Source organism: Orbicella franksi, chromosome 13, assembly GCF_964199315.1.
Source record: "Orbicella franksi chromosome 13, jaOrbFran1.1, whole genome shotgun sequence".
NCBI classification, from domain to species: domain Eukaryota; kingdom Metazoa; phylum Cnidaria; class Anthozoa; order Scleractinia; family Merulinidae; genus Orbicella; species Orbicella franksi.
The window spans coordinates 2,718,159-2,859,900 of NC_138157.1; the positions used below are offsets into that span (position 1 = coordinate 2,718,159).

Here is a 141,742-nt window from a genome sequence, read left to right on the forward strand (position 1 = left end):
TTCGCGGTACGTTAATTGAATCTCTACGGTTGAAAGGAAAATTATTTCCCTTTATGACATCTTCGAATTCGATCTTAACCTGCAAGAATTGAACTTAACTTCGGCACTTTCTTTCTTAGACATCTCGACTTATGTGTGAAGTACATCGGAGTATCGCTGCCAACAAAATGGTTCTTGAGAGATATTATTTTTTCGTTTGCCAAGAGAGCTGCGAAGTAAAGCCTACGAAGAAAAGGGGAGATTAATTCGAAAACATAGCAATGCTTTGTCCTTAAAAACTTGTGTAAAGCTTGATTAATCGAGTTTCGCCTGCTGTATTTTCTTATTAATCAAAAGGAATCATAGACAGCTTGCTAATGAGTGATGGCTCTTTCAAAAACACAAAAATAAAATGCAATAAATGGAATAGAAAAATGTATAATGGAGTTAAGAATTGTGCAAATGGGGTATGGTTTACTTCAACAACCCAAAGGTGAGGGCAATCAATATCACTGGTAAACAAATACTTATATTGATCCCCGGTACCAGGTCACACTTTCAGCAAATTCTTGTTCAACTTACAAATCCAAGATTAGTTACTGTATGTATCTATATTGTAAAAAATGTGATAAACACGATTTTGGTCTTGCTCAACTTCCTTGAATGTCTTTAAAGTAAAAGAACTCAGACATTGCCACTGTCAGTATCAATTTTAAAGCCGGTGAGAGTTAAGGATTTCTCTTCACCCAGTGCTTAGGTGTTGGATGTAACTTTTATTTGCTTCAATTGTCCATTCCTGGGTTCTGAGTGCATTTGTAAAATGAGATCGGGAAGGCCTGGTTGAGCTACATGAAATGAATGGTTTTGGACAAATAATACTACCTCATACTATCCATAATGGTTCCAACTAAAATTGCAGATGGGAGAGATAAAAAAACTGACTTGCATCTACTTGAAAATAATAACTGAATTATCCCGAAGTATGTTTTTTAAACTAAATATTTGCAAAGTACTGACAAGCACACTCACGAAAAAAAAATCAGCACAACAGCTCAAAACCATATTCCGGAGCTGTAGCGTCCAATAGTAAATTCACTTGTAAATTATATAAATTTTCAGTTGTATACGGATTGATATTTTTAAACTGGAAGATTGTCTATGATAGGCACCGTGAATTAGCGATGAATGAATAGTTCATGCCTTTATTGCATGTCCTCATATTACCCTTCTGCTGAAGTTTAAGGCTCATTGTAACTTGTGAAAACTAAAGAGAGCTCTTTACCCAGAATAGTACTATGCAGGTCATTTGAAGTATCTGTCAGTTTAAATTTTGTTATTCACTGCAAGTGTTGTGGTCAACAACACAGTGACCATGTAATGATTTTCACATTTCCTACATTGGAAGTTAAATATTTTGCCAAAAACAGTCTTCACAACACTCCCTTGTGTTGACTCGTCATGACCGCAACCAACTGAATTCAGAATAATCAAGTATCTAGCTGTATCCCAGATCATCAATACTGGGATGCTTTGACTTAGATAACTAAATTGTAACACCATTTGAAATAAAAGCAGATGCACCACATTGAACACTTGCAGTAGCTCTGTTTGAAAACACTTGGGATTGCCATGTAGCTTTATAAGTAGTAAGTTGCATTATGCCACCAAGTATTCTGTTTTGGTCTATTCCATTCTAAATTTGATATCGTAAACAGCAACATGCTGTAGCTTTCCTTCTTTGATAACTACAGTGTAGGTAGATAAATTTAGGTCTTGGGAAATATAGGAAAGTTGATTCCAAGGCCATAATCTTTTGGTAATTCATCATCTGCTTCAAACATATTGGCTGGTTCTGGTATAATTTATCTTTGCACGGATGAGAATGAAAAGTTTCCCTTTGTCCTCTTGTTGAAGATACCTCCAGGTGGGTTGACAGTTGTGTGTAAATACACATAAAACACTTATTATTTATTGAGTTAAGTTTATGTATCGTCTCCCACTATGACAAAAATTCCAAGGAAAACAAGTATAAAGAAGTGGGAGATCAAAAATAGGCAGCCATAGATGACTGAACAATAACATCCAAGAGTAGTATCTTTCTGTGTAAGATAACAATTCGAGACAGGCAGTGATCGTGATAGTGAAAATTCACTGTAAATGAGATGATATCTTTAATGGACTAGTATCCAAAGCAGAATCCAAAAATCTTGAACATCGACCAAACAAACGGATGTCATACGCAGTACAAAACAAAATAGGTCCTCAATGCGTACGAGTGTTTAATGTGTTTTCAGCCAACTGGAGCAATAATCAGAGATGGGCATGTAAGGGGGGAGCAGACATGTTGAATTAACAACAATCAATTTCCACGTGAAATTTACCAGGTTCTTTCATTAAGAGTGAATGCCTATAAAAATGGACCTAAATCGCCTATCAATGGCACAAGTCGAAAAATTGATTTCGCTTGTATTTTGTCCATAGATAGGTCCTAGTAAGAATAGAAACGGACCATAGCTAGTTTCTGCTAATACAGCTTTCTTTGGTAGAAATACGCCAAAAACGATTTCGACTTTATTGGGCTCAAAATCTACTTCCGGTTTTGCTGAATTTTCCGAATATTTGATTGCTTCGCACTCCGCAGAACAGCTACTTGAGAATCTTTCAATAGATTTTATATTCAGTTCAGGTCTTCGTAGTGTGACTGAGCGAAAAATAAAATAAATCAAAGTTAGTTTTGAGCCCGAAAAGAGATGAAACTGACACGCAAAATTTTACAGTATGTCGCAAAAGAATTATTGCATAAAAACATCGCCATATTTTTCGATGGGCTATAACTTTAAATACCATAAAAACACTTTCTACGGGTTAAATATACACCCACCTGTTAGGATATCAAAAAATATATCTGGGCAAATGGTTTCAAGTTGCCCGCCTTGGCCTGTGTTTCTCATAGATTTTGCCCAAAATCCGCCGTTGGAATGTAAACAACTGCGTGACGCGGATAGCGACTCTCGAGTAAAATATTCGTTTCCAGCAAACCGATGAAAGCAATTTTTGAAACGTCGTGTGGATAAAATAATGGAAATTTTGTTGTTGTTGTTTTGTTTAAGTTAGTATAAATATATATGTTTTTGCATTTGCATTGCAACACCCACGACATCCCTGAGAAACAACGTTACTACAATACTCCGGGAAATGATTTTAACACTTGTTTATTTTATTGATTTCACTGATAACTTACAATACAGTGGCAGTTTTAGAGATACACTTAACCAATCCTCTATGGTTTATGGCAATTGAATCACTGACTGACAAATAAAGTCAAGTGGAAATACCATAATTTCTATAAACTACTAGCTGCGTGACGGCACCTCAGCTCTTCTAGCTGTGTAGAAAATTTGTACCTACACAATATGCTCAAACTCAGCTAGAAAACCCGGAATTTCTTGAATTGAATTAGCCGAGGAAGAAATTGCGTTTAAGCTTCAATCATACTGGGAGAAAAATCCATCTTTTCTACTTTGGTTGTTTCATCAATTAACTGAAATTTGCAGATCATAACACTGGTAGACAAATAAACAATACAGTGGTCGATCTAGGACTAGGTTTACACTAAAGGAGTTTTTTGGATTCGTAAAAGTTCCCGGATTCATCAATTTTAGAGTATTCGGATTAGTAGAGGTTTACAGTGAAAGGATATTCGGATTCTTAATCGTTTATACACGACGATAACTCCGGGAACACTCATGATGGAATGGTTAACAAGCAGTTTGTTGCGTCGACAACGAGAAACAAAATGCCTCCGAAAATAAGGCTAGGGGTAGGTTGAGACAGTCTGAAGTTTTCTTTCAACTCGCTGACCACGGTACTGTTGTCCATCATGTCAGGTCCCTCCAGGTATTTATTCTGGTATTTACTTAATATCTAGAACCGTCGAGGTTTTCGATCGTGCCATATCGTCGTCATTTGCGCGGTAAAGTATAAATTGGGTTTCTGAGGAGTATGGCATTACCCATTATAAAAGTGATTACCTACACCTGAAACAGCACGAGGTAATCACCCAGCGACCGCCATCAAATGGCCATCAATGTGCCTACGACTCGACTACGACTGGATCATGTAATCCGCCATTTTCGTTCCACCGCAAACTCAAAAGATCACAGGCGGACAAATATCCGGATTCGAGAGAAAATCGTTTACACGACAAAACTCTCCGGATTCAAAAGTTTTCGGATTCAAAGTTCCCACTTTAAATTCCGGATTCAAAATCTCCGGAGACATGACCAAACCGGGGAGTTTTTATTTCGGATTCGTCCACTCTTGTGTAAACGGCAAAATCAATCCGGCACTAAAACGTTCCGGATTCATCACGAATCCGGAACAATTTCCTCTAGTGTAAAGGTATAATCCTGGCCATAAGCTGTTGGGACACCTCCCATTTTTGCGCGCTAAAACCCACGATTTCAACTACGCCCTTAACGTTTTAGAACAAAAGATGAATAGAAGCAAGTACAATCGACCCCCCTCCCCCCTAGCAATGTTGCATGAAAATGAAGCTATTCTGAAGACTAGATCGGATGTGGGAAAGAAGGAAAAAGGGACAATAGAAAGTGGTTAGACAGTTGTGTTGGAACCAAACGCGATTGTTGAAAAATCGCTATTATTGGAATAAGACGTGAATATCTATCTTATCGTCTCTTTAGTTCGAGAATACTGTTCTAGGACGCGAACAATTCTTGAAACGTGGCTATTCTGAAGCTATTGTCAAGGATTTTTTTTCTTCAAGATTTTTATCAACATTGACAAGGGCGAGGGGGGTAGGCGTGTTTGCGCGGTTTTGGTCTTAAGAGAGGCTGCCTGTGAATTCATCTGCCGTAACTGCCCCAACACTTTTGACCAGGATTGTAGTCTTAAATGAACAGCGAACATCCATCTTGTTTTGTTCGCGGAAGTCGGTCTTAGAAGAGCGAACAGAGCGAATTTCAATGAAATATATATATAATTTGATTAAGTAATTAGCGAAAAATAGATTGGCCGCCAAAACAGTTTAGGGCTTAGCCTAACTCTTACCTTAAGTTTTAAGACTGAAGAAAAAAAGAAAAACAGCATTGAGCATTTCAGTTGTTTGAAACAGAAACATTCGCGCACAATGAACTATATGTATAGTACGTGCGTAACCTGGAAAGCAATCCGTCCAGCACAGTAATTGTTCAAATTAACAGCTTACCGAGACACTCGCACTGTCCATCCCTCTTATTTATGATTTAAACTTTTAGGATTTGTTTACTTTACTTTTTCCGACTTTTTAGCTGGAGAAAAGGCACTAAACGTGCTGGTGCAAATAAAAAAGTTTAACCGAAAATCGATCCGTCGAAATCAATAAATACAAATTTAATCACTGTAGCGTTCCTTCAGATCACGTAAGGCTACAAACCAACAATATCAACTTGTCATTACGCTTAACAAATGAACTTAGAGCGATTTTCTTTCTAGAACTCGTTCTTGTAATTAAAATGATCAAAGAAAGAACGACAGCCTAAAACGACATAGCAGTAACACCCGAACTCCAAGTAAATTGCTTTTAATTGGCGTTTTTAATTAGCGAAATTTCCAAAGCGATGACTTTCAAAATATTAAAGTTAAAAGTGGTCCATTATGTTTTTCTTTTCACCCAAATGTTCTAAGATAGCCATCTGCGGTTTGTTGGAAACGAATTATGTATTCAGGGTGACCGCCAGCGTCACGCAATTGTTTACATTCTCACGGCGGTTCAGGGAAAAATTTATGAGAAGCACAGGCCAAGGCGGGCGACTTAAAACCATTTGCCCAGAGATATTTTTTGATTTTCAAACAGGTGGGTGTACAGTTAACCCGTAGAAAGTGTTTTTATGGCATTTAAATTTATAGCCCATAGAAAATTATGGCGATATTTTAGTGCTATAATTCGTTTGTAACACTTCGTAATATTTTGCGTTTCTGTTCGATCTCGTTTCGGGCTCAAAGGAAACCTCGATTTATTTTATTTTTCGCTCAGTCATTCCATGAAGACCTGAGCTGAATGTAAAGACCATTGAAAGACTCTCAAGTAGCTGTTCTGCGGAGCACGAAGCAATCAAATATACGGAAAATTCAGCAAAACCGGAAGTAGATTTTGAGCCCAATCGGAAAAAAATCGTTTTTCGCAAATTTCTCCCCGAAAAAGCTGAATTAGCAGAAACTAACTATAGTCCGTTTGTTTACTAGCTAGGGCCAATCTATGGGCAAAAAATGAGCAAAATCGATTTTTCGACTTGTGCCGTTGTTTGGTCCATAGTTATGGGCACTGGCTCTTAAAATGTAACTGTAAGTGCAATTAAAAGAAAGCAATAATACTAATACACTGTACATTTTGTACACTTCTTACGACAGCTTATTGTAAGGTTGCATGCTGATCAATGGGTAGTGGTTTGTAGGATATCTGCTCAACAGAAGAGTGTTTCTGATAACTGAATCAGAATCTTTGAGTGATTGTCAGAGTAAAGTAGTTGTACAAAGAGTTCTGTGAATTAGCTCAACTCCTCACATAAAACAAATTGATGGGATGTTGATACAAAGTAAAATACTTGTATGACAAAAAATAAATAACAACGGAGAACAGAGTGTTCCATTTCCCATTGCTCAAAGTTGTCTGACTTTGGCTTACTAGTATTACTAGGTTCTCGTCCTTACATCTGACATGGCATGGTGCAGATGTCTTGCGTTGTTGTTAGTATCAAAATTGTTCAGTATCAACTTGAACTCAAAGTGTAAGAGCCTGTTTCCAAAGCAACTGTCTAGTACTTTTCTGTACATTACTTTTTATAGGTGCGGGTCAAAATGTTGGTATCTCGTCTGCTTTTGCATCTGTAGGCAAATGTCAGCACTGTAAATTTTGAATTTGCATTTTACATTGTGTGTGAACCTCGGTGCTGCTTTGTTTCACTGGATCCGTTTATAACTCACATAATTATTGAACTGCGGTAAACATAGTCCAAAAAACACTTGAAAGGGCACAAATATACACGTTCTGGCGAACGCTTGTTCATTAACACTAACGCCGTCCGTTGGGACGGGCGGACAAAACACTTAAGACTTAACTAATTAATATTCGAATCGGTCGTGTCAGTTAGTTGTCGTTCAGCAGTCGCAGAGTTCAGACTAAAAACAGTACGTTTAGTCGCTGCGTTTTCGTTTTCATCTTTGAAATAGTAGTAGAATTTCGTATCGTCGAAACATACAGAAAAATTGTATAATTAACTATTTTTATAGCAGAAATAAGATATATGTGCTGTATTGCATTATATGGTATGCTGTAATAACCATTCCCCCTATGAGATGCGCCTGCAGGGAAACATGGTAATTGTATTAATCATCTTGGATTGGACATTTGTTTTTATGAATTCGAATACAACTACCATGATTCCCTGCCAGCGCATCTCATAGAGGGAATAGAACATTGCAGGTAATTGTATTGTATTGTACATGTATACATCCTATTAAAAATTGAAAAAAAACATGGAATGCATTGTATGACATTTATAGACTGCAAGCTACATTTAGGCCTAAATAGTGGCCTGGTTAGCCTAAAAATCACTCTGGTTAGCATAAATATCACTCGGGCTAGCCTGAATAGTGCTCAGGTTAGCCTCGGTAATGGAAACGAGGATGCGATATTGAATAAAAAGTCTGCAGTCTGAAAATGTCATGGACCCCCTGGATGTAAGTCAGTTAGCTACGTATATCAGTCTACAGCAATATCGTGCAGAATATCTTGAGGAGCTATATAGGTTATTTCCAATAATCATATTCAGAGTGAACTAAGTTTGCAAATTAATATATTGTATTTGATGAGAAAACTCAATACATTGCTTACCAGCATTTTCACCAAAGAGTAGTTCATTTCCTTGATTTGTAGTCTACAGACACAGTGGTCGTTGGACCAATCATATCAAATATTGTATGGCCTGGACTTTCCTCCACATCATTCAGTTTGTATTACAAGCAATGAGATGTAGAAGTAGAACATCATTTGCGTAAACCAAAACATCGTTCATTCCAGTTTTCCATAGCGTACAGCTTAATTTGTTGCGATGTTGGCAAGTAAAACACAGTTAAATAAAAATCGCAAGCATCAAATTCCAGCAACCCCGTTGAACATGTGATGAGGTAGCCGATCATATTCGCAGATTGATCTTTCCATTTAATACGATAACAAACAGCTCCAGAAAGTTCAGCAATTCGACTGAAATCACATTTCAGCGTGACTATAATTATATAGCCATGTCTAAAGAAAATTTCAATGGCTTGGGTGATCAACGCCGAGGAAACTCGGTTAGCAACATCTGAATGAAATACAAGCAGTAACAAGGAGTAAGGCATTTGTGGGTACGTAAACTTAAATTCTCAACGGCTGTGTAGTACTTTCGAAGAAAATAAGAAAACGACAGAGCGACTGAGAAACGGAAAATAACTTAAGCTTACCTTGAAAATTGGAAACCAACTCGTGACGGAAAGCTGTCCAAATTATTCGAAATAGAAAAAAAAACGACAACGACAACGCAACATGTAACGATAGGCCGAGCAAGTTGTAGCAATATGGCCGCCTTTACTTAAACGCTCAAACGACAAGTTACTCGAACTATTCTTCCCATGCTCACGAACGACGTGAACCAGCATTTGGTCGCCATTGCGTCCATGTACTTGGTGTTAGACGTTCCCGATTTAATACGATGGCAATACGAGATAATTAACACTCGTGACGATTCATTTCTTCGGGAAATCCCATGGGACCTCCAAAGTTTTACACTCGGGATGGTTTAACACGGAACCATTTTCAATATTGTTGTTTAATGCGCATGCACATTAAACACAACAAATTAACTAGAAAACATTAAAATATAAAGGGAACAAGCCGAATCACAAAATTATACACTTATCGTGATAAAACAAGGGTAGAAATCACACAATCAACCCCCGCGAAATGCCGCGAACATCCGGACAAATCAAGGAAGAAGCCTCAACTTCAGGTCCGATTTTTAAACAGGTATCCCAAGCTCCTTGGGTGGTTGGGAGCAGTGAACATGATTATTCATTGCCTAACAGCGTAAATGTAACAGTTTGTACGGGAATGTAAATATCGTATGTAACATTTTAAAATATGGGAATTGTATAAAAAACGATTTACTTCGACTCTTCTGTGTCTTACTTTTGTTTCCGTGCCGTTTTGGGGCCGTTTTAACACGATTTCAGCGAGTTTCAGTTTCATCGTCGTCTTCTCCATATACATCCGCCTGGGCGCCCCGGACTTTTTTTAAAGTTCAACCACCGAACTAAAGTTTCACGCAAAAATAATTCACATTGTTTTTTTCTACAGCTTCTCAGCAGTCCGGAATCCTAAATCCTTGAATCTGTTTGGCTGATCGCGCGCTCGCTCCAGTGGTCTGGATTTTCCCATCGGGACCCCAAGTTACGGACCGCTCTTAAATTTCGCTCCCAAAAGTTAGCGGCCTTTGCCTTTTTCACACCTCCATCGACGCAAGTTTATCACCATTCACTTTTAAATGGCAAGGAAAGTCACTGTAAGTAAATTCAATTGAGTGTTTGAAGTTGTGAGAATTGTAGCTCGGCGCTGTAATGGCGCGTAGTCCCGTGTTTGTCTTGCCGAACAGTTTTAAGCAAAAAAAGAGTCAATTACAGTTGAGTTTACCTCTCTGATCGTTGCTGTATTTAAGAAAATTTCAACGGAATACACTTCACGAATTTCCTCGCTTTCTGCTACTCAATTTACGCTGGAAAAGTCTGATTTCGAGTGATTTTTAACGACTGACAGGAATTGGTTTTTGTCGCACAACTTCAAATTTCACACCGGAAAAGCAATTTGGGAGAACTTAACTGGTGAACTGAATGCAGCTAACATAAAGTACTTGAAATAAATCTGTTCCTTAATACATCTTTCTTTGTGTAGTGTCTGAGTTACTAGCTCGATAGATTTTTTTTTAAAACCATTTTTGAATGGTTTCTAGACTAGACGGCACGTAAGCTAATTCAGTGACAAAGTTGCGTAAACAAACCCACTTGTAAGCCAATTTATGGCGGGAAAAAATAGTTAAATATTTTATTTGCCGGCTTAGGGTCGGTCCGTACGGTGAAAAACTGTGACCTCAAGCCACGGTCACAGTTTTTCACTATACAGACCTCCCAACCGGCAAATAACATGTATATACGGATCCTTGTTACCCTGCAAACAACCAAAAGAAAATCCATGTCAAGTGTGCGTGCTAAACAAACAAACGTTTTCAACATACAGTGCACTGGATCAAATTACGGTGAATGATATCTCAAGAGGCCTTTATAGGGAAAATGGTTACATCGCTATCTGAACTTGGGGTACTCTGAACTGTTTTCTCTGACTTCTTGATACTCCTAGCCTTAGTTTGATGTCAAATAAATCCATTTTTCATGACAAAAAGTCGAGTTTGACCGTCAAGAAGTCAGTTTTGCTTACATTTTTGATTTTTGATTGTGATACACTACGCTTGAATTTATAAGCTTCTGCGTGACGCGGCATTTACATGACGGCCAAGAGAGCTGTCATGATGGTTAAAAAAGTGACTTATTTCGGGGAACTTGGCTATCTGAACAGTTCATGTCTTAGAAAAAGTATTATTTTAATGTTTTAGAGTTCCTCGAGGGATAAATTCACGCTTTTGTAGCAAAACTCAGTGACAGATGTTTCTGTTGGTTTCCGGCCGCCATGTTGGTGCCCATAAGGATGGGCACCAGCATGACGTCTCCATACAAATCTCTATAAATTTGAGTAAAAAATTTCTCTGCATATCTCGCGTAAGAAAAATTGCTGTGACCAGAATTTTGGCGAGAGAGTCTTTGCATATTTACCTTCTTTCATTTCCCAGATTCTGGACTTTATCTATTGACCGGTTTTGATTTTTATTTTGATCTATTTTGAATTGCGTGACACTGAAAACCAGCAATAGGGCGTCAGCAGGGGTCAGCGTTTTGTCGAAACCCAATATAAGTAACGCAAACTGCATGTTCGTACGCTTTTGATACGCTTCGCAGGGGTGTAGTGTACATTTTTCATGGAGTACGCGGCGAAGGAAAAGGAAGTCAAGCGTTGAAGGTATAAGCCGCTAGGAGGGTTTGGGTGTGTGTCCCTGAGGAAGTTCTCAGAAAAATTTTCTCCACGTTTTCCAAGGAACAGTTTTATAAATCTAAACGTGGTGAGACGTTGAGTGTTTAATAACATATGTTGTTTATTTGTCAATCTTTAGGATAATTGATAATAGATTTTTAGGAGAGACTAGCGGTAGCTAAGCTAACCGATTAAATGATTTGACGCCTTTCGCCAATATCGATAAAAAATCTATTTTTCTGGATTTTCGGAGATACGCACGCACGTACGTGCGTTTATCGTTGGTGCTTCCTGTTTCCGCGGTCTGCGACGAGTCAATGGTGGAGCCATGGTTCATATTTTACGCACGACTATGTCTGGCCAAAATACGAGCCATGGCTCTCTAAACCAGCAAAATCCTACTGAACCGGAAGTACGACATACCTGGTCAGTATCTTGAGTGATATAATTAGCATTTAAGATGATTTCCGCAGAATATCCGAGCAATAATGGCAAAAATCAAGTTACCAAAAAAACCCCATGGCATGGTAATATTTTGAATAGAGTTAATTTATCGAGGCTTTGGCTCTCAAGCTGACCCCGCGAGAGAAAATTAAACTTGAAGTTATCTATATTTCAATTAAAACTGACGTTTTCTTGTCAGTTTAAAACACAATAACACACGCTTTAAGCATTCTTACGAGGTTTGACGTTAACTTTCTCGAGAATGTTTGAGAATTTAACCGCGGGGTCACTAAGAGAAATGAACTAAAGCCAAAAGTCACCGTGCTATGAGTAGACTTTAAGTAAACAATTTTTGCACTTATTGCTCAAGCTTTGAGCGGAATCCATCTTAAAAAGAAAAACACCAAAAAAAGTCACATGCAAAGATAACAGAACGAAAGAAAACTAAAAAAACCGTCACAGTGAGTCTGGAAACCAACCTTTACTAAGCCACGAATGACTACCGTATTCTTTTCTTGTATATAAACATTGTTTTTTTTCTTGCAGAAGTCAATCTGAGTCAACATCAATGCTTTGAGGTCGAGCCCAAGTTTGTGAAAGTTTTTGTTAAGGCACACAAAACTGAACTGAACAGTATCGAGGCTGAGTACCATGTGGAGGTATCAAGAGAGGCCAATGGTAAAATCTCTCTGATACCAAGATATGGCTGCAGCACTGAAGGGTACGACAAGGCTTGTGAGCTGTTCGTTTACTTGTACCAACAGATGACTCGGGTAATGAAGATGGAACGTTTCTCCCTGAAAAGTGAAAAAAATGTTGTCCTTGCGCGAAAAAAACTTCTTGAAATGAGTAAAACGTTTCCAGTTTTTGCGGAGCTCACAAGGGACCAAAAGCACTGGGAGGTGTATGGAGAAGAACACGACTTGGAAGCAGCCCTGGAATTTCTTAAAAAGGAGGAGATAGAAATAAAGAGGGAATTTGGAAACTATAAGGTAACTAGATAATTACATGAGTCAAGACATCACGAAGAGGCGATGGATGTGGATCCACCATGGCCATATTCTTATGCAGGTGACCAAAGTAGAAAGATCGACTGTGGGTAAAAACCCCCTTAGGTCAGCGATGCAAACATGTATGCTGAATGGAACTGGAATTGAACTTGAACTTTATTTCATAACTTCATCGGAACTAAGTACACAATGAAACAAATAATACGCCTTAGAAATCGTGCTAAAAACATGAATTGTCTTGGGTAGTGCAAAAACGCCGCCAAGCGAAATATAGGAAGCGCGTGTAGTGAATTGAAATATTAGAATGGAATTACAATGACTTTGAATATCTATTTTATCTAACCAATTACACTTTTGAACTTAGAGTTCTAGATAGCATGGAAATTAATAGCTCAAAGCAAGAAAAGAGCAAGGTACTTTGCAAGATCTTCTCTTGCTAATTAACAATTAGATTATGAGCTCGAGATTTCTATGAGGCGATACTGAGTTGATGAGGCCGAATATTCATTTTCGGACAATCTCTCAGCCGCGGACATTATCAGCCGACATACCAGCCGCCTGAAGGGGTTTATTTACTACATATATCCAACTATTTTTTTTATTATTTTTTTATTTTTTGTTGCTGTGTTATGGAAAAGCTGTTTATCTTCAACATATGTGAAATTTAGTGTGGAGTAATGTACAGCTGTTGTAAAAGAAGCAGTGGAACACAACTTAGTCAGTGATATAAGCTTAAGCTTAAAGCGGGACATACCTAAACTCGACACTGTCTTACTTCACTCAAACTGGAGCAGCTTACGACGAAAATACTTAAGGTAGTAGATACCCGCAAAAATGGCCAAATTTTGTCAAAACTGGAGTCCAGAAAGTATGACCACTGAAAACCATATTTAATCATAACTTATGCTACATTAAGACTTTAAGTCTTCAGCTACCTGTGGCAATAAGTTTTAAGAGGTTTCGTCAAATCCTGGCCGAGCTAAGGGGTGTTGACTAGGACCCCTACTGTGAAATAGCTACAATTTTGGGGCAGGTCAATCTCCTTCAAAACCTGTCCTAATTGGGCCGAATTTTCGTTGCAAATGCAGGAGACATGGTAGAATGCAATGACCTACTTTTCACCAGCTTCTGGGGGGGTTCTGTTTCCATGGCAACAAGCAAACATAAAAGAAAACTTTTTTCCAGTTTGGCACTCATTTAATGATCTATGTTTCACCTGTATGGCTTCAAAAACTACATCATTGCATTCTACAGGCAAAAATACACACCCCTGCCAACTTTGGTGAGGATTGGACAATTCGTTCTCTCAAACGACCTGCCCCTAAATTGCATAACCTCAAAAAACGTAACTTTTTCATCCCCAGATTTTACTACATTTTTGAATAATGAAATACATTTGAGACATTCTCAGCAGGTAAATGTTATTTAGACCTTAATAAAAAAGTATCTAAATAATGTTCGAAGTGAAAAATTAAAGTCCAAAAGCCCCAGGCTCATATGTTGGCCCCTTCTCCTCCTCATTCCTTTCACTGTGGCTTTTTCACTGACTGCGACGAATTTGGTACTGTTGTTTTGTTGCCTCTGAGGACTTTTCTGCAGGTGCACAGAGTCTCTGTTTATCAATGGCTGTCAGACCAGACTTGCAGTGCTCTCCAACCGCCAGGTTGAGCCCTCTTAGCATTGTTTGGACTGCTCTAGCACCCCATTGAAGAGGCAAACAGCAATAGCGCAAGCTGTCAACACTGTCTCAGGACCAGCAAAGAGTTTTTTTGGACTGATGTCCCAAACAAGGTGATTTAGGGCCTCATTGTTGTTCTGTGAGAGGCCTTCCAATACACTTTGGAGAAGGTTTCTGTCCCACAAAGCCTCAAATGTGGGAAGAATCTCTTGCATCACAGCAGGGGCCACATTCTTTGGGCTGAATGTGTTGGTGCCATTTACCTGATCACACTGCCATTTGCACCATGAATCAGGCCCTTCAGGACAGTAGTCATGAAGTGGAGTGTCTTCAGTTGAGGCATAGTGGTTCCAAATGTGAATAGAAGCTGATCTTCTATTCACATCATAGAAATGGGATTTCCTTCGAATAATCCTCTCAGATGTTGGAAGCTCCGTGAAAGTTTTGCAATCATTGTTTGAGCATTGCAACACGAGAGTTCTCGCCAAGCCACAACCACTAACCTCTTCAAACAGTTGCAAAGTTCCTTGAAAGCACTCTTTACAAACAGCACAGGCTAAAATAACTCGCCTTAGAATGTCGACATCCTGGAATCGATATCCATTTGGCCTGTTGTAGGACTCCTTGCTCGATGCCTGAGACGAAATGTCATCTTCCAAGCGAAGCTTCTTCGCGGAGGGAGTTTTCTCTTTCTTCGAGTTAGGTTCGTCTTTAGGTTTCCGTGAACGTTTTCCCCGCGTAACCGATCTTCTAAGCGATCGAAATTTAGTTCTTGGCATTTCTAAGCGAAATTCTTCGAAAAAGCGAGCAAAAACTGTCTTCAAGGCGAGAGAAAGCTAAATATATTTTCACACTTTCGAAATATTGAGTTCCACGTTTCGGAAAGCTTCACGCTTCGTGTAAACTTGGTTCCAGTCTCCTCACGGTATACAAAGAAGTCCCAGGCGTCTCTGGAACAACGAAATCGGGTTTGGGTCTTTCGGGGTGCGTTTTGACCTCGAAAATTGACAAAAAACAACGCGTATGCTAGCTGGTTACCATAGAAACGAGAAATAAACAAAAAATATACAATTGAGGGCCCTTTAGATTTTATTATTTTTAAAGTGCGCAGGATAAGAAAAGCAAAAAATAAGCTCAGACATAAAAAATTTAGATATTGGGGAGGGTTTGTAGCTGCAAATAAGTTTCTTTCAGAATGATAACTTTTTTATGATTTTGCGGGTATCTACTACCTTAAGCAAAATTCCAATAGACATAAACGCGTTGAGTTGTGGGCCAAAACCATAAAAAAATTTCGGGAATATCGGCCGCCATTTCCCCTGCGCGATATCCGCAAAAATCCTCGCAGCATGTACACGCGTGTGCCGCAGGCGACGGCGCAATTTGTTCTAAAAATAGTAAAATTGTCCCATATCAGAGGGACAGCCCCAGGGGCGGGGGAGAACACTCTGCGACGCCTGGCACTTTTTGTGTATCTGAATCATCCAACAAAAAATGACGTCACATCCGGTAAAAAAGAGCGCTGAGCGGCAAAATCAAATTTGAACATGGCATAATCGTTCTCTCAGTAAGTACAATGGTAATATTTTGCAATCGGCCGGATATTTTTAACGTTTTATTTGGCCACGATAAACAAAATTTTGTCTTCTTCCTCGTCATATCAGTTTGTTTGAAGGACAGGGTAATTATTTATTCAAAAACACGCTGTTTTGAAGGCGTGTTTTTTACGAAATGTCGCCATTTCTTCCTCGCTGAATTCCACAGGAGTCATCGTTTGTGTGGAGATGATGAATTCTAGGTAAGTTGCACTCAATTCAAATATCCTATTCTCTTAGGTAGGCATTACACTAAGAAAAATGCACAATGACAGGTTTCTAGACATGGGGGAACCTTATTAACAGAAGCGCCTTTTTTAAAATTTACTGTTGCCAAACACTCGAGAGTACTTGAGTGCTGTTAATCGTATCACTGCAAGAATAGACCCACACACATAACGCGCTTTGCATAACTTTCTTGCCGATCGACACTAACACAAACTCGTGTGTTTGCTCATGACTCAAACTGATGCCACAAAATATGTTACGATTGGTTAAGAACCTTAAACAAGATATGTTTTCCCTAAGCAATCCCTTAATTGATAAACGCTTCGTTACAGGCAGGCCGTGAACCCCTTAAAAAAAAGCAAGAGGATTAGTTTTAACGGCGATTAAGTAATTTGGACATGTCGTGGTTGTCTCTCATTTATAATCAAATTTATTTTTCCGTTTCAACAGTGTTTGACGTCAGCAGCGCTAAGTTCCAATACCCCCCCCCCCCAACTGAGGTCAAGCATGCACCTTTAATTTCTTCAAACCCTCTCATTTGCCCTGTTTGCAGACTAAGTTCCTCATCTATTAATCCCTGTCATATTGGCAACCCATTTTGAAAGGATACTAAAAAGTTGTGCATTATATTTCAGTGTGCTTTCTCTTTGTAATCTTACATCAAGATATTTCAATCCCTAAGGAAACGAGAGAACACTAGCAATACTGACAATTTTCAGTAATTCATCACTTTCAATATGCCATCTAAACAAATTGTTTGTAAACAGTAGTGAAATTTCATGCCCCTACACCTAGCCATAAAAGGAAGTCTGGGAACAGGCAATAGCAACAATGACACTGCCAGGCTGATGAATTTTACAAGCTAATGAACTCATGTCTAACAATGATGGGTGATGATGAAGCATGGTGCAGTGAAACTGAAGAATCAGACTGTGAGTGACAGTGATAGAGTCAGTGTCGTGAGAGTGATGCTAGTGTCTGTGAACTTGGACCAGATCAGCAAAGAAAAGGTTTTGTACTAGAAATTGACAGAGAGCAACAAGTTTGTGCTAAAAAACTGAAGAAGCTGGCTCAGACCAGTCTTAAAGCCAGCATCTACTTACAGTACTTGTCAAGAGTTCCTGATTTGTGTATGTGGGAAGGCTCTCTGTAATGAACTATATGGGGTGGGTCAGCTTACGATGAGTACCTATTTCAGGCTTCAGGTATAAAATTAATGATAGGGATTTCACAAGTTGAGGTGTATGAAAGGGTAGGAAAATCTGTCATTTAGGGATTCCATTCTTCTGGTTCTAAAATGTTGTTGAAAAGCTCTCATTTACTCTCCTCAGCCAGAATGAAGAGATTCTATAATATTATTTATTAACTTTTTTCCAAGGGAATAGAAAAGGGATGCAGTATTCTTAAATAGGTTTGTTAAAGGGGTACATTAACCCTTTTGCAATGTAAGGTCGACAAAAGAGGTGCCATTTCTATCAAAATGGTACAAATGTATACAAAAGGGTAAGGGGTAATGGACCTTGAGATAAGACCTTTCCATTTAAAACTTTGTAGAATACCCCTAAAAACATGACTTTAGAAACACAGGTAAGTGAGAATATTGCCAGTTTTGCTTTTGCCACCAACAAAACCAGCCAACCAACCTCTGGCAATTCAATAAACACACCAAATTCCCCTGCAAAATTCTCTTCAACACCTTACAGTACATGTAAATGTCAGCAGCATAAATTCACCTCAATGATTTGGCATGCTACTATCATCAAATGTTTACCCCTTGATTCAGAATTTTTAGGAGTATCAAATAGAATTCCACTATAGATTACAAATGCTGTTTACCTTAACAAATATTTGCATTAATTCTGGAGATATTTAAGTTTAAAATGTGTAAAATATATGCAAATGAGAGGACTGATGATGTCATACACCAAACCCAATATTACATCAAGTGCAGACCATATATACAGCAGAGATCATTGAAACTTGGTAGCCTTATAGTTCTACAGGCAACACACTAATATAGCTATAAAAATATGTTCCCAATTGGCAACTCAATCTTTTCCAGTTCCCTCTAACCCAATTTCAATAATGCAGTGATTTTCAGCTTGAAAAACATTAATCAAGACCATGAGGTGGCCAGAAAAGCCTAGAATATCAGGGAAGGTCTGAAATGCAGTCTGTTGCCATGGTAACAAAACTGTTAAGCTCATATTATGTAGCACATCTGCAAATTGCATCGTAATAGCACTGTCCCCACTGGAGCCCATGGTTCAGTAGTTTACTTGGACAATAAATTTCATAACTTTCCTGGGGGACTGGATGATCTAAATGGTATGTGGGAGACTCCCAGAATATTTGCAAGAATGTATGACTATCTCTTCACAGGTATTCATTAATAAATAAATAAATAAATAAATAAATAAATAAATAAATAAATAAATAAATAAATAGACACTAACACTACTAACATGATTGAGTTTGGAAAATATATATATTTTTAGTTTATGATATTTTGAAAACTTCCCCTCTCCCATCTAACATGCTGATCTTCTTTGATTTGGTACTTGAAATTGATAACAAGGATGCTACACCTTGGCAACTCGTTGGCCAGGATATATTGCACAGTCTTCACATCAGATAATGGGTCTGTACATATTATTTATGTATTTATTAAACAGAGATCTCCCCATCCCTCCCTATGGAAATTCCAATTTTTATTAATACTTTAATTTCTTTAAAAAGTTTGGCTTTTGAGACCCTCCCCATCCCTGGAATTTCCAGTAATCTCCTTGGGGTGGGTATGGACATTTTCTAGAACCACACAATAAAACAAATAAACAAACTTTAAGATAAAATGTTGAAGTATAAGTCAGTGGGACATATATATACATTGATCAACTTATAAAGACATGATTGATCAGTGCAACGTACTATACACAACTTAAGCAAAGGTGAAATTATAGCCTGAAAAAAATTAGGTGTGAACTGGATTCTAACCCATGACCTCTGTGATACCAGTGTGATAACTTAATTAATTAAAGTTCTATGCCACAACATACCAAACTGCTAATTTATTATGAAGTGACACAGCTAAAGGAGAGTTGCCAAGAAATCAACTTTTTTGTGAATTCTAAGATCAATATGAGTCTTCTAAATTTAAGATTATTATACCTAACAAAAGGCATACAGTAGGGCACTGCACTGTGTGCTCTCTCTACACACTCTTCCAGGCAGGATAGTAATACATATACATGTACTTTTTTTTTGTTTGGAATATACTGTTACTGCATGGTCATACAAGAGGTACTAGTTGCTGCTGAGTAGTCTTAAAATAAGTGAACTAAGTGTGACAAAATATCATGTATATTAAATCTGCACCAGTTCAGTACAATTTAATACCAAATTTTAATCAGCCGCAAAAAAAAATTGTTAGCACCAGATATTACATGTACTTTGTGAAGGCTTCTGGAGGGGTTATACTTTAATTTATAAAGTACCTGGCAGCAAGTACTATTTTGATTTACTAAAGCAAGACTGTAGTAACTGCTAAGAAAATGTGTTTTGTACATCCCAGAAAAATTGGGTGGGGGTCAGTGCAGCCCTCTTCACAAAAGTTAAACTCTTAACCTATTTATGACCATAATCTGTGATTTTCCCTACCCCATTTGTGACTGTTGCGACTGCTACAGTTGCCCTAAACATAAGTTTTGAAGGACTTTTGTTGATGGTCTTATCAATAATGATGAAAATTGAGGTAGCTTATTCTAAAAAACATAACAAATTAAAGACTAGAGGGCAAAAGCCTTACCCTAGAGTATTTATGACCAAAACGGCTGAATAACCATACCCTTTGGGGCTGTACAGCTGTATATAGCACATAGAGGAGAGTTCCCCCACCCCTACCGCTGGAGCAGGAATCAAAATATTATTGCCTTGATGACATAATAAAGATAAAATCTCAAAATAATCAAGAGTTACATATATGCATGGGACTTCACTAACAAAATGATGCCTGTTGCTTGCTGTAAATTGTATATAAATTACTCCTACAATGTGCCAGAATTCTGTTAATCTGGTCACCAACAGGTCTCAAAAATCTGACTGTATAATTAATAAATAAGAAAATGACTGACTGAGATTTTGTTTGAGCCAGAATAGAGTGGCCATAATAACTAGGTGGCTGTGTTAACGGGGGTGGCTCTATGGTGAGGTACATTCCACACTCTCAAACACCAGTACCCATAAAGAGTTTGGACAGTATATTTTGCATAATCAGTTGGAAGAGGAAGAGGGAAAATGGAAATAAAATAGAATGGCTCTTGTGTACCAGAGACAACCCTTTCCCCGAGTTACCCTGGCAGAGCTAACTTTTCACTTATTTCTTTGCAAAATTCAACCAACCGTTTACACAAGGATGACGAACCAGACTTGGGGGTGAGACAATTCAGGTGGGCAAGTTGACTCGCCTTGGCAGCTAAAGTAACCAACAACTTTTCTTTGAGTATACATAAACACTTTGGCTCGCCTAACTGGAACAACTCTCAGCATGGCGAGTGTCACGTAATGCCTAGATTTAAGATTTAAAGCAGCAATTTGTATCAAAGAAGAGAAAATTAACTCAGCCCAACCCACTCTGATCAAATGAGTGAGGGAAACTTAAACAAAGAGGGATAGTTGCACATTTGATTATTCAATAGGAGTTACGAATAATCATGCAGGGTCAACTTTTACTCGGCCTACATGGGCTACATTTTCTCATACAAACACTTGATAAAGTTGCCTCAGGGGGAGGGTTATCCCGGGTACCCGAGACCATACAAATGGGACCTGTGTTGCCTCAAAGAACACCCCCACGATTTTCAAAGGGGAAGGTCCATGAACAGGACCTTAACTTAGGGCAGCTTCAATGGCAGATTCCCTCTGATGGCTTGGATTTGAATAATTGATTTAATTACTTTTAAAGAGGACTAGAACTCAAAAATCTTGCTCGAATTTCGATCCAGCGAGGCATAAGTTTCCATGCCGTGAATCAAGTTTTTACTGGGCGTTTTAAAAGCACTCACCAAAGAGAAAGAGACTGATGACCCCAAACTACCGATACATATGTACTGTATCTTACTGAAAACAACAATCTTCAACGAGAGATGTAGGAATGTGGGATACTGACCTTCAGCATGCGATCCAGCTTGTCTCTTCTACCAATACACGTGAGCCAAGAGTAACAAAAGTTCTGGTGACAGCGACTTTCGGAGCTAAACGGCTTCTGTTAATCATGTTCCCGTAGTACACAGTGCAAACTATGGTCAGCAATACTTCATCCAGGTTGTTGTTAACATTATAGGCTATTGCACTTATTGTTATCACTAAATCACGAACAACAAGAACCAAAAGTCGGAACAACACCAGTTTTACAAATGTGTAAAATTCGCCCGACGATGACGGAAGGCTCTCCGTTATTTTGCTTCAAAACAATAATAAACTTTTCTCTTTTCCCGAAATTTTTGCTTCAAAAGTCGAAGTAATGTGTCTGCAACATCCTTCCATACTCAATATAAAATGAAACGAAACTGATGGTTTACAAATAGAGGGAAACCACGAGTAATCGAAACGCCATTTTCTCGCTTTGTGAAACGAGCCGCGAAGCGCAGTTTAAACCGGATGTGACGTCATTTTTTGTTGGATGATGCCTATACGAAAATTTCAGGAGTCTTCTGCCCCGCCCCTGGACAGCCCCAATACTAGAAATGGCGCGCGCTTACGGTCTCCGTCCCCGATTATGGCTCCTGACTATTACTGTAATTACTCTGAAGACTTAAGGTTCTTGGTGGGAGGGTAAACAAACAAATCGATGGATTGATTTCTGATTTGGAGATTGCATGTTCTTGTATTTTGACGATGCGATCCATATCCGATCTGGTGATCCGATCCATGATATAATTTTCTCTACGGTCGCGAGAACACACGCGATTTCCGAGAAACCAGACACTGGTTCCCGGTATTCGACTTCCGCTTTGGCGCCGACTAAAGTCAATTTGTGTCGCAGCATCAGCGATGACAGACTTTTAGATTTTTCAGGAATATGATGGGCACACGACAAGGTAAGTTGAATTTTAATAAAATAGTAGAGCCAAGAAAGGCTCTACGAGAATGTAATCAAACGCGCCATACTGAAATGAAGGAACAGCCATTGCTAGGTTGTGATGTGTTGATGTGCTGGTTGCCTTTAGGTTAAAATCTGCGCTAGTACGGGCGTTATTTTGAATTTCAAAGAAAGTCATGAGATCGACAGAATAAGGGGAACAATTTTCGAGTGGAAAGCTTCGATATTTCTATGAAATGCTATAAAAAGTCGCAGCGGATTGACTTGCCTGATATCTTCGACTAAGTCATTCACTTTCGCTTTTTAATTCCGGCCACTTCGTCGACTTGTTCGCTGGTACAAAAGCGTGCTAGCTAAATGTAATTAGTTTAGTTTGAGGTAATCTAAATTACGATTAAACACTCAGTAATGAGTTCTGTTGATATGATGTTTGCTTGGTTTTCGAGAACAATAAAATGGCGACAAGAAGAGACTTCGAGCATTCACCGAGATAACAATTAACTGGCTTCACTTATGTTGTTCAAATGGTAAAGCTCAATGAACCGTGCCAGTTAAGCCAGCTGTGTTATGATTTCCTATGTCATCTCTTTTGGAACAAAATTTGTACACATGGTCATGTGCAGAGATTGAAGAAGCCAGAAATATTAAGAATACTAAAGCTAAGATTGCCAAAGATACTACCTGCAGGCAATTCTTGAAAATGTTTATAATATGGTGAACATTAGAAAGTTAGAAGAAGTTTGATTGTCACCTTGAAACTTAAAGACCACCCTGTTGCATTGGTGAGTGTGTATGAAAAGTAAACTTGAGGCGACTGCGTGTTCGATGTCATCGTGGATTTCTTATGAGGGAACCTAAGTTCAGTGGTTTCTATTAGGCCCCCTCGCCATTTTTTTCTAATATTTGCATACTAATAATTGTAATTTCTTTGTTTTTGTTTTTGTTTTTTTTTTGTTTTGGATTGCAAATAATTATTATATGGCTCTGTCTCACAAGGACTGGGAACTACCAGATTCACAAATTTGATTGGCTGAAATCAATATTGATGGGAAAATCTAGACCAGCATCTAGACTGGTAATGTTTTGCAATTAAAAAGTTGGAAACTAAAATGCAAAATCATTGCCTAATTTCTTCTAACAATATTTATTCATGAAAGTGCCAAAGAGCCTGATGAGGAAAAAAAGTAAAGAGGACAAGCAAACTTTGGCAGAATTAAGTTCAGCTTATCGCCGTTCGCATGCAAAATGTCAGCTAGTGAAAACCAGTTACATTAAACGAATTAAACTGTTCTTGTTTGCCATATAATAAACATCTTTGTTATTAACTGAGCTTAGTCGGTCTGTATGGGAGAATCTTGATCTCGGTCGTGTGTACAGACCTCACTGCGTTCAGTCTGTACTCATGACCTCGGTCAAGATTCTCCCATACAGACCTGCTTGGTTAATAAGGGCTAAAAATAAAATAAATAATCCAAGCTTGAGGGAATATTTTTAACACAAAAATTAGCAAAATTAATAAACGACGTTCCAACATCATCAGATGTCATTGTCAAGTAAATGTGTAGGTTAGCTTTTGCATTATAAATAGATCTACAATTTTGCGCATAAGGTGGCAAAACACGTTAAGTGACAAGAGAACAAGAAAAAGTAGTTATCATTATGTGTACTACTGGGTATTGACTACTACAGGAGTAAACTTGACTGCCTGATACATGAAATGTTATGTATCAGAGGACTAAAGCCAGAAGTCAATACTCAGACAGACTCAATCAGGGCAAAATTATTTGTTTAATCAACATAGTTTCCTGAACTACTGAGTATTGAGTACTACAGAAGTAAACTTGACTGCCTGACACATGAAATGTTATATATTGAGGACTAAAGCCAGAAGTCTGCTCAGTGACAGACTCAATCAGAGCAAAATTGTTTGTTTAATCAACATAGTTTCCTGATTATAGCCACGTTTTCTTGTTTTCCTGTCGTTTAATGTACTTTGCCACCTTATGCGCATAATTGTAGATCTAATTATAATGCAAAAGCTAACCTATATGTTTACATAGCAATGATATCCGATGATGTCAAAACATCCTTTATTAATTTCGCTAATTTTTGAGTTTAAAATTGAAAAAAAAAAATGAAATAAAAATATTCTTCAAATCAGCATTGAGCAGTAAGCCATGTTCAATCGATTATTGAATATCAATGATTCTCATTCATCTTGAATATTTTTTCTTGCACGTGATTGGTCTAAGGGCTTCAGTCATCATGGTCTGCGAATGCCCAGGCTGGGGAATATATTCCCCAATAGGTGACTTTTGATATATTCCCCAATAGGCCACTTTCAATAATTATATTAAAATTCAGCTTGATTGTGAGACCTAGAGGACACAAGCAAAAGAAATGAATAGACCTGGTCATTCAGTTTCCTTTGTTTTTGTCCTTTATGCCTGGCTGCAAGCTGAATTTCAATATATTGAAAGTGGTCTATTTTTAAAAAATCCCATGTTTTGAAAAAAATGACAGGTACACTCTGAGTAGATCATGATTTTTTTTTTCAAGTAATTTCAAGTACAAACTTAAAAACTAATGTACCTGCTGTCAACTTGTACTTCAAAATAAGACCAATAAAAGCCAACTAAAAAGAAAAGCTCTCACTGAGAATTTGAAACTCCAGATAGAGGGAATGAGGGTTGAATTGATATAGAATCTGCATGAGCTTGGTCGTGTTTGTTACTTGTGTTGTTTTCTTACCACGACATTCACATTTTGCCTGGTCACTATTCATAGCTCATACGTACCACCCCCATCTGCTAGGAGCAAACAATTGTACCATAAAATATTAACCCTCTGATGCTCATGCAGCTTTGGGGTAGAGGATACATTGGATGCCACCCCATCTGTGGATGTTTGTTTGAAAACGAGATATTCTGACTAGAATTTACAGTACCTTTATATAGTACCTTAATTACCCCTTGTGTTCATTTTGATGTGCAAACCAATGAACCCATTATTTTATATTGCCTTGGCAACCATTTAAGAACGGAGCCACCAATTCTATGATGATCAATTTTTGTGTTCTGATATTCCCGCGCACTAGGCGCCAGGTTCCCTTGAAACTGGCGTCACACGCTAACTAGCGACTCACGAGTTTTTCTGTTCCGTACAGGCTCGCACCTCGGTGTTGATTTAATTTTACCTCGGGCTTTAGATTTATTACAAGGTTTGTCAGTTGCCACACTACAGTAGCATGTCCTAAGGTTATGGAAGGTTCAATGGAGGACATTGTGAGCCAGGGTTGTGGTGCAATAAAAGTTACAGCTGTTTCATTTAGGCGAATGCCATGGTCTTACGGGGCAGTTATTCATCTATGGTTGCATCTGTAGAATTTAAATTAGACGGGGCTCTTTGCTTGACCTCGATTATCGTCGAGGGAGATATTTTAAAAAAATAATTTCCAAATCAGCTGAGTTATCCTATTCCAGCACATTTTCCAATCATTACCGGTACACCAATAACAGGGTAAGAGATTTCAACGTAGTTGCAATTTATTCACTGCATTACACAGCTTGTCATTCTTGAGGGTGGTAAAGGGTATTTTCGTGACTCGTGATCGGCCCTTTTTTTTGGCCGTGAAATGTGAAATGACTAATTTTTTCCTCGTGAATCGTGATTTCCATAGTCGTCGTGAACCGTGATTTTCCAAAACGTTCTCTTTTATTTTCCGTGAAGCGTGAAATGCCAATGTTGTATTTTTCGTTAATTGTGAAAGGGCTGCTTTATTTTCCGTGAAACGTGATCTATACCGCCCCTTTACCACCCTCATTCTTTGAGAGCAGTTTTCATTTCATTCGAGGAAAAAGATACAACAGCATTCGGCAAACAGTCGGGCTCTCTCATGCCATATTGAGATTCACCTCCCTCTGTTTGCAGATTATGATTAAGACTGTAAGTAGGTGTTGTTCCAATTTTCTTCAGCAGAGGCGACTTTGTATCATAGATGTCCGATATGTCTTGATACCATGGTAAACCCTCGAACTATAAAGTGTGGACATGTTTTCTGCGAAGATTGCTTGAAGAGAGCGCTGGGTATACTCAACATCTGCCCCATTTGTAAAGAGCCACAGGGCATTGTTACGGGAAATCAACCTCCTGGACAGATGACTTGGTCCTCGATGCCATCTAGTCTACCAGGTCACTCTGGTAAGTCATTCTCTCTCCGTTTTGACTCTGGTTTTGCTAATATGATTAAATCTTAGGCTTCACAAGTTCGAGCCCATCGCCTTCCTGAGTTACTGTTGGAAGGTTCTGGGAACTAAGCTATGAAATCGCCTGGAATAGAATGTCGGAGTTTAACTGATATCTGACAACTGGTCTAAAATTTAATTGTCTGCTGAGAAATAACGCTTTTTAACCGATTGGTGAGATCTCAATCTGCAAAATTTACCGATAGCCGTTAGAAATGGGCTGAAATCTCCGGGAATTGAACTAATAACTAAGATTGTTGGCAGGAATACCTGACCAGGTTAAATGTGGTAATTCCTAGATAATGACCAAGTAATACAATTTTTCATGTCGTTCATCGCCAGGGTGTGGTACAATCTGCATTCAATATTCCTTTCCATCTGGAATTCAAGGTCCAGAACATCCGAATCCCGGTCAACATTACAGTGGCACACGTCGTACTGCTTATCTCCCTGATAACAACGAGGGCAGAGAAGTCCTGCAGCTATTACACAGAGCTTTTAATGCACGCCTGGTGTTTACTGTTGGGACCTCGATAACAACAGGACTTTCGAATCAAATAACGTGGAATGATATACATCATAAGACCAACATGCACGGAGGAGCCCATGGGTATGAAGTCTTACTACTTTATTGCTCATTCATTTTGGTGTGTAATTCTATTTTCAACTGTGATTTGAATGATGTGGTCCTTGATTTCTTTGTCTTTTAATTCCTTTGTTCACGCTATTTTCGTTTGTTGTTGCTTTAAATTGAAATACTAAATTGCTATTGGGGATTACACATGCACTCTTCTAACCCCAGGTCAACGACAATAAAATGATAAATAAAGAAGAGCACTTACTAGCTTCCCTACATTTATTATTGTGTTGATTAATGTAACAATCTTCGTTTACCTCCTACAGCTTTGGTTACCCCGACCCACATTATCTTCGACGAGTCAAAGAAGATCTCGCTGCAAAGGGAATCCGTTGATTCTGGTTCCTACGGGCCACAGACAAGGAGACGAAAAACATTTCGTCGAGGATGTAGTTTTTTAGGCATATTGGTTCACTAAGAGGGTAACCACCACGTTATTGAAAATACTTTGCGTCTAGAAGAGGATTATTTCATCGCCGTTGTTTTTACGACTGTTATTTAACGGCCTGTATACGCGGTAAAATGAGTTATATTTTGTTATAGGTATTACTGTAAAATATTAAAACAGCAGCATTTTTCATGTTTCCATGTGCATAGCTATTTTGAACTAGATCTCAGGAGAGGAACTTATGGGAAGGAACGTCGCAACGCGGCTCATATTATGACTTGCGCACTTAAGCCGGACTGCATTTGACGACCACTATAAAATTTGATAAAACAAAGGAAACTTGACTACTGCTTAACTACTTACTGCGGCGCCCCAGACATCACAGACCTGACTAGGCTACTCATTAAGTATAGGACTGTACGTAGTATAGTACTCTTGTCCGAACCTTGGCGATTTTTCCACGATAAGCGACAATCTCATTTCGTCCAAAAGCAATGCCATGCAAAAAACAAACAAAACAAACAAATCTACAAGACTGAAATTATATGCACTGGAGCTTGTTATATGGGGAAACCTTTTTAAATGCAAATTAAGCTATTTTTATAATATTAGCACGAGTTATACATATATTTCTATTGCAAGCTATATACGTGCAGTACTTCCAAGTCCAATACCCGGAAAACTAATATAGCCTACTGCATTGGGCAACTACTTTGAAAGGACACGACCTCTTTCTTGTACTTTTAAGGGAGAACCTAAACTGAATTAATCTTCCCAAACAACGAGCTCAAAAGAAGAAAATGGTTTCCTTTTAAACTGTTCAGGGAGCAACCTTGACAAACTCTAGATAACGCTTGGTTGTCACTGGAAGGTGATTAGGTATTCGGGATAACACTGTGGGTCTTGAAATACGACGAAGATCTCAGGATTAGGAATCTGGTCAACCACGCTATCATAGGTATCTGTTAGATCCGTTCGGTGTTTGGCTGGCGGTTCAAGGATGTCCGGCCTCCCCACTGTATACTCACCGACCAGGACCCTGGCGAGGTACATGTGTCGGTGTCCAGTTGGACCTGGTGGCGAAAATTGAGATCTTGCAGAGTAGTCAGCTTGTGCCGCAAAATACACGCCTTTTCCATAAAGGTTATCTAGGGTCAAGAAAAAATTCGTTCATAAACACATCTCAGAAAGCTTCAATGTCTGACTGCAGGAGTCGATATGTATGAGCTCCTCATTACAATCAATAAGTAGACCGTGATTTGAGCCCGCATCAAGAGCTCGCATATTACGTTAAGTTGTTAACTTACTCTTCTGCCAGCCATAACTTCTGTTGAAGCCTTTGTGGTTGATTGCGTTACAGTTATCCTCTGCTGTTCCGTGAAAAAGGAACTTTTCGTTGCTTCCTAAACCGTTAACTTCGTCCATCTTTTGCCGCTGAATTGCGTACAGACCATATAGAGCAGGGTTTTGAATTCGCTCTAACTTTAGAATGCGGTTGGAACAGGTTCCACTGAACAGATCGCTGACCTTCTTGTACTCCTGCGCATGTGTGGAAGGTTTAAGTTCCACAATATGCATCTTCTTGTCTTGTGGCTGAAGATCCCAATAGTCAGGGGGCTGAAGGCCTATTGAGACGTAAAACAGAGTAAAAGAGCATTAAACCAGACTGTCCCAACCGCTGGAGTTAACCCCAGCTTCGGTAGCATTATATTTCTTCTCCATCCCCCAGATGGGATTCCCGTCTAGCGTAGGGGCTCCTCTCAGTATATACGATTCACTGGTGGAGAAAAGCACTGCGAAAGCTAAGTGTCTCGCGGGCGAACACAAAACGATTCGGTTCCTGGTGAGTGTTCGCGGACGAAACTCTACCAAAGTTCCATGGAACCTGGACTGGACTGTCCAGGTCACTGGCGCGCCCTGTAATGAAACAAATTTTAACGGTTTCCCAACAGAAATCACTCATGGACTGGGACTTTGAGCGTAAAAAATACCATATTATACCACTATAAAATGCTGTAATTACTGTCAGACTTTTACGATCAGACGTTGACCGGACAAAAACGTAGATGCAATGATTTTATTATCATTGAAATTCTACTCGTAGTTCTGCTCGGGCGCGATCAATATTAGCCCTCCTTCTTTTAAGAAAACAAAAAAACCGCCTTTTCGCTGCCACAAAAAATTTCTGTTATTCGTGTTTTTGTACCTTTTAAGATGCAAAGCTACCACAGTCGGTTATTGCAAGTCACCGGTGATTCGAGTTAGATTGGTTTCCTTTCTTATATGAAATAAGTAATTATGTCACAACGATCCAAAAGTCTGCTTTTCCGCCCTCATAATTTGAAGTCTTTTTCACTAGTTCCAACAAGTTAACTACCTACCTTTGCGAGAATCAATTCTTTTGATGTCTGTTCTTTGACCATTTTCGTCCTCCTCAGTCATGTCAACGAAAGATATTTTGTACTGCTCTCCATCCTGATGGATCGTCATCGTCTTTCTCCTTTGGTGATAGGCAAGTTCAATTTGTGCATTTAGGTGACTTTCGTATTCTACGAACGTATCTCCGATTTTGTACTTCCACTGGATATCTTTCGACACCACTTGAGCTCGGATCCGTTCGTGTTCATCTGTCTTTATTTTATCCAGAAGTTCGTGAATGTCTCCCATGACGCTGAGAATATCCTCTGGTTGGCCACGTAACTCGATTCGGTCCACCTCTTTCTCCACAGTTGCCTCCACAGCGTAGCGTAGCTCAAGAGTGTGAATTTTTCTCATGTCTTCTTTGCTCAAATTTCTGATTACCTCATTTTTTATAATCCGCTGACTGAAATTATCTGCCATCACCTCCTTGACTGCCTCTGTAGCGTGATGAAGATCTCTTTCACAACCAGCAAATATAACGAGGTCTAACTTTCTGCTGTCAGCTTCTGGAGTTTCTGGGGTAGTGCTGCTTTCTCCCGTTCCTCCGAGACCAATGCGACGTGCCACACGTTTGGCAAATTTTTGCAACATTCCCGGTTCTGTAGGAATTTTTTGGCCTGATACTTCATACATCGCTGAGCGGACATCTTTGATCATGTCTACTTGGAAAATCGTCATCTTAATAAGCTGTATGTGGGCAGGTTGCTGGTCAGAAAAAGTGCGAACAGCGGACAACATTGTGTTTGCAGCTGATTTTGCCGACATACCAAGGATCCCTGTCCCAATAGCAGGAAATGAAATGGATGTTACTCTTTTTTTTTCAGCCTCTTGGAGACATGTCAACAGGCAGGCTTTCATGCTTTTAGCGGTGAGGGGTTCCACCGGGACGATATGGAAGAGATAGTTTGCGTTTAATCTTCCAGCCTTTGTGACAACAATGGATCCTGGAGCTTGAGGACCGTACAAGGTGCACTCGTCCCTTATGGAATCACCTCCTCTTTGAAGGATTGCAGCTCCGGCTCCCTGACCTACTGAGAGATCTAAAGAATTATTGGAGATAATTGCTATGGCCTCTGTGGACTCTTCGGTGATATCACCAGGTTGAACTTGAAAGCACAGGGGTCCTACATTTGTTTCCAAGTGATCTGGCTTTCGCTCAACTACCGGAGAGAATGTTGTAGTACCAGGTGATGATGTGCGGACAGTACCTTTTAATCTCTTCTGTAACTCCACATTGAAGGCTTGGACAGTTAAACTGTCCTTGTCGTGCAACACAAACCTTACATCTTTCATTTTCGTCGAGGGGTTCTTTTGGCTGTAAGCTATTACCTCATCAAAGTAGATCTCGGCAACTTGATCTCGAGGAAAGCGAAGTGTACCCGTACCAATGGCGGCAAAAGCAATGGAAGTCATGTTCCGTTTCTCTCCTTCTTTTAGACACTTCGTCAAGAGATCCTTTAGAGTCTGAAATTGTTTGAAATCAATCATGTGATTCAAGAGTAATTAAACCTTAACTTGGTTTTGAATATGTTAATTATATTAGCAACTTACTTTCCAATATAATGGGAATATTTTCTTTTCTAATCCATCAAATATTTTCGCTCGCGCGCTATTTGACCAAACGCGTCACATGACTGAATATGCCCCAGCATATTTTCAAAACTGCGCGTGTTTCAAAAAATATTTCAAGGATATTAAACACAATAGCCGCCATTTGGCGCGAGAATATGCTGAGATATTTGTCCTTGGACATTATCTGTTTCTCAAAACTCACAGTTTTCCTTGAGCTTCGCTCTCGGAAAATTGTTCGCTTCACGTGTCAGATGATGTCCGCGGACAAATATTCGATCTTATTTTTTTTATCAAGCATCTGAGCGGGCCAGATTCCTAAATCCTCGAACTTGATTGGCTAATCATGCGCACGTGACCGGTCCAGCTTTTTACGATACGGCCCACGGGCCGGATTTTTTCTTCGCTGCCTAAATTTCGCTTCTAAAAGTTAGCGGTAATCGTCAATCTTTTGCCTTTTTTACACGTCCATCGACGATTAGTCACCGCCAGTTTATCTCTGTTCACTTTAGAATGGCAAGGAAAGTCACTGTAAGTAAATTCAATTGAGTGTTTTGAAGTTGTGAGAGTTTGCTTGGTTGTTTGTAGCTTAGCGCTGTAATGACGCGTAATTCTGTGTTTCTCTCGCCGTAAAATTTGAGTCAATTTCAGGCGAGTTTACCTCTCTGATCGTTGCTGTATTTAGGAGAATTTCTGTGGACTACACTTAACGAGTTTCCCCGCTTTCTGCTATTCAATTTACGGTAGAAAAGTCTGATTTCAAGTGATTTTAAAAGCAACGACTGACAAAAATTGTTTTTGTAGTAAAACTTTTAAACTTCGCACGAAATTTCACACCGCAAAAACAATTTTGGAGAACTTAACTGGTGAAATAAATGCAACTAACACAAAGTAGTTCGAAGACAAGCTGTTTTTTAATACATCTTTCTTTGTCTACTATCTGAGTTACTCGCTCGTTGCCGAGATTTTTTGCAAATCGTTAGTGGACGGCGCGCAAGCCGATTCAATGACAAGAGTTGCATAAACAAACCCATTTGTAATCTTTAAAACCAATTTACTGCAGGAAAAAAAAAAATAAACATGTTATTTGCCGGCTTTCGGTCGGTCCGTATGGCGAAAAACTGTGACCTCGGTCACAGTTTTTCACCATACGGACCTCCCAGCCGGCAAATAACATATATATATTCTGGCGGCAAATGGAGGATATTCGTCTATATATGGCCCAAAATAAGAACGTCTAATGAAAAACTTGTGATTAACAACACCACTACACAAATTACTACTACAGATGCTTTAATCACCCGCGTGGTATTTTAATTTTGGTCTAATGATTGGAATAACCGATTCAAACACATCTGTCTTCTCTTTATTTCCTTGCTCAGACGTTAAATTTTCTTAAACAAAAAGTTGTTTTAGTTCTTGCAAGGATTGTCTTCATCGAGATACCTTTCTTCCTTGACCATTGTTCCAATCGCAACAGATTGCAAAGATGACAACCTGGCAGTTCAATCTTCCTGTTTGGCTTAACACAGCGATATCACCTACAGCGACTGGTTGTTTTGTACTGCATTCCCTCTGCATGCCTTGGCCAGCAGCCCTGCTAAGAGCCATTGCACAAGGATTCTGGTCTAGGTTGAGGTTCCCTGATGCTGTTCCAACTAGAATGTTGGCCTAGCATAAAGAAAAAAACACTATACAAGGGTGTTTCTCTCGTCGGTGTAAAAGAAAATAAAAACGACAAGACGGCAAGACTGCATAGCATAGAACTAAAAATAGCCAATGCTTGTGGAAGGAAAATAATCAGGCACACAAAAGCTACTCATCAAAATGAGATGCAGATGCAAATGATCAAGTTAACTGGAGCTGTATTCGCGTTGCAAAATAGTCTTTGATAAAAGACAAAAGTTTCATCGAACGTAGAAGCTGTTGAAATATATCAGGTCACTGATATAGTCAAGTTATATCTCTTCAAACAAACGACGCTCTGAAATGATTTTTTAAGACCATAGTGTTCCAAATTACCTTCGGCTCATTGCTAACTTGTTTGTCTGTTAACTTTGATCAGACCAGAGGCTAATTCGATGTCCTTAGTTTATTTTCTCAACTAGCACGCACAGAAATTGAATACAATAATGAGATTCTACTCCTATTTGTAAATTCCTACCTGTTCTTGGGCAAGGTCGCCAACCTTCACTGCGATATGAATGCCCTCTGGTGTTTTAAAAGAACTTGATGCTTGATGCAACTGTCGTGGATTGCTCGCAACGTCAACCCCAAAACCCATTGGAGCGGGGTTTTCCTTGTGGATGAAGTTCGTTTCCTTGGCAAATCGATTCCTCATCTCGTGCACGAACACCTTCACAGTTGGTGAATCATGGTTGACAAGATGAATTTCCGATAAATTGCAAGATGGATTTGTCTTGCAAAAATCAACAACAGCATCTAAGATGACTTTTGCACAAAGGTCACGTGGAAAGCCAAACTGGCCAGAACTGACAGCTGGAATAGCTATGGACCTCAAACTTGCTGCTTCTTTGAGACTGTTTCTGATTGCCATCGCAAGAAGACGTTCTTTCAGTGTTTTCGTGCCATTTTTGCGAGTTATTTCTGCTGCTGTGTCCCATTTAGGTCCAACCGTGTGAATTACTCGGTCACATGGTAACATTCCTGCCGGGGTAACAAATGTTCGACCTTCTAGGAGTAAGCCGTGCTTTTCGATAAACCTCTTGCAATGATCCTGGATCTCTGTTCCACCTACTTTAACTATGGCTGCGGCGAGACCTCCAATGTGTTTTAATTCTTCATTAGCCGGATTTACTATAGCATCTACACGATGTTTCGTTATGTCACCTTTGAAGACAGAAATCTTCTTCCTCTCTACAGTGAGGTAGCTGCATATGAATGCTCCAGTTGATGTCTCCATTTCTTTTACACCTGCTTCATCTGTTGGAGATGCTGCGTTCCAATTTCGCTCACTTGTGATGATGATACAGTTATTGTTGTCTTCTATTGTCTTCAGAGATTTGGGTCCTTTACCCTGAGAAAAGAACTTTGTCATCCCTGGCTTGTCAATTGGAACAGAGACTTTCTGAATATTTTTTGTTAGATCAACAAGTCTTGGAAGGCATTTATCAATCCCTTCAGTGGTACCAGAAATGTCTATGCCTTTACAGCTGGAGGACATTGTCACATCAATAGAACAAGAGGCGAGATCTCTTTTAATTTTTTCAATCTCCGAGCTCAGTCTTTCGAAGACAAACCGTGTAGACCCATGATCCAACGGGACGGTATCACGTAGAATGGTGTTCTTTTGTAAGAAGTCTATAACTTGATCATAGCATTGCTTTACGTCCTTCGCAATTCCGCTTACCCAAACGGTGTTTGATGGGATTTGGACGAGAATGTCAACTTTAAACTTGGAAGTCAATGATGTTTGGAAATCTTTCCATGGGCGACTGTCCAGCACTTGAGCATTCTCTTTAGTTAGGCGGATGCTATTTTCCTGGATAGCACCCAGCAAAACTTTTTCTGCTTCTTTTGCGTTATGTGAGTCAGCGCTGACAACTTGAACTTCATTTGAACTGCTGCATTGATCGCGCACAAAAATCGCCTGTACGCCACTCTGTTTTAAGAGATCTTGGATGACACTTGACACCGATGGCATTTTCAAAACTCTTGTAATGTTCGTCGGAAGTTCGATGGTCTTTTCAATCATCTTTGACATAAATGTAAATAGTTCAGCTTGCACCTCGTTAAGAAGGTTTCTGGGACCATCCAAACACAGCGTTTCGTTGTCTAGATCGATAGATATATTCAATTGTTGCTGCTCTCTTTGAAGCTTTTGACAAATGCCGGTCATTTCCAGCAAACGCAGTCGAGACCTTGGAGTGCCCTCTCTGATCACTTTGACTTTTGAATTCATAAGTTCCGCGTCTTCTTCGACGGCAAGGATTAAGTCCTGCAGTTTGCGCACATCTTCATTCACGCGGTCCTCCTTGCCAAGAATCTGGACTAATAGGTCATGTCTACTGAAATTTATAACATCAGTGGAGGACTCTTTTCTGGGACGATCCTTCTGCCACCGCTCTGATACTTCATCAAACAGTTCAGGAGAAAGTGGAATTTCAATTTTCCTGAAGCTCAGTAAAAAATTTTCCAAACTTCCAGGCCTGTCTTGCCATGACTTTTGAGAGATCTTTGTTTTATCAGACGGCGAAATGATGAGAAAAGATTTGTTTACATCCATGAACAGTTCGACTTTGTTTTCGTTGGTTAGTATTTGGAGCTCATGTCCATGATTCCTTTTAATGTGCTCAAAGAGATGGGCATCAAACGGTATTTCCTCTTTGTTGGTGACTGCATTCTCAAGGAAATGATAAAATGGCTGTACTTCTAGTTCAATTCCTTCAAGGGTGTGTTTCCTTTGGAGGACGTTATGAACGCCTGTAATTAAATGACACAGAAGTGACTTCAGGGGGAATCATTTATTTTGATAAAACTTGTCATGTTGTGCCTGCAATGCATCAATAACCATGTTTATTACATCTCTCGGACACTAAACTTTTAAGGCAATGAAAGAAACGTCATCTGTAGTTGATTCGTGTTTTGCCTTCTGAAGGTGTTGTTTGACCCATTCAAAGCCTAATCGGTTTGTCAGTGTTCTCAAGCGAGCTTATAGCATGGGAAGATAAACGATAAAAAAAAACTTCAAGTTTTCTTACTTGATGGATCCTCGAAATAAACCAAGGCACTGTTTTTCGTCTCACGTTCTACTTTGCTGACAACATTACCGCCACTCCTCTTATTTTCAAAATACAGTTGTATGGTATCCTCTGTAGTGTCGTCCTTCAGTCCGCTGACTAGAACACAAGAGCATACAGGCGCATGCTCCAAACGAAGTTTACATCCTTCTAGGCCTCTATCATCACCGTGAACGTTGTCGAAAAGCGATTTAAAGTCTGGAATAAATATAACACATGTTGAGCATGAATCAACTTGCTATAATTTGCGCGTGTTATTTCTACTTCAGGTGGTTACAATCAGGCTGTTGCCGAGAATTTCTTATAGCTTTAGGCCGTCTGTTGACCGGAGGTATCATTCTGGAGTAACGGTTTTTTTCTCATCTGCGCACATCGTAATTAAATACGAGTATCCGTTCTTGAGAAGTCACTAGCAAAAACACAACAGCATCATTTAGAACAAACTGGATTTAAGAATACTGTCTTTAAGAGTGTGGAATTCTGCAAAAATTGATAGATATACAGTTTGGAATGTGATCAGCGGGCAAATGGTGTGTGGGTTCTGCATTTATTGCCACGCCGGACAATAAGTGGGCGGACAATGAGAGCGGCCTTACCGCTCCACCTCCCCCCACCCTTTGCGCCTCCACATTTTAGTCCTCTGGAAGGGTAAAGTTATACCTGTATTGGGGGAAATGTTACCCAATACAAGTATTATTGTCCAGACCCAAGATTGCTGGACGATAGTTATACTACTACTTCATTTAAGTTAATAAGACAGCGACAAATAAGGAGAAAGGTCGCTACTGAACCACTTGTGCTTTATATGCTTTATAACCATTCATAAACTGAATTCGATGTTCAGCTGCTGATGAAAATAATTAAGTAGAAAGAGAACTCGCCAGTCATTACCTGGTTCAGCGGCAAATATAGCCATCGCTTTGCCATCGCAACCGCGAATCACCTCTTTAACCTCTACATTACTAAATTTCTCCAAGTAAAACAGCAGGCAGTCTTCTGTTGTTTTCTCATTAAGGCCTCGAACGTAGACTCGAAAGGGGTCTGGCGGTAATTTTTTCTTTGGTGGTAGCCTTTCCACTGAAATAGCCTTTCCATTTATGAAATGCGATGCTTGAAGGAGCTTTTGTAAATCTGTTGGGAGATAAGCGCAATACAAAAATTAACAACAACAACAACATGGAAACTGAATCAATCTATTACATTACTTTTACTTCTAAATTTACAATTTTGTTGTGGGTGGGTTTATTCTAAACGTACAAGCCATTGACCATTTTTCCTGCAATTTCTTCGTGGAATACTTTAATCCGTGTAACTTGCAGTCAAAGATGCATTTTTGATAGCTTGAATATCCAAGTACCTCATATTCAGTAGTAAAACAGAATTTCAAAAAGGTTCGTTGTTTCAACTTTATGAGCGAGCCATGTACATGATTAATTTGTAAAAGAAAGGATTATTAAGGATATTTGTATGTCTTGTTGTTCAGCAGTGGGCCTATTGCATTTTGACTGTCAAGTTTATATTGAGAATCGTATCAAAATGATATCATCGACCATTTGTTTGCGAGGACGGTAAGTATACATACTTTCCACGGCAGTAAAAGTAATAACAGCTTTCCCGTCATGAGTGAGATCAATGTCGCAGACTTCACCTCCCCCTGATCTCCTTGAATTCTCAAAGTAATACCGCACAGCGTCCTCGCTGCTAGAAAGTGGAATACCGCTAGCAATTATTGTAATTTCAGCGCCAGCCTCTTCTTCCGAGCCGCTAGCTTCCTCATGATCATCCGCAATCACATTCTCCTGCTCCTCAAGTAGAGAGACATGAAGCCGCAGGCCAGCCACACTATGTGGGGAGTTCTCCGCTGTTCTTTTCGCGTCTGCAAGTGATGCATATTCGACATGGTAAAGTACTGTTATTTTATTTTATTGTTTTTTATTTTTACCGAGGAAACTGTTGGCTATAAGAACGTTGCTGGCATGGCGTTTTTGCTGTTTCTCGGTCAAATTTCAAGCGTGATCCTTGTGAGATAAAACTGTTTCCTTTGTTATTCTATTAACGAATTTTGTGCAGAGAATGGTAGGGATGCAATGCGTCTTAACTTTCCGCTTTCCGTACGCGAGTCATTCCGGTTCGCGTCCCTTCTTTAGTGGTTTCCACTCCTTGGTACTTTTCACTTTGCAAATAAGTAATATTATAATTCCTCCAACTTTACCGGCTCCCGGGACTTTGGAATCCCTCTTCCAACCCCTGTTTCCCCTCGAAGGGTTTCCGCCACGTTTTCTCCTGGGTTCCGCTCCTCCCTGCCCCTTTCACTTAACCTTATCATTCAAAACGGGCTTTTCTTGATCCTCTGGAGCCAGGAGAGGAAGCTTATAAGACCATCACCCTGTAATTGGTTAACCTATGACAATGAAACTACCGTCTGGTAATTAAACATACCCTCAGGAAGTTCAAAAGTGATCAGGCATATTTGAAGGTCAGGTTTCATGTCAATACCAGTCACTGGACCGCCGTTTGATCGTCTGGGGTTTTCGAAGTAGTACATCAAAAGGTCCTGTGACGTACCGGCCGGCACCCCTGCTACTTTGATAGTGCACTGTTGGGACGCGCATGTTTCACGTTGGCGTCTCTTCCGAGTAATACTAGAAAGTTCAAATGTTGCTGGCAGTTTGCTGCATGGTCTGTTTTTCCAATCCATTGGGGGATTGTCTAAACCCTGCAATTAAAGAATAGCGAGGTGTCACTTTGGTCTAACGTAAAAAATTTGTCATCTAGAAATGCATCATTATGATAAAACCTAGATTTGTACAGACAATTGACAATTTTTATCAATTGAAGGTTTCGATGGATTACCTACTTTGATCATTGTAGGATTGCAGGAAAAAGGGCGCTTTTTTCTCCTGCTTAAAGCACGGAAGGAGAAGGGCAGAATTGATAGCTTGTTAGTTTGCTATACGAATTATCAGTCACCATATCAAGAAGCAATTTATATTGGATAAGTTTACTGCGATATCTACATTGATCAGGGGTGAGCCAAACCACCAGAAAGACGTCATCTACTAATCATTTTGTTACATAGGAAATCACTCTAAAAATAACATTATTTAGTTGTGAGAAATTCAACTTAGTGTTTCATTTTTAACGCATTCTTCGATGAAAATTTAATTCTGTGTGAGGTGTTCTAAAACTTGTTTGCCTACAATACATGTATTTCTTATTTTTCTGGTTTTTGTTCGTCTTTTTTCTTGTTTGTTTGGTTTGATTGCTGCCGGCATTTACTGAAGTGATGCGCGCTCTAAGTCAACTTGTCATTAACAAATTGTGTAGTTCATTTAATTAACAGTGGACATGTACCATAATTGTGACAATTATACTTACATTGTTGGGTCCGTCCTCATCTTCTGTGTTTGGGGACTCTGGATCAAGTAGGAGTTGTACACGAAGTGAGGAATTCTGGAGACGATGGTTACGTCGACGAACGACCCGTTTGGCGGCTATAACAGAAAAAGGACAAAATGAGCCTTTTGAAAATCAACAAGAAGTGGATACGAGCTGAAGGACACAATTCATACTTTCACTGAAAAGGATGACCAGGACATCGGTATAATTGTAATCCAGAGGTCCCTCAGCCCAGTCCTCCGCCCTGCCACTAATTGTTTGTTCTTGGCACTCACGGTAATCCTCGTTCAAATCCACGGCCACACCTTGTAAGTAGCCAATCGCTTATTTTTTCTTCGTTTAAGATTCTCCATTTGGGATTCCTCGAGTTACTGTTCGACTGCACTTTGTGGCTCGTGTCACTGATTTATCCATTTAACGTAAATCCCGAAATTAGTGCCCGGGGAGCTTATTTCAAATTTAAGAGAAGACGAAGTGGCGCTTATTCGGTCGCGAGAGGGGCGCTTAATCGAGGGGGCGCTTATTTAATTTTTCCCAAATCGTGGCCTGAACCGTGTTCAAAAATTGAAAAAAGAAATTGTAGGATGCAACTTAGAAAAAAGAAACATGTTTACTGTATTATAAAGATGTAAATTGCTAATGACAGTATAAAAACGGCTGGACGAGAGTGATTAAACAAGGCAAAAACTCTACATCCTTTGTTGCTTAATTACTCGTCCACAAGATGGGGGGAGGGGAGGAGGCGTTTATTCGAGTGGAGGGAGTGACGCTAATATTAAATTTTGGCTGATAGGAGGGGCGCTTATTCGAAGGGGGCACTTATTCGAGGGGGAGGGGGGGACTGATTCGAGGATTTACGGTACCTCTCCCCCAATTCTCCCTTTCCCCATTTTCGTCGAAGGGAAGTGGGGGATAGAGTTTTAGGGTTAGGGGCAGAGGTCAGCACTGTTTCACATTTTAGGAATGGGCATGGGATGAAAAAGACTTCGGGTTTTGTTTGATTTATAATTCGTTGAACAATTTCACTCTGCTCAGAACGTATGTTTCCATGACAATCGTATTTTGAGAGACGTGGTTTTCCAAATTTGGAATTTTGATGTCTTTAACATCAAATTTTAAGAATTTTTTTTCTCTCAAGAAAGAACTTGAGGCATAATTTGACTGGTTGTGATTAATTTTGAGTAGCTTCAGAGATGTCGGCTGCCTGGATGCCAGGCGATTTGACTTCAAAATGGCATGTTGCTAGCCTCATGAAATATTTTGGACGTACTGTATACCCTTTAAATTTCACTATCATTGCTTTTAAACATATTAAAGTGACGGCCATGATGGAGGGGTTGGGTGATTCACCCTCTCCCCACTACCGACCTCTTCAACCCCCCCCCCCCCCCCCTTCCTCGCGTCCGTCCGCTCGGTCTTAAAAAATTAAAAAATAGGGCAGCGTGAATAGGATTAACTATCAGACATAAAGGTCAGTATAATGCTTGCGTTGTTTTTCATGTTTTTGCCGAACTCAAATCAGGACTGTATGAGATCGATGCAAGCATGATGTAAAAAAATAAACCGCACATGTGTACTTTCGCTTTCATATTTAGTTCAGTTTCAATTTCATTGAAGTCATCGATCAGTAATAATTCACAACGGTGAAGACTCCTTATTTCCATGATCCTCAGTCACGTTCCAACCTAGAAATGACCCGAGTTGTTGCGATGAAATTACTCAGCTCTGTCTTTTTTTTTAGCTCTGATTAGCCATTCTCCCTCAGCTCCGCCTGGCTATCTGGGTTGTGGAGCGGAAAGAGTATCGAAGGAAAGTTGCAATAGCCGCTCCGGCATACTACTTCCAGAGTTTTACTCTGAATTTATGAGGATTCGTAGTAGTTATATTTTCCATGCAATCGATGCGCTTTGAAGTTTAAATGAAGACAAAAATGTTCACTATTACTTTCGCCACCGAAACCAAAGCGGAAGTCTCAGGACGAAAGAGTTTCAAGGTGTTTATACATGTACTACTCGGTTTTCTTGTATAGTCAGTCCTCTTTGCTGAATTACAAAGTTTAAAATGCAATAAATATGACCATTTAACCCTTACAAAACAAATTTGACCAAGTACCTTCCAAATCTTCGAAAGTGACAAAGGCTCGTCCTCTATCGATTTCGATGCTCTCTACGTCGCCACCACCAGACTCTCTTTCTGACTGAAAATAAATCATAAGCTGACTTTTGGTCGTTCCCTCTGGAAATCCAGAGACCACAATCTGCGCGCTTTCCATGCCGATCTCCTGCACTGCGCCAAGCTCACAGAATGACTGAAAACATGATTCTTTGCAATATATAGTGATCCTTACAGAAACGCGGAAATGTAAATTGGTTCAAGGACGGGGGTTTCTGTAAAATGGACAGGTTTCACTTTCGTTGGAGGCTGATTGGTTACCCGGAGTGACGTTCAGTCGCTGCACCTTGATCGACTGGTTCTGAAATGTCGTCAAACGCGGGTCTGCTTTTCCTTTCCCAGTTTAGACTATTAAAAGATATCTGTAAAATTCCGCATCCATGTTATGTTTGTGCACCCTTTCTTTTCCATTTGTAACTATTTTACCGTGGATGGCATGAGGTCAGGCTTCTTAATTTACCTTGTCTACGGGGATTCCCCGAATCGTGATATCTGCGTGTCCGTGTGATATGCAGTCAAGTGTTTAAATTTAGCTTATCATGGCGCTTTGGTTTGAATAACACGTCACTAAAGGATTTCAACGATTATCAACACAATTCAACTTTCATCAGGGTACTGAATGTGCCGAAGCCCTTTACTCCGATTTTCAGTTGAATATTAGGTACCAACTGTTGAATTTTCATCATATCAAAGTTGTGCATGTGACATCATCATTGACAATAAATTTGCTTGTGAAAAGGGAATTTTATTTCCACGGTCTAGTGGCTAGATTATATTACTGGGTGTTTTCTAAGAAATGTAATCAAACATTCTCGGAAAGATAGGTCAACATCCGCAACGACAGCAGTGTCTGCATGATATTTTAAAGACGGGTCTATTTTAGGCCTGTGTGTAAAAGCGGGAGATCCGTCTGCGTTCTTAGGCAAGGGGAAATAGGTGTAGTGAATAAGGATTTTAAGTTCTTAGGGACTGTGCAATAATTGCCTGAAGGGGAGGGGGGGGGGGGTGGGGTGGGGTGGGACTGGGAAATGGGTGAAATATGCCCCAAAACTAAGTCATACCCCCTTTCATTAAGCAAAAATTAATTTCAACCCCCCTCACATAATGATAATACTAAGGCAAAACCTGCTCCCCACCCTTTCCTTTGGAAAAAGTCTCCTTTCATTGATTCCCTCATACCTAGTTTACTTGTTGGATTTTTTTTCTCCGGTACAAACATCACTTCAAATGACTCTTTGAAGTATGTCAAAGAGTCATTTGAGGACTCAATTTTATTAATCACACTGTTTGTCTTTACCATACTTTAATATGAGATCGTTTGAATTCCAGAAGCTTATAGTTAGAGAAACTGAAAATATTATTCAGGAATTCCTGTCTGATTGAGCCTTTTTTTGAAGTTCGATTTAATCATGCTGTGCTTTATTTACCATACTTTAAATTTGTATTGCTATGAAAATTTCAACAGTTGGGTTTTTCATTCTGCTAAATTATGATGCCATGTGTGCTAACATTGGCATCTTTCTTTTTCATTGAATATAGTGCTACTTCTGCAACTTTTAATTTAAGTTTCCTGTTTTCTTGAATCCTAGTGCAAATAAAGTAGCACTGTTTTAACATATATAACAGAGGCTTTCATTTCCTACTGCATGACAGATAGGAAAACAACAGTTCATAGATCAGAACACCTTAGAGTTGATAAATTTGTCAGTTTTATTCCAATGTTAGTATTTATATTTGAACTCTAATAACTCTTCCACTACTTTTCCAGTTTCCCCCTCTCTCTTGTTGTCATTTTCTCCTCTGCCCCCTCTAATTTTCCACCCCCTCACCCCACCCCCAGGTAATTATTGCACAGTCCCTTATAACGTGGAACATTTTTGACCAGAAACAAAATGATCCATTTAATTTAAATGAAGTTCACTTCAAGTACGGTACATAACAAAAACAAGACATTTTCACTTACGCGTACGATCGACACTGACAGTTGTATAAGACTTTTATAGTAAGGAAAGACTTACGTATACTTGAAGTAAGAAAGAAATGGAAAGCATGGAACCTTTCGAAGCTTTAAATATAGTGGTCGAAAACAGAGGACTTAATTAAGGAGAAAGGAAGACACATAAAGAACATAAAGTAGAGAACTTCCGCTGATTTTTAAAAAGGTGTCCTCTACGATTTAAAAGCAATATAATAAATTATGTTGGTATCTTCAAAACCGAAGCAACTGGAGTGCAGTGACTATTTGGGCAGCACAATTCTAAGTGTGCGTTAAGGAGAGGAGGGAAGGGAAGGGGTGTGACCTAAACGTCCAGTGGACATTACGTTGCTGGGAGCAAGTGAATATGTCGACGGCTACCAATTCACTTGTCTTTTTAGAGTTTGAAGTTTGCGATTTGAGGACTTCTTGGGAGTTGTCTTGGCATTTTCTAGGATAAAATATGTTGATAAAGATGTTTTGGGGGTTCACAAATGTTCTCATTCTCAAACGTGAGTAACATTTATACAACACGAAAATGCCCAATCACCTTCATAGCACAATGGGTTACCATAGCAACGACAACCAGGTAACTCTAGCTTCACGTGCTTATAATTCTATAACCAGCTTTTTATTATCGATTTGTGATAAGACACAAACTATCTTCAGCGTCACCTTACCTACCCTACTTTGAACAAGAACTTAGAACTATGGCTAAAGCTCAAGATAATTTTGAACGTTAAAGCACTATAAAATTCTGTCCGTTAGGCCCTACCTTAGAACCAAAAAGAAAACTTGACTACAATCTACACTAAGCAGTTAATTACTCATTCCACTTCTTTTCGGTGTAATTAACTATAAGCTAATTATATAACTGATCATCGACAATTAAGAGAATATGAATATGTTCATTAATATTCTGCTTTCCTGGATGTTTATTGCTTGAAAGAGGCTGTGTCCCATCATTCCTTGATTATCGTGCCTTCAGTTGAAATGAAATATGCGTTAGCCACTGAGAAGCCAAAGGATAGGTGGAGAAATAATTGTGATTAAGAAAAATAAAACGTACAAATATAAGAAAACAAATATATCCAAAAAAAAAAAACAACAATAGCCAACAACTAAATAAAAAACAAACAAATAAACAAGCACAATAAAAACTGCTGTTTCTGTAGCGAAATTGAAGTGGTATCAAAAGAGAAACGTGAGCCGGTGTCTTAATTGTTGGTTCAGTATCCGTCTCTTCCCCTCTCTGTTGTCATAAACGAACGTAACTTAGGACAACAGATAGTTGTCACTTAAGTCTTGGGCGTGGGAAGATCTGATCTGCACATATGTAGGTGCTCATTGTGGCTTTGAATGAAATACATCAAATTGTGCAGTGGAAGGTACAGTGAGAGTACCCATTAGGACGCAACACGAGGCCAGGAAAGCTTTTGTATGACAGGGCTTGAACCTGAAACGCTCGGTCCAGAGACACTCCACAATGACACCATGCTGGAGGTGTTTCTAACTGAGCCAAATTATTGGTTACCCACGGTGCGTGACACAGCCCCTTCGATCGACTCCAACAAATGTATATTGTAAAATTCCTTCGTTAATGGAGCGTATGCACATGACGTCGAGGCAGCCAAATTGGTGTTCCAAAACAATGAAACGGCGGCCATGTTGATGTACCAAACCAATCCTGTGGAAGTTCAACTCTTTTCTTATGTAAACACTTTCTTTTGTTCCGATAAACTTGCATGGCTGCTGGAGACGTGAGTGAATACGCTCTATACCCATTAGCGGATACAATAGAGTTGCAGTTCTACCAATGTGCACACATATATAGCTAGCTAATTCAGTATTCTTAGCTTTTGTACGTGTTGACCTATAAGTATCACTAGAACTAATGGTAGGTTTTGAAAACCAGGTACTATGCACAGCAAATGCGTAATTGTACCTGGACAGTTGCATTAGGGTACTGTACATGCAGGTGCCAGAACGACTATTTCATCTAGCCTTTTACGGTACAGTGTTTTCTTTTGCTCTTCCTTTGCGGTTTTCTTAACATAACGTAGCTGTCTGAGTAATGACCAAGGTTTACAGGAAAGTGTAAATACAAATTCCAAATTTAGATTGAGAACTACAAATAATCCATTACGTTACCTCAAGTTGTGTCTATCAACATTGTAATTGACAACTGAACACACTCCTATTTGGGAAGTGGGGCAAAATAGATCGCAAGCTCACTCCTTACTTTGATGTCAAAAGCTAAAAATTCTTGTGCGTGTCTTACCATGACTATAATTTAATGATTATAGATAGCCCAGTTTTTGCAAATTTCACTCGTTCAAAAAAATATTTCCTTGATAACATGTTTTAGACTGCAATCACTTTGATCTAAGCCCGCATTGAAATCACTTTAAAGTGATTTAGGGCTTACATTGAAATAGCATCTGCAGCCCTTATTATGGCTTAGAGAGAAAATCAAAATTGCTTTAATCACGAACTTGCATAGACTTTTCATAGCCAACACGAAAACAAAAGTCTTGGTCTTCGTTTGCTTTGATTCTTTTGTCATTGTTTTGTTGATGGAAATAAAATCCATCTCGTGGATCACCAAGATACACACTTAAAAGATATATGGCTTTTCCAAAACAGAATTACTCCGTCTTTACAAGGCAAACGTTAGAGAAAGTAGCCTACAAGCCTGGCCTTGTCAATCTTTTAGAATGTTTTCTCCCGAGTACTTGCGCTTTGCCCGAAAAATTCGGAGCCTGCAGCTCCAACCCCCAAACCCACCCTCCCCCCCCCCCCCCCGCCGCGTACGCCTATGCGTATTTGAATAAAACCTAAAATACCAAACACTTTTTTTGAACCCCACCTCTATATAGGTCTAGTGTAGGCGTTCCCATGACTATATTAATCATTGGCCGTTGCCAAGTTTAAGTAATTTATTTAATGTTTGGTTGTTTCTTATTGCACCCTAAATCTAAGTTTAGGTATGTCTGTCTGGAAACACAGATTAAAAATAACTGTCTGCAAAATGGTTACAACAAAATGCTGTTGGAGAAGTACAGTGACGCACTCCCTCCAATGTCTAAAGTTTTTAAATTTTCAAGCAAGAGCATTTTACTGATAGTGGTATCATCACTGAAAAGTGATTAGGTACTCGGGATAACATTGCCAGTCGTAAAACACGACAAAGATTCGCGGGTTAGGATTCTGATCCACCACGCTATCAAAGATGTCTGTGGGATCGCTGGGGTTCTTTGCAGGAGGCGTAAGAAGGCCCTGTCTTCCAACTGTGTACTCACCAGCCAGGACTCTAGTGAAGTACATGTATCGCCATCCGTTAGCATCTGGCGGTGAGTACGTGGACCTGGCAGAGTAGGAGGCATCCAATGCAAAGTAAACTCCATTTCCATACATGGTCGCTAAAAGAAACAAACTAACGGTCAGTGGAATACTTAGAGTCGATCCCAATCTCGTCACAGTTGTGGCAAAGGTAGTTTGCTTACAAAACTTAATCGCAGGTCTGCAAGACTGCTGAGACCATCGCGATACAGGAGGAATGAAGGAAGCGAACTGGTTAAAGCCTGAACAACACTCAACCCAAACAAAAGATCATTGCTTAAGATTGCATCCAGTCAGTAACTGGACCGTACAACACATATTGCTTTCGGCCTCAACACACACGGTCTTCACGTGCTTAGGACTTCTCTGTGATTAAATTTGATTAAAATCTACGCCGCTGTATGAATATCAATACAGTAAACAACGTTGTTTTCCATATAACGCGAACTCCAAATAACTCGATTTTTTTTTAATTTCCCATGTCATTAGCTATAAGTTAATTGGCTAGTCATCTCTTACCGTTTTTTCCATGAAAGCTTCTGTTGAAACCTGTATGATTTATAAGTTGACAGTTACTGCCTGGAGTTCCGTGAAAAAGCCATTGCTCATTGCTGCCTTTTCCCTCGTCCATTTTCTGCTTTCGAATTGCATACGTTCTATACAGAACTGGATTTTGCACTCGCTCAATCTTTACAATTTGGTTACTGCACGTATTCTGGAATCTAGCCTGGACGTTTTGGTATTCTTGCACATCTCTTGAAGGATCCAGTTGACAAAGATGTACGGTCGTTTCATTACCTTGTGGATCCTTTGGTTGAGGAGTCCAGTGATCTGGTACTTGAACACCTGGAAAAGAATGAACAAAAAGGTTGTTTTTTCAGCTTTGGTTTTACGCCAAAAACAAAGTGTTTAGCTCAACACTTAAAAAAAGGATGCCTTGTTGCAAGAGCCCAAAACCAGGGCAAAGGGAGGCTGGGTTTCCTAAAAGGATCGTATTCCTTACCAATGTATTTAAGTGTAGTCTTAACAAAACTTAACATGATTGCTCAAAAATCTAAGAGGTTTTAAATGCTTGGAAGAGACAAGATCGCTAGAATATGATGTTGATAGTTGTCTTAGTTACAAAAATAAACCAGGGAAGTCTTACACAAGGCTTAGCAGAAAGCAATGAGGTTCAAAAACAAGGTCAACTTTAATCTGACCGGGGTAAGTTATAAACAGTCTGTGAAAGACACGCACTCCATCTGTAAGAGCAGCTAGGAAAGAGGCACTATAAGCTACAAAAACAGGAGTTAAGGTTCTTATTTATTTCATTAATTATCTTACTTTTTCGATCAACTCTTTTAACTTCGGTGATGATGGTGCCATATGGGTCTTTCACCCGCATTGTGGTTAAGTCAACTATGTAATCGTCTCCCTCCTCTGAAGTAAGTATCACTGTGTTTTTCTTATCGTGATGGGCCAGCTCAATCTTGGCGTTTACGTGGCTTTCGTAACGAACGAAGTTAGTGCCATCATGATACATCCACTGGATATCTTTCGAAAGCGCCTCTGCTCGCTTACGTTCGTGCTCTTCTTCTCGTATTTGATGCAACATTTCGTGGATCTCTCCCACGACGTTAAGGATATCGTCACTTTGTCCTTGCACTACAATGCGTTCCACCATTTTCTCCACCGATACTGAAACATCGTATCGTTGTTCAAGTGTGTTTATTTTTCGAAAATGTCCTTTCGAAAATAATTTGATTGCTTCGTTTTCAATAACCCGCTTTGTTGACTTCTCTTTCATAACTTCATTGATTTCGTTCATCGCTCCTTGTAGGTCTCCTCTACTACCAGCAAAGATCACAAGGTCAAGATCTTTGTTGTAACCATTTACGGGGATTTTTCCAGTTGAGGCATCTTTATCTGAATCTCCTAAACCAAGAAAACCTCCAAACGTTGAAAAAACTCGGCGGAAGATTCCACGTTTCTCAGTGGTCGTTTCCCCAGACGCTTCTTTTATTGCCAAACGGACTTCTTTAATCATGTCTGTTTGGAAAACAATCATCTTAATAAGCTGCAAGGACGTGGGTTGCTTGTCACTGAAGCCACGAATCGCGGAGAGCATTGTGTCGGCGCATGACTTCGCAGAAACTCCAAGGTTTCCAGTTCCAATGGCAGGGAATGAAATGGATGTAAAGCGCCTTTTCTCGGCTTCCTGAAGACACTTCATTACCGAGGCTTTGATGCTTCTAGTGTCAGTGGAAGCTGAAGGGACTATATGGAAAATGTATCCTGCTCTCAAATGACCTGCTCTTGTAACAACGACAGATCCTGGAGGTTGAGGGCCTTGTTTAGAGCACTCTCTCTGAATGGAATCGCCTCCTGACCTTAAAATCGCTGCACCTGCACCTCCCCTCCTCAGATCTAGCTCAGGGTTAGATATGATGACGATGGCGTCTGTGTCCTCTTTTGTGATGTCGCCAGGTTGGACTTTGAAGCACAGTGTTCCCACGTTTGTTTCAAGGTGATCTGGGTTTCGCTCTCGTACTGGAGAAAAGGTGGCGGTCTGAGATGAAGATGCCTTGGAACGCTCTGTAGTGGCCCTTAGATGCGGTTTTTTAACTGAATGTGCTTTCTTTCCAACCAGAATGGGGGTGTTTTTCTCGTTCCTTTGTTTCAACTCTGCTTCGAAAGCCTGGACCGTCGGATGATCTTGATCGTATAGAACAAACCTGACTTCTTTGAGTGAAGTAGCAGGATTCTTCTGGTTGAACGATATAACCTCGTCAAAATAAATCGCGGCAACATCAGCACGAGGAAATTGAAGCGTGCCAGTCCCAATTGCAGGAAATGCAATGGTAGTCATTCCCCTGCTCGTAGCTTCTTGAAGGCATTTTGTGACTAACCTCTTCAAAACCTGTGGACGCAGAACATTACCATTGAATATTTATAAACTACCATTAACTATTTATTACCTATTATTTAACAACTGAGATACTACGCGCGCTCGGATTGGTCAAAAGAGTTGCTAAACCTATGTTCTGTTGTACCGGTAAACCACGGTTCACGATCTATGGCAGCTCTACGAGGGAACTAGAGAACTCGGAACTCTAGCGATAACAAATGTAATAAACAGTTCTTCCTTTCACTGGCTGAGATATCAATAACACGAATATCTTTTCATTCAAGGAAAAAAAGGACCAGAAGTTGGTCGTCATATAGCTTAATTCTTTGAATACCAACCACGCATATATGCGTAATTAATGGTCGTGCTCTTTGTACCACTTGTGACGTCATCAATTTAAATGTCATCAGATATTCTTGATAAGCAGATAGTAGTACTAGGCTAGCCCTTTCCGCACAATGGTCAGGTTTAGATATCGACGACATTCCGACGTCGCAAATCGAAAAACAAGGTTATCAGTTTTGGTGCAAAAACGGTGGTAAAATGGTCCACAACGCCTATGATTAATCAAGGTCCATTTCTAGGCTTCGCCCTTAATTAACATCCAACTTTTCACTGCAGCCAGAAAGAACATACAATGCAAAAGGTAGCCAGTGGAAAAGGGCAGAGAAAAACAGGAAGGAAAGGGCCAACAAACGAAATTGAGAATGGTTAATGGCAAAAAAAAAAGTCCAAATTTTGGCTTATGTGCATGTCCGTAATTGAAGTTTTGCTCAAGTTTGTACCTAACCCTCGAAAAATCTCTCCTTTTAGTAAAAAAAATGCTTTTTAAGCAAAACTTAGGCTTAGTTAGCGTCATGGCAGCTAAAAAACCTGATTAAACGGTTAAAAACGGTATTTTTTGGCGAAAGTTTGGTATTCAAAGGGTTAAGGCTTTATCTTTTTTTTTCTCACAGCAAAAATTTTACGCCAACTCCGGTTACACTTGAGATTAAAATTAAGGAAGTTTTAAACCCTTTTTTCGCTGCTTTGCACGGATCTGTGAAGGACGAAGTCAGGTGGGCTTGACTGATAAATTTGGGTTGTCAAAACAAAAAGGGGGAAAGATTTATTTCTATCAGAAATGTTGAGCTTAAACTCACTGCATGCATACATGCATAACACGATAAATGAATTTGGTTTCTATAAGCTTAGCTTTCAAGCTATAGTTTTCTTTTAGCAAAATACAGAGAAATATGGACTTCATAGCTTTCAGCATAAGAAAATAAATTCTGAATAAATTTTGGAAGCAGCGTTTCTTTAACTAACCTTTATTTCACTCGCAAAACTTTGGAAAGTTGTCGTTAAACACTGCGATGAATTACTTCGCAAAGCACATGAAGTTAGGTCGACAGTTTGGACTACTTGCACACTTTTCGTACAGCCTTTTACTTTCGTCATAACCAATTCCACCGTCAGAATAGAGACTTTTGAGTTAATTAATATATTTTTTGCCTTTCACCGATAGCCTTTTCCTTTCCTTTCTTAAAACTTTCTTAGCGTGAAATGTTTTCGTCGCTTTGTTCTGCGGATTTCGTGTCCGGCGCGGAGTCTGCGCTTTCATTTTTTCAGTCGCTGTGATTGGTTTGTCGCGTCATCTCGATCTCGCAATTTGATCACGAAAGTACAATAAATCTTCCTCTCATTGACAAACTTTTTCTATAGTTATTTCATAAAAGCGATAGACCACTCTTTCTATGAGTTTACCGGCGCAATAAACCACTTGGGATGTTGGGAGAACATCGCTTTTCTCGTGTTCTCCCAACATCCCGCGTGGTTTATTGCGCCGGTAAACCCATAGAAAGAGTGGTCTATTACTTAACCTAAATATGAGTACCGGATCAATTACGAGAACATTGTATCAGTTGAGTTCAGCGCTGTCAGCCGTGAAGGGCTATCCTGCATAAATATTCCAGTTTGCTTGCACTTTCGATGGGCAAAGGAGCTTTCATTGTTTTGTCTCTTTTTATCGTAAAGTGCAAATTATCTTGATAACCAATGAACCTCAAGAGGACGATATTCTAACGGAAGAACAACGCTTAAGGAGCAATAAAAACCGGAAGAAACAAGGAAAGGTCGTCTGGAAATAAATCAAAGGTGACATAACTAGCCAGTCTCCGAAAACGGATTAAGCTAGTGATTTTGAGACGGACAATTATTAAGTATCACACAAATAATACAGTCTGATGCAGTCAAACTGAATCATCATGACGACCTTTGAAAGCTCGAAATAAACTAATTAGTTGTTACTTACTAGCTGAGAACCAAGGTAACTAAGATAAAAGGTGAAGGAAAATTGTTGGCTAAATGTACATGGCACCTGATTTGATATAAAATTTACAAAAACTTGATTGGAACTTTCGGAAAGTTTGCATTGATTGGACGGCAAAGTAGTTAAGCCTGTTCACAGCCGTTATTGTTAGAGCCCTTTGAGTCCGCGCTCGTTCAACTCCCGATCGTTCACAGCTCGCTTTTACTTTATCAGCGCCCTCTACAATATCAACTATCAATTGATCATGATAATTCTACTTTACTTTTTTGCCCTTTCCATTGTCCCACTCAGAGCAGATGGCAAAGATGACTGCCTTGCACTGGAGATTTCCCGGCTGGGTGTTTACAGCAATGTCGCCGACAGCCACATGGCCTATATTGGTACATTCCTGTTGTAAGCTTGGTCCAGCAGCTTGGCTTAGGGCCCTTGCACAAGGATTCTGCGTCAAGTTAAGATTCGATGCCGCTGTACCAACTAAAATGTCCGCCTGGAAGAGAAAACGGAAGTGACTGTTGGCTACAGGACCAAATACTAAAAGCGAAGTCCTTTCTTAGTCACGGCATCAAATAATGTCTATCTAACCCGTTAAGTTAATGATACCATCGAGTCATGGTACGATCGAGAAATGCTGAGAGGACAGAAACCGCATACTGACAGGAAAGTATTGAACAAAAGCCTTCTGAGAGGACATGTGGTTACTGGATAGTGAAAAATCACAACGGTACAAAAAAAAAAGAGTTGCAGAAATTTATTAGTTTTATTGCAAATTTTTGCTTTGAAATTTAAATGCTTGACACATATGTTCTCTGCATCATTGTGTACAGCATTAGGTAGCTGTTTACGATGCGTGGATGGGAAGGCCAGGACCGGAACGTCAGTGGACGCGGGAAACTCTCGCTAGTCCCGTCGTGTCGTCAAGGCCAAAATGCTATTTCGTATAAGACGGCGACGTCAATTACTCGAGCTATACATAAAACCTTTTGGATCGTGTGTACTAACGTCATCCGCTATCGACTGTTGATCGATACCCTCAATCGATACCCTCGATCGACATCTTGATCGGTAGTCGATCGACATCCCGATCGATATTCGGTCGACACTCGATCGACACTTAATCAACCATCGGTCGATAATCGGCCGAGTGTAGATCGAGTGTCGACCGAGGTGTAGATGGAGTGTCTCTCGACCGCTGATGCCTTTAGTACACATGATCCAAGCTTTTCGCAGAACCATTGACATCCTTAGAGATGGTACCCTGCGAGCAGTTGTTTTCTCCTACGCCGAATGAGAGAGAAACCACTGCGAGCAACCTTTTGCTTTTCCATCGAGCATACGCGAGTTCGTCTCGCCCCATGTGATGGATTTATCTTCAGTTCCATTTGTTCGCTAGAGGTGTTTGTACAACGGCGAAGTATTATCGTGTTTGTGGTCTAAATCTAAAGCCTAAATTTTAGGCTTTCTTGCCTTTTCGCGTACGGGATTGCTGAGCTCGTTGAACACAATACTCTAAACATCAATACGAATCTAACAGGGAGAATACGATCGAAGGCGGGTTTGTAAAAGCTGTCTCAAGCGACTAGACGTCATCAAAAGTAAACACAGAGGCTCCCTCAAAGCACTAGAACAGGAACTTCCAGCGATGTAGAGCACAATCTCGAATGAACGTCTTTCAACAACATAACCCAGATCGTAACCTTTCGCAGTGGAGTTGGACTTTGATCACTTCACGGTGGACACGGTAAAACGCAGCAGTTATGTTGGTGTCCGCATGTGTGCGAGACTAAACCAGCTTTTAAAACTCGTTTTACCAGTTCAAAGTTGATTTATTCGTTCATGGCGCAGGACTGGGGTTAACGCAAAGGAACGAGCAGTTGCTCGCAGCGGTTTCTCTCTCGTTCGGCGTAAGAGAAACCAACCTCTCGCAGGGTGCAGAGATGGTAGAGATCGTATCCTATTAAGCTTAAACGATGGTGAACAGACGCTGAAATTATCTTTAAACACGTTTGCATGAAGCAAACATTCCTGCTCTGTCAGTATTTTAAAATAAAGAATCCAGAATTTCCTTATGAAGAGATCTTATCGACTTGGTGAAGAAGGCTTTTTGCCAGCAGAGCTTAAAGCGAATATTTCAAATTCCATCTATAATTGAAACAAATGAAACAAACACTAATATAATTCCGGGTGGTATAAGAAAATGAAATAAACATCAATTTGAGAATGTGCATTTATTTGCTCGATGGATGCTCTCAAGGCACGTAACAATCGTATTTTCAATCAAAACCTTTCGGAAACCGCTCAAAATCCTGCAGGATTCTTCGAGAAAAATACTTTGGCACTTTGGCATACCTCGATGAAAGCTGTGCCTGAGTATATGAGAAAAAGAAAAATGTATAGAAAACTAAGAAAATATTGCGGCTACTCACCAACATAGCTCTGGGCTTATATAACTTCATAAGGGGTTTGGGTGGGCTTATAAACGGGGAGGCTTATATCCGGTGGGGGGGGGGGGGGGAGTGGGGAGGCATATAAGCGGAGTAAAAAAACAAAAAAAGCATTTCGTAACGACGAGATAAAACGTATCTGAGAAACGATTTAAGGTTAACATACTATTGTATTTAGAGCTATTACCCTACATGTATTGCCCTATCCATTAGCCTATAACTTTCGATAAAAAATTTAATATTTGTTCTGAGAAACGCGAAAGGAACGAACTTATTCAAAAGATGGCCTTATATCCCGGCGGGAGGGCGTATATCCGGAATACTATCTTTGTTAGCAAATAGAAGGGATTATATCCGGGGGGTCTTATAACCTGGGGGGCTTTAACGCGGGATGTTATGGTATGTGATTATCCAAGCGATGTCCCGTCATGTCGAAGAGTGTGGGAGAACGAATCTGCAATGTCCTACATTTTGACTTCGCAGAGGTCAGCGGTAAGAGATCGTAGAGGTTCGTAGCGCCATGTTTCCGCTAAACTCGACGCTAAACTCGAAATTGTATTACTTAAAATCTGATATTCAATGAAAGGGTAATACTTTTAAGCTGTAAAAGCAGTTATTTTCATTGAAACTCGCGTTTAAAAGGTATAATCAATTACTAAATCTCGAAGTGTTTTCTGTCTCAACTCGTGAAATTCATTGTTCCGAAAGCTTCCGAAAAGTCACGGACTATCTTTCTTTACTGACTGACTTACTCACTTACTCCCGGACTTAGTGACGTATTGGTGACTGTCTAAGGCAGTAACCACAAAAATCACTGACTTGTCGGAATTGTCAAAATGTACTGAATTATCTTTGCTACCCCAATATATTCATCGATAGTCTTTTGAAATTTCTGCCCCATTTCGGCAAAGTAAATCAAAATTTTGTCCCGAATAGTTCCGTATTTAAAATTTTATTTGCATTACTTTTGCTCTGCACCTTAGTTCTTGCATTGAGCAGAAATGCGATTTTAGCGCTTTCTTAAGGCTCGGCCTTACGAGCGCAACATTTAAACGCAACACATCACAACATTATTGGGCGCAACATGTAGCGAGCGTTTGGCCAACCTGTTGCGACGTGTTGCGACATGTTGGGTGTTGCTGGCTCAAGTTTGAAAATGGTCAAATTTCAGCCAACACACCCAACTTGTCGCCATATAGTCGCAACAGGGTGGCCAATCGCGTGCAACATGTTGCGCACAACAGTGTTACGATATGTTGCATTCACATGTTGTGATCGTTGGGCCGGGGCTTCACGGTGTTTTGTAAATTGACATAATATTATATAAACATTTTAGCCATGAATACCTGTTCTTTGGCCAGATCGCTGCTTTTCACTGTGATACGAATTCCTTGAGTTATCAAGGATCTCGGAGGCCCCATCATTGCCATTCCCTTTGTTTTACTAACAATTCCAGCCATAGAGGTTGTAGGTCTACCTCTCTTTAGATCGGTAAAATTCCTCTCTGTTCCAAATCTCCTTCTCAATTCATCCGCGAACACCTTCACTGTTGCGTCATCGTTGTTGATGAGGTGGATCTCTGATAGCTTGCAATGTGGGTGTTCTTTGTAGAATTCGCGGACAGTATTCAAAATGACTTTAGCGCAAAGGTCAAGAGGAAAGTTGAAGACACCAGAACTGACTGCTGGAATGGCAATTGATGTCAGGTCTTTTGCCTTTTTGAGAGAACTTGCGACTGCATACCTCAGGTAACGTTCCTGCTTCGTTTCTTCTTCATTTCTTCTTGTTCTGTCCGCGTCGGAATCCCATCTAGGTCCATAAGCATGGATAACGTGTTTGCAAGGCAACATTCCGGCGGTGGTAATATGTGTTTGACCTTCAAGTAGAGGACCATTCTCTATCACAAAAGCGTCACACTCGTCTTGAATCTTTTTACCACCTGCTTTAACAATTGCTGCTGCAAGGCCTCCAACGTGTCTTAATTCACCATTAGCGGCATTAACAATGACATCTACGCGATCTTTCGTTATGTCTCCTTTCATGACTGAAATGGTTTTTCCCTCTTTTGTCGAGTAGCTACAAAACAATTCTGCGGCCGACAGTACTTCTTCTTTTTCTTCTTCTTCTTCTTCTTCTTCTTCTTCTTCTTCCTCCTCCGCCTCTACATCTACAACGGCTTCGTCTTCACCACATTCAGTGGTCAAGATAACGCACTTATTCTTTTCCTCTACTGTTTTCAGGAAACTAGGCCCTTTGTCTCCTAAGAAAAATTTCTTCATCCCAGGCTTGTCAACTGAAACAGAGTCTTTCTTAACAGCATCAATGACTTCGTTAAGCTGTGGCAAGCACCTCTGTAGTCCTTCGGCGGTGCCTGAAACTTTGATCCCTTTATAATCGGTGGTAACTCTCATGTCAATTGAACAACTGGAAAGTTCTCTTTTAATGCCATCAAGCTTTTCTTTCCACACTGTGAAAATGAATTTTGCGGATCCTGCCTCTGTTGGGACTGTGGCATGTAAAATTGTGTTGAAGTCCAAAAACATTTTAACTTCATGGTAACTTTCCTCAATATCTTTGGCAATTCCACTGACCCATATGGTGCTGGCATGATTATCAACTGTTATTCCAACTTTAAATTTTGATGTCAGTGAAGACTGAAGATCTTTCCACTCGCGGGTCCCAAGCACTTGGGCATTCTCAGGTGTCAAATGATGACTCTTCTCACCAATGGCATTCTGCAACTCATTTTCGGCTGCTTTTGTGCTCCTTGAATCAACACCAACCACCTGAACCTCGTTGGCACTTTGACTTTGATCGAAAAGGACTACCGCTTGTATGGACGTCTTTCCTAACAGGTCCTGTATGTATCTGGAAACGTCTGGTCTTTTTAAAACATTAATGACGTTGGTCGGTAGCTCAGTTGTCTGCTCGACTACTTTGGAAATAAAAGTGAATACGTCAACTTTGACCTCCTGAAGAAGTTTTCGAGGACCTTTTAAACACAGGTTTTGACCGTCGCTATCGACGCTGATGCTCAAATGGCGGTGCTTTTGCATAAGTGTTTGACACAGACCTGACATTTCTAACAGAATAAGCCTGGACTTGGGGATGTTGGTTTCGGTGACTTGTACCACAGTCTTCATGAGCTCCGTATCTTCTTTAACTTCGTCAATCAGCCCTTGCAACTTTTTTCTTACTTGTTCCACGAATGCCTCTTTACCAACGAGCAGGGCTATTCGCTTGTGATTATCAAAAGAGACCTCAAAATTAGATGGTCCTTGACTGGGACTGTACTTCTGCCAACGTTGTGCTATCTCGTCGAAGATTTCTGAACCAATGGAAATTTCATCTTTTTTAAAGCTATGCAAGAAACGTTCCAAGATCTCTGTCTTTTCTTTCCACGACTGCTCAGTGTCTCTCTTGCCTTTTTCTGAAGGAGAGATAGTGATGATCGAGTTCTGAGAGTCCCTTGAGAGTTCAACTTCGTGCTCTTTGAGCAAAGTTTGCAGTTCAGGGTCATGGCTCATCCGAATATATTCAAAGACTTTTGAATCAAACGGGATTTTCGTTTTTTTCGTTGAAGTATCTTCAAGGAAAGGATAGTGTGGCTTCACATCCAAGTTTTGTCCTTCAAGGGTATGGCCTTGAGATTGACTCTTGGCCGTGACATTTTGAACACCTGTGAAGAAAAAAGATGATAAGATGATAAGATTGGATGATATTCTTGAGAATTAACTTCACTATTATACTCCGCAAATTGACTGGGGTTGAAATCTGGCCCCTAATTTCGTGATGTTTCAGTTGTACTTTTAATGTGAAGTAAAAGACGTTTTCGGATGTTGTCCTTCAGTAGCATTTTCAAGAACAATACAAAAGTTCAAAACCAATTACCCATTACCATCACCATTAATTATAAAGGTTAATTCGAGTAACTGCATTGTGACTGATAGATAGATAAAAGATGCAAGGAAAATTAGCGATGTTATAGTTATTTAGGTATTATTCTATACCATCTTCAGACCCCTGTCTCCTACCTGAAGATGGTATCGAATAATACCGAGATTTATTATCGCTAATCTTCCTCGCATCTGTTGTCTATATAGTAGTCATCATGCAGTCACTCACAGTGGCGGATCCAGACCTTGAGCTAAGGGGGGGGGGGGGAAAGGGGGTAGGTGGGTGGGTGGGGGGGGGTTGTTTTGCTTGCCCTGCCGGCTTTCTTCCTTATGTGATATTTTCTTTTTTTTATTCAAAATAAGAAGGGGGCGGGGTCCGGGCCCCTCCCCTAGATCCGCCACTGACTCAGATTAACCTTTATCATTTATGTACAAACGTTAAAATGAGGCCTGAAACCACAGTGAAAATTGAGGGCTCAATTTTAACAGTAGTTTCAGGCGGTGTCTGAACTTTTGTACTGTTAATGGAAGTTTGTTTAGCTTTAATTCTCATGCTGCCTGGCTTGTGCTACGAAAACAAAACATAGATAACTGTGAGTGCAAACAACTGTAATCTATATCATTGAGTGGTTTGTAATTGTGTTACAAACAGTTTGCCACCTGTCTATGTGTTGATAGGAAATCAAACAAGTTGGGGTAGCTTTAGCCTGCCTATCGTTGCTTATTGTTAATCAGCTCTTGGCTTGAATAATAAATGTATCTTACTTGAAGGATCTTCGAAATAAACCAAGGCTTGGTCTTTTCCTTTTCTTTCCACTTGGCTGACGTCTTTTCCTCCACTCCGTTTTTCATTTTCGAAGTACAGTGCTATTGTGTCATCGGTTGTTTCTTTTTTCAATCCTGTTACCAGAATACATGAGCAGATAGGCACACGCTGCAAATGAGGCTTCTTTCCTTCGAGACCTTTGCTATCTTTGTTTACTTTGCGGAATAGCGATTCAAAATCTGAAAAATATAGAAAACAGCTTTCAATTTGATTTATTTCTTTTTTTTCCTTTCTAAAACACCGTGTGTTACTCTTTAGACTTATAGAGACTAGAAATTTTACTTTCTAAGTTAAGCACTCCATCGCTGAGTCCCATAATTTGATCATGCTTAAAATTTTATAATTGGCAGAAATGACGTCATACAGTCCTAAAATTCTAGTTTAATAATTCACTACAAAGTTTTAGACATTGCCCGTGAGACGACGTCATTTCCATACGAATGTAGCCCATGAAAAAAAATGTGATGAGATTGTTTGTTTGTGTTTTAGTTATTTTTACGGCAACAGCGAAATCAGTAATATCGGGCGAGCGAGTGACAGTTTGTAACTTTTCTTCTCTCAGCAGACCATATTTTCGAAAATTTAGTTTCCTATACCTTAATTGACAATCCCAAAACTTGTACGGTTTCAGTTTGTTTGGAAAGCCGCAAGACTCTCGATGAATAAGCGCGCCTTAATTGTCTCAATTATAGTAAAAATAAATGTAACTGATTCAAAATTACCTGGGTCAGATTCAAAAGTTGCAAGCGCGTCGTTGTTGCAACCAAGATACACTTCCACGACTTCAGCGTCACTGAACTTCTCCAAGTAAAACCGTAAGCAGTCTTCAGTGGTTGTTTCGCTGATTCCTTGTACGTGAACTTTAACTGGGTCAGGTGGTAACTTTTTCTTGGGAAGCTGGCGTACAACTGTTATAGCTTTTCCGTCTATTGCATGTGGCTTCTCAAGCAGTCGCTCTAAATCTGTTGATTCGGAGACAACAATATAAGGATTTCAGGCTAATACGTTCTGTTGCTTGCTTGCTTGCTAAGTACAAATTGATATCAGGTACAAGCATTTACTTGGATTGTCTGGTCCTTTGGGATTAGTTAGAGTGATTACTTTAGTTTTGGCTGTACGACACTCAATTGAAAACCTTTCTAAAGCTCCCTATAGATAACCCACAGTTATATTAGATAAACGGTCCTTAGCACACTGCACGTTTTCTATACTGTTTCCACATGTCCAGAGATCAAAAAGAAAGTTAATGCTTGATCTTATAATGTGACGCAAATGTAAAAATTCACACTACTGCAATACCCTAGATCTGTACCGCATGGGCTTCCCATAAAATAATAGTTCTTTTTATACATAAGAAATAGCAAAATAGATCGATCAAGGGATCAAGAAAGCAAGCAAACAAGTTAGCAAAGTTTATCACATTTATTAACTTCCTAAAATAGACTGATTAATTAGTTAACCATCTTCAATCAGTCAACCAACTCATCAATCAGTCAGTCAATGAACTGCACCCACTCTACTGATAGACGACATGGCGCACTCGTTAACTAGTTTTCCATCATTTCATGACTATTTTTCTACCCAGTGGGAACTCTCTTAAATTCCTTTTGACAACGCATAACATACAACACATAATAACTTCTATATGAAATACAGGAAGCGTCAACATCTCACATACCTTTGACCTCAAGAAAAGTTATTATTGCTTCCCCGTTGGCAGTATAATGGACGTTGGAAGTGTCACCTCCACCAGATCTTCTTGAATTCTCAAAGTAGTTTACCACTGCGTCCTCGCTAGTAGACGGTAAGATGCCGCTGACAATTATGATGATATCATTTTCATCAGTACAGCCTTCTTCCCCCACCGTGTTTTCGTCAAAGTCATCAGGATTTTCATCTTCGAATTCTTCATACAGCGAAACTTGGAGACTTGCACCACTTAAAGTGTGAGGGGAGTGTTCCACCGTTCTGAAGGCGTCTGAAATTGACAAATTTAAATCTGCCATGACACAGTGAACCCTTTCTAATGTCTAAAAATTAAATATTGTACTATCGTAGCAATGTATATTTATCCTAACATTTCTAAATAGCCCAAACACCGAGACCTGTACTTAGGAAGATGGGAGCAAAGAAGTAAGGTGCACAGTTTGAAATGGAGGAATAAGAAATTTTATCACAGAAGACTCTCATCTCTCTTCATCTGTAATAACAGAAACAAACAAACAAACAAGCAAGCAATCAAACACACAAACGACAGTAATAAACAATAGTAAACAAAAATATAAAAAAAAGGAGCAAAGTCTATTATTTGATTGAAATTTAATTGATGAGGATAAACACGGCACGTCTTTTTAGGCTTTTAGGGCGTTCCAATCCCTGGCAGACAAAAGGAGTTACAGTTTCACCGTGGCCACTTACACCCTGTATGGCAAGCCGTTTGTGGCAAAATTTAATCCTTGCAATATATGTTTAATCCTTTAAATAACGGGTTTATTTATAGATAGAAAAAGGCATTCAATCCAATGGTAAATAAAATTTTTGGTTCAATTCAATCTTTTAATTTCATGATTCAATCCAATACCTGGAATATTGATTCAATCCAATACCTAAAATATTGATTCAATCCAATACCTGGAATATTGATTCAATCCAATACCTGAAATATTGATTCAATCCAATACCTAGAATATTGATTCAATCCAATACCTCGAATATTGATGCAATCCAATACTTTGAATATTGATTCAATCCAATACCTCAAATATTGATTCAATCCAACACCTCAAATATTGGTGCAATCTTCCTGGGCCGAGCGCGGCCAACGGGAACGAGAGTAACTGAGCACTAGAGAGCACTGAAAACATGGCAGGCGAAGGAGAACTAGATTTAGAAGTTGAGTTTCCTAAGTTTCTTGCAGACATCTTGGATAAAACGGAAATAATTTTTGAGAATTTTGACTCAGAAGTTGCAGAAGTGCACGCCGAAGTTCTTGATCAAACCATTAGTCTGCTTAGGTAAATGAGGCATTGCTACAACCGCGACACAAGGGACACGGAGAATTTAGATTCCATTACTGCCGCTTTTGTAGATGTAAGTTAACCAATTTTTATGTGACAAACATATTTGTTTATTAAAAGCTGTGTGTGCTAGCTTTTTGTGGGAAATAACATAAACTGTGGCAAATTTTGTTACCACATTGGTCTTTGGTATTGTGCATATTTCTGCTGTCCAATCATTACGGCACACTAAACTTTGAACTGTAAACAAAATTTTTGCTGTGCCCTGTGCACAGTCAAACATGTTTCTCACAAAAACTGCTTGTGTAAACCTGGCTTTAAGTTATTTTTGAAATAAGAACCTTTACATTTTACAAGAGCAATCATTGAACATTGGGGTGTGTTTTAAGTTTTTCAATGTTGTTGTCTCATGTTTTGCATTATTTAACACACATGTGGTACTTCTTTCCTAAAAACGATGTTTTTCTTGATATTCTATGACAAACATGGCACCAATTTTTTGTGAATATTATCAGGTACCCAGGGCTCAAGGCTAACACTACTGCCAACTAGCCATACATTTCAGTTTTGAACAGTAGATTTTGCACTTTCACTAGCCATTGTGACAATCATGATGGAATGGAGTACTGGTCTACTGGATGAAAACAAAATTGAGAATTATCCTGACAAAGTAAAACTGAAGAGAATAGAAACAAATGAAAACAGGGAAACTATGAGTGGATTTCATGGAAATAATTGCCTTAATAAGCATATGATAAATATTTAACTATTAAAGGGAGATAAAAGAAAATGGCAACACTGATAAAAGTACATCAGAGATTGAACATAAGCATATTCAAGAAAAGCAGGGTTCGTGTTTGTGGGAGTGAAATTTTCTTAGTGATTATTATTAACATTTTAGATGCAACAAGAAATGTCCAAGATTGACCACTCTTATAAAAAAGTCAGTGAAGCTGTGTATGAAAAAGGCTGGCTGGTGCAAAGTTAGTTTTGGCTAGTGACATGAGTCCTGTTAGTAGCCATTACGCCAGTGCACCAAGAGGTTAGTCTTGTGTCCTGGGTACTTTTGAAAATAAGATAACAAATTAACCTTGCAACATTTTAACATCTGTTTTGATAAGCACCTGAAAAATCTACAAGGCAGAGTAGTGCACATGGCAGTTATCAAATGCCTTGATTTCTCTTCGGTTTAGTTGTGTTGCTAGAAGTTAGGCATTCTGTAATTCAAGCAGTTTCTGAGTTTTGTATATCAATGAAAAGGAAGATGAGAAAATAATTTACTTGATACAGGGTGAGGTTTTCTGTTGTGAATTGAGTTGCAAAAATACTTTAAGGGCCATAATCTCCTTTACCCAGCCCACACACATGTAGTATTATGCAATTGTCAGTTGCCCAAGTTTAACTGTCACTAGTTCTATATGGAACGCCAGAACTGTCTTATGATACTTTTTTTTGTTATATTGGGTGGTTATGTCATTATATTGAGTAGTTATGTTATTATATTCGGTGATTAACTCATTATACTCGGTGCTTATGTCTTTATATGCGGTGCTGTCTTCATTATATTCGGTGCTTATTCCATTATATTCGGTGCTTTTTTCATTATATTCGGTGCTTTCTTCGTTATATTCGGTGCTTTTTTCATTATATTCGGTGCTGTCTTTATTATATTCGGTGCTTACTTCATTATATTCGGTGCTTACTTCATTATATTCGGTGCTTACTTCATTATATTCGGTGCTTACTTCATTATATTCGGTGCTTACTTCATTATATTCGGTGCTTACTTCATTATATTCGGTGCTTACTTCATTATATTCGGTGCTTGCTTCATTATATTCGGTGCTTACTTCATTATATTCGGTGCTTGCTTCATTATATTCGGTGCTTACTTCATTATATTCGGTGCTTTCTTCGATATGATCGTCACCAGTCTTCGCAAGGGGTCGTACAATTTGGAGGTAGTCTAGGGAAAGCCGGGAAAAACGGGTGTCACGAAAACTCAGACCCCGAAACAGACCCCGAAAACTCAGACCCCTCGAAATTAAAAACTCAATTGTTATCACCCGAATTGCTCTATGGCCACAATGGGGCGAGATGTTTATCTTCTCCGGTTTATGTTGTCGCGTCGATCGAACGGTGAAACACAAATACTTAACTTCTCAGGTTTATCGCTGTCGCGTCGGTCAAACAGTGAAGAACTAACAAGGTTTAGAACAGCAGCCGACACTGCTTTTCAAAACAGACCTTTTTTATGCAATCGTATGCAGCAAAAAAATGTGTTGTTCTCTGAAACATACTCGTTTGATCGCAATCTGCTTTTTGACTTTATGTGCGTTGCGTGACTGTCGGCACGTAAAAAGTCAACACGTAAAAAGCACGTGAAGGTCGAACCGATTGAACCGCCATGTCTGGTCTCGAAATGTGAGTGAGCGAAAATTGAAATGAAGAATACAAAAGCAAAAACCGACACAACGTAGAATGATTTTTTGAAGGTGTACTATATTTTGGCTGGCCAAACCAGCCTTCTTCAGGTACAATGGAAGACTTTACATTGGTGCGTGTTTTTATGTAGCCGATATTTACGTAATACCGGACTACGCAAAAGTAATTGATCGTGTAAATTGAAGATAAGCATACGGTAAAATAAAATAACATGATAAAAGAACATAATAAAAGAAAACAAATGGAAACAATTAATATGTTTCTTCGCGGATGTTCAGACCATTAGGATCAATTGTTCTGCCTTTTTGAATTAAAAAAGCTTCCCTGACCGTACGGATAGAGTCTCGGTTAGAAACGATTTTTTCGATGGGGATTAATTGCATGTCGTTAGCAGTATGGTTAGGAGAGGACAGGAAATGTTCGGCGGCTGTAGTAGGTTTAGATTTGTTGTTAGGGTTATCTATGGTACGGCGGTGTTCATTAAATCGGTCTTTTAATCGTCGTTTCGTCTCTCCTATGTATTGTAAATTACAGCGGTTACATTGAATCATGTAGATGAGGTTTTTAGTGTCACAGGTCAGGTTGGATTTTATGGCGCGCGTTTCCCCGGTAGAAAAGAAGGTATATGTAGTAAGTTCGTGAGAAATGTAGGGACAAGTAGCACAGTTTTTGCCACAACGGAAAGAACCAGAAGTTGTGTCGGTTTTTGCTTTTGTATTCTTCATTTTATATGTAAAGCCGATTAGATCACTATTGTTGATCCAACGTATACCAGCAGGATCATCGTTCCGGTTGCTTGCTTAAACATTTTATAGAAAATTGAAAACTGGCGCGAAGGCCCCGCCACGAGGCAGATTTAATAATTAACTAATCCAAGCGGTATGAAAAAAAAAAAAAAAAAAAAAAGAAATAGAAGTGTTTGGTTTGAAACTTACTGTTTCCTGTAAGAAATATTCACTATTCCCGTTATAAGTTGGAACGCAAACATGGTTATCTCTATGTACTCTTTTTTTCTTTTTTCTAAATTTTGTTAATTTCTGCGGGTTACGTGCCGACAGTCACGTAACGCACATAAAGTCAAAAGCAGATTGCGATCAAACGAGTATGTTTCAGAGAACAACACATTTTTTTGCTGCATACGATTGCATAAAAAAGGTCTGTTTTGAAAAACAGTGTCCGCTGCTGTTCTAAACCTTGTTAGTTCTTCACTGTTTGACCGACGCGACAGCGATAAACCTGAGAAGTTAAATATTTGTGTTTCACCGTTTGATCGACGCGACAACATAAACCGGAGAAGATAAACATCTCGCCCCATTGTGGCCATAGAGCAATTCAGGTGATAACAATTGAGTTTTTAATTTCGAGGGGTCTGAGTTTTCGGGGTCTGTTTCGGGGTCTGAGTTTTCGTGACACCCGTTTTTCCCGGCTTTCCCTAGACTACCTCCAAATTGTACGACCCCTTGCGAAGACTGGTGACGATCATATCGAAGAAAGCACCGAATATAATGAAGTAAGCACCGAATATAATGAAGTAAGCACCGAATATAATGAAGTAAGCACCGAATATAATGAAGTAAGCACCGAATATAATGAAGTAAGCACCGAATATAATGAAGTAAGCACCGAATATAATGAAGTAAGCACCGAATATAATGAAGTAAGCACCGAATATAATAAAGACAGCACCGAATATAATGAAAAAAGCACCGAATATAACGAAGAAAGCACCGAATATAACGAGGGAAGCACCGAATATAATGGAATAAGCACCGAATATAATGAAGACAGCACCGCATATAAAGACATAAGCACCGAGTATAATGGAATCAGCACCGAGTATAATGAGTTAATCACCGAATATAATAACATAACTACTCAATATAATGACATAACCACCCAATATAATAAAAAAAGTATCATAAGACAGTTCTGGCGTTCCATAGTTCTAGAGCCTCTTGGAAGATGTCCACTCCCATTTGACTTGATTTTCTTAAGGGATCTAGCGTTTCCAATACAAATGACTGCACTGAATCATGTTGTCCCAGGTCAATTTCTTCAACTACAACATTGTTATCACTGTCCAATGGAGTTGGACCATCAGGATCATCACCATAGTATTCAAAATCATATGACTTTCCATTTGAAAGGGGGTTTTCAGGCTGCATCATATGATTAAGCCACATTTGGTATGGCAACCAGTTTTTTTTCTGTTCTTACATTTAGGTGGTTGAAAACTTCAGTGAACTGGCAAAGAGCAAGGTTTATCCTTGGTTGAAAAACTAAGTGTAAGGTGGAAAGATGCACTGAATTATAAGTGTCCAGGATGCCTGACAATTCCATACTACAAAAAGTGTAAAAGTACAAGTGGGAAGCACAACGGAAACATCCCTCCACAATCTTTCAATTCGTTGGTTGTGTTGATGGCCCTGCAGTGAAGCTGCCCCTCTCCTCTCTTCTAACCTGCTCCATTGTATCGCACACACAAACGCTTTCAACACCATGATCTACTCGTACTATCGAGGGCCAAAATTGTCCGTCTCTCTTAACGGCATCCAGAAACAAGAACTGTTTCTGCTTTATTGTTGGCACTACATTTCAAAAACATTATTCTCCGAGAAAATCCGTCTATACAGCCGAATTAGTATTTTCCATCGGATCAGAGAGTGATGTCCATCCAGATGCCAAAGCGAATTTACACACCCCATCTCAAGACAGTATTTTTGGGATCTAATTTTGCTAACCTTTCTCTTATTCTTCTCCGTTGAACCCGTAACCCAATGGACTTAAAGAAACCTGCAATGATATTAAATCCATACTCTTGAATGATTTCGGTTCCTTATCAGGTAAGCTGTTGAAACCCCTCATATCTTCTCAGCCATACTCTGTCAATCTTCTTGAATTGTCCATCTCCAAACTCCAATCACCTTTGTTATCGTTGTCCAGATGAATCCTAGTCCTCAAAGTTCCTCGAGCACCTCAACAGGAATTTTAAGAAATGGTCTTCCATGATTCCAACTTCTGAGTCAAAATTCTCAAAAATTATTTCCGTGTTATTCAAGATGTCTGCAAGAGACTTAGGAAACTCAACTTCTAATTCTAGTTCTCCTTCGCCCGCCATGTTTTCAGTGCTCTCTAGTGCTCAGTTACTCTCGTTCCTGTTGGCCGCGCTCGGCCCAGGAAGATTGCATCAATATTTGAGGTATTGGATTGAATCAATATTTGAGGTATTGGATTGCATCAATATTCGAGGTATTGGATTGAATCAATATTCCAGGTATTGGATTGAATCAATATTTTAGGTATTGGATTGAATCAATATTTTAGGTATTGGATTGAATCAATATTCCAGGTATTGGATTGAATCGTGAAAATTAAAAGATTGAATTGAACCAAAAATTTTATTTACCATTGGATTGAATGCGTTTTTCTATCTTTAAATAAAACTGTTATTTAAAGGATTAAACATATATTGCAAGGATTAAATTTTGCTACAAACGGCTTGCCATAACCCTGGCCACTTTTCCGTTTATTTGATATCTTTAATTATTTTACTCATTCGATTAAAACGTCCCGAGGATCCTATCAATTTAATAATGTAATTAGTTGGTCAAAAATGATCATATTGCATGTTAGCCGTTTCGGTAGCACGATAAGCACAACTGCTGAAAGCGTGTTAAGTCAGCTGACTTACCCTCAGCGGATTCAAAAGTCACCAGGCACTTCTGACATACAGGATTAATGACTACAGTAGACACAGGGCCTCCCTTAGATCGCTTGGCATTCTCGAAATAATTAATTACTAGATCCTCGGATGCACCTGGTGGGAGTCCAAAAACTTCCACTTTGCATTGCTCGGGGCGTGAAGATGCACTTGGAACCGTCCCAGGGCCTGTCCAGTTGAAAGCACGAGGTGTTTCAGAAAAGTCAGCACTGTTTCGTTTGTTGTCTTGATCAAATTGTTGATTTTCAAACCGCTGCTACAAAAGGAATGAGACCTCACCTTAAGGTGGCTCAAAACAGTTTCTAGCTGCTTAGATTGAGATGGGTCGTTTACAACTACTCTTTATCACTTGATTGATGCTACAATCATGGTATTGAGAAACTGCTCAATCATTGGTGAACACGTTGTTATCATTTTCGTGACACAACAGGTTACCATAGCAGCAGTATGACATGCTAAAAACACCCTTTACTACAGCTTTAGGGGCTTATTATTCAAAAGCGGCACTGTGAAATTTGTTTATATTATCAAATTTTGATAAGCATGATAAGACGCGACTTTTAGCAAAATTTTAAAAACATCTGTGCATAGGGTTCAGAGCCACCTTAAATGTACAGAAACCTTTGCCAAAAGTTGCGTCTTATCGTACCTATTAAAATTTGATAATATAAAAAAAATTTCAACGTGCCGTTTTTGAATTATAAGCCCCTAAAGCTGTAATTAAGGATGTTTTTAGCAGGTCATACTGCTGCTATGGTAACCTATTGTGTCACGAGAATGGTATCAATGTGTTAACTAATGATTGGGCTAATGATACCATGATTGTAGCATCAAATGATAAAGAGTGGTTATAATGAACCATCCAAATGTAACTGCTGGAAACTGTTTTGAGCCACCTTAAATATCTAATTAAATAAGAACCCATGCACTGACAGTTTAACGTTCTTACGTAAATTCTCGAGTCTGTTAATCAATTAGCAATGCACATACCTTCCGTGGAAATTAATTCAGTGAAGTAATAATACTGCTCAATAATACAAGAAACTCGAACGAAACATCAATCAATGAAATGGCGGAAATTAGTAAAGGAACGTTGCGTTGTGGCCTAGAGTCTAAATTCACACGCATGCAACGGATCTGATCTCATGCAACGGATCTGTTCCTTCAGATATCTGTACCTTAGCTTCGTTCTTGAATTGCAAGTTGTAGGTCTTGGGTAATGCTTCTCCCTCACAACCCTAATCCTGAGCTGTGAACTTACCATTTCCCGTGGGCTGTGCTTGTTGTCTGGCTGAAACTTGTTTGATTCTGTTTATCCCTCGAGAAGCCCCCACCCCCCCCCCTCCCGTGTGGATATGGACGTTGAAGCACACCCATCCCTTCACCCAATCCCCGGTCCCCACCACTAAACAGAAGTGTTGACAATCAGATTTAAAAAAAAGAAAGAAAAATAATTGTTCGTGTGGTCCTGTACACAGCCCATCTACCCAATTCCCCCTCTTCATGTTCTCATTGAAGCCTACATCACCGCATCACGTATTCAATGAGTGTAAACTCGACAAAAGTTTATGCTGCTGGAAAATTTTGACAAGACAATTTGCTTGCAAAGGAGAGGGTCCAGACATTTCTACACTGGTAAAAAGTAACAGCTATAAATTTGCCAGCACTAAAAAAAATTGCCTATAAAAGCTCATCTGTTGTTTACCTCTTGAGCATGGCTGTCCCCTTACGATTTCTGACAAATTATCCTGTTGTATGTCCCTCTAGAAACTTGTTTCAACAAGAGAAGAGATGTTACGTATCTGTTGTAAGTCCATCAGGCTTACATAACCATTATCTTATTAGTAAAATGATAAAATTTTCATGCCAGTTTGTTAGTTGGAATTAGCGTTTTCTGTCCTTTTGCAATAAAAAGTATACTTTGATTATCTTACTTGTTTTATATTCTTGTTGTTGAGGTTTATTATTATCTCTATTTCGTCCCCGCACAATGAGTCAACTTTTCACTGTGTTCAAACTAAGTGGATAAAGACTTACCCTGTTTGATGGTGCATTGCCGTTATTCCACTGTCGAGACTGATTTGGGTTACTGCCACTCTTCAGAGTTGAACCTTCCTCACCTCTCGGGTCTGATGATGCATCAGGGAAGAGGACCACTTGAAGGGGACAGTTTTGAAAACGATGGTTCTGCCGACGAGATACCCGTTCTGCAGCTGTCAATTACAAAGAGAAACGGCTTATAAGGGTTATAAGACGCGAAGTCGGTTTCTAGTATGTGTTTTCAACGCACGCCAAAGGGGTTTAATCTTGAGATGAGGGGAAGATTCCTGACGACGAACATTTATCGCAGTTGACTATGTGTGTGGATACAAGTGCAACCATTCTAGCTGGTTCTCTAACAATTGGTGACGATTCCTTAAATCTGTCTTTTACATTGTGCTGCTAGTATTAGCAGGTTTTCTTCAAGCCAGAATGAAAGAATAAGGCCAAAATCATGATACCAAACTTCGGTAAGCCTTCAGCATAAGCGGAAGCTTATCTGGTTTCGGTTTTCATAGCAATTATTGCAATCTATCTTTTACTAGTACTTGTGGTATTTCTTCAAACTACAATGAAAGAACCATGTTAGTTAAGGTGAAATTTGAAGTCTTCGGCGAGATGACATTGACTCCTTGAAGCTTGATCGCGAGAAGACTGCAATTCAGTGATACTCTCTTTACAATCATTTTCTATGGACAGTGGTTGTATGGCGCTTCCATTATGGCACTGTTCATGCAGGTTTATCAGTCTAAGCCGAATGCATATGTAACGAGACTCAGAAGACTATAACGGCATCCGGTAGTGGACAGGATACTGTGCCGCGATTTGGCGGTAAGCCATCGTCTGCAAAGTAACTTCGATAAGCCTTCCGCGTACGGGGACGTTTTGGTTTCGGTTTTGATATTTTATCTTAATGATCCCGATCAAATGAATTCAGTTAAGACGCAGTATTCACTTGAAGCAAAAAAATAACGGTTCATGCTAAAACAAGAATACAGTTATTATTAATGTCGGTTAATATCGTTTACACACTGCGAACTTGAAACAAATTCCAATGAAATACCTTCCACGTCTTCAAAAGTAACAATGGCTCGTCTTCCACTGAATTCGATGCTCTCTACATCGCCACCTCCAGAATTTCGTTTAGACTGAAAGTATACTGTAAGCTCCGACTCTGTCGTGCCCTCTGGAAATCCAGAGACCAAAATACGCGAACGTTCCATGTGTATTTCTCTGGTCGATCTCAAGGAATGTCCGAGGACATGTTGATTTGAGATCTAGTGAAGCATTGTTTGCTTCTGAGAATGCAGGAAATGTAAATCATTCCAAGAAAGGGGGTTTCCGAATATTAATAAGTTTCAGTTTCACTGAGGCCTGATTGGTTACTAGTTGGTTGCTATGGCTAATGTTGGCCGTTCATTGGCTGGCCACAACTGCACCCTGTTTCTATTGAAACTTTCTGAGAAATGTTGTCATGAGCTTGTTCCCTTTCCACGAAACGGGCACTAGAAACCGAAAATAGAACAACTCGAAAGCATTCAGTTGTCCATGGAGTAACACATTTCATGGTGGTTGGTAGCGTCTTAATCTCGTCCTGCTTCAAAAAGTAACTTTCGGTATCTAGTCGGTCTATTTCCCTTCGAAGCTACGTAATTTGTGCGGGGATTCCCCGAATCTGATCCCTGTTATTTATGCCAACAAGTCTGACTTTGCTTTACGCTTTGTTGTTGAATTCGACAGGCTTCTTCTAGAAACTTCGAAATAGGTAATAGCATTCTTTCTGTCACAAACGGCAAGCAATGGCTTCAGAACATTCAATTCTAAAGGCAATAAACCCAGACGACGCTCGAAGAAGCATTGTTGTGGCGAATATGGCTCCAGGGACCAAAGAAGAAGCTATTTTTATCCATTTTCAGCAGCGTAAACATGGCGGCGGAGATGTGTCGTCAGTGAGGCTCACACAAGATGGAGATAAAGCTGTTATTACATTTGAAGAAGCAGAAAGTAAGTCGATGGATATTTGCACAGATAACTTTATTGCTTATGTTTTATTTTTAGCCAGTTTCTGCACTTGACGCTTGATTGCGGACGACCTAAACCTTGCTGTCATCAGTCTGCTTGCAGCTATGAATGCATTTTGAGTTGTTTTCGACGAGTTAACCTTTGAAATTCATGATAAATCAAGACATTACAGACACATGTTGGCGCCGAAGCAGTTAATAAAATTAAGCGAGAGGTGTTTATACGTATTCAGACTTCAACTTCTCCAATCGCGTGCTAATCTATAACCAAGCACTGTTTTATATAAAGCATTGTTGAGTGTCTTTGTTGAAGTGTAATCAAAGTTGGGCAAAGGCCTGCATCGAAGCACTCTTGATGATGAATTAAGCTTACCCCCTTTGCGAATCGAGTTTACTCAGTATACAGGAGTTGGAGTTTATAACATTTATTTATGTAATCTATTTAGTCTTAATTTTCTTAAACTGTCAATTTTGCTTTTCTTTTCTCACCACGTGAAGCTGTAGAAACAGTTCTGAATAAAGAACATAACATCGGAGGAGTTTTACTTAAAGTTGATCGGTGTCCAGAGGAGAAAAGCCCTGATGAGGTTTGATTTATATTATGATTTGAACTGATTAATGCAATAATCATTTATGGTCACGCCACTCTTTTCTACAGGAGCATTGCGTGACGATCCAGACATCATTTCTGTTAGGCCCAGTTCGGACGTCGTGCTTCGATTCTGCCGTGCCGAACTTAAAATTTTGCAATTAGGTTCGACTGTAGCACGGGAGGAAAACAACTCTGATTCAGACGTCAAGCCAGAGTTGAACCAAATTCAGGATTTACTGATGCATCGTAACAATTCTCCCTCTAACTCTGCATGGGAACGCAATCCTAGTAAAATACACTTATAGAATTTATGAATTTTGTTTTGCGCGGCAAAAGCACGATGTCTGAATCACTGCCGTGCGAGAGTCGTGTCATGCACGGCAGAGCTTGTCGAACTTAATTGCTTGCCGAACTTAATTCAAACTTTTGATTCAGACGCCATGCTTCTGCTGTGCTTTTGTCGAACTTAATTCCTGAATTTAGTTCGGCACGGCAGAAGCACGACGTCTGAACTGAGCCTTAGTTAGCATTTCGCTTTTTCCAGCAATCTTGTACCCAGAGGCACAAAAATGCCTCTTCCAGGCATTTCGGTTGGTGGCGGAGGAGGACGAGAGGCGGCGACAAAAAAACAGTGCTGAGAAGAGTGCTGTTCCTCAACTGATTAAACGCCTGAAAAAGGCTACTTAGACAATACTCTATCTCTTCTGTACTTTTTCAGGCGATTTCTAAGACATAACTTATGAAAACGCCTGCAGATTTTTGTAGACTTAGCAGTGCCGTAGCAGGGTAAAATTAATTGGGGGGGGGGGGGCACCCGACCGAGCACCGAAGGCGCGAGCTTGTAGGGGGTCTGTGGGCATGCCCCCCCCCCCTGGAAGATTTTGAAATCTGGGCTCTCTAAAATAGCCTTTCCAGCCTTCTGAGAGCAGTTTACAACAATGTTTAACTGACTAAAGTCATTGATCGGACATGTTACATGAACGTTGTACTCTCCTAATTGAACAGGTTTATTATACAAATTGACAGTGTTGTGTAATAAATACTTAACTATTACATAGACCCCACGAACTATTTGGACATTTGTTATAAAACGTTATAAAGAAAAATTAGAGTTAACTAGAGTGTTTATTACGCTAAAAGAATCCAACAGTTTCCCAACATTATTACTTTTATATTTTTGAATATTTTTATTACGTGCTAGTCAAATTTTTTTCGGGGGCCCAAGGCCCCTCCCCCCCCCCGGCTCCTCCCCGTGCTATGGCACTGTTTAGTCCTTGTGGTATTTGCAAAAATATCTCGACGTGTGATCCAAAAATATCGTGTACATGTGATCCATATTGTCGCTTAGTAACAGCAAATAACTCTCCAGGCTGTTAACTAGAGGTTTACACATTATGTTCCTAACATCAAGCGTAATTATTACGCAGCATAGTCTGTCCTAGCAAACGGTTAATTGTGTGCCCAACTATGCTCTACGGTAGCAATTTATACGCTCGTAATAATGCGGGAATTTTTCTGTTCTTCTTATTTTGAGTTTACCCTACTACTCTCATTTCATAGTTCTTTTATAATTGTTACCACCTGACCAACTGAAAACTAATTATCTCTAGGTATTCTCTCAAGTCACTGCCATGCTGGATCCCTTTGATTTTAACATTCAACTCCAAGAGGCTGAGCAGATTTTGCAGAAGATTAAAGCGGAGGTTGGTATTTCGTTTGAATACAATGACAAATGCCTTATGATATATGGCACATTGAGCCAGATCAATGAATGTCACGGTCTTGTGAAGAGCTGCTTTATCAAGGACGAAAGCATTGCAAATGAGCTGTGCAAGCTTTCCGTGGAGGCCAAAGCACAAACAAATATGGGAGCGTCCGAGATGGGAGGAGCAGCAGAGGCGAGCTCAGCTGTTGAAACCTCTGGCGTAATCATAGCCACACCGTTGGATGAAAACCCAGAAGGGAAGGTTCTTCTGGAAGCTTGCGAGACTAAAAGGAGCGTGCTTTCTACAGTAATGCAGTTACAGACTTTTAACATGAATCCACTTGCCTTTCGTTTTATGTGCAAGTTTTTCAACGAAAGGTTGCAAGAGATCACTAAGGAATTTCTGGTCGAGTTCGCCACTTCAAATGGTGGTACTCAAGTTGCATTGAAGCCAAAACATGACTGTGATTTGACCAGATACAACGAAGCTTGCAGCGAGGTTTCCATGCTAATTAAGACTGTCTCCCAGGGTATGGTTACCCGGGAAATGGACCTAACAGGATGTGATGAGGGTTCAGTCAATGCCTTGTTGCAGTACGTCTCAACTAAGTACCCAGTTATAGTAGACATACCCCAAGAAAACGGCCCCTTTGTTGTGTACGGGGATGCTGCATCCGTTCAACAAGTGATGCTAATAGTACAAGGAGGAATGAGCGAACAGCCCAGGTATGAAACCGCCCTGTGCGCTGAAGGAATGGGAACAGTGCCAACAGAAGTGGTTTCCATAGAGACATTTTCTCATCGAACGGAAAAAGGCATCACCATCTCCCTTCGTTATGGTGATATCACTGGCGAGGTAGTTGATGCCATCGTCAATCCTGCAAATGAATTTTTGAGACACGCAGCTGGCCTTGCAAAGTCGATTGTTCAAAAGGGTGGAATTGAAATCCAGAGAGAATCTGAAAAGATAATAAGGGAACGCGGCTTTCAGTTTCTACACGTTGGTGACGCAGTTCACACGACCGCTGGCAGTTTACCATGCAAGTTTGTCATACATGCGGTTGGTCCAGAATGGAACAGAGAGTCCGATAAAAAGAGCATGAAGCTTCTTCAAAAGGCCTGTGTGGAGAGTCTGAAACTGGCATCGCAGCTTGGTTTATCATCTGTCGCTGTACCAGCGGTTAGTTCTGGCATCTTTCGCGCTCCTATAGACGCTTGCGCTTTTGCCATGCTAAACGCAGTGGAAGAATACCTTACAATGCCAAGTGTGGTGAAGAAAGAAGATGCGAAGAAAAAAGGGTCAAAAGCGACTGGTCAAAACAAAGAGGATGGAAAGAAAACTGGTAACAAAGAAGAGCAGAGAAAGGACAGTGAAGCTCCAACCAAAACTTCTGAAAGTGGAAAGGATCCTGTAAAGCCGGGAAGTCTAAAAGACATTCGCTTTGTCCTCATTGATGCTGATTCCATGGATGTCTTCGAGAGAGAGTTTGCCAAAAGGTTTGGCAGCGGTGATAAAGCCATCAGCGATGATGACGATAGTGATGAAGTTTAATGTAAAGAAACATTCTGTCAAACAAAACGCTTGAGGTACATATATTCATTGTGTGATATTAGGAAACAGTTGCAAGTGGTTTTTTTTTTTCCTGTCCTTGTTCTTTCTGTTATTAATTCTAGTTCCGTGCGACGTTAGACCAGCATGGCTGGAAATACATAACTTTATTTAGAGTATAAGAATGTTTTCTGTGTTTGCAGGCTTTATATTTGAACAGCGTAAATTAATATGAGGTTGAATATAACCGGAGACCTCCCTTAGTCACAGCCTATTCTGTAGCCTGAGTGCTCGTGATGTTTGTTTGGGCCCCCGAATTTGAACTTAAAAATATGTAAAGCATCCTATTGCAGAGGGCAAGATCTGCAGTAAAGAATGAGATATTGGACTAACTGTAAGATCAGCGTAAATATGTTGGTTGTCGAGTAAGCTTGCTGAATTAAGATGGCGTGATATTTCGAATATAGCCAAGTTCGTTTTTCACGCATTTATGGATCGAGAAATATGCAAAGAATAAACGAAGCCAATATGCAGGCTTCTTGAACAGTTGATCACGGCTCGCACGATTTGTTATCTTGCCTTCACCTGGTTGATTTATCAAAATTCTCAAACATGACTGTCAGACATGCTAAAAGCGCTGTTGCAGCGATTTTGTTATAAAAAAACTTACCAAAAATGGTTTTTATGTTATCATTTATCATGCAGTTTTAATCATACAGTTTTAAGATCGTTATAGATGTGTTAGCATTTCTGTATGTAAAGGCGAATTCTAAGGAAATCTGTGTAGAAATATCCTTTCCTTCATTTTTCAGAAAAATGCTGATGTCAGCATTTTTGTTGAGATTCAAGGCTAATTATCTCGAAAAAATGCGTGGCTATCCCAATTTTTCTTTGTGGATTCCAATAGCCCTTGCAAAGATCTACTTTTTCCGCCTGGTCTTAACCTGGCGCAAAAACCTTTGTATTTAGTAGGCACCGTCCTTAAATAGATCGCCGCTAACAGTAAGAAACTGAGTGACTACAGGTACAGTGGAACCCCGTTAATCCGGTCGCCAACGGAATAAGAAAGTCTGACTAAGCTCTTGTTCGGATCAGAGTAAAGTGGCCGTAATACCGAGGTGGCCGTATGAAACGGGTTCTTTAAATAAGAAAGTGACTGACTGAGCTGTTGTCCGGGCCAGAATAAAGTGGTCGTAATAATGTGGTGGCTGCATTAACGGGGTGGCCGTAAGGCGGGATTCCACTGTAGTTCTTCTCCTTTGTGGCAATTGCTCTATGATCAAAGTCAAAGCAAACCGTGAAAATCCTTGTTTATTTTAGAATAACTCAGCGGCTAATTGGTCAAGATTACAGTAGAATTAACGAACAGAACGTTTGAACAGTAGAATTTGCAACTTGTTTTTGGACAGTTTTACTTTGCTCTACTCTTTGACAGTAGTCATGCAGTTGGCTGTTGGGTCAATCAGATTGCAAGTTGTCCACAGCCATACACTGTGTTATGCTAATTAACCGCCATAATAGACCTACTTACCGACACGGCGGACATACTGAATAAATTAATTTACTAGCATATTACTCGGCATATACATGTGATATTTGTCTTTTTTTAGAACATAACATTTCCACAAGAAGCAATCAGCCCATTGGCCCTCGAGTGAACACTCTATCATTATATGTATTCGAGAGCGAATAATCTAATTCATTGTTAAATAGTGAATACTCACTCTCTCGACTGTGTTCCAGCGTTAGCATTGTAAGGTAAAGGGTGGTCGATTTGATGGTATCAGTATCTGCAGTTCATTTCTACCTGTAAACGTAAGTTTCATCTCATATGTATAAACTCAACTATGTTCCCCATTAATCAGGATATTCTATAGTTCGAATGAAAAGGAGCATTGCATTGGATAAATAGGAGGGTGTCAATGGGGCGATGACTTTTACGCTTAATATTTTGGCTTTTTACAGCGAACGGTTAATTTAGTTTCCTTACGGTTAACAGAAATCTTAGAAATTAATTAACATTTTTACAAAAGTTACGAACTAATTTTCTTTTTTTAAAAAAGGTAAAATTTATTGAATTACCGTGAAAAAAAAAAAAAAAAAAAAAAGAATATTTAAGGAACCATTCCGGGATGGAAAAGGTCTTATGACAAGAGTTGTTGCCGGATACTAAGTCTCCCAGCCTTTTCCTGTATTACCAAACAGTTAACAACACAAGACAAAAATGTCTTGACAAGGGATCTTGAGACTTTCCCTTTCGTAGCTAACACTTTTTACGTTTAACATTTTTTACTGCTAACATCCAATTTTTACGCCTGGCCGGCTAAATTCTCGTCCCGTTTTACGGCAAACGATGAACCCCACTGAGACCCTCATAAATATATATTAGTTTATAATCAGGGGCAGTTTTGTGGATGTTATGATATTCTGTGGCCGTTAAGTTGTCAGGAATCTTGTTATTATTAATGTTGTATCGTCATCTTGCACACGACATAAGAAACCAAGCGCGCCGATCTCTTCGCGATGGAGCGTCGAGCGTAACACGTCCTTGAGTACTGGTTGTGATGTAGCCCCCCGCTGGCAGAATTGATTTCATTGTCTTGCACGACGTCAAACTGCTTGAGCCGCACCTTACATCTCGCATGAAGAAACGGTGACTGTCTGTAACAGAAGCTGTATCACTAACGAACTAAAAAGAAAAAAAAAAAAACAGTGCTATTATACATTTAATGGAACATGTTTTCCACTTCTCAATAAACGCCATGGCGCACACAAACAATTTAGATAATATTATAGTCGCCAGTCGTTTCATGCTACAGAAATCGGGAAAAGCTCCAGCCCGATGGACTAGTTGGCTTGTATGCAGACTTTACCTATAGTTGCGTCATGCTGTGGAAATCGGAAATAAACACGTCATACATAAATAGAAGTTGGTTATCGTAGCGACTTTGTAAAGCTGTCCTCTCCAGCTTACGAAGTGCAAATACTCGAAACGTTATCGTCATAAACTCGCTTGGGCGGTGAAGGTACATTTATTGACTTCAGGCTGCTAACCGGCCGGCCGGTTATGCGTAATTTTAACTTAGAAATCGTATGAAATTAACAAGCAATTTTGACTCGATTCACATATCATCAACTGATCCTTGTCTTACCTCTAAAGCTATTTGACTTGACTTCACAGCCAGGGTATAACTCTGATTATGTTTCCAGTGGAACGTGGTTACTAACTTGGGTGTAGAGCCAATTTGAAGCACGCAGTGTTTCAGGTGAAAAACTGTCAAAAATACATGAACGTCGTTAATGCAGTTACAGTTAAGATCTGGTAACTGTCTGAAAAACAAGGAAAGTCTACAGTACCAAACGAATCGTTGATTTATTTATTTTTCATTGTTTTTGAAAGCGACAAGCTTTCTTCGAATTCTAGTGTCACATTGCACGTGGTTTGACCCTTTTGATAGGTTGAGTCGTTTTGGAAAGATTTTCGTACGTCCCAAGCGAGAAAAAAATTAAATAAAAACAAATTCATAAATTGAGGGAAACACAAGAGCTGATCGCTCAAGAAGACTGTTCACTTTGATTGGCAGTTTTTCCCAAAAAGTTTTATTGCCAACTACGGCTGATTTTAAGTGAATAATAAAGTTCTTAGAATAGAGCACATTTGTAGAGTGTTCTCCTGTTGTTATTGTCTCATGACTTTATATATTTTAGTTCTTTTTGTAGTTCCAAAAACGTTAACCTCGCGCCACGTGCTTAACATAAATGATATCTCCCCCGTGCTTCTGCGAACTGACGTAAAAAATTGATTCCCCGGGCAAGTAGTACAAGTATGCTAGTAGGCGTGATCTTTCCGTGTCAGCTCCTCCTGAGAATGGCTGCCTTGGTAAGCTTTGGTTTTCAAGCCATTTTTGTTTGATTTGGTCAACCAGTACTCTTCTTCGAAATTTCATTTAATATTTATAAGTCACATCTTGGCAATGAATGTTGGTAACAGACAACGACGTTTGTTGTTTGTTTGATGGTATAGTGCGCTTGGCCGTTAGCTTATTACGCACATTCTATGGTTTAGATTTACGGTCCATGAAGGCTGAGAAGATAACTCACCAGTATACTTGGACTGACTGCTTTGTCCAGTTAACGATACTCCAGTAGGAACTCCATTGTCATCCACTTCTACTCTCAACAGGGACTGTGAGCTCGTGTTGGCCTGTATGTGTAACAGGTATGAACGAATACTACATTTCACCTTGTTGCAGATGGATGCGTTCAAGGATCTCTGGAAGGAAACGGCCACCAAAGCTGCCTAAATAAGTACAAATAGCACTGAATTATGCGTGTGCGTTATTTTATTATTATAATTATTATTTTATTTATTTATTTATTTTTTGATTTGAAAACTGTTATTAGATGCTATTTCGGCTTACGAAAGAAATCGGGCCTGGTTCCTGTCTCTTTGCAGATTTCGCCCCTCAAGATTTGATACGAATGCGATTATTTCCTTGTTTAACTCTGCACTTCTGTTAGCCTTAAAGCTTTTAAAATTTAATTCGTTTTTACATGTACAAATACCTTAAACACGTATCAAGGGAAACCGGTTAAACTGCTGTGGGCATTTTTTTTTTCCCTGGAACCTTCAGAATATAGTTGCAAATATTAACAGAAGCAGTCAACCTACATATAGTAGACCTTAAAGTTAGAAATTAAAAAAAAGAAATATTGGCCACTCAGACCAAATTGAGCTCGAGAAGCACGAGTGGATAATGAAGACGGATAACATAGCCGATGCATGATTGTAAAAATTTAGACAAAAAGTATTCTATCCTTCTGTTTATATTCTACCGGATGATCACGCAAAATATATTCCTCTGTTTTATTTGGGACTTGTAGTTAGAATTACAGTTCTGTGCAAAAGTAACACATAAGAAATCCGGCAAATTTCAATTCCGCGCGAATTGCAGTTGAAATTCGCCGAACGTTCAGGACAAAAACCGGACACTTTTTCAGTGAAACGCAGCGAAAAAAACCGAATTTTTGATGACTTTAATTTGGATTATCACTTGCTTTTGTCAAAGATTGTTTCGTTAAATTTCGTCGAAATTCGTATGCAATACTTTTGCACAGTACTGTAACAGGGGCGACCACGAATGACTTCCTTTCATGAGCCTGATCGAAAAAGTTAATATCAGGTACATGTAGTAGAATTGACGTCTCGCTTATTATTATTATCTTTTTTATCAAATATCTAGCTTGCGAGCAGGTTCATGTTTGGAAACACACATGCGACCGACGAAACCCCGAGAAAAGTGAAATTCACTTTCTTGCCTCCTCTTCACCAGACTCCTCTCGCCGGATCGCGTCGCTCGCGTACTCACTCTTTGCCCCTCGCGCGAGTGACTCAATGGTGAGTCTTCTCGCAGGCTATTAAATAGACACTAACGCGCACTGCGAAATGTCCCAACTAACTTTGAAACCAGCAAGCAGAAGGATGGTTAGCTGTAGGAATTTTGTGTCACTGACATTGCTATGGTAACAAATTCTTCTGTCATGGAAATAATTGCTTTTTAACAACCACCTATCATACATGTACATTTTGGATATTTGTCTACTGAATAGCCTTTCCAAGACCGTTAAGCGAGCATACACAAATTGTAGGTCTGATCACTCTTTTCGTTGGTGTGACGAGAAATCTACATGTACAATGTATTATGCAAGGGCCCACGTACGACATCTGGGCTGCACCCTATATCTGAAACTTAGTAAGAGCCCGGCTGTATAATAATCTTAAAGCTTTGGACGGCATATTTTTTCAAGTACGTCTCATTCGAATAAGAGTAATAATAGTAAAGGTCCACCAACGCGGTGCAAAGAGTAATGGTTACTGGACCATATCTTGAGTACAATTAAATGCGAAATTGGCAAACGTAAACGGAAGGGTGGCCCGTGGAAATAAAGGTGATATTTGTCTGGCCTTTTGTATTCGTGCACGGGAAGTTTTTCTGGAGGATTGAAAGAATGTAAGATTGAAAAGAAGCCGAAAGGAACAGATAACACGCTAATAAGGTTTTGTAGGATAACATATCGAAAACATTTACGTGCATTGGCAATTCGATCATGATTTTGGTCAAGCATTAAAAAAGTTCTAACCAAATCACGTGCACATTAGTACTGTCCGTCGCTAGTAATCAAATTGTACCATTTTCATTTAGTTCAGCTGATATGACAAGAGCATTTAATTGTCATGACTATCTATGGCCGGAGAATTTGTGATGGTTCAAATGGACAGCTTATTTTCCCGACTTCTAGTCTGTTCTATTTAATAACATTAGCATTAAAATAAAAGAATAAATAAGAATACGCGGTCATTGCATTAAGCAACATTCTCGCTAATCTCCCTGAGTCATGTAATCTAAATACTCGTGCCTTCGATCAGTTAATTGCAGCATCTCAATTATGACTGTCACTTATATTTAAGAACCTCAGCCCAAAACCCTCCGTAAAATTTGTTTGAACAATCACTTTAAACTGTATTGTCAAAGCATAGTTCCGAGCGAGTGGAATTAAACGCAAAAATGATCATTGAAATTAAACGACCGTAAAACCAACATATTGGTACTTGATGTTAAGCTTTCTTCTGAGTGGTCGGCTATGTGTCGACCTTTCTTTAACAAGGAGGGTATATGATACCCCTCTATTATCGAGTTGAATTCATGCCTTGTATTCTGTTAAAACAACTCATAACAAAAAGTACTTAATGGTTTCTCTAGAAAAGAAAGTATGAAACATGCCGCGGAAGGTCTCCCACGCTTAACGGAAGCCTGAACCCAAGTGCTGATTCATTAAAGATCCCGAAAACAAATTGTGTCTCCGCATTGATCTGCACGACAGGAAGTTTTTTTATACAGACTTCTCTTGCTCTTTCTAATATGCTAACCAGGTCCACCTGAACTTCATTCATCAACTGACGTCCATCCCTCTACAATTTGGAATTTACTGGGGGGCACGATAAAGACATCATGAGTTTTTTTCTCTTCCGTTATTACTCTCTTTCTCTCTCTGAAATCTAATATTACTTAACTTTTAATAAGTCATGGCGGTAAAAATTTATTGTTTCAACGGAAACGGCTTTATTGCATTTTTCGAGACGTCGAGGATATTGTATGGTGTTTACGACAGCAACAAATTTCTATATCATTGCCAAGACAAAGATGAACAAAAGTTCATGTTTCGTTGATTTGTTTCATTACAAACTTTGACATTTTCTCAGCATTAAATCAATCCTTTTTATATGTTACATGCTCTATAATAGAGTCATTATTGGTTAAAAGTCAAAAGTCAATAAAATACTTCAACAGTCAGCATTAGCGCTCTTTCGTTGCTGTGTGTTTTGGGCAATCAATCCAGGATAATTAAAAATAGTATTATTTCAGATTTTGTTTTTCGACATCGCTAGACAGAAGTAAACAGCTCGACCCCTGATAGACTAGTCCAAGTTGTCTAAGTTTGTCTTAAAATCGCTAGAAAGGGTATTCAATTAGTTTTCTTCAGTCTCTTGTCAAAATGGACAAGATGAAAAAATCAACATACCTATCTGTTTGTAGCTACAACCCCTCTAACCTTTTCAATTAGGGTAAATCAAAATGAACTTGCTTTAAAATACGTACAAATAGAATCGATTCAATATACAGAATAAGCTACAATAAATTCAAGCTAAGTTTGTTTCGATTTGCTATTCTCTTTCAGTCGTGGCTACAGAAATCCATGCTGTGTACATCTATGTTTTTATAAAACTCAAGCATTTATTTTGACCGGCATAGTGGCTTATCGAATGGCTGCTTACTAATATAACTTGGTAACTTGGTGCCTTTGATACAGCGTAGGCATGGAAAAACAATTATCTTCCTGGAACAAAAATTCTCAAGATATATTTATTTTGTTATTTGGTCAGAATAGTTTTCTCGGCTACTCAAGTTTCGTACATCCCCTAAGTTTCAATGCATACAATATAATGGATAAAATAAATTAAAACAAAGAAAAAACTATATACGTATAAATGTTTGCAGAAATAGGAATTAAAATGACTGGTTATAAACCACCAAGTTAGTGTGTCAGTGAATATCCACCGTGAATCAAAGGGCAAAAGGTTTCATTGTCTGGCTGTAATGCAATGTGAGGGTCACTTCAGTCTGAAGGTAGGGATGCAATCAAAAAATATCACCAAGATAGGATAAATACATGTAGGGTCTACTGGAAATAGAACTGCACATCACATAAAGAGACCAACTGGTAAAGCATGTATGAGGTCGAGCAAGTAAGTGAAAGGAGTCAAATGATAACCGAGATCAAATGATGGAAGAGTAAACAACTTAATTAAAGAAAAAAAATGGAAAGACTCAGTTTTTTTGTTCCCTTCTCTAGAGAGTTGTGCTTTTTTTTACATCCAACTATAAATAGTTTTGAAGAAGCCGAGACATCTGGAAATGTCCAACTAAAGAGAAATGTCCAAGTACATGATGTAAAGTTTGCACTAACTTCACTTTTATAGTAGAGAATGAAGAAAGCGAAATTTTAGCTAAATTTCCTAAGATCTAAGATTTAGTTTTAAATTAGTCCTTTAATGTTCATTTGGTATAACTAATGAAAATTTGATCACTTCTATGTTGCACGTATTCTTTTGCGTTCTAGCAACAAAAGGCACGAGATGTCCAAGTGTACTGCATGAGATATTAACTCAAGGTAGGGAACTTATCTCGTTATCGATATCTACTCTGCAAAATCCAAAAAGACATTCCATACTTACCACAATCGCTTTAAGCATGATGTGTACTTGTTTTTAATAAATCGAAATTGTTCCAAGATACCAACAGGTGCTTCTGGTAAATGTAAACACGAAGGGTTTTCACTGCTAACAGGAAACTTCCCAACCGGTATCTTCGCGTTGTCCATGTTTAAATGTTTCGAATTACCCAACAGCGCTTGCATGGTTAAACACAAAATGTGAAATACATTTTGTTGAAATACCAGTCTGTAGTCTACCTATCCAAGAGTAACAATTACTTTCTCAAGTTGTACCAACTACTTTGATGGTAACCATTTTAACAGTATAAAGAGATTATAATTTGCGTGACACATTTTCACGCACAAACAAATTTGTTCAGTAAAATGAATTAGTAATTACAGAATAAAACTTCATAAACGAAAACATCAGAAATTATGATAGAGACTTCAGACGACCAACCGGCCACTTCCGCGTGGGCGATGTCTTCCTCTTTCCTCAAAGGCGGTAAAAATGGACAATCTAGAGGATTGTGGCCTTGGCTGTCTTGTCAGTAAGTTTTGCCAATGTATCACATGAAGATTGAAGCTTTTGTTCATGTTAGGTAGCTTTCTTTTAGTTTTCTTTTCAGCCTGTTACAACTTCACATGGTTAGGAACCTAGAAGTTCTGCTCTAACAGCAGGTGATGACCCTTTGGTGGGGTCATATCATTACTGTTATTTTCTATTCATCTAATTTTAAAAAAATCGTAAACCTTCGCGTGGAGCCAGGACTTAAAAACAAAGAACTAGGAAGCGAATTTTAAGCTTTTACTTTAAGGTTTTCAAGTAGAGGCAATTTTTTTCAAGGAAAGTTCCTATCAAGTATGTGGTTCAGGAACCGGCATATTTGGGCTTATTGTAATTGCTGTTATTTTTTCACTCATCTAATTACTATGTACCCATACTCTTAGCACGGAATCACGACTTCATAAGGTTAGTCTTAAATTGGGAAATTTTACTGCCTTCTGGTTTTAAGTTAATTTTATTTCATCACAACAGTTTGTCCGGTTACGAAAATCAGATTCGTATGTCAAATTGTGTAACATATCTGTTAAAAGGGCATCTCATATATTGCTGCGAGTATGGTGAGGATATCAGACTTATCAGCAATAGTATAGAAATACGTACTAAAAGGGATTTCTTAAAACTTAAAACGGTAAAAACGAACGATAAAATCCGACGTTTCGGAGTAGTCATGACCGCATTATCAATGAAAAATGTATGTTAGATCACGCAAATAACAGCATTTAAGGCGATTTTGGCGCATGAAAGGGTGCGAAGATTATGAAAATGCTTTCGCACGAATGGAATCTGATTACACGTTAAGATTTGGCTTTAAAGCTCTTATAAAAAGCATTTCGCGCACCAAACAGTCAAATTTGCTTCTGCATTTCTTAAACACTTCGAAACACTTTAGCAGGTCCTGAGGCATCGTCCAGTGCACATTCCTGTAGTGTTTGGTAATGGCGGAGGATTGTTGTTTATGTTCTTTTACACGATTATGTAAATGTCCGCGTGTGTAACCTACATAACCCGCATCACACAGTTCGCATCGAAAACTATAAACAACACACTGCTGATTTACAATTGGTAGCTTTGTTTCTTTCACAACTCAGGTCTACTCTTGCACTATCAGAGTCATGTTGACAATCGGTACAAAAATGGCTTACTGTGAACTATGCTTGATCGAGCACATCGTTCATCTTCATCTTGGTCACATTTTTCCGACGAATTTGACCGTCTGAAGACAGTATTCTCCCGTTTGAAGTACCCCAAACACCTCGTTAACTCTACCATAAAAAGTTTCGTTGACTCAGAGGTTTGTGACCAGCAGCAGCTTTCATCACCATCTCAAGAGACGGATGACACGATTCGAGTAACTTTACCATTTAAAAACCAAATCTTAGCAGATATTGTGAGGAAACAACTCAAGGATCTCAGCCTAAAAGTACACACCATCATCCAGCGTGTGGTTGTGAGCCGAAAAATTGAACGAGAACTTAAATGTGGCTTTAGTCTAGCTCGAATATAAAACCTTTTCACCCGATATTCAGTGAGAATTTTTCTTGTCTATAAACTGCAACGTTTTGTTTGGTTTAATTGCATATTACCCAAGAAATGAGCAATTATGTTGAACGTGCCTGTACATGCTCTGTAATTAAACAAATTGTCCGTGTAGGTTGAAAATTAAAGCTTATATGCATCTGAAATTGACGCAGGAGTGATTTGTCCTACTTATTAGGGTCACTGGTTCAAATCTGGTGTGAGTGATTTTTTTTCCTTTTCCTTTTACCTTTTATTTTTGCTGAGGATGAAAAGCGGCTGGGTATATTTTTTTCATAGCTTTTTTAGCAATTTCCTCTGCGCGAGGAAATCATGCAAAGAAATCCTCCTGGCTGGAATTTGTGTCTGTACAGCGCAGACGAATTTTTTCCCCTTTGACAAGAAATCTCGGCTGAATTATAACCAGGACTAATGTCCTGACAAAAAGCTAATTCTAACAGCTAGTCAAAAACGGGATCGCTCAAGTCGCTATGCAATTGAATGCTTTGTTAAACCTACCGACCATCCTCTGACCAAACAGAAAAGCTGTCTTGTGTCATGTTCGTTATTTTTCTATCGAGTTATAGAAACACTCCTAACTCCCACTCCATGGAAGCACGAAATAAACTAATTCTAACAGCCAGTCAGAAGCGGAATCCCTCCAGCCGACCAATCGAATGAAGTTTGAAACCTACCGACCATCCTCTAAACTGCAGTCGATCTGTTGATCCGCCCTCTCGAGCGTGAAACTTGAGTAACTCTCGTTCATCTTAAACGTTTATACCTCAAAGCAATATGAATACAGTGTTGCTTCTGCTAGGGACTGGGGCGTATCTAGGGGGATTCGGGGGTTCGGTAAAATCCCCTAAATTAAAAAGAATGAGCCATTATAACACGCTGACTTGGCCTCAGAATGCCGGAAATCCCATTTCTCAGATCCTCAGTGTTGAAAATTCCCCTCCCCTCCCCCCCTACAGGGAACAGCCTTCATGCACGGTCCGTATCTCGTTTCCCCTGTGTATCCGCCACAGAGGGATGCATATCAACGATATGCTCAAATTTCGTCAAGATCAAATACGCTCCAAAGTTTGTGTACACAGTCGGTTTTTAAAATTGCAGTGAAAGTTAGGTTTGCTGAATAAGTATAAACTCCGCTAATAAAAGGTCGTACAGATACATAAGGAGCAAAATCGACGACGTCTCAACAATCAAGGAGTTGAACTCCGACGTACTTAGGATATATATCAAGATAGCGGTAGGGTGGAGGATTTGAGCAAGTAGATTTTTTAAAACAACCCCCCAAAACAAGATGTAACATACATTATTTGCAACGAGCCGGGCGCCGCTCAATGCGGAGGACGAGCCAGAAGAGCCCAACTGGTGCAACTGAGATCAAAATCCATCTCAAACAGGGATGGACAAGACCGGCTTAATACAAATCATCAATGGCGGGTTCAGAAAAGAATGCTTTCTTTTAAAAACTTCTGTCGCCGGAAGCCGTCTACCATTTTAAATGTGCTTATATAAAAACACCACTGACCACTGACCACTGACAAGATAGTAAAAACTAAACAAACCATTTCCACACACGGGAAAGGGTCAAAAAGGCAGTTTTCGACAAGTTTTAGTTTTCGATAAGTTTTCGTTTTTCGAAAAGTGAAACTAGTCGACGACAACTGATGAAAAACATGGTATTAAGTTGTCGACATCTTGTCTCACTAGTTTTGGTTAACGATGACATTCAGTTGTCGTTACAATTATAGTTGTCGACAACTAAATGAGAGTCCCAATGGTTGGTGGCTTTTACGGTTAATATTTTGGCTTTTTCACGTCTAACAATGGATAGTTTATTTTTCTTACGGTTATAGCCATCTTAGAATCTAATTACCATCGTTTCAAAAACCATTTAAAAAATAATAATTGTTTATACGGTAACAAATTTATTTTGAGTACTACATAAAAAATATATATTTAAGGTCTTAGGACCACTCTGGGGTGCAAAAGGTATTAGTATTGCAAGACAAGACACAACAATTTATCGTCAAGAGATCTTGAGACTTTGAAGAGTCAAATTTTAAATGCAGAGGAAAGTTGTCACATTTTTGTTTCGCTTTAGAACAGTAAAGGAATTCGGCTGATTTCGTTCTTTTGTAACTAGTAAAAGGTATTATAAAAAAAGTTTTCATATGGCCTTTTATTTAGAGGGTTTGATTGGTTGTTTTTATTTTTGTTACAATATGTAACTGTCGTTTTTTGCATGCAAAAAACAACTGCCATACTTGATGGGGACGCAAAGGCTTGATTACAAAGTCGTAGATTACAAAGTCTTAGAATGCATGACGACTGATTAATCATTTTAAATTCTATTTGTGAGCACACATTAAGACGCAGAGTGTACCTTGGCTATTCAATATATTTAAATACAGTTATATCTACTCTCTGAACTAACTTATATTCGGTTCTAATATCATTTCCCACACATATCAGGCTCCATGAAATGACAAGATTTATTAATTTCTGTAGATTTGAAGGTTCTATATTGTTCCGAACAGCTGTGAATCCCGCAAGAAAGCTGAACGCCAAGTAATGAAGTAAGGAGAGCATAATCATTTGATGGCCGGATAACAGCAGGCTGTGGCGAAAGTAAACGTGACTTATACCGCAAGAAAGCGTGCCTTCCCAGACCTAAATGATCATGAAGAGAGCATAAATCGGAAAGATGAACGTGATCTCCAGTTCCTTGATTATGAGCAATAGGCCAACAACACGATAGCAGTTGTAAAATATCTGTAGAGAAGACAATCGACTTATGAACGAAAGTGTACCAGACGTTTGTAAGAAAATAATGATCTACTAATTATCTAAAAAATATCTATAATCAAATTACAAGCTCATAAACTGGATGGATAACAATTATTAAGTTTTCTATGCGGCGTACAGAGCACAAATTGTTAGTGACTGCCTAAACTTAAAACGGCAGGATTTCGGACGCTAGAGGCCTTCAGCGACAAGTTATGTGGGAACGACGGCGGATGCTTGGCGCGGGCCTTGCAGACCGCTGAGATACGTCACTATAGTTCCACAAGAATGAGAGCAGTGAAGGAATTGATTAGACAGAGCATAATTTTGACAGAGACTTCGTGAGGCCTGACTTTAAGTTAATCATTACAGCAATTAGTCCTCTACCTCATGGATCCCTGAACACAGTAGCTCAATAGTTTTTAGGTCACCAGAGCAAAGTTCAGCAGGTTCACAGATATAACAAATATAACATCAGATTTGTCTCATATTTGTCTTAAAGCCAAATATGATCAAATCCATTATTTCATCCAGTGATTGTGGCTCCTGAAATGTTCTCTTGGAAGTAATACGCCGTAGGAATTACCTCCCGGTTTTCAGGTAGCGGCGATGCCACATTCGTTTTGTCGGCTATTTTGTTTTACTTTTCCAGGACGTTAGGCCTCCCCTTTCCTCTCTCCACCCGTCTTAATAGGGCGAAAAGGTGGAACTAGCACAATACCAACTTAAAATAAATAAATAAATAAATAAATAAATACATAAATAAAAAAAGTAAATAATCAATAAATAGATTTAAACTTTGATAGAAACACAGAGCTAGCACGAGCTGTTGACGTAATGATAGCGCGAGCAAAGAGAATTTACATTTTGATAATCAAGGTAAACAAGTTGTTTTCTTTCCTTCTCCTCGGAATTTTCTAAAAAAAAAAAAAAAAAATAGAAAACATGTTCACCGTGTTTTTATCGAGTTGTAGCAACACTTGTGAAAGCTTAGGAGAACTCGAAAAAGCTGTGAAAACACTCGCCTGTCGGCTCGTGTTCCCACGACATTTCTACCAAACTTCCACTCGTGTTTCAATCAAACAATTAGATTATGTGCTCAAAATTTCTATCACGCATATAAATCGAGAGCGAATAATCTAGTTGTTTTAGTATAAATCTACTAGTTATTCAAAGTTTTATCTAAATTCTCTTCGCAGACACTTCAAAAACGCCAAGAAGCGGCCGTCATTTCGTTAACAAGGGCACACTGCTACGTTACTTCTTATCTATCACAGAATAAATAGTGAGAAACGTAGCCAATCAGAGAACGGCATTCGTGATAGAACGCTAGTAGATTTATCCTAAAACTCGATAGAAACACGATTCACGCTTTTCATTTCTTAAGTAATAATAACAATAATAATGTTATATGTAAAAAAAAAAAAAAAAAAAAAAATTAATCAATAAGGGGACAGATGTCTTGAGTGTACAACAGTGTCAAATAATTTCGCTAGCATTTGTGAACCTCATACGAAATAAGTACGTGACAACCCGTGGAACTTGTTAGTTAAAGAAGGAATGATAAAATAGTTCATCTGCTCTGTGGTATGAGAGTCTTGATATACAACTCAAGTGGAACATGGATGAAACGGTACCGCCGGATACACATCACGCCTCCTTTCAATCGTGCTGATTTGCGGATACTCCTTTAGTTCGAGTGCTTTTCAGTGTTGCCCACCACATGTTTTTCCACTACTTGATGGAGCGAAACGATTGTATTTTACGCACATGTGGGACCAAAACAATACGCGAAAGCAACCACTTTGAAAAAAAGAGAGCTTTTTGGAATAGAAAAATCTGAATATGCTCTTTTTTTCACATTCAAATCCTAACCGTGGAGTCAAACTCCTCAGATTTACAGTGCAGGTTTACCGCCTGCTTTTCGTGGCTTTTGAATTTGTAATCAAGTACAATGAAATGGACAGATAACGATTAAGCATCCACAGGGGGGTACTCCCATAGAGAAGGTATATGGGTATGTGCCACTGTGAATGGTATGGATTTCATGCAGTTTAGTCTGGGGTAGGGTATAGAAATCAGACAATTTGGGTCTAGAATAGGGTATAATTTACCGGAAGTGGATTCTTTGCAAAGGGTTCTATAACTCTGAAGTGACTTGTAAAATACTGGTTTAGTTAGCGTACGTTGGACTGCAACCGTAAAAACGTTGTTGTATTCAAACTACAACCTTGGTCACAAGGGTTGGAAAAATTCATTTTATACGCATTTCGCCCCTCCCCTCCCCTGTTGCCAAAACACTTTCATCTAACACAAGTTTTCATTTTACTATTTCTCAACATTGATAGGGGAATGGGGGTGCTGGCACTTATTCTGTAGCTATTACGGTTATGAGTTTATGTTTTTGGCATTTTCCAACACAATTTGTCCACTGTTGTAGCTACTCTGGGTTTGTGGTGCCTACTCTAAAATAGGACTGCAAGAGAGCGCAGATCAAGTTGATCATGGTCTAGTATAGGGTGAGGGCTACAGTGTCCTACACATCTACCCAAAGATTTACAAATTACACCCCCAGGGACAGTTAGAACTGATCTTCGCATAATGGACAACACATCAACTCCCTTAGGGCGCAAGAGTCACGTCGCACGTTTATGAGTAGATAGGCTACCTCACTTCAGTCTTTTGATGAACTTACTCAGCGCTGAATATTTCAAATGAAATCCAGCTAGGTTGTTACAATCCAACAAAACGGTATTTCGTAAAATAAAAAAGAAAACGAAACCGAAATATTTATTTTACGGACGAAGTAAAAAACAATAGTGGGTTTCCGATTTGCGGCTAGCACATGCCAACATATACATTTGAAGGCAGTCTAAAGTGTACGTCTATGGACACAGCTCAGCCTCATCTGTTTCTACTAGAACTCCGTCCTAAGAGACTTCAACTCGACACTCTCCCAAGGCATGGCGACCAAGTTACTAGTAAGTGTAACAAATATGTTTGGTAATGGCATTAAGGTGGCATATGGATTTTTTTTTTTTAATAGAAAAGCATGCATATGGTTTCATTTTAAGCGCATTGATTGTCAAGTCAACATGCATCAGCAAACTAAGAAAAGAAGTTTAACGAAATTAAAAGTTACAGGTTAAACATTCGCGATTCATTGTTTATCAAGTCTAATTATGAAGAAATGCTCGAGTGTTACCTGGTTGTGGTGCGTTAATCATTTTTGCGAATGATCATTCTTGAGGATACCTCTTGACATCACACTTAAATGTGTCTCACTTAATAAGGGCTAAATAATTATGGAAGACCAACAAGCCTCCAACAAGCCTCTATTTACGGCATGCAAACCTTCAGCACCGGAATTCAGCAAAGCATAAGTTCACTTCAGTATAATTTATCAATTGCAGGGATAATGTGGTAGGTATTAAGTGATGTGGTTTCTGCTTGAACGGACAAGAAAAAAGTGTGAGGGGTGGCTTAAGTGGGCAACACGGACCTATGCGGAACACCTAACACTGCGGCCATACTAACGTCATTCCCAGTTAAACTAATTAGTACGCTGGACAAAACTGTTCTGGATCGACGTTTTACCACGACAAATTAAAACGCGCAAAGCGATGCAAATAATATTTTGATTGTCTCAAACTTTATTAAATTCCATACATGGAAAGTTATTTTCATATAGATCACGCGAGGAAGACTAAAATAGTGGATCTAAATTTGCGGACTGAATCACAAAAATACGGAAAATTGCGTGGTTTCTGAGAAAAAGTAGTCATGGTTTACATCAACATCGTGGAGTTAGACTAGATTTGTTGTGCGAAGAACATTGTTACGTGTTTGTGGATATTTTTGATGAATTCGGCGACGAAATGGCATGAAGGAGAGATTATCCATCTAAACAGCAGTTATAATCCTGTGAAACATCAGCGGTTTAGAGAATCAAAGATTCACCTTGTAGTGCTATCACTGAAGGACCAGAAGGAAAACCAAACAACATTTCAAGCTGTTATGCAAGAAGATGCGAGAAAATGGCAAGCTCCTGGTAGATGAGCACAGGAAGAGGTCCGAACACTTTCCTAAAAGCACAAATACGCAGTGTCTAGAGTTCTTGACCGACAATATTTTGTGCACTGTTGGCTTGTACGAAGCGCGAGCTAAAGGCAGCCATCTTTAAAACAGGTGGCAACAACAGTTTAAAGACTCTAAAGAATATCAGATCGTATTTCAGTGGTCAAATAAGTTGTAAGTCTTTCTCACGCTTTCTTGTCAAAATTTTGACAAATAAATCCACCAGCACGTAAGGAGTATCTTCGCAAAACGACACCCCAAATGTGACTCTTTATTTTTCTCCGAAATAGCGTGATTTTGTATACTTTTGTGACTCAGCTACCAAAGTCGGACACAAGTCTTTATTGCGTGATCCACATAAAAACAAGATGCTCCAAGTAGCCTATACTCATGCGCAGGAGGTTACAACTTGTATAAAATAGGTACAGACAAGCAATTTAAAAACCTTTGCCATCCGGCTGACAACTAGAAATAATACGGGAGAAATGCTAATTCGAAAAAAGTGCATCATAGATCTCAGATATAGATAATGAAGATACAGCAGGATATGTCATCTTTATTACAAGGATATCGTCAGGTGAATAACAAAGCGAGCCGATGTCGAAAAATTATAGATAGAGAATTAACAAAGGATCAGAATTGCGAATTGGATGAAATATCTTTTTTCATAGGAATTCTGGACTGAATATATTTAGGCATTTTCTGTTTAAGTGTTAAACTTGTTGGCTGTTAGGATATAATCCAGTACTGGGCCATTGTATCAAATATCATCTTTGCCTTATTTCCATTGCATTTGTAATTTGATCTTAAAGTACACTTGAAACTTGATTAAATAACATTACTTCTCAGTAGGCACCTGGTGTTTTTTATATGTTGTTTCATGGAATGCCATATTTTCGAAAAATATTATCATATATATCCCAACACATGTTGCTAAAAACTTTAATTTTCAATAATTGATACAAAATACAAGGTGCACAAGACTAACCAAGAAGCAGAAAAAGAAAAAGGAAAAAAAAAAATAAATAAACACACAAGCGGACAGTATTCAGGCAAAAGTGTTTAACTAGCTGACATTGCTCCTCACATTCTAGACTCCTTAAGACGAAATCCGATAGGAAATCAAGCAATTTCAGTTTTTAATGGACAAACACCTTGTACCAAAATAACTTTAAGTATATTACAATCCTTTTTGCATTTTTGAAAAGCTAAAGATACAAACAGTTGTCTGAAATAACACCAAAAACACTTTCTCATGGGAACTCGAGAAGGTAAATTTCAAAGTTCAGAGAAATTGTGAGGTACATGTAAAACACAGGTAAAATTTCATCATCAGTTTCATTTCACAAGTACTTTCAAATGTTTCATATATTACTTCAAAATTTGTTTTCGACATTTGGTGTTGTCAGAAATGATTTCTTTTGAGAAGATATTTAAAACAATCACACAGAACTTTCCAATACAATGTAAATAATCTCTTGTCCGCTTGTTACTCGAATTTTTGGTGGATTCCTTCTTAACACCTAAGCTAGTATATATATCGGAACTGAACGACTTTAACCTGCATTTGATCATAGCGACAAGATAACGCCGAAACGTCATGTTATAAAATTTATTTTTCTTTTATGAGCTAGAGCTAGAATATTGGTACATGTATATCGAACGCGGCTCATTACCTGCCCGTTTTGTTGAACACGTCCATTTACACGAACAGGAAGCATTGTTTGAGTAAAAGATAAAGTATACAGAGCACGTTCTTTGCAAATGATTCTTCTTAATATATCCTTGAATCCCCAAAACCCTAATAGATTTGAGACTGGTCATATTGTCAGATGGCGCTCGACATAAACAATGGCTTACCTCTCCTGAAACACTTTCTTGCTGTTCATGAATGCTCACAGGCCAGTTCAGAATCTTTACAACGAACTAAAGTACTGATAGGTACTTTCATACCGTATCAAACTGGAGAAAAAGCACAACGTTTGCAAAAAAGCGGCACCTTCTTGAAGAATCCAATATGGCGGCCGGAGCTCCAAAGAGCGTGATAAATGCATGCATGCATAAATTTGCATGCGCAAATGTGACACCAAAGCGGAGAAACGGAGGCCATTTTATAACTCATTCGCCATACTGAGCATGAGTAATAAGTTTCCATGCGTGGAATTTAGTAAAATTTAAGACAACCACAAAATTATTTGTGTCACTTTGTTTGTTTTAATGTTTTGTTGTAAAACGTTGATCCAGTACAATTTTGTCCAGCGTACTATATGACGTTATTTACCCAAATGCAGCTGTAAGCCACACGTCTGCTCACGGCTAAGTTAAATTAATCCAGGTAACCACAAAACAGTACACAATTATTTACTTAAAGATCATTGAAAAATATATTGTTCTTAACTATGACTTTTATGTTAAGGACGGAACATATTTTTGTTACTGCGCATACGTTCCACGCACACCTAAGACATTGTGAACAGACCACCCAATCTCGTTCCAAGAGACTTCGTTCCCCTTGACCAACGGTCGGAAAACGAAAGCTCGGGGAGCAACCATTTTGAAATAACCGAATTCTGGTGATTCTGCCCATCCAGTTTCACTGCGCAGTCTGCATCTATGGCGCATGCCTGAAATGGTTGCTCCCAGAGCTCTCGTTTTCCGACCGCTGGTCAACGGGAACGAAGACTCTGAAAACGAGATTGCACACCACCCGAACACAAGGGTTGAAAATTGACGAAATCAACTGGGCGACTAAAATGAAAGCAGCATGTTCCTACTGTGACGAAATCAATTAATGAAACTGAATTAAAGCGAGGAGTGCCAGAATAACAGCATATTACCAACCACAAACTGTTAATGAAAACTAGCTTCTATCCGTAGAAAATTATTCTGAGATCAAATTGTTAACCTGTACTGTACTTGAGGATGGCGTAATGCGCATGCTAGACAGGTATGCGACAAGCAAATATTTGACCCATTGAGGTGGTGGCGCAAAAATAAATAAATAAATAAATAAATAAAATAAAACAAAAATTGTAACGGGCTGCAAACCAAAAACGATTTCAAAAAAGAAGGAAAATAAAAACGCCCAGTAGCTCCCACTTTTATTTCTTAAAATGGAGTGTCAAGCCTATTTAGCACCTGATTAAACTCTGGCCTTAGCTACTGGGCGTTTTTATTTTCCTTCTTTTTTGAAATCGTTTTTGACTAGGAAGAAAAGGTTAGGAAGGGCTATTGGAATCCAAAGAAAAAAACGATAGAGGCAATTTTCAAAAGATCCTTAGCCTATCGTTTTTTTCTTTGGATTCCAATAGCCCTTCCTAACCTTTTCTTCCTAGTCCTAGTCTGGGGAAAAGTCCTTTGCATTCAGTGGGCACCGTCCTTTATAGGGATATAATCTTCTGTTTTCTGTTCACAAAGTTGAAACTCAAGGTGCTTTTCTTTGGGAAGATCCGACTTTATATACTCCAAGATCCCTTGGATCATTAATTTTACATCGAAGGAATCGATGAATACTTTTCCAGAGTGGATTCATCACTTCGTTTCATGTACCATGATCCGTGTGATCCCGAATCAAAAATCCCGAGCCGTATCATTTTACAGGAACACACCCTTAGATAAATGATTCAGTTACCCAAGCTAAGTTAGTCAACACTGAAAAACATGAAACATTTGTGGACGAGCTACCAATGCCTAGAGGAAATAACGGAACGATCATCAGCCTGCCTAGCTCACTTTGTGCCCGAGTGCTTTATTCCGGCGACGGAAACCACGGACGCTAAAGGCAAGCCCTCCAGGAAAGCATCCGCAAGCGAAATACTAAAAACTACGCAGGATCAGGGATCATGGGGCAGAGTTATGACAAAGAACTTGTCACAAATCACGTGCCTGGAATATATAGATTACATTTGACTAACCAGCGTCATCGGTTTGTGATCTAACGAGTCCAAGAAAAGCCCTTAGCCAATGTTTCTTTAGTTAAACCGAAGAAGAATGATGGAATGGGCCCGACCTGCTCCCGGTCATCTCTTATCAAACGACTGGACCTTTCTCCCAGTTGGGCACTCCCCGAGACGTACCCTGGAACAATTAAGATAATTGGAATCCATGATTGCCAGATATATGTATGAATTGAGGCCACTGCCGAAGTCAGATCATAAGTAATTATCGAAGCAGTGCCGGCTACCAAGGAAAATTGGGAATTGCAGAAGAGCGAATGATCGCCAGAACGTCATGATTTTACAACCAAAACGAGCCAGATTCCAATTTTAGTTTGATCTATTTACAGTGTAAATCGTTATTTCAAGCAACCACAGGTGTGCATCATCGCGAAAGAATCGGTAAAATCCCACAAATCTGCTTAATTTAGTAGATCAATTATAACCACACACTTCCGATGTACACACATTTACCATTCAAATAAATCCGTTATCTTACGTGGCGCAACACACAAAGTTCCGGATATTTGCAAGAATGCCATAAATTGCATGTACATGTCAGTCTACGTGTTGGCTTGCTGTTTAGTCAACCTGCAGAAGAGTATCTTGAGATAGACACCGATCTTTGGTTTCAACTGTGAGATTTTGCCAAGATCAAAAACTTCCTCCTGACTGATTTAAGCTTTTCGATTTCTAAAGTGGGATACTTTCCTGGCTCATAGCTAAATAAACTGAAGTAATTTTCTTTTGATCGTGAGTCCAAGAGTACTCTGGTGACTTCATATGTAGAATATATATAATTATTACCAGTTTACAAGTTCTGAGATGCCTTGCGGATTTTGGGATAGAGGATGACAGCGCGAGAATTAGTCCGAGCATTTTACTGGGCTTCTCAGCAAAACCTACAGCTGAAAGGTTTCCCAGAATTCCTGGCGCTTACTGTCTTGCTATGGTGTGAAAATCATTTAATGCCATTTATCTCACCGCTTACATTCTGATGCCTCGTGTAGGGAAATGGATGTCATCACTTCGAATGATCCCATGATACGTTATCTTAAGTCGTGTTCGTGTGTGGTACATCCTAAGTTTTCAGGGAGTCGAGAGCTTTCTTGTCACTGTTACATGGAATTTTCCCATCTTAAAGGACCCTAGTCAGCTTCCGCCAGTTTCGATGCCATCGAAATTATCGATATTGCATGGTGAAGCGAAATCTTATTGCTTTGCTGTAAGTTGTGTTCCTGAAAGTAGATTCAATTATCTTTAGCAGTTTCACAGTGATAACCTTCGCTCCGAATAAAACATAATAGCTAAACTCTCGCATGTAAACAAAAACAACGGTGTGTCTGTCTAGGGCCCTATAACTACAGTTAAAACTGTTAAATACACTCCTGGCTCAAACAAAAAGTGACAGCATTAACGTCAAGATACAGTTTTCACAAACCGGAAGGTACAATGCAGTCGTTGTTTTTTTGGCTCGGTATAAAGGTCATCCTCTTATAATAACAGGATAGCCACGCGGCATAAAGTGTTTGAATTAATTAATTACCGCATTTTTAGGAATGTATCCCACGCTAATAATGTTGAAATACCTGTTCACGCGTTGGCCACGTGTCAGGGATAAAACGTTTTCCACAGCGGTGATGCTTTAAGTAAACAGAAAAGACATCCGCTCGTCTTATATCACATCCGGAGTCTAAGTCTAATTAATAGATTGCAGATTGGGGTTGAACAATTAATTGCACTATAAAATTGCTTGGACTCCGATCATTGATTGATGTGGTCAGACAACCACGAAGTATGGGCTTTTGTCGTCGCTATCCGTCCAATCACGCATTTTGGTTTCATTAATAAGTCTTATTAATCCATGTTGCTCCGGTTTGTAACTCACCAAGAGATCCATCCGTCCATCGCCGGACACATGCTCCAAGTTTTACAATATTTGGGCGGGATTCGAAACAGCTGGCCACCCTTCTCAAGAGACCGTGCAAAACCCACGTCAGTTTGTTTAGATATGAAAGCCCAGGAAATCGCGCAAGGTTCAAATTGAGAAGCGGAAACCATCCTTACTCCTAATTATAAGTTTTTGAGAAACTATTGTGACACTTCCTAGATAGATATAGGAATCATTCTTTATTCTCAGAATTAAAACTCAAGCTTATTTCAACGATCCATGTTTATTGCTCAGTAGTCCCAGGGTATTTCCCTTGAAATTTGGAAGGGGGAAAGGCCCTTGGAACGAAATTGATGAAATGCGCTTGATAAGAACTTTGAAAGTGAGATGTGCATCACTTGATGAAGCAGTTTCACTTCATGGGAAACGTGATAATTTTCGTACGATTGTTCAATACCAGCAAGAGACGATAAGGATCGTCGTCTCTTAGTACCAGTCAATCGTGAATGTGCCTGCAGTTCTCGTCCATATATGTATACATGCGTCCTCAATGTGTTAATCAGATCCAGATCAAGAGATTTCGTGACTTCATAAGGTAAGTATTTATAAAATGTAACTGCTACTTAAATATGACCCAAGCCGGTGATCTGTATGCAGAAATATTACTTTGACTTGAAATCTTTTCCTGGATGTCATTCAGTTGGATTAGGAAATATGGTTGGTCAAATTTGACTAATACTTGTGTTCAGGTTCTATGTGATATTGGTACGGATGTGTAAAAAAGGAATCTATGCACAAACAAGAAAGTTCAAACTTTAAGATAGAACCTTTAAGATAGCCTATAAACATTATTACTCGATTCAAAATGGAGGATCGTCCTGTATTACCAGAAAAACACGAGTAAAACGTCCACTAATCAAGGCTGAGCTTTTGACGTTGTAAAGTTTTTAACTTCCAGTCTAAAACGTTTTAAATAATTAAAATTTAAAGGCGCACTTTCATTTTTCACAGTTGGTAACCGAAGGCTTTGACGTTATTAAATTATTAATCGGAGAACACTTATACTCAGGAAGATTATTGCTCAAGTTGATGAGCGATCAACAGTTAAAGTAGATTCCATATCATTTTTTTTTCCATTTAAGAGAAAGAATAACTAGCGAGGCTAATGGTGTATTTTTCGTCGAACACCTGTTCATGCAGTGTTTGCCCCGAAACACAGACATCTATTTAAAGTAAATGTTTACCTTTACATTTACGTGCTCAAGATTGGACGTAGAGATAAAGAGGCAAGAGAGTTCATGACTAATGTATTCAGTATTAATAGGATCGGGAAGTACAGTCCGGTGGGAAAAATACAGAAACACACAAAACTATTGCGGAAGCAAGGGAAGATTCGCCTACGCTTTTCACTAGTTAAGAGTTACTTTAAAAATATACAAACTTTCAAAACCAAAATCCTCTAGACTACTCGATAAAGACATAGAGAACTAAACAAACCCGAGACTGACAGCTTTTAGAGTTTTTGTTTGAGACAATCTGATCAAACGCCATTTCACTATGATTTTTGGAGATTTGCCTGGCTCCTTTTAATCGCACAAATATTTTTCTTGTGTAGAATGCAAACCTTAGTTATTGATTGCGTGAAAACGTGAGACCTTGCATGGGTGGTACGACCACTCACTCGAGGGCGTAAATCATTCTTGATAACTTCTCCAAAAAAATTATCACGAGTGAATAATAACTTCATTTGTTCTCCTGCCTTCGTCATGTACGGCGGTGATCAATAACTATCGGTATCAACGAATTGATAGTTAACTTTGTCAGGCCGCCGGATGCACGGCACACAGTTATTCAATTGACTTCGTGTGTGATATATTCTAAGTCCGTAAGCTTTCATCGTTATGCAGCAAAGTTGTCAGTCACCTGTTCTTGAGTTCGGCGATTTGACAAGCGTAATACTCACACCTAGAGTAGCTAAAATATAAATAAGGAAAGAATACTGACCTATAAGTTTCGATGTACTCGCTTGTTAACCTAAAAGAACAAGCCAATTGATTTGTGGCTCGGCATCCGTAGAATCTGAATTATGCCACAATTTTGAAGATTTTCCGCAAGACCATCTGTCAAGGTTGAGTTCTTTTATTCGCCGATTGAAAAATAAACACCGTAACCAGAGGAAATTAACATTGTTTCTTTATTACCTACTTTGTTTACTCTGCAGGCTGCAGAGGACTGAAGACGGTTGCATGGTGCGACTCGGTTTGCATTCCACAATGGGAGTTTGGAACAAGACTTCCTTGAGCGCTACAAGAGAACTATGTAGCATTTGTTTGTTTAAATTACATAACTTTAAAACAACTTGTTTAAAACACCTCCACTTATAATCTGATTACATTACTTGATAAAAAAAATGAAATGCAAGACTCTTCGTCGGATGGAAATCCTGCCACCCTACATAGGGTACAAAGTTTTACGTCAAATAGACACGCCTGTTGGTGAAAGCCCTCCATTCGGTAGCCTCTTTAAAGTCCTCGCGGCCCATTAAATGTGGTTAAATAGACTGCATTGCTCAAAGTTTGAACATAATTAGTGAAAATATTACTAGTATCAACTCGTAAGAGTCCCGCTCGAAGTATTTTTCTGGCCTCCCAGTAAAACATAATTCAGCTCAAGCCGACCTATAACAAAAAGCCTTTCGTAGAAAAACAAAACCGACATAAAATTGGAACCTAATTGCTACTATTTCCGTCTTGCGGCAAGCACGTTCTAGTATAAAACAGCAAGGCTTTGAAATGTACGACACACACATTTTGTTGGCTTTCTCCCCGCTGGAACTCTGTTCTATCATTTTGATCATGGTGGCAAAGTGGCTGGTGAGTACGTCTTATAAGTAGAACAAAATTGCTTGTTGAGTGGAAATTAAGAGGCTATATAATTGAATATTTCTGGAACGAATGCAAAATGCAAAGTCTAACATGTCTACGTATTGAAATTGATGTTTGAGAGTGAAAGAAAAGAAAGAGATTTTAGGGTCCGTTTCTATACCAAACGGCATAGAAGGCGGAAGAACCAGTTATGTATTGAGACTGTGCATAAAACCTAAAATCATCACTAAAAAATAAAATCATCGTCTTAAGGATTGCTTAAATTGAATTGACAAACGAACGGAGAAGACATGGCAAATATAAGAAATTTAGTCTTTTGACTTATATGAAGACGCACTCTCAAGGCGGATAAACATGACAACTGTTTAGTCGGGTTTTTTTTTTAACCTTATTATTATTATTATCTTTATTTTATTTTTTCTATTATTATTACCTCTACTAAAAGTTACTTTCAAGTGAACTGTGTTGCTATGAGTCTTAACCGCGTCACGCCTAGCTGGATTACACGAGCTAACCACCTTAATTACACTGATCATGAACTAAGCCGGTGTTGTTACATGCAGTTGTTATGAATCTCAAGCAGTTGTTGTGCCTATTGCATTATCAACCTCAAGATGATTTGCCCTTTTGGTTCTTTCGTGCCATTCCTCTCTTAAAGGCGGTAACAATTAATTACGCGTTAATGACATCTATCGCCGACTTCAATAACTCCGCCGACCTACTAACGATCTTAGGACGACTGTTTTAGCGTAGATCAGAGGGTTATCAATTTGTCCCAAGCGTGGTTATAAAGATAACTCTCTCTAGTCACGTTTTTCTTTAATAAATACATTAATTCAGCTAAAGAAATCAGTGCAAACCAGCAAGGGCCAAAGTAACTACCACGAAAGCTAATCCTTTCTCCGGAAGTCGTTGAAAAACGTGTTTTTTCCGCAGATTAATTTACCATCACATCTAAGTAGGTCTGAGGAAACCTGATCGAAGTGATTTTATTTTAGCATTTCTATATTTGCGACGACCATTTGTCCGAGATGCGTTCAAACTTACACCTCCCTAGATCTCACAGTGTTTTTTGTTGTTGTTATTGTTGTTGTTGTTGTTGTTTTTGTTTTTCAATGAGCATTAATTTTGGAAAGACAGTCACAGATGACGAGCAAAAGGATACTGTTACGTGCGGAAAATATCAGTTAAAAACTATTCTTTTTTAAACGCAATTTGATATATATATCTAGTTTCCGATGACAGGTTTCTTACGAACCTACTCTCGGTTTACTTGCGGCTATTTCTGTCTTGTTTACGACCTATACATTTAAGGACATTCATGTGATCCAATTTAGCAGAGCATTTAAACTTCTGACCTTAATCTCCGCCTTCTCTTATTAAAACAATGCCGCTTACCTAAACAACACTTTTACCGCATACACGCTTGCGAACGGCTTTGTTTACTTTGTTTTTTTTTTTTTTTATCTTGAAACAACTTAAATTTTAACGGCTGAAGTATTTTAAGGAAATATATTATTTCATCGAGATTGTATTTTAAAGAAAAACAAATCAAAACTTTGGCAGTTTGCCGATTCCAGAACATGAACGTGAAACAATTTCTAGTAAGACTCTACACGTGGCTACAATTTGCATTTCCCAGTGAAACAACATTGCGTAAACTCATATTGATCGTTTGTCCCAAGGTTCATAGGGTGTGGTTACGTCTTCCGCAGCGGCTACCCACGTTTGGATGGGTGTGGTCCCATAAACTCCTGGTTTCGCATCGATCAGTAAGGGCAACTTTCATCGACTATGTTTACTCCAGTGATGCATTTTTCGTTACTTTTTGGGAATTGCAATTAACAAATAGTCAGACCCGACATATTTAATACATCTGGAGCAAAGTATTGATCACCATGCTTGAAATGGAGCAAAGTTTTTCCAAGTTTATCCAAGATAAACGAAACTATTCAAGGCATCTGCATCACTCACTCGCCATCATCCACATAACTTTAAATTTTCATTGCTTTTATTTCCAACCATCAACTCTCTTCATTTTCTTTATGTTTATTTTTGTTTCATAATGATTTACGGCAACCTTACGATGCCATAACTGACAAATTATTTTTTCCGAAATGTCAGTCAGAAGATGGATCGAGTCATCTCTGTTCCTTTTCCCCTCGAGTTAAACTCCTCTAAATCGCTGCTTATAACGCTGCGGTAATTTTGTTTCAGTCATGAATGTCACTCAGAAAAGGGTGTGATGTTCGTAGTGGCAGCATGATTTTGTTAATAGCTGCCCTACGACATTGACCTTCAAAATAAAGCAAAAAAAGCGGAGCAATTAAGTTAAAAATAGCCAATCAAAACTTAGTACCATTGAACACGCTAATAAACCCAAGACACTGAACTTATAGCTTCCAGTATTTTTTCCTCTTTTCTTCTATCGAATGATTATTAGCGCAGAGGAATTTCGAAGTAATGTAAGCTTTGAATGAGCGTCGATAAAATGAAACAAAGCAATCACTCTTGCCAACAAAATACGAATAACCTCTTGCAAGCCAATAACGTTAAACTATGCATGCACCAATCGTAAGTGGAGAGGAAATTACTCTGGGCTTTTGCCAACGACGGAAAAACTCGAGGAAGCACTGGATTGCTGACGAGGTCTCGTTTGCAAGTACACGAGTTCAGAGCGACTCCGTAACACAAAGCCAAAGTATTCAGCAAACTAAGACTAACACAGAAAATTAGTTTTGGATAATCAAAATTAATTTATGCACAGCAATAGTTCTAAAACCAGTGATCAATTACCCTAAAGGCGCACGACTCTACTACCTGTGTAAGTCTGAGGATTAGGTGTCGTTAACAAGGCATTTGAACTTTATATTTTTCAGAGTCTTATCATTGCTGGGATGCTTTGGACTCCAATACGAAACCAGCCATGCCTGAGGGAATTCAGCAGCAAATGTAGTTTGCGCTCAATTTACCGTTACACGAGAAGCACCTCACAAGCTCTCCTGAAGGTTGAAGCTCACAGTGATGGCAACGTAAGTGGAATAGCCTTTACAGGGAAACGGAGCGAGCCTCTATACACTGGTAAGGAAGATAGCGACAATATATCATTGTTGTTGTTTCGTTATTTTTTAATAACACATGTAAGAGAACGTCTCGAAATACATTTGATAATGAATATTAAAATGATAAAACTACGACGTTTCGAGGTCATCTTGACTTCATTATCAAGTAGAGGTGTTAGCTGTAGTTTCGAGATTAAATACAAATAAAGGTGATAGAAACACTTATTATGCTAACGTACTCTATCACCTTTATTTGTATTTTTAAATCTCGAAACTACAGCTAACAACTCTAATTGATAATGGAGTCAAGATGACTTGGAAACGTCGTAGTTTTCTTCTTTTAATATTTGTTATTTTCATAACAAAAAAATATAACTTTATATATTAAGAGAGCTTTAGTCTACGTTCAACTTAGTATCTTGCATTTTTGTCTAAGCAGAGACTAAGATGTCGAAACCCTAAGTTCATCACCAGCCGGTGTGATTACGTGGTTTGACAATAGGTTTTCAGGGAAACACTCCAACGCAACACAGTGCACTGATTAATCTAAACGAAAATCCTTTTCTGCACTGAGCTAAGATCTAGACTTTTAGAGTTCACTGGTTAGCTAGAGGGTTGAGAAAACACAATAACACTGGCACGCTGACAACGATTGTCGGGCGAAAAAGAAGAAAATAACATCATCAATGACGACGAATCAAATAAGAAAACACCCTGCCCTGTAAAAAGCGCGTGCTAAAATGAAAGCCGTACTTCTAAAATTAGAAACCCACAAGTGTTTTTGATATAACTTGATAGCAACATAGTTAGCTTGTTGATGTAATGATGACGCGAACAAAAATAATTGACATGTTGATGTTTGAAATAAAAAAAAGAGTGAATTTTCTTCCTTTTTCTCCAGTGTTTTCTGTAAGAAATAGAAAAAAAAAAAAAAAAAAAAAAAAAAAAAAAAAAAAACTATCCCTGTGTATATCTGAACTCAAAAAAGTTGCTGAAATTCAAGCCGGAGGTCTCTAACGCGCGATAGCAACTCGGAAAAAAAAACACACACACACACATTTATTCAACCACAGCAGCTCTGATGATACTCCCATAAACCACTAAATATTTTATTTTTGGTATGGCTTTACAGAATTCCTAATCAAGCGTTGTCTCGTAACCTCATCTGGTCCTATTTACGCTGTCATGCATTGGAACCATGATTCCAATTATAAGCTGGCCGTTCGCTCCGGACAGGTAGAACTCGAGGTAAGAATAAAGAGGAGCACTGTAGTAATTTGCTTGTCTTTAAGTGGTCTAGGTATATTAAGCCTTCTCTGTCCATATTTTAAAAAAGCCAACCTAATCTTATAAGCTTCAAAAAATGCATTTTAAACATTTTATGAGCAGTTATAAGGATCTGGGCCATTTTATCATTTAAATTTTTAATTTTCTTGTTTCAATTGTTAGACTTGATCCAATGCTGTGCTTTTTAATATTTCAGTGTGTCTCATATTTTAGTTTTATATATATATATATATATATATATATATATATATATATATATATATATTATCGTTGCATATTTGCGAATCTTTCTATATTGTTAATGTTTAATAGTTCATCTTTTTATTCTGTAAATATTTATATGAGGGCCACTGGTTTTTCAGTTATTACTGTTCTGTTTTACCCTCGATAAATAAAGTTGATTCTTCTTCTTCTTCTTCCTCTTCGTCTTCTTCTTCTTATTATTATTAACATTATTATTATTATTATTATTATTATTATTGTTATTATTATTATTATCATCATCATCATCATCATCACAAGGCAAATATTTACCGGAGGAAGAATCAGCGGGATAGTTTACCAAGGGAAAAGGGGAAACAGTCCCCTATTCTCTCTTTTTTTTATTAAATAGTAGCACCAAATTAGCAATTGGGCAAGTAAAAGAATCCCGTGAGGTCTAAACGATTAAGCCAATGGAATGGGTGGGATTCACTGGTTTTATATATGCTAAAAGATTATAAATTGTTTTATTTAAAAGAGCTAAATGTTTATTTCGAAGTTTATTGAGTGGTTAAGTGTTTGATTTCACTGTTAGTGAGTGATCATTTTTATGACCATATTTTCTGTCAATATAAGCAAACCAAAACACAGGCAATGAAGTTGATCTACCTTTAATCATTGATTAAGTATTGATTGGTTTTCGATCAACAAGCTCATAGGTATAAGGAGCCTTGCGATGAGTCAACATCCTATCGAAGGGGTGGAGATAAAATGAGCGCTTCAAACAATTTTACTCCCCGCACCCGGCATCGTGAACGATCCTTTTATTGTTTTTTTCTTTCCTTCCAGAGAACCTCATCGACGAGCGATGCTCATCGCTTCCGACTGGGCAGCTCCTCAAACTTCCTATACATAACCTTAAAATCCAAATCAACAGGTCAGCTCTTGGAGTCAAGCCAAGAAGGTCAGGTGCAACTGGCTGTCATTTCCTCAAACAGTGACAGAAAGACTTGGTTCCAAATGAAGTACTGCAAGTAAAAACAAACGTATATAATGTCACAAAAACATTAGGAACATTATGCAATCGAATTGATTGAAAATAATAATGTGGATAGTTTTATTTGTACTAAAAAAAATGCAGAAAAGTTAATTTTCCAAGAATATATTTATGAAATTATATTGAATTATTTACTAGGATTAATAGTGAGTAATTGCAACAGCGCGCTGTTTACAAAAGCCATTAACTGGGCTTTCTTGTTCTTTTGGAACCGGGGGAGAGGTGGGGGGGGGGGGAGTGAGGGACTGCTTTTAAGGCACTCACCCTGTAACACTTAGAGTTGAAAATAAAAGTTGAAGCATTTATAGCAGGCTGAAAAAGATTTCTTTTTGAGGTCCGACTGACACAATCCATATTGGGTCTAGCCAACATCTTGCATTTTATGATTTTTATAAACAGTTAGGAAACCATCAAAAGAAACTCAAAAATAGTCATAACTGCTAAACAATGCTAAAAAAGGAGGAAAACCGAGGAAACAGCAAGATCTTTGACGAATGAAGTATTACACCCAAATAATACCATTGCTTTATTTCTTTAAAAACTTCATAGTGTTATAAGTTAGTTGATGAAGGCCTCTAAAGTACCCCTCCTCCTGGTCCGAACTGATAGTGTAAATTATTGAAAAAAACGTTTCAATAAAAAAGGTACCGGTGTAGTTGAGGCTAATTTGTAGTTAGTAATGACTTACCGATATTTCAATTGTAACCAGCAATTTTTTTCTATCAGTTCTCTGTTCAGCTTTTTTTTTTATTATTTTACCTAAGCTCATCGATTTTAATAAGATATAACGTGTTCACCAAATCAAGCGAGGCTGATCCAAGAGAAAGATTATCACGATCATAACGATTATCACGATTCCAGTATCATGATATCGGAAATTCCTTTTCTTTTCTTTTTTCCTTTTTTTTTTCAAATAACTTGGAACACCTTCTGTTGAAAGGAAAAAAATATATATGCATTAGCTTGCCTAATTAAGTACGACCAATGCACATCACTTCTACTGATATTTGCATGGCATATAGCTGTTTTTATTTGTTTCATAGAAATTTAAAATTGTAACTGAAAATATTAGGGCTGCCATGTCACCTATTTATTTAATGTTGTAATATTTATGAAATCAGACAGAATAAATAAAGTTTTAATTTTTTATGCTCATTTATTTATTAAGAACCCCTTAGTTTGGTATTAAAGATTTAAGTAATAAAACTCAGATAGTTTATTAACAAGTAGAGCGCCTTTTTTTTGCTAAATAAAAGAACGTTGTACAGTATTTGGTTTCACACGATAAACTCCTTTTTTTCACACGGTTTTCTTAATGTAACCTCATGTGGTATCTTATTTTTTTCATTCGTAAGTCACCCCACCCTGTAATTGTTCAAATGATTCCATCAATGCTTAGTGACAATCGCCTGTTTATTTTGATAGTAAACATCTTAAATCTACTCCCTTAGATTTCAAAATTTAAATTAAAAAATCTCAGAAGAGCTCCAAAACTGATAAAAAAAATCAGAACAAGATAGACACAAAGAATGTATCAGTCACGTAACCAAACAATTGACACGCCAGATTGTCTCCTGATTAATGAGACCCTGCTGGTGTGCAATTTAGTATAAATTGTTAAAGCCACACCCACACAGGGGAAGGGGCAGATCTAACAGTACCAGCAAGGATATTTCTATGGGTAACAACATTGCAACCCCCCCTCCCCTTTGCTGGGTGGATACAGGAAACAGAAACAAAACACTGATTATGGTGGCAAAACAGCGGTGTCTCTAGGGGAACCTAAGTTACTAACGGGACCAGAAGAGGGGTGCCCTTCTGGGTGGACAATAGGTCAGATGGTACGATGGCACCATCCTGGAGAGATCCGGACCTATTTCCTTGGAAGTAACATAGGATGGACCAGAAGAGGGGTGCCCCTCTGGGAGGACAATAGGTCAGATGGTACGATGACACCATCCTGGAGAGATTCGGACCTATTTCCAAGGGTGGCCATAGCACTTACTGTGGGGCAAAGTGCAGCCTAGGTTGCACTTCCCTGCCACCAAAAAACCTTTATTGACTAAGCAGCTATAGTTTACACACAATATAACAAATAGAATGTGGCAATGAAGAAACCGAGAAGGTTCAGCAGGAGAAAGCCACCCTCTCATGAAAGGTAATTACAACCACATAGAGGAAAAAGATGGGAAAGGACAAAGCTACCAATACAGGGAGGGAGGGAGGGGAAAGGGGAGAACAGCCTAGCTTGAATACTAGCTCACAACTGGGACAGGGTCAGAAAACAATGGGATTTTACTAACTGGGGATTGAGGGAGTTGGAAGGGGTATAGCACGCTGAAATCACATGAGAGCATGGTGGAAAATCACTGGGAGCTTTGTCGTATGATTTCCCATATGGTAAAACTATTGGGTTGCATTGGACATATACCTAAGGTTCTTGCACAATGGCTAATAGGGGAAAGATAACAGAACTGGTGACAACCTTAGATGACAGCTATGATGTAGACTACAGAGCTCATTAACCACAGTTTAAATGCTTAAACTTCTAATAAAGTTAAGGAAAAGTCAGAAACTTTAACGTACTGTGGTTTTAATTTTGTGAGTTTCAAAAGTTTGAAACAATTGCAGCCCATTCCTCCTTATGAGGTTGAAAAGAAATAATTATCTTAACAAAGCAAGTTGAAGGGAAAAGACAGATAGATAGATCATCCATGGTCTGAGCATTCGGCGAATTGCAATTCCCTAATTCCTACTACGTGGGGCAAAACTGTTCTGGATCGACTTTACAACAAAAAAATGAAACAATCTAAGCGATTAAGCGATTTATTTCCACTATGGAAAGTTATTTGTATACGGATCACGCAAGAAAGGCTTTCGTTACAACGTGTTCAAATTTGGTATCTGAATCACAAAAGCATGCAAAATCACGTGATTTTTGAGAAAAGTGAGTCATATTGAAGTGTTGTTTTGCAAAGAACATCGTTACGTGTTGGTGGAATTTCTGTCAAGAATTTGACAAGAAAGTATGAGAAAGACTTACAACTTATTTGGCCACTGAAATGCGATAATGTTTTCAGAAACTGATCTTCTTTCAAGTCTTTAAACTGTTCTCGCTACCAGATCGATCTTCCATCTGTTTTGAAGATGGCTGCCTTCAGCTCGCACAATTTTACAAAATACTGCTGGTTTAAAGCGTTTTAGGTCAAGAACTGCAAACACTACAGTTTGTGCTTTCAGGAAAGTTTCCGGACGTGTTTCTGGGTCCATCTACCAGGAGCTTGCCATTTCTCATTTTCTTGCATGACAGCTTGAAATAACTTTGTTTGGTTTACCTGGTAGCACCACAACCGTGAATTTCTGATTCCCTAAACCGCTGATGTATCACAGGATTATAGCGCTGTTTAGATGGATTATTGCTCCTTCCTCGTGCCATCTCGTCGAATTCATGAAAAGTATTTCACAAACCGTAACGATGTTCTTCGCACAACAGGATTGGTCTAACACTAGGATGTCTCAGAAATGGCGCAATTTTCCCTACTTTTGTGATTCAGTCTGCAAATTTAGATACGCTGTAATGCAAGTCTTCTTTCCGTGATCCGTGTGAAAATAAATTCCCACGTGTGGAAGTTAATAAGGTTTAAGATAATCATAATATTATTTGACTCTTTTTGCTTGCTTCAAATTTTTGTCGTAAAACGTCGATCCAGAACAGTTTTATCCAGCGTACTAATTGTCTCCTAAAAGAAACGTCAAAAACTGACAACCACCTGCTTTGAAATTTTCACAGACAACCGACGAGTTCTTTTTACAATCATCCACCGAAGAATCGAAGACATCAATATAGCAGAAAAAATCCAATACCACTTCGTTGCAATCCACCACGCCTTTTTCAAAGGATCAACGTACGCAATTACGTGATCTTCGAAACCGTCTATCACAACTTCTTCCTCATAGTCCATATATCTATCCCGATGTCTATTGCGTGCTTGAAAAGCATGAGAGAGATTCTTAAATAGATTTTTCGTTGGCTCATCAGCAAAGTGGAATCCCTTCTTCATTTCCATTCTGGTCAAACTGTAATTTTCTAATCCTTCTGGGAGTTCAGTAATGTCAGCCCATCCTGTGAAACTTGAAGGCGAGAAATAACCAACGTAAAAAAAAAAAAGAAAGAAAGAAAAGAAAGAAAAAAAAATCGCATGTGCTATGCCCGGGAAGATTATCTGAAGCTCTGGGCAAAGATGTGCTATCAATTAAAAGCCCAAATCGTAGCTTGACTGCTTTCAAGCCCAACCCCGCCCCCGCCCCCCCTCCCACCCTAACGGGAGGGATAGGTGGTACTTTTTGTAATGGTCTAAACGTGAAGGCTCCACCCGTAAGGAGTGCCTTCTTCTTCAGGCTTCAGGCATATAAAATAGCAGGGATTTCACAGGTTTTGGTGTAGGGTAGAAAAATCTCATTTGGTTATTTTCAAGGGTCTTTCATTAAAATTTTCGAACTGTCGCACCTTATGGCTGTATCATTTATAAATGAAATAAAATTTATTAGACACTTCAGTGAAAGTGACAAGACTTCCTTTTTTGGCGACTTATTCATAACACGGGACAGTTACGAAAAGATGTGAATGGAGTACCTTTTTTAATTGAAGGTATACGAAAGGCGCACCTTTTCTGTCAAAATGGTCTACATGAGAATAAGAGGTTGGACGGCCCTCGGAGCGGAGCCTCCCCGATTAGTTTTTACGTTTTCCACTAAGTGAGAAATTACATCGATTACGTTAGAAGCAAATGTTATTTTCAGTTTTATATGTCTTCTTAGAACAAACGTTTAGGGGAAGGCGCTTCCTCTAGGCTATTGGTGTATTCAAACAGTTTCAAGCAGTGTTGATATAAACGTTACACCACACTTTTTAACTGATTTATCGTCGCTATTTTGTAGGATATCAAAATCACTTCATCTTCGTGAATTTCGGCGTTTATATTTATTTATTTATTTATTTACTTATTTATTTATTTATTTATTACTTTTTTAAAGGGCAAGGTTTGAGTTAATAATTCTTCTTCTTTATAAAGCAGTGTGAACATTTTATGTATGTAAGTGCCTTGATAAAGTTCTGTTCAATTTATTCAAATCTCTATCAATATTATAAGGTTATGTCCTATCTCTATTCTGCTTTTTAATATCTCTTTTTTTATTTTGTCTATCCTCTATAGTTTTGGGCTTTTTTTAATGCACAATTTTCAGGAAGAGGAAGGAATTCAAATTCATAATAACCAATGTGAGATTATCTCCCAAAGAGTTTATAGTCTCTTTTTACACTCCCCCGTCACCTCTTTGTAACTATTTTTGTTTATGTTTTTTGAACTTTTTTTTCTCTTATCATTATGACTTTTCGCATAGAAAAGGAATTACAAGTAATATTGACAGTTCATTTAAAGAAATTGAGCTGTACATGCTAAGTGCAAAACAACATGAGTAATCGATCATGGCCTTTCTCTTTTATGCACAATCAAAATGTAGAGTCAGATGACATCAGGACTAAACTTATCAACTCGTTAGCATCATGCATTTCGTTCGCTGCTTAACTTCGAGAGGTTTCCCTTTGATGACCGTATACATTTTCTTGCTGCTTTAAGTCTGGCATGTTATCCTCTAAAATAAATTACATATTAACGTTTTCTAAAGCCGATAAGCTCGGCAAGACTTAAAATTGTTTTGGATTAATGTCAAAGTCTGTCTGAAAGACGACTAAACGAATCTTTGATAGAAACCGCGTTCCGGATTGTTTTCAAGTGTCATTTTATGCCCCGAGGTTATTAGCCATTTTAGATGTCGACGTGGTATCTTCGTAGGAGAAAAACAATGCTAAAAGCTAGATTTTTATCCAATGATCTTACCTAAAAGCTTCTGTTTCGTCAAAAGTAACGACTCTCTCCTGATACGTCTCGATTCGTTCCCTCAGTTTTCCTCTTCGATCTCTGTAAGGAATCGCCCTTTGCTTCTTTTCGTAATGCCAGCCAGTTGCTTTGAACAAAATCACAGGCGGCCGTCTTCTGATCGAGTCTATGAACGTCATCGCGGATTCTTTCTTAACTATACTCAAACACCGTCTCGTCGCAGAGCGGTAGCATTCCAAGAGGTAAAATGCGTACAGCAGAAGAAACAAAACGGCTGGCAGTGCCGCAATGTCGCGTGGCGCGAGGCCATCGCGTTCTGTTTTATCCCCGACGGCCCACATGGTGACAACAAAGCACGAGAAAGAGAGGATGTTAAGAAACACTGAGCAGCAGGGACACTCCTCCATCCAGTTGTCGACCATGGCTCTATCATACTAGGGATTCAACGTCAAAAATAACGTATACAATTCAGTGCGTTTCAATAATCAGGATATATATGTCATATCTGCGATGTGCGAAGCGTGATAACGCCCTAGTGAATATGCGAACCGAATAATAGCGTTGCTTGAGATCTCATTGGTGGACTTCTAGTTGTCAGTTTTCTGATATCGACATTTATTACCCAATCAATCCGAAAGCTCTTTTAGCTAGCACAATATGCTAAATGCATCACATCATTTATCGGCTCAGTCTAAACACATAGATCAACGTTGTGAGTTTAGTACTCGAGACGTCCGTTGCGGATATTTAATCAAACTTTCCACCTTTACCGCTCCAAATAACAGCTTTTCTTTAATTAATGTCAGAGTTTTCTGGAGAGTTTGCAGTGAATTTGTTTCTTTTCTGTATCCATTCTTGCAAAAAAGGTATCGCGGCATGGATCCAAGAATTGCAAAAAAAAAAAAAAAAGAGATTCAGGAAGGAGATTCAAAAGGTCAGATCTCCCGTCTTCATTTCCACCGTAAACGAATAGCCCTTGGCTGTTTTCCCGATAAACCACTGCTTAAATGTGCTGAAAGCCCCCCGAAAAATAAAGGTAAAAAATATAAGTGCCAATATCCCATGGATTGTTATTATCTTTTACTGAGTTTACATCTAAAGAGTAAGTGCTAAATTGTCGATTTTACGGGACGATAGGTTGAATTTAAATAGAGACATCCGTTTTCCCAATCCAAGGCGCTTTTATCTCATACGCTATACGGCCTTGGCCATATGTTTGGTCAGATATGCGGTTAGCAAACGAAATATTTAAAAACAGCTTTGCAAATAAAGCGAAAAAAGATAGTTGTTTAGACTAGCAATGATATCCTGATAAACAACAAATCACTGCCAATTCCAGACCCTCTTATGTTCTCTTTTTTTCCGACCTGATTTTAAACTTTTGCGTCTTATGCATGCCGTGGCTGCGATTGTATAATTTAATTGGATTCAAAAAGGCGTTTACGTTATCTACCACAAAATGCATGGTAAGAAAACAAAAATAAAAATATAATATAGTAATAATAACGCCTTGGGGATTAACAATAAACATAAGAAGTAAATGAATACACGTGTGTCTTGTTTACTTTTACATTTTTTGTCTTTTTCCGTTTTTTGTTTTGCTTCTTCTCTTTTTTTCTTGTTTTTCAAATTACATGTAAATGGATGAGCAGGAAATAAATATTTACTTTTTACAGAAGCCGGTTTGGCATACCCAGTTACCAGATATCAACACTGTCAGTCTTTTATTTTAATCATATCCGTTGCACACGAGTAGCTAGTAAATCTAGGAGTCTATAAGGATAACATAGCTATTTATTTTCCATGGCTGCAGTCAGGCCCTACAGCATACATTCTATTTGCCATGGCACCTGTCTAGTTGCTTTCACATGATTTTCTTTCTCGGTACTAAATAATAGGAAATTTGACTGTCGCAAAGTATTTGCATTAGACTTAAATAAAATCGGGAAATAATATTTCTTAATTTATGGTAAGAAAAACATTACGCATAATATAAAGTAATCTTCAGTTTAATGATTTTCATATACGTAAGCCATTACCTAAGCCTTTCATTTCAATTCCATTTTTTCCAAAAATCGACCCCAATCATTTTTAAAATTTTATCATGTGTTTATTATATTTTTTGGAGCAAGATTATACCATTTATTGTTGGGTTACCTATCACGAAACCATATAAGGTAATGTTACACTGCTCCAAATCGTATTAAATGACCATCTGTAGGTAACCTTAATAATAAGATAAATGTGAGAGCATTTCAGATACGATCTCAAAAAAAATTACCAAAGGTAAATAACTCATTGTACATTTTCCTGAGTACCAATTAGCAAAGATATTGGAAAAGAAACCTGGTTTTTAAAATGTTTTTTTTTAGACAAATTCAGAAGTAGGATAAACCACCGTTCATTTTATCCCACCACAAATTCCAAATGCGGCCTTTTATTCTCAGTGTTATTTTACTTCATAAGGCGTCTTATTTTCCAATTATAATCACTTTGAATGTTTTATTCATGAAACGAATATAAAACTACCTTTGCTTTAATTTGAATTTAGGTAATGTATGACAGCTGAAACCAAAAAGGCCTCTTCCGCTACTATCGCATCGTGCCGTCACCTTTAAAACTTTCATATCACTTTTATCTATAGATCGATTTTATTTTGATTTCGATTTATCCCAAGTTTTTTTCGTCTTGCATTGCGAGTATCAAATTAGGAAATAGGCTAGTGGATGTTTGACTGGGATTGACCAAACAAGTCCAACCGCAAACGATAGTCTGAAGTCATTTCAACCGGTAGAAAACCACAATACGATTTAGTAAACTTCTTCACTTAAGTCTAATAAGTATGCTTTTTGGTGTTCCTCTTTACATTTCAGACTCATGTTTAATCAAAACAGCTTTCGGAACTGACCATTTTTCTCTTTAATAGAAACGTGTTGTTCCTATTCATAAGTTTTAATGAAGCTGTAAAATTGTTTGCTTCTCGTGCTCACTCTGGACTTCGTTAATGAAAACATGTCATACACGCTGTCGATTGAAATTCGTGTCGAAAAAGCGACAGTTGAAATATTTTAGACACTCAGTAAAAATCTTGTATTACATGCACAACTGGCCTACATACAGCTTAATGTCAGATTGTCTGGGCAAAAAGGCATCCAAACTTTAAAATACTGTCTTTGAATACCGACGTGAACGTTTGCAATGAACATCAGTGTCCTAGCGAGGTAAACAACACTTGCTGTATATTTGAAATGCTTTTAAGTAACCCGACTCCTCTAAAAATTTTAATGGAGCCCCCAATTTGCATTGCAAAAACATATACACAGCTAGTTTGCATAACTATGTCCGTATGCGGTGATTCAAACCTGGAATTTTTTTTTTCTGGCATTTTAATTGAGTCTTCACAACATTATGCAACAGCATTGCAAAAGTCAGTGAGTATTAGCAAAGATGAGCAGAAGTTTTGAAACCTTCCTCTTTTGTTTTCAACAAAATAAAGGAATATATGTTCTAAAAATTCTGTTCTTATCTCGTGAAGGCCACATGTCTATCCAATCTACCTTGAATGAAGGTGACAGCAGTGGTTAAAACTCAAATTGGTTCTCGACAAAAAGATAAAGCCTTCCGCCGATAGCATTGTGAAAAATGACAACTCTTTAACATACATATGACACAAGAATAATCGATATTAATTGGACATCTGCTCCAGAAGTAATAACATAAAACGAACAGTCGGGCTTATTTCATTTTGAAAGGTAAGCATTCACCGAAAAACACGCCTAATTTGGGCCTGCTGTTTCAGTTTCGACAGTATTTTTGCGAGCGCCCTTTGGGCTTGCTGTTCTTTAGTTTCGAGCCAATTATCAATTTTTGAAAGAGCTGGAACCTAAATGTCCGAGCATAGCAAAGGACATCCCTCGCTGGAGAAGTATGTGACTTTCCTTGCGGAAAGACCAACTGGGGTGGTGGTCATTGAAGCGTTGGTCTGCGCTATCTTAATCCTGGCAGCTTTGGTTGGAAACTCCTTAGTCCTATGGATGGTGTGCAAAAATAAAAATCTTCGAACAATTCCCAATTTGTTCATCGTCTCGCTGGCGTTAGCTGATATCGGAATGGCTATACTTTGCCAACCGCCATGCCTTACAGTTCTCGTGGTGGGAAAGCGCACCTACGGAAATTTCGTCTGTCAGCTTCAAGGTTATGTCGTCGCCATGCTCTCCTGTGTCTCGCTTCTGACGTTAACCTTGGTTGCCGTGAATCGGTACTTCTTGATCGTACGACCAAAGCACTACCAAAAGCTTTTCACCACTAAACGCACTCGATGGATGATCTTGGGGATTTGGATTCTTTCACTGATGGAGCCGCTGCCTTATCTGTGTTCCAATCACCGTTACGTTTATCACGCAGGGAAGTTCTTTTGCTTTCAAGTCGTCGAGGTCGACTTTTTCACCTTGCTGGGGTACGTCTTCGTTGCCATTCCCACGGTCGTACTCTCATTTTGTTACTACAACGTTTTTAAGGCCCTGAAAGAGCACAAAAAGCGGCTTCATAGCATGAGACGCCGAGGCGACCAGCCGACCACGGTGAAAATCACTATTGAAGACATCAACGTCACGAAAACCTTATTCCTCACAGTATGCGGATTTCTCATCTGCTGGACACCGATTGCGATCGTGGATTTCATCGGGTTTGGTCAAGGGAGCTGGAACCTTCCTCGCGAGATGTACGTCATGTACACATTTTTGGGTCAGCTGAGCACTGTGATCAATCCTGTTATTTATGGTGTAATGAACAAGACCTTCAGAGACGAATACAAGAAACTGTTCAAGTGGAGCGATGGAGCGGATATTACCCAGGATTCCGAGGAAACTCCGCATACTCAGGAGAGTAAGTGCTCTGTCCTTTAGAATAGGTGACATTTTAAACACCTACCTTGTAATTTTGCTCTAGGCAAAATGGAGTGCTTTACTAAGGTTGGAATAAAATAATATATCAGATGCATGCAGTAGATAACTTAGCTGTAGTACGATTTAAGCGAACGCAGTTCACGCACGATCGTTTTTCGTGGCTGAGCTTGAAGTGTTTTCCCAAAATCCATGCGTACTTATTGCACACTTGTACCGCACGTCACCAGAGTAAACGTTCGTACAGAAATATCGAGTTAAGCTTCACTAAAATAGTCAAGGTTCTAGTCTTTGAATCGAAGGGAAAATAAGCAATAGATTTCAAATCTAATAGAGAAATTTTAGCTTTACTGCGAATGAAGGTGATTTCATTTTCGCCAAAAAATATTGGTAATTTAACCCATATTCTATCAAATTATTTCAAACAACCTTGCTATATTTTAGTAAAGTGTCGAATGATGTGTAGCACCTGAACTACAAAACAAAACAAAAAAAAACCTGCTCTTCTCAAACTAGCTAGAAAAGAGATCCAACATAGCTCACTGCACTCCATAGTAGGTGTTTTGAGGTCAGGCGGTCTGTAGAACATGCTGTTTAGCGAGGAAGAGCACAGATGTGATACATGCACGAGCGCGAAGCGTCAGGCCAGTGCGAGTGAAGACAAAAAGAGAAAAACTAGGCTTTCATTAGAAGAGTTTGGTAAAGTGTGTAAATGAATTTTATCATAAAATTTATAACGTAAGCAAGTTGCAGAAGGGTATATATTTGATTTTCTGTTTATGTGTTTTCCAACCGATCAAAACTCACCACAAATACAAAACGCGTGAAACGTGCGCGAGCGAGTCAGGATGAATTTTGTTTTTACAACTGATTGAATAACACAGTGGCCGTCTTTTTTAAGAATCAATCACTTACAGTGGTAATATAAAACCAGACCAAGTACGAATTACTTTCGAGGCTCAAGTGAAGACCATTCTAATAGTCAAAACTATAGCGGGATCAGATATTATTTGCCATTATTCAAGACCGGATTTGACAGAACCTGTCAGACCGCAATCAATCAAAGATTGCGCCAAATGTTTCGAGTTTGAAAAATTCACCAAACAGTGAAAGGTATCATATGTTTCAATATATGTCTAAAATTTGAAAATATCAAAGTCACAGTTGATGTGATGTTTTTACTGCAAAAAGAGGACATGTTTTTGCAGCGAAGAATTGGCACGATTGCGGCCTTAAAAAATAGTCATAATGAAAAGCAGATTAAAACAACATTTGTTTGTGTGTCGAAAAAGTGAAACCGCCACAAAAATGCATCTCCCAAAACAGACCACTTCTTTCTTTCTTTCTTTTTTTCAAAATAGAGGATAATATTATATGTTATCTGTTATTCTTCACAATTATTAGCATAACAGCTAACTCACTTCTAGATTTATAGTAAAAGGCAATAGAGTTATCAGGGTAGTGGAGCGAATTCAAAAAGGTCTATGATCCGCCAAAGCTAAATAGAATATTGTTGTGTTATCGGTCTAGTAGATGTGGTCAATTACAGTATGTAAGCTGTAACAATAAGGATTGAAGTAAAACGGATGCACTGTCACTAGGAAGTGTTCACACTAGGTGATATAATAATGATATGTTCAACAGAAAATATGTAAGAGTTATGCTCATGTTTTTTAATGCGGTTTTAAGGGGTTGCTTTTAGGCGTTATTGTTGACGCACAAGGCCAGTTTCTAACGGACGCCATTTCATTTCATGGTTTCTTTGCCAAATACTGAGTTTGAGTGTCACATTCAGGAAAAAGGTGAACTCAGCAGTAACATTTCAAACGCTGTCGTGTGAGCACTCCTTAGTACATTGCATATGTTTCTCTTACTTGCAATTGCAAGCATATATATTATTTTTACACGTAGAAAAGAGAAAGAAAGATCAACAAACCATCACTTTAAGATACTTTACTGGTGACTTCAAAAAGTATACTATTTAAAAGGTCTAGATAGCAGCAGACATGTAAAGATTCTAAGGAAAACGACCGATTTTTTTAAGTTTAAAAGACATGTTTCGACAGAACTTCTGTCATCTTCACTTAATTTACACCTTTTCACGTTCTGTTGTTACTATTTGTCTTAAATAGCATTTTTGCCTACTTATTATTCAACCTGCTTTGTAATCATTCATTCAACTGAAGATGACAGAAGTTCTGTCGAAACATGTCTTTTAAGCGTAAAAAATCGGTCGTTTTCCTTAGAATCTATACTATTTAAGAGTTTAAGTATCGTAACTGAATAATAATTACACGAATAAAACTCTCAATATCAGTATTCTCAAGTGTCATTCTTTTATGACAACATCGTTAACCATGCATTTAGTTTCAATACCGCATGCATTACAAATTTGTAGACTATATCCGTCTGTTTTGTTGTTGTTGCTGTTGTTTTACTGCTTTAAAATGACTTTCTTAATGAAAGTCGTACTTCAAGAAAAATTCTGCGACGTCGCTATTGACGAGACCTGTAACATTTGCGCAAGACTAGGAAATATGTTGAGGTAACCTCGCTCGCGTCTTTATATTATTGTCTTGCAGTTTTTTTCCTAACTAAAGAATAAGAATTTAGTATCTCCTTCTCGGTCTTTATGTAATAATAAGGATCACAAGCCACCAACAAGCCAGTTCCTGCTCTCTAGCGTAATACACGCGACACGCGGTTATATTCACAGCGACTGTGATTTAGTTCCTCATGCTCTGCCACCGAACATTGAACCAAAACTTTATTTAAGGTAATGATAATTAGAAACCCCCAAAAGATAAAGACAACTTAAAAAAACAAATAAGATAAATAGTAACTAAAACAAAAACAACTTACCGCGTTGTTGTTGTTGTTGTTGTATACGATGCATTAAAATTGTTAAAAGTTTGCAGCCTTACTCCCTATATTTATATATATCTTATACTCCATCAAATATCTCTTAATCACTGCTCGGGCAAAACTTAGAAAATTGGTTTGCAAGATTTAGAACGAAAGATATCCGTGGCGACGAGCGAGGTGGTTGGTAGAAGTTGGGTGTGACTTGCGACCTGCTATGCAACTAAGTGAAAGATTCAGAAGGCCTGAATTAATGTGATATAAATAGGTCATTAGGCCCAATTCACCGGGGCGATAAGAGAATATGTTAGCACTACATAATTACCACAGCACGAATATTTTGTCGCTGAAGCACTTTGCAATTCCTCTGTCATATAGACACAATAAATAACAATAGTACCTTCCATGCCAACATTCGTTTTCACAGCTTTCTAACTGAGACATCCCTATGGTCGTGAAGAATTGCCTGACGACGAGACAGTATTATCTACCCGCAGGCCGTATATCTCTCTCCAGTTAATAATTGTTTCACAAGTACGTCGTCCTTGTCTGTGTTTCTTTCCACTGAATTATACTGTATTTACTTTATAAAGCACGTCAAGGTTTCTATGAGCTACTGTGTAATATTCCATGGCCTGCCCTTCGAGCCTCATTAGCAAGTGCGAATTCCGTCAGCGTTCAAATGCTCTTATCCAGGTACTGGTTGTGAAATATGATTGTGGTTTCTTGGCGTAATGCTAACTCTCACTCCAGTCTTACTGCGTAAAACAAGCACTGTAAGCAGATCATCCATTGACACCAGTTTATCTTGACTCACGGTAAGCTCAAACCTGAAGCAAAAAAAAAAACAACAACAACAACAACAAAATTCATCAATTGATTTCATATCCACATTCCTTTCATAATTTTGCTTTTCGCCAGTCTACCAAGTAGCATTGTTACGCCAGAATGTGACACATATACGCAGTTCGTTAAGTTAACGTCGGTGAATTATCTAACACTTAATATTTCCGATTGTTTCTAGTGAGAGAATTTTATCATTTCAAAATGGATTTATTAATTTACCGATGAAGAATCATAGCCAGAGTTGTCTTTATTTCTGCCATTGCAAAGTTTTGTCCTATGCAGTTCCTGCAAAGTCAAATCATGGACAAAAGTTAATTAGAAAACACTGCGAAATAAAGGGAAAAAAAATGCCTACATTTTGGAGAGATGTTTCAGCGTACGAAAGACTCAATCAATGCAATTTTCGTGTCTCAGTTAGGCAACGTTTCTTATTAGTTTTCAGCATCTTTCACCCTCTTTCAGCCCGTCTACTCCGATAGATCAAAATACTGCCGCTTTTGTTCAGCAGCCGCTGCAATAACAGCATCAAGGAAATACGCAATTGGTGAACACCTTGTGGCAACAGTACAAACCGTTGAAAATGAGCCTGGTGATCTTTCCACCTTTTGTTATTATCTAGTTATACTTAAGATGTCAAGATACCTAAGCAGAATTTAAAATAATTGTGTGAGCCGCAGAGCATTTGGTGGCATTTCACGGTGTAATACAATATGGGAAGACGACAACTTTCCAAAATTAGTCGGGACACTGTCCCTCAGTTTACCTTACATGAATAGAACATGCAAACAATTAAGAACAACTCGGCCGAATATGACTATGGAACAAAACTGCGGGTCTCCCCGAAACTCTACGGAATGATGAGCTGCATTTAGTGTTAGAATGCTGCCTGAGCACTATTTGGTTAGTAATATATCTGTAATATACCTTATATGGAATGGTAGACCTTACCTCACTCCCGCAGAAAATGGCATGAACGCGTGCGGGGGTCGTCCTTTACGGTTTTCCTCACTGAATCGTAAGGGATCAAAAACCTGAAGTTGTATTGTAAGAAAAGCAACGTAGAGATTAATAAATTTTCATCCGATATATTCTATATTGATAATAATTGTCTTCAAACTCTGATCAGCTGGCCCATACGCAGACGCACTTTTTGAAAGAAGGTCTTACTTGCAGAATGCGGCTGAACGTTCTATCTTTTTATTTTTGCTCGTTTCTGTTTTTTGTGTGTTTCTATTTGAATCTAAAATTACCTTTTCCCATCGTTAACGTTTTCAGCAGTTTTGTTATAATATATCAGGAGTACCGAGTGAAAACCAAAGACAGCCACGTATACAACAAAAAACGTTCTACAATAAACATGCAATAACACAACAAGTATTATCCATTTGTCTTGATAGTTGTATAAATTAACGAAACTCGTAAAAACCATACATATAAAGCAGATACGTAGAAACAATAAAAAAAAAAAAAAAAGAAAAAAAATAGGAATAAGAAAACTAAAATAAACAATGTTGACGACAATGGAGTCGAGTCTTGGTCGGCTGCTTAGTATGTCGGTGTCTGAATCATATGTCATGATTTGATAAGTGTACAAATTATTTTCTTTCTACCTCTGGATTTTCCCAGACGTAAGGATTACGATGGAGAGCAAAGATATTGACGTACAAAAAGGTACCTGCGGCAAAATATAAGTAAATGGCATGAAATTATTAGACGCTGGACCTAATAGTACAATTATTCTTATTTACAATCTTTTTGGAATTAAGGTATACTAGAGGCGAATTTCCGAGCTGCCTTCTACCTCTGTGTCAAAACGAGTCTGCGTGAAAAACCAACTCATACGAAAACGTGTTCCGCCTACAGGTTCATTTTCATGCAAATCTAGCGAATTTTCATATGAAAGGTTTTACACGAGGACTCGTCTTTTGAAACAGAGGCACAAGGTAACTCGAAAATGGCCCATTTACCAATTATAATTTATATTACTATCACAGTTATATTTAGTCGCGTGTTGTTGAGAGGTAAACAAGTCTCTAAAGCTGGTCTTGTTTTCAATCTGTCTAAGAAACCATTGTAGGTGGCATGACGATTGACTTAAAAAAGCAAGAGGTTAGTCTTACCTGGAGGAACAGTTCTTCCTTGCAAATCGTAATGCTTGTCCGATGAGCGACAGATAATTGGAACAGGAGAGTATAGTCGCATTGATTCGTTGATGCAAAGCTTCAAGTAAGGAACATTGTACAGATCTGCTCTATGAATAAAACAGTATCGATAACAATGACTGCACTGCAGTTAGCTGGACCATTAACATGTAGACTAACTCACTGCAAGGATATATAGATGGATTCATTTTTTAATCATAACGCAACAAAATTAATTGACTTTCTAACTAGGAACAAAGCCATAATCCACTCAATGTGCAATAAGATAGGGAGAGACCAATTGTTTGATGGTTACCAATGGTTTACCGTCACGTATCTGACGATCAGTGAAGCAATTTTTGGACCGTTTGTGAAAGAGGCATGAATTAGAAAGGAAAAACCTCGGTAACGAGGGTTGGCACGCAAAATAGAAGCATTTGTGCGGGAGGGGGTGACCAAGTAGCTCTTGTTTCGATCACAGGATACAGAGTACAAGCCAAGATGACAGCACCTGTGACCGGTCATTTTAAGCAGCTCTGTTTCTCGGCGCTTCAGCTGGTTACCAAAGTAACCTGATCAATGAATGATACAAATGACAAATAACGCTAAATGAGGCTTTGAGTGCTAACTTTTGCAGGCCATTGTCTTGTTCAAGTATGGAGTCAACTTCGTCTCGACACCTTTGCTGGTGCTCAGGGTGTAATGCCAGGCAGTAAAGAATCCAACTAATCGCTGCAAATAAGAAAAATAAATGCATTTTTTTTAATGGGTGAGCGATGTCATTTTTAAGGATAACAGAAAGAAGAGACCACCATAGGGAAAAATAAAAAACGAAAACAAGAACAGTGCCTACTGCATCCTTTTTAACACAGTTCGTTTTCGTTTAACACAGTTCGTTCGTTGAAAGCTTATGTTTTCAATATATTTTTAACCAGAGAGCGTTTTTATTCTAACAGTTCGTTTTCTTTGTGAGAATGTTCATAGTGCAAACACAAGAAGAAAACGTTTTTTCTTATGGATACGTTTCTGGTTACAGTAATAATTCAAAATTTAAAGGGGCAAGAAAAGAAAAGGGGATTCACGAATTCCTCACCACTCGTCACCGTGTCCAAACCCGCAAACATGAAAGTTCTCACTTCTGCTCGAATTTCCTCGTCTGTTAAAGCTTGTCCGTTCTCACGCTGAAGGTAAAATGCGATATCAAAAAATGCGATATCAACAGAAATGCCATAAGAAAGTAACGAAAGATAAACTCAAAATCAAAATAAATTAATGATACCCATCCAGACTACTTCTTGATCATGACAAACACTTGAAACAACTCAGAGCTCTTTATCAACTTGAAAGCAAGAGGCTGACGTTTGAAACGTCATATTAAAAACTCACTATGGCGGGTTTTTATTTAATGATATTACATGCCTTGTAAATATCATAATATCATATGCCTTGTAAATATCATATGTCTTGTAAATAGCTTATATTTTTATACATATATTACTCTGGGAAGCGCCTCGCGTCCTGTTCGCGTTTTCCCTTTTGGGAATTATTATCTTCTATTTCTTCTCTCTTTTTTTTTTGTTTTCATTTTTTGTTTTTTTGTTTAACTTCATTCCCAATAAAGTTTATTATTTTATTCACCTTAATCAACTACAAGTTAACAAAAGACTTTCCCATCCACAAGGGTTTCTTTCGATACTTATAATAACTTTACCCGGACCAATTCAGCGAGCTAGAAATTTTCCTATTACTCAACAAACGGTACTATTTTAACCAAACCTGACAACACGTTTTGAGCTGCTAATTAAGTTACATGCACACTATACTTCAACAAATAAACAAAACTCACGTCACTTACGTTTATGAAACGACCACTCGAAGCTCATTTTGTTCCTTATAAACATTATATACAAACGGAACAAACATATTCTTAAAAAGTAGAAAAACTTCGTACCCTGGCTTCGAGAAGGATGTCAAGAAAGTCTAAATGCTCGTCTTTCCGTAATGCTTCCTCCATTGGCTAAAAACAATTTGTTATAATCAGTATAATATGACAACAGATAATTCTGTTAATCAAGTAATTGGAGCTTCGGGCAGTCTATAGTTGTTAAAACTATATTGGCCAACTACCCTATTAGCTGACTAGCCAAAGAAGCCAAACCAAAGAGCCAGCCTCCCAACAGACCAGGTCAGTCACTCCCACAAGTCAAATAGCCAATGAAGCTGCCTAGGCTGGAAAACATCAGATTAGAAAGATATGCGATTAAAAATTAAAGGAAGCCCAACCTAGCATGCGAGCTACCCAGCGAAAAGCCATGGCCAAGCCAATTAACATTGAGACGAAACCAACCAACAACCAGCCAACTAGGCCATCCAAACTTTCTTCCCGATCAATGCAACCATGCAGGCAACAAGCCAACCAATACAACTATTGAACCGATGCAGCCAGCCAACCAGTCAATTGAACTAAACAGCCGATCATCCAACTAGGTCAGCCAATGCGACAAGTAAATTAGCGTGGAACTGATACACGCTGATTCACCGTGCCCATCGGCTAACTAGCTAACCAACTAACCAACCTTCCAACCAATTAACCAACCAGCCAACACAACTAAGTCCAACAACCAGTAGGGAAACCAATGCAACCAACCAATAAAGCGAACCAACCCAGACAACCTGGCCACTAAGGGAACCAGCCAAAAAGGAAACCAGGCGAACATGGCAACGAGCTAACAAGGCTCTCAGCCAACAAGGCAATCAGGTCAACAGGGCAGCAAGACAACAAGGCAATGAGGCACACAAGGCAACCAGACAACAAGGCAGTCAGGAAAATAAGGCAACCAGACAACCCTTGCCTATGGCTGGCGGGCCTGAAATTTGAATTGACCAATCAGGATTCAGCAGGCGGGGAAAACTTCACTGTCCTGACGTCAATCAATTTAACAGGAAAGGCAAGGAAAGGTATTGAAATCAGGCAGCTTTTCTCACTAGAGATGGCATTAAATATTCACGAAAAGGGATCTGCAATTACAAAAACATATCAGATTGCAAAAGTGAAAAATAGAAAACATTTTGTGTCTGCAAGCTTCTCGTTTGGCGTCAAAAATAGGTTGCCGGTGTTCGGCATGGCAACTTTCTCGTAGTTCGTCGAGTGTCGCCATGTAGGATAATAGTTGTGTTATTTTAAACAAATATGCTGTTCCTCGTCAAATTAAACCCGGAATTCTCAAGTTTACTAATAGAAGGGGCACAAGCAACTTTAGCATTGTCTTTATTTCTGTTAACTGCAAAGAAAAAGGCTATCATCGTGTCGTTTTGGTGGGACAGCTCGCTATTGACTGTCGCTCGTACTGCTGGCGCAGCCACCGTATGCAAGGACAAGGCAACCAGCCAACAAGGCAATCAGGCCAACAAGGCAACCAGCGAAGAAGGTAACCAGTCAACGAGACAATCAGCCAGAAAGGCAACCAGCCAACAAGGCTACTAGCCAACACGAAAAACAGCCAACAAGGCAACTAACAACGCAACTAGCCACTAGCCACTAGCCACTCCGTCACTTTGAAGTCCTTGGAGAATTACTTCAAACAATTCGAATTACGTCGAAAGGTTCATGTCAGATGTCATCGTTGTTTTTTTCCCTGTGCTGTGGTTTCAGGAAAAGGAGACACTAATGTTGTCTTGATCATTAACGTTTACGAGACACACTTACCTGATCTATTATGGCTTGTCTTCTCTTTTTGATTATTTCATCAGCCTTCTGGGCGACAATTTCAGAATTAGTGTTAAACTTTCGTCCAGTGGGAGTCAGGTTGTAGATAAAATCTGAATGGTAAAGTGGATTTCTAAAGGGGAAAACGAGGAGGAAGAAGAAGAAGAAGAAGAAGAAGAAGAAGAAGAAGAAGAAGAAGAAGAAGAAGAAGAAGAAGAAGAAGAAGAAGAAGAAGAGGACGATAGAGAAAAAAACCAAATACATCAGCTATTGGCGCAGGTTTGCTTTTATCTTAGATCTAGAGTAAAAATAAATTAGCGACCTCATATATGTACCCAGTCCAGCTGTCAGTGTGACAGTTTCTTCCTCCATTCCGATCCTTTATTTATTTTCTCTCTAATTTTGTTTGTTTGTACTGTGTTTCTGTTATATCTTTGGCGGTACAAAGAGCCAGAATTGGTGGAAATAAGAGAGCCAGTTTCTAGACTGGAGTGGTCAGCAAAGTTGATGACAGATTTTATGTGTCAATGTGGTATTGCTCGAAGAGTTAACGTTAATCATTTGGGATGAACATCCTAAATCGACGCTATTTCACTAGCGTCCCTTCCCAGAAAATCCCTCACACCTCAAACTTTAATCATGATTTAGACACCCTCGCCTAGATAGTTTAGTTTTCCTTCTGGATGAATAGCGATTGAGTACAATCAGGAAAACCCTGTCTCTCTAGATCCCTGTCATCTACGTTTAGGCTGGCTGCAAACTATCGTCGCTGAGAATAGCACAATTACAATTATAATCCTTTTTTAGAAATTATTGTCCAGACAATAAAAAATATATTCTGTCCCTCAGTTAATATTTAAACTTAACTCACTATACTGGCTAGGGTCTTCCAATAGGAAGTGCAACGTATTGGAACATTCTTCAAACCCTCTAGGCGGTCTATCCATCCCATGTGGTTTTGGACTCGACCGCACAGAGGGATCGTACCCTACTTTGTTTAATTTAAAATATGTAAACAAATTGCATTTAATATAGTGCACAAAAACGTAGCAAACATAGCAAGAGAGTTACTTACAAAAATCTATCCATGATTGCTCGGGTATTCTCGTGAATCGCTGTCATGAAAGAATCAGGCGTGCTGGGAAAATAAAACTGAAGATAAGCATCTGCTTATTGACCACTTGCTTAAAGTAATAAATATATTTACAGTTACGGATGTAGAAGTGGGCATGATACTTCCAGAGCAAATTTACCATAGTTTAGGATATCCTAGCAGAGAAGTAAATTAAGAATTGAATCAAAAAAAGCTTGCCTGGAACAGCCTGTTCTTATCTTAAGTATCCAGACCTGGTAGGTAATTATAGTACGAAGTTTCAACGGAATGGAGAAAGTCACAGTCGATTTTAAGATATTCAGCCAAGGCTCTACGTTTATTAACTGGTTTACTGATACTCAAGTTTAATTGTAATACATAGTGAAGAATGTGTAAGAGACAAAGCAAATTATCTTTTGACTTGACAATCACTCTGGTAACTGAAGGCACACTTCAAAATTATGTCCAGCGTCAACAAGCCAATGTCGTGAAAAAGCTCCACCTCGCTATTCGTGGATAACGACCAGTTTGCCTGAAATATAACAAACACAAAATTCTTGCAAGGGCGACCCTTTGACATGTGAAAAGAAATCCTTTGCATTCATAAATAACTCCACATTTGCCGCCTTTGGCTGCACTATAGATTTCAACAGACACAAGACATAAGGGATTAACAGTACTGCTCTCGACCAATGAAAATCAAGTAATTTGGATGAGGATAATGAAGTTGATATACCATGTGAAGTGAAACTAACAATTCATTGGAATGTTACTATACGTGCCAAGTACCATGGAATATTTTTTTCCAGGAACTTTGTGGCTTCATTCACCCTCCAAAAATCATTCCTTCGTTCCCTTCGAGCTAATCTTCTGGACACCGTTCGTTTTACATCAACATCAGCGGGTGTGATTGCATCAGATTGCCAAACAACTATTTCCCCCTTTTCCTCGTGGTTTTCTTCACTGACTACACCTACTACAGCTATATAAAGGCCCAACCTGAGCATCAGGCCTTATCTTAGAAAAGCGTGATACTAAGGTTAACCGAGGCCATAGGCTAGAATTGAAAATGTTGGATATCAGTCATGGAGGAGGCAAAAACTTGAAGGTATTTCTTAAAACCCTTATAATTATTGTTTCCCTGTATTCTTGAACGCAAAAAAATCTCAAACTTTACCAACAGGACTTTTACTGACTCTTGGAAAATCTTTAAGTATGGTTCTACTTTAGGAAAATGAAATGCTGGTGTCAGAAGTCGTCTTGTACTCTTCCATCTTTCCCCCTTTTGAAGACCTAGACCGATACCTGACAATAAACAAACATAGTTACTAGAAAAACACAGTCATAAACTATAATCAAACTTAAGACACATTAAATAACTCGCTGACCTTTATCTTTACGCAAGTGATTATCTTAAGATCAGTAGAATTACAGAAAGACGACTTGGTAAATAAAGAAGGACAACTGTTTGTACACGAGCCAGGGGCGAGTTTCTCCACTCCTTCAGTTATCTCTTCTAGAAACTCCTATCATGCATTATGAGAAAGGAGGGTTCAATGACACCATCTATATACGGAATTATCCTCTATAAATTATGCTCAGACAATCGGAATATTTTCTTTCGGTTTCTATCGATAGTCTTAGTTGACTCGTGGCTTCACCGTCCTCAATGCATTTCGTTTATTGGTCATTAAAAACTTCAAGCTTTCGATGCTGCTGTCAAACAAAAAACAGCTAGCATTCAACGCATTCATTCGCATTCATTCGCATTCATTCATTCTCCACAAACTTACCAAGAAAAGAAGAAAGAAGATGACAGACTGTTTTCTCCTTAAAGGTTGTGGCTAGGATTGGCTTGATCGTCTCAGGATGACAGAGGACAACTGCCGACCTTAAAGGTCCAAACCAAACACGATAGGCAGTCTTGTAAAGCTCTGTACATTCCAGGTGAAACTTCAGGCCCTGACCATCAAATGTAGCCTGTAGTGGACAACAAATTTAAAGTATAAATTTTCAAGATACGTTGAATGGCTTACGTACCGTTGCTTTAGTCTCTCTTTTTTGGGGGAGGGGGGTAGGGGGGGGGGGGCAGAAGTTACAACGTTTGTAATCACGCGCTATTTTCGTCAGCACTTTGTAGCAGTTCTTCCTCTCTAATATAAGAGAGAAAGCCACGGTGAACCACAGTAGACCACAGTGGACCACAGTGCCCCTACCCCGCCCCCCCTCCGCCAAAGAGAGATCAACTAAAGCAGCAGTACCCAGATAGAGATAAAACCGTGAAATACCACAACTCTAAAGCAAAAGTGGCGTTCAGCAATTGCGTCTTCGGAAAGGACGATAAATTTAATGACAATAGCAATGGCAATGCCAGTGGCAGTGGCAATGGCAATGACAATGGTAATGGCAATGGCAATGGCAATGGCAACGGCAGTGGCAATGGCAATGGCAATGGCAATTGCAGTGGTAACCGTAATGTAATGTAATGGTAATGGTAGTGTAAAATAATATCAAATCCAGTTAATGAAATAGAATACTTGTGCCGGACAACGAAGTAATTAATGAGATAAGTATTGAGTTCCTTTACCTAAAATTCCCTGGATAGAAACAAAGATGAATCTTAGCTCAACCATCGCAAGGGCGTCCCGTGTGGACTTGGCTCGCTTTACCACGAAGCAACAAACTAAATCGGGGATTTTCTTATCACACTAGCTTGGACAGCCTCGTTCCCAGGGCTTTTTGGGACAATGTTTTTCAACAATCAAAAACAATTTTGAGATCCGGCTTTTAAGTTTCGTTTGGCATGCTGATTTTAATGTTGTGATGTCTGATACAGTATATTGCGAGAAGTAATTCGGTGAATATCAGTTAGTCGCTGCTATAAAGTTCGATATAACTAGAATGATTTCTTCTTCTCCTCCTCCTCCTCCTACTTCTACTTCTTCTTCTTCTTCTTCTTCTTCTTCTTCTTCTTCTTCTTCTTCTTCTTTTTCTTTCTTCTTTTTTTTTTAATTATTTGACACTCGAAATCTGAACACTGTGCTGATAGCTCCCAATTCAACGTGCAAGTGGTATGCTAATACCACTTGGCGAGACGGTCGGCCACCAAACTGAAACCTCGCACGTTACGGAGCCACGTTATCTCATAATGACATACAACACGTATGTATATCATCACGCCACAACTATGCGATTATTTTTGCGATGACGTACCTTGTAAAAATTACTCTCATGAGTGGTTTACAAGATCTTCTTTCATGCAGTCGGTATATATGCGTGGATCGGAATGCATTAGGTATTTCAGGACTAAATATTCTAAGGTAAAATGCTATTGCTATTATTTTTCTGCCCACAGGAAACGGTCACCAGACATGCAGACGGATTCAGATCAGATATTGCAACAAGCCTGGTTTGTTTGAACATGCTTTTGGCTTGGCTGATTGATTAAAACAACCTTTCATTGTATATATCCTTATATACGTGCTGTTTTAATTCCTTAAAATACGTCCAAATGCGGTCTTAAGCTCAGGTTTTAGAAACCTAGCCACTCAAATTCTTCAAGCCCCAAGGATCCCCAAGGGATCAAACGGCGCAAGAATCTGTTTCCAACAGACGCGTTTGGAAATTACAGACGGTTTCATTACGTTCTTGGTGTACGTGGAGTGAAAGGTTTATACATGCGCTGTAACTCTGTTAATATCGATATAACGTTTTTAATGATATTTTAAAGGCTGTTTATCCGTCAGATTGGATACGAAGAAAGTCTTTAAAGCGATGAAGTGTGTTACCACGTGTTTATTTATCTCTCAACTACGGGCTGCAAATGTCAAATTCCGTTCGGATGAACTGCCTCAGTTAGAAGATCTCTGCGCCACTGAGGAAACTGAACTTAAATCCAACGACTAACACCCGAGATAACACGGTAAACTGCTTACGAACTATTATGTTGTTCCACGGCAAAGAAAATTTAACAAAGAATACTCGAATCACGAGTAATTTCTTAAACATATCTACGCAGACAGCCATGTTTGCCTGCTCTTCCGTGGTTTCTATTCTAATTGAAAGTAGCAAACGTATCCGGTTTTGAATCAGTTAACGTTCGATTTAGGATGATGAGTAGTCCGGAAAGGCTTTGCTAAAAATTAAGCAGTTAAAATAAAGAGAGAGATCAGGCTAAACGCTGAAGAAGATATTAAAAGGTGTGAAACATGTTATACACTCCTGTCGTTATAGAACCTTGAATCCAAAAGGGCAGATTTCCGGGATCTAGAAGATTTACTGAAGAAATGTTATCTACAACAAGATACATATTCCTGATTTACATTCAGTTTTTCGTAGTTTTACTCACAAGGAGAGAGGATTATTGTTGGTAAAATTATAAATCTAACTTAGGTTATCTAATTTTCACATCAATTGTTTCCATACAGGACTGTTCAATTCTAAGCGGGGTTCACTCGGCTACAGTCCGACTCGACTAGTGAAAGAAGTAAGATCACAATTGGCCACGTGCTTTTGCTAAATCGACTTAAGTAATAAGAGATGTTGTTAGATACACAGTCGCAGCCCGTTCTGGAGAACTGTTTTGAAATTTCTTGCAGTGTGAACTCGAGCACGCCGAGTCATGATATATCATATTTATTCAACTTTATTGCGTAACACTGTCAAGTGAAAACAAGTCCAGAGATGCACAATCATTCAAGCTTAAAGCTTAGAGTGGCCAACAATGAAAAACAACAACAACAGCGACAACGAAAACAACAACAAACGATGAATGAAAAGGCAACGGAGATTAATACGTGAAAACATGCTTATTTCCATCACACCTGATCAATGTGTCCCTTGATCCAGTGGCACGGTGGACCATCAAAGTTTCGTACTTGGATGTAGGCTTTGCCCAGAACATATGCGAAGGAGGAAGCGAGGCCGAGGGCTATGATCGCAACTCCAGACAGTAAAATAGAGTTTTGCGTCCACGCGCTGAAGGGCCACTCCAACTCTGGACACATTTCTGATTGAAAGATTCCTTGCGTCTCCGCTGACACTTCGTTGTCTAGTTAGAATTCTTGCGAGTTCTTTTAAGACCAGGATTACTAAAAAACGAGAGATTGAACGGCTTAAAGATATTTCACTTGGATGATATCGATCATGGACCCAAGCATGAGCTTCTCCTCAAACTGACAAGCTAGCCACGTGTAGCCCACTCCAATGTTCGATCACTCAATACCGCTATCGCGAAGGCGGGTAAGAAAACTCTGAGATAATGAGTATATATTTGATTTTCAAAGAATGTCAAATCTTTCAATTAATACCCTTTTTTGTCACCGTGTAGTTCTTACCATTACTTGCCTAATTAAGTGGTGAACGGTAGGGAAGTTGAAATGACCTCAAACCTACCTTCTAATCACGGAAAATTTATGTGAAAGATTTAAGTCAAGCCACTAGGAGAGCGGAATCCTGTTCCCAAGTTTAGGGCAAGTTGTAGAGTGTGCTGTCCAAGTTCAGGCTAACAGCTTTTATGTCGTGCCTCTTTCCGGAGGAGAGCGCAATAACAATGGCATCCCTTAGGCAATGTCTGTGAATGTTCTGGTTTTCACTACCCTTGTCATTTCGACACAACACACGAAGTTCAACATTGACCCCAAGGAATGTTACTCCGAACCTTGAAGCTTAAAATATTTACATGTTACGAACTGGTGTTAGGTGTCGAATGTCAGCAAAGCGGAATTTTTTTGATGTTGAAAGGATATTTTTCTTAAATGACAATCGACTGTGTCTGTTATTTCGCCAGTCATTTACTCACAAATAAAACATAGCAGCGTGTGACATCTTCATCTGAGGCCGAGAACATTTACATAGGTCTTTTGTTGCCAAAAGAACTGAACATACCTCATGAAACATCAATTACAGATCAGCGACTTCTCATTGAAACGATAAATCTTTGGTAACAACAACTGACGACATATGTATTGAACGATCTGGCATGAGGTTAAATGATATGCCGAGAATGTGTTCGATGCACTGAACAGATAAAAATAACGCACTTAAAGAATGGAATTGCCGTGAGGTGACATCGCTGGATTATTAGTGAGAGCTTTATTCGGTTCACGACCCACATAAGCTTGGAATATAACGCTGCACGTACATATCTGAATGTTTCAAAACTATATTTCGGCACATTTTTAAGGAACCAGCTGATGTTTGCTTCGTCTATGACTAAAAAAGGCATTGGGAAAAACATTAACTGGCATGGTAGCAGCTTTAACTTTCCAAATGGATTTAATAGACATTTATCCTTTTTTTTTTTAATTAGGTCTTTTATTGCTTTTTCTCCCTGCCGTAATATTATTCCATCAAAATAATGCATATGGATCGTGGTAACTTTTCTCACTGGATTGCCACTAAGGAAATATTTTAACGTGCATGGATAAATCATATATCACTCGCAATAATATGTTTCTTAATATGTTTCTTCGGTGTTGGTAGTTTATAGCTCCAATATTTACACATTGCCTTTTCAAAGGGATAATTATTTTAGCTCGAGCTGAAAACCTCTTAAAGTTATAATCTTGTTAAAGAGAATTGTCATGACGGATCGGCAACTTTACCAAAACGATATTCCAAGTATGAAGTCAATGTGCTTTAAGGTACTATCTCAAGAAAAACAAAAATAATAATTATAATAACATAAAAATAGAGAACAGACTAAACAGCTCGTTGACGAAGCAAGCTGTGGTAAGAAATACGACCTGCGTCTTAGTGGAAAATATGTTAAGTATGCTGTGTGTCTGTTAGGCATCAATGATCGCATTATACGGCAGCGGTATGAGATAAACGGTATTGCGAAAAAATTAAATTGCCACCCCGGTGTGATCATGATTCATCTTCTTTTTAATAAATGTAGATAGCCAGATTTATTCGGATTTGTTGGAACGTTCTTTAGATGCAACACCGTTGTATCGCTGACGCGACGATTCACGTGTTAACGAGCTGGATTACAATTTGCAATGCCAGCTCTCCGTAAAATTGACATGTTTACAATTATAGTTGGCGACGTTTCAGTTGTCTTAGCGAAGAATACAGTTGGTATCATCATCCAAAGTTCATCAAGCTCTACTGAAGCTGGTACTAGACGCCATCAGTTCAGAAAATTTAATTTTACTTTACAAGTATTGTTCAGAAGCAAGGAAACAGAGAAGAACCAGTATTTTCAGAGATTTAGTCCATTCTCAGCTCTAACACTGTTTCATCGACGCCATTTTTTCAGTTACAAGTTAAAATGATAGCACATCACTCCCGCCCCAGTTCAGGAAAACTCCTTTTTGTAGTAGTTCAAGGTTGATTACATTCATTACATTTTGCACGAGAGATTCATGTCTTTTACCTAATCAATTCGAAATTAGATAGTGATTAAGCATATCTGAAATTTCTGAAAGTGAGTCAGTTAAGAAACTTTTGAAGTGAAGTCAACCACTGAATGTCTCTCATTCTTCAGTAACGCGAAATTAAGTTAGTGTGCGCCGCACATCCTGAATACAAGTGGGCTAATATTAAATGGAATGGGAAGATAATTAACTTAAAGTTTTCACCCCATGATCAGTAACTCGTATACAGTCGCTAGTACAGACTGAGTAGTTAAAGGTGGAGTGTACGATATGTAAAATGTTTCTTTAGGAAGCGGTTTCTGACGGGGTTGAATCAGTGGAAAAGTTGAACTTTAATTACTCTAACAAGATTTTCAAACCACTACATACTTGAAGATTGAGGGGTAAAACCACAAATATTGTCGCTGCCTACGTTCATTCACAGCGCGAAACTCGAAATTTATCTCTAGGAAAGTGGCGGAAACTCCCGTGCAGTTACTCAGACCACTAAGTACATGCACGCAAATTAAAATTGGTTGTGCTTGTTATGTCTGTGCCCGTAGGAGTTATCCACAATTTTCCGGAGTAATAACGACCCTTGTTTCTTTGGGGTTAAACGAGTGCCAGTTGCAGGGCTATAGATCTTATAAAATTAAATAGGTTTTCAATATAGATAAAAGAAACAAATGAATCTATGTTACACCAAGCGGGATATATATATTGCCTTCGAGGCATGGGCCATCGATACATTGTATCCATAACACAACCTTGATCAGATCATTTTGGTTCCATTTTTTTTATTAGAAGTTACCTTTGAAATCGCTACTCCTCGAGTGATTGTTTCCTTCGGACTAAATACTGCTTTTGATCTGAGCTACTACTAACCGACCAACCAGATTTAAAAAGAGTTCATAATTTAACTGCTTCCATCCACAAAGCACTACGTCCATGTGTAATTACCGTACCTAGTATTTTTCCTTTTGTTTTGTTTTTGATTTCTTTTTTCTTCTTTTTTTTAACTTCCAAGCGCAGGGAGTCTAGGGAATGTTCGTCTGCGCTGCCGCCATGTTGGCTTCTGAACACAAAATCAAACGGCATAAAAAATAAATAGGTTCATAGATCGGTATTCTTGGGTTAATGTCTATTTTTAGTTATTCAGATAAGACTTTAATCGTTTTAATCACTACTGGAATTAAGGAATAACGCGGAGGTAAAGGGAAGTCATGACTTTGGAGAAAGGAAAAATAAAAAGGAATTTATAGCTTTGAAAACAAAGGAAGTCATAACTTTAAGGATAAAGTGGGAATCGAAATTTGAACGCCACAGAGCACACAGCATGCGGAAATTGGAGAATGATATGACATACCGAGAAAAGATAAGGTCATAATTCGCTGATGTATAAAGTACTGATTTCAAAACCGCCTACGCTTTTACAAAAACAAACCAGATACGTTCCTAATCAGCTGCATGAAACTAATTGATTTCTATTGGGCTGGCTGGCTAATTTCCTATGTTAGCGTTTCTTCTATTCAGTGATTTATTCCTCGTTGACTCATTCATGAGTCTTTTGATTAGACAACACAAAACATATTCCGGATGGATTTGTACGTTATAGGGCAAGTACCGTTATGTTGACCTAACCTCTCGTGTCTCCGTTGTACGATTTAAAGCCTCACGCAAATTTTTCCGACTGATTAGCAAGTATGCGAACATGAACAGGGGTTTTGTTTGGACGAAGCTTTTGATTTAACTTGAAACGAGAAGTTCGATTTAATGTCCCTGGTCAGTAAACGAAATAATTCTGCTGAGAATTGTGTAGTGGCACCAGTGCCCATCATTGTTATTGGAATTATGGCTGCATGCAGTAAAGTTCGGATAAAATACTTCGAGGTTACGTTCCTAAGTTGATCATCTCTTTGTTTGACGCCAAATTTAGAACTACAGCTTTTTGCCAAGATTAAAGAAATTCCACTGAAAGGGAATGAATATACTTAATTCGATACCCTCAGTGCTCAAAACGATGAGAATTTTCATTCATCCGATTTGTGGGCACAGTTTAGTCACTGAACTTGCTGGTCCATTTCATCGCGAGTAATTCAATCTCAAGTCATGGATGGATGTCGGAGGCTTACACTACGACTCAAATTTTCTGGGCTATGAGCACGAAACTTGAGAATTCCACCTAGCGGTTTACTGAATCACTCCGACGGTTGGAGTGTTTCTCATATGGTACTGATAACTGGCATGGAAGCATGCAAACGTACACTGATGTAAGCGTTTAATCCCGCGTGTAAATAAAAATTAGCCTGGAGAAAGACAAGCGAACTGCTGTAAAAATACAAAACAAAAGGCTGCATTTATGGTGACACCCGCAAACAAGTAAAGCCCAACGCCAAATTATCGTGTAAACAGTTTATCTTATTAGATTTAGCCTGTCACCACAAAACCACTAATATTGGAATATTCTTACATAATCGTGGATTAAGACTTTAATAACATTTTGCTAAAGACAACAATTACGATTTCATTTGGTTAATATCAGTTCGGATTAAAATCTTCTCAAGATATTGTAAGTGGACCCAGCGTCCAGCTTGTGCCATTATTCATGAATCGCGGTTCCAATTTGCCGTCTTAATTCGAATAACGTAATTGATTCGAGTTAGAGAATTTAAGATCAGTTTGAGTTTGCGCAAATCTAAAATTGTAAAAGGTAAAATTCCAGAACAGATAAGACCAAACAACCTGAACTTTCTGATAACCGAACGAAGGCGTAGTCAGGAATCTTTGATCATGTGCCGTGTTCGCTAATGGAAGCGACACGTGTCGTTTGTATTATGTCATCTATCATCCACTTGCTCCTCGCAAGGGAAACATCAGGAAATATCAACACTGCTTAAAACCTAGATTCAGATTAGCTAGCGATGACTATTAAATAATGCCCACTTCTTATGGTGGAATAAATTTGTTTCAAAATAATGCACCCCAGAACGCAGCTATAACTACAAGCACACCAATGATAAGAGCATGGATATGACTAAAATATTTTTCAAAGAACAAAAGCACGTCTTGTCTCGATATTTGACCTACATTGTAGGGGGTCGAATTAATAAAAGCGCCTTACGACAAACATGAAGTAGAATTTGTGATAAAGTTATCAAAACTTCATTAACTGATAATCGGTATACATGAACTATAAGAAGTCCTTAACAAAGATTCTGAATTGTTGGATAGGTTGAAATAATTGAAAGGAAGACCTGTTGTTTTTGATCAGTAGAATTCAATTGTTTTCACAATGGATACCTGGCGTGCCATTTTAATGGGGGCGATCGCCTATTTCAGGTTATCTACACACGAAGATATGGCAGAGGTAGTGAACAATTTCATTTGCACGCAATGCACCAAGGCACTTGAGTCTAGGGTCTAGAGTACTTAATATGAAGTGAAAAACACCAGCAATCTCTCGTTTGTGCTGCGTGGAACATGTTCTGCCATCATATTTTATCAGCGAAAGGGCAATGCGGTTATGCCTCGAGCAAGCTGCTTCCGGTCAGATTTAGATCCCATACGTGCGTAAGTGACCTTGTTAAACAGAACCGGCTATCTTTAAAACGGGGAACGGGGAACGGGGAACGGGGAATCGGAGAATCGGAGAATGGGAGACGGGGAACGGGGAACGGGGAACGGGGAACGGGGAACGGGGAACGGGGAACGGGGAACGGGGAACGGGGAACGGGGAACGGGGAACGGGGAACGGGGAACGGGGAACGGGGAACGGGGAATCGGGGAACAGGGAACGGGGAACGGGGAACGGGGAACGGGGAATCTTTAAAATGGGGAATCTTTAAAAGCGGGAATCTTTAAAATGGGGAATCTTTAAAAGCGGGAATCTTTAAAATGGGGAATCTTTAAAAGCGGGAATCTTTAAAACGGGGAATCTTTAAAAGCGGGAATCTTTAAAATGGGGAATCTTTAAAAGCGGGAATCTTTAAAACGGGGAATCTTTAAAACGGGGAATCTTTAAAACGGGGAATCTTTAAAACGGGGAATCTTTAAAAGCGGGAATCTTTAAAACGGGGAATCTTTAAAATGGGGAATATTTAATAGCGTTAATCTTTTACTTAAAAGTGAACGAGAATCTCTCAGTTTCCCACCGGAAGCTATTTATTCTGTCACATGTATCAACTCAACAGGTACAGAGACAGTTGTGGAATTTATTCATTGTAATTATATTGCACGCTATTAAAGCACATCGGTTTAGTGGGATAGTGGAGCGGTTCAAATCTCGATTCCCACTCTTTGAGATCCGCCAGACGGACCAAAGAAT

General features: G+C 38.9%; 7 protein-coding genes and 1 pseudogene across 14 annotated transcripts in view; 3 read left to right on the top strand and 5 right to left on the bottom strand.

Annotated features, from left to right (window-relative positions):
* Positions 1-13,411: 13,411 nt before the first annotated feature.
* On the bottom strand, positions 13,412-15,517 carry LOC145466372 (uncharacterized; annotated as a pseudogene).
* Positions 15,518-17,739: 2,222 nt separating this feature from the next.
* LOC145466384 (E3 ubiquitin-protein ligase DTX3L-like) lies at positions 17,740-27,970 on the top strand. Of its 2 annotated transcripts, XM_081450104.1 has the most exons (4): positions 17,740-22,199; positions 26,177-26,401; positions 26,788-27,055; positions 27,349-27,970. In XM_081450104.1, the coding sequence occupies exons 1-4, from the start codon at positions 22,181-22,183 to the stop codon at positions 27,416-27,418; spliced, it is 582 nt and encodes a 193-aa protein (XP_081306230.1). In that variant the 5' UTR covers positions 17,740-22,180; the 3' UTR covers positions 27,419-27,970. The 2 variants fall into 2 exon arrangements, with proteins under 2 accessions (XP_081306230.1, XP_081306229.1); XM_081450103.1 differs by having other exon boundaries at positions 26,788-27,970.
* Positions 27,971-28,051: 81 nt separating this feature from the next.
* On the bottom strand, positions 28,052-42,494 carry LOC145466344 (protein mono-ADP-ribosyltransferase PARP14-like). The gene is made up of 11 exons (XM_081450059.1): positions 41,732-42,494; positions 39,599-39,714; positions 38,660-38,936; positions 37,803-38,096; positions 37,112-37,351; positions 36,182-36,418; positions 33,625-35,903; positions 32,907-33,131; positions 29,852-31,355; positions 28,778-29,095; positions 28,052-28,618 (listed from the first exon to the last, which is right to left on the bottom strand). The coding sequence occupies exons 1-11, from the start codon at positions 41,889-41,891 to the stop codon at positions 28,332-28,334; spliced, it is 5,937 nt and encodes a 1,978-aa protein (XP_081306185.1). The 5' UTR covers positions 41,892-42,494; the 3' UTR covers positions 28,052-28,331.
* Positions 42,495-46,566: 4,072 nt separating this feature from the next.
* LOC145466343 (protein mono-ADP-ribosyltransferase PARP14-like) lies at positions 46,567-72,003 on the bottom strand. 2 transcript variants are annotated; one of them, XM_081450058.1, is made up of 11 exons: positions 71,759-72,003; positions 70,693-70,868; positions 68,626-68,908; positions 61,151-61,450; positions 60,195-60,434; positions 59,412-59,651; positions 56,097-58,429; positions 52,572-52,796; positions 48,435-50,010; positions 47,628-47,954; positions 46,567-47,188 (listed from the first exon to the last, which is right to left on the bottom strand). In XM_081450058.1, exons 1-11 carry the CDS (start codon positions 71,916-71,918, stop codon positions 46,902-46,904), a joined length of 6,147 nt encoding a protein of 2,048 aa, XP_081306184.1. In that variant the 5' UTR covers positions 71,919-72,003; the 3' UTR covers positions 46,567-46,901. The 2 variants fall into 2 exon arrangements, with proteins under 2 accessions (XP_081306184.1, XP_081306183.1); XM_081450057.1 differs by having other exon boundaries at positions 68,626-68,911.
* On the top strand, positions 70,861-78,663 carry LOC145466357 (uncharacterized). 4 transcript variants are annotated; one of them, XM_081450070.1, is made up of 4 exons: positions 70,861-71,526; positions 72,436-72,699; positions 73,215-73,303; positions 74,919-78,663. In XM_081450070.1, the coding sequence occupies exons 2-4, from the start codon at positions 72,495-72,497 to the stop codon at positions 76,563-76,565; spliced, it is 1,941 nt and encodes a 646-aa protein (XP_081306196.1). In that variant the 5' UTR covers positions 70,861-71,526; positions 72,436-72,494; the 3' UTR covers positions 76,566-78,663. The 4 variants fall into 4 exon arrangements, with proteins under 4 accessions (XP_081306196.1, XP_081306197.1, XP_081306198.1 ...); XM_081450071.1 differs by lacking the exon at positions 70,861-71,526 and adding an exon at positions 72,103-72,311; XM_081450072.1 differs by lacking the exon at positions 70,861-71,526 and adding an exon at positions 72,103-72,301.
* Positions 78,664-107,956: 29,293 nt separating this feature from the next.
* On the bottom strand, positions 107,957-115,843 carry LOC145465891 (transmembrane protein 151 homolog). 2 transcript variants are annotated; one of them, XM_081449651.1, is made up of 2 exons: positions 114,509-115,843; positions 107,957-108,582 (listed from the first exon to the last, which is right to left on the bottom strand). In XM_081449651.1, the coding sequence occupies exons 1-2, from the start codon at positions 114,928-114,930 to the stop codon at positions 108,537-108,539; spliced, it is 468 nt and encodes a 155-aa protein (XP_081305777.1). In that variant the 5' UTR covers positions 114,931-115,843; the 3' UTR covers positions 107,957-108,536. The 2 variants fall into 2 exon arrangements, with proteins under 2 accessions (XP_081305777.1, XP_081305776.1); XM_081449650.1 differs by lacking the exon at positions 107,957-108,582 and adding an exon at positions 108,859-112,742.
* A 2,424-nt stretch (positions 115,844-118,267) lies between these two features.
* On the top strand, positions 118,268-119,421 carry LOC145466371 (melatonin receptor type 1C-like). Its single transcript, XM_081450090.1, has one exon. It carries the CDS (start codon positions 118,396-118,398, stop codon positions 119,410-119,412), a length of 1,017 nt encoding a protein of 338 aa, XP_081306216.1. The 5' UTR covers positions 118,268-118,395; the 3' UTR covers positions 119,413-119,421.
* Positions 119,422-122,959: 3,538 nt separating this feature from the next.
* Positions 122,960-141,742, bottom strand: part of LOC145466361 (cytochrome P450 4F2-like) — a 23,536-nt gene continuing 4,753 nt past the window's right edge. Inside the window, exons 1-15 of one of the 2 annotated variants that reach the window (XM_081450077.1) lie at positions 135,452-140,478; positions 134,881-135,147; positions 131,851-132,037; positions 131,235-131,362; positions 130,471-130,589; positions 130,040-130,099; positions 128,965-129,097; positions 127,210-127,275; positions 126,352-126,439; positions 125,888-125,990; positions 125,238-125,368; positions 124,728-124,792; positions 124,066-124,148; positions 123,337-123,402; positions 122,960-123,101 (exon numbers count right to left, since the gene is read on the bottom strand). In XM_081450077.1, coding sequence (XP_081306203.1) covers positions 122,960-123,101; positions 123,337-123,402; positions 124,066-124,148; positions 124,728-124,792; positions 125,238-125,368; positions 125,888-125,990; positions 126,352-126,439; positions 127,210-127,275; positions 128,965-129,097; positions 130,040-130,099; positions 130,471-130,589; positions 131,235-131,362; positions 131,851-132,037; positions 134,881-135,063 — 1,554 coding nt within the window. In that variant the 5' untranslated portion in view covers positions 135,064-135,147; positions 135,452-140,478. Of the gene's footprint in view, positions 123,102-123,336; positions 123,403-124,065; positions 124,149-124,727; positions 124,793-125,237; positions 125,369-125,887; positions 125,991-126,351; positions 126,440-127,209; positions 127,276-128,964; positions 129,098-130,039; positions 130,100-130,470; positions 130,590-131,234; positions 131,363-131,850; positions 132,038-134,880; positions 135,148-135,451; positions 140,479-141,742 lie in introns of those variants that run through there. The other variant, XM_081450078.1, reaches the window with a different exon arrangement.

Bases quoted from the DNA above. Each gene is read 5' to 3' on its own strand.
- LOC145466344 (XM_081450059.1), bottom strand. From the start codon at position 41,891: ATGGAAAGCGCGCAGATTGTGGTCTCTGGATTTCCAGAGGGAACGACC. The intron at 38,097-38,659 runs GTATGTTTAATT...CATCACTTGCAG, and splicing joins CACTTTTGAACTTCCTGAGG to ACGCGAAAAGAACAGCGGAG. The intron at 37,352-37,802 runs GTATGTATACTT...ATCTCCCAACAG, and splicing joins TACTTTTACTGCCGTGGAAA to ATTTACAAAAGCTCCTTCAA.
- LOC145466343 (XM_081450057.1), bottom strand. From the start codon at position 71,918: ATGGAACGTTCGCGTATTTTGGTCTCTGGATTTCCAGAGGGCACGACA. The intron at 58,430-59,411 runs GTAAGATACATT...TTTTCTTCACAG, and splicing joins TTATTTCGAAGATCCTTCAA to GTGTTCAAAATGTCACGGCC. The intron at 47,955-48,434 runs GTAAGATAATTA...ATTCTTTTCCAG, and splicing joins TAAAAGAGTTGATCGAAAAA to GTGTTCAAGTACCAGATCAC.
- LOC145465891 (XM_081449650.1), bottom strand. From the start codon at position 114,930: ATGGTCGACAACTGGATGGAGGAGTGTCCCTGCTGCTCAGTGTTTCTT. The intron at 112,743-114,508 runs GTAAGATCATTG...CTCGCCTTCAAG, and splicing joins GACGAAACAGAAGCTTTTAG to TTTCACAGGATGGGCTGACA.
- LOC145466357 (XM_081450070.1), top strand. From the start codon at position 72,495: ATGGCTTCAGAACATTCAATTCTAAAGGCAATAAACCCAGACGACGCT. The intron at 72,700-73,214 runs GTAAGTCGATGG...CACCACGTGAAG, and splicing joins TACATTTGAAGAAGCAGAAA to CTGTAGAAACAGTTCTGAAT. The intron at 73,304-74,918 runs GTTTGATTTATA...AATTATCTCTAG, and splicing joins AGGAGAAAAGCCCTGATGAG to GTATTCTCTCAAGTCACTGC.
- LOC145466384 (XM_081450103.1), top strand. The intron at 26,402-26,787 runs GTAAGTCATTCT...GTTCATCGCCAG, and splicing joins TAGTCTACCAGGTCACTCTG to GGTGTGGTACAATCTGCATT.
- LOC145466371 (XM_081450090.1), top strand. From the start codon at position 118,396: ATGTCCGAGCATAGCAAAGGACATCCCTCGCTGGAGAAGTATGTGACT.